General features: G+C 43.1%; 1 protein-coding gene across 2 annotated transcripts; it reads right to left on the bottom strand.

Moving 5' to 3' along the window:
• Positions 1-30,957: 30,957 nt before the first annotated feature.
• AP3S1 (adaptor related protein complex 3 subunit sigma 1) lies at positions 30,958-127,549 on the bottom strand. Of its 2 annotated transcripts, XM_077290660.1 has the most exons (7): positions 127,267-127,511; positions 111,487-111,578; positions 109,220-109,331; positions 73,695-73,766; positions 61,678-61,785; positions 44,513-44,554; positions 30,958-31,657 (listed from the first exon to the last, which is right to left on the bottom strand). In XM_077290660.1, exons 1-6 carry the CDS (start codon positions 127,333-127,335, stop codon positions 44,519-44,521), a joined length of 489 nt encoding a protein of 162 aa, XP_077146775.1. In that variant the 5' UTR covers positions 127,336-127,511; the 3' UTR covers positions 30,958-31,657; positions 44,513-44,518. The 2 variants fall into 2 exon arrangements, with proteins under 2 accessions (XP_077146775.1, XP_077146765.1); XM_077290650.1 differs by lacking the exon at positions 44,513-44,554 and having other exon boundaries at positions 127,267-127,549.
• Positions 127,550-144,179: the final 16,630 nt, after the last annotated feature.

Below are 144,179 nucleotides of genomic sequence, written 5' to 3'. Positions count from 1 at the left end.
GTGTAGTTTGTAAAATGAGGTCATATATGGGGGGGGGGGTTCTGCTGTTCTGGCACTTCAGGGGCTCTGCCAATGTGATATGGAACCTTCAAACCATTCCAGCAAGATCTAAACTCCAATATGGCGCTTTTTCCCTTCTTAGCTTTGCGCTGTGCCTCAAAAGTAGTTTTCGACCACATATGGGGTAACAGCATACTCATGAGAAATTGCAAAACAAGTTTTGAGGTCAATTTTCTCCTGCAATCCTTGTGAAAATGAAAAATGCGGCTAAAACAACAGTTTCACAGATCAATGTTTTAAAATCTGTGAAGCACCTGGGGGTTCAAAGGGCTCACCACACACATCTAGATACATACCTTAAGGGGTCTAGTTTACAAAATGGAGTCACTTGTGGGGGTTTCCACTTTTTACGCATATCAGGTGCTCTCTAAATAGGACATGGCTAATGTTTTCTGCAAATTTTGCATTCAAAGTCAAATGGTGCTCCATCCCTTTCGATGTCTGCTGTGCGCAACCACACAAGTTTTCCCCCACAAATTATGTGTCTACGTACTGAGAAGACATTGCACAACAATTTGTATGGTGCAATTCCTCCTGTTACCCTTGTCGAAATAAAAAATTGGGGCTAAAATAACATTATTTGTGTGGGAAAATTTTGATTTTTTTTTTTATTTTCACAGCTGTGCAGCACCTGGGGGTTCAAGGTGCTCACCACACACATCTAGATACATACCTTAGGGGTCTAGTTTCCAAAATGGTGTCATTTCTGGGGGGTTTCCACTGTTTAGGCACATCAGGGGCTCTCTCCCAAACAGTAAGTTTATCCCACATATGGGGTATTAGCATGCATATGAGAAATTGCACAACAAATTTTGTGTCCCATTCTTTCCTGCTACCCTTGTGAAAATAAAAAATTTGGGTCCATAATAAAAAATTGTGTGAAAAAAAGTTAAATGTTGATTTTTTCATTACACATTCCATTAATTCCTGTGAAGCACCTGAAGGGTTATATACACTTCTTGAAAGTGCTTTTGAAGACTTTGAGGGGTGCAGTTTTTAGAATTGTGTAACTTTTTGGTATTTTTTTTGTCATAATTGCCCCCCCTAACTAACTTTAAATGTTATGTGGTCCCTTAAAAAATGGTTTCGTAAATTTTTGTTGGAAAAATTAGAAATCGTAGAACTTCCTAACAAAAAAATATGTTTAAAAAATTGTGCTGTAAAGTAGACATGTGGGAAATTGTATTTATTAACTATTTTGTGTGACATAATTCTCTGATTTAAGGGCATAAAAATTAAAAGTTTGAAAATTACTACATTTTTTACATGTTTGCCAAATTTCCATTTTGTTCACAAATAAACGCAAGTCATATTTAAAACATTTTACCACTATCATGAAGTACAGTATGTCACAGAAAAACAATCTTAGAATCAGCGGGATCTGTTGAAGTGTTCCAGAGTTATTACCACATAAACTAACACTGGTCAGATTTGTAAAATTTGGCCTGGTCAAGAAGGTGAAAACAGGCTGGAGGGTGAAGGAGATAAGTGTCCAGCACTGCCCTCTGCCCGCTTTGAGAATTCACAAGTCTGCAGTTACATAGAGTGACTTCAAATTTGAGCCCCAAGCCTGGAAACCCCTTTAAGATTTATGCTTAGGCTACATGATGTTTTGGTCGTAACATACAGGTGCTTCTAACAAAATTAGAATATCATCAAAAAGTTAATTTATTTCAGTTCTTCAATACAAAAAGTGAAACAAAGTATAAAAGTTAAAATCACCCCCCTTTTGCCCCATTGAAAATAAAACAATATAAAAAAAATCAAACCTACACATATTTGGTATCGCCAAGTTCAAAATCGCCCGAGCTATCAATGAAAAAAAAAGGATTAACCTCATCGCTAAACGGCATAGCAATAAAAAATAGTCAAAATGCCAGAATTACATTTTTTTGGTCGCCGCGACATTGCATTAAAATGCAATAACAGGCTATCAAAAGATCGTATCTGCACCAAAATGGTATAATTAAAAACGTCAGCTCGTCACGCAAAAAATAAGCCCTCACTCAACCAGAGATCACGAAAAATGGAGGCGCTACAGGTATCTGAAAATTGTGCATTTTTTTTTAGCAAAGTTTGGAATTTTCTTTCATCACTTAGATAAAAAATAACCTAGACATGTTTGATGTCTATGAACTCGTAATGACCTGGAGAATCATAATGGCAGGTCAGTTTTAGCATTTAGTGAACCTAGCAAAAAAGCCAAACAAAAAACAAGTGTGGGATTGCATTTTTTTACAATTTCACCACAGTTGGAATTTTTTTTCCTGTTTTCTAGTACACGACATGGTAAAACCAATGGTGTCGTTCAAAAGTACAACTCGTCCCGCAAAAAATAAGCCTTCACATGGCCATATTGATGTAAAAATCTAAAAGTTATGGCTCTGGCAAGGAGGGGAGCGAAAAATGAAAACGCCACAAAAACAAAAAAGGGCTGCGTCTTGAAGGGGTTAAACGACACTTTTTATGGATATCTTTGAGAAATGGCTTTCTTCTTGCCACTCTTCCATAAAGGCCAGATTTGTGCAGAGTGTGACTGATTGTTGTCCAATGGACAGACTGTCCCACCTCAGCTGTAGATCTCTGCAGTTCATCCAGAGTGATCATGGACCTCTTGGCTGCATCTCTGATCAGTCTTCTCCTTGTTTGAGATAAAAGTTTAGAGGGATGGCAGGGTGTTGGTAGATTTGCAGTGGTATGATACTCTTTCCATTTCAATACGATCGCTTGCAAAGTGCTCCTTGGGATGTTTAAAGTTTTGGAAATCATTTTGTATCCAAATCCGACTTTAAACTTCTCCGCAGCAGTATCACGGACCTGCCTGTTGTGTTACTTGGTCTTCATAATGCTCTTTGTGCTTCAAACAGAACCCTGAGACTATCACAGAGCAGGTGCATTTATACGGAGACTTGATTACACACAGGTGGATTATATTTATCATCATTAGGCATTTAGGACAACATTGGATTATTCAGAGATCCACAATGAATTTCTGGAGTGAGTTTGCTGCACGGAAAGTAAAGGGGCCGAATAATATTGCACGCCCCACTTTTCAGTTTTTGAATTTCCACAAAAATTTAAAATAACCAATAAATTTTGTTCAACTTCACAATTGTGTTCCACTTGTTGATTCTTCACCCAAAATTTACATTTGGTATCTTTATGTTTGAAGCATGATATGTGGGAAAAGGTTGAAAAGTTCCAAGGGGCCGAATACTTTCACAAGGCACTGTATTTTTAGGCTGGGGAGGGCCAATATCCATGGTCCCTTCCCAGTCTAAGAATATCAGACCCCAGCTGTCTGATTTAGCTTGGCTGGTTGTCAAAAATGGGGGGACTCGACACCGTTTTTTAAAATTATTTAAATAATTAAAAAATATGGCGTGGGGGCCCCTCTATATAACCAGCTAATATAAAGCTGACAACTTGGGGTTGCAGCCTGCAGCTGTACCTGTTATCAAAAATAGAGGGGAACCCATGCCATTTTTTAAATTTTATTTATTGCACAGGCGCCAGCTGATGAATAGTCTCATCATTGTACGCCTGCTTTCACTGCTATCAGCGAGAGCAGGTGCAGGATGATGAGAGTAGTACTTTCATCAACAGACGCCTGTGATTTGTGATAATCTTTTTCCCTCCAGTCAGAGCTGCTGGCTCACAAGCTGTTATCTGACAGCGTGGGAACCGCAGCGCTCTGACCAGAGGTATGATTTTACCATCGGTAAGGCTAGGTTCCCATTGCGTTAATGGGATAGCGCTAACGGACAGCGTTGCATGGCGAAATTAACGCCGTGCACCGCGTCCGTTAGCGCTCCCATTGCCGGCAATGTTAGAGCGCATTGCTAGCGCGTGTCATTTTCGGCACGCGCTAGCGATGTGCCGGTCTTTTGTAGCGCGCCTCGGACGCTGCTTGCAGCGTCCGCGGCGCGCCAGAGGTCCGTTCCCCGCTCTCGCAGATCGGGGATCTGCGAGAGCGGGGACGTTAACGCGACCCCTGAACGCGGCCCCGAAAAAGACATTGCGTTAGCGCAATCCGCTAGTGCTCGCGCTAAACGGATTGCACTAACGCAATCTGAACCTAGCCTAAGAGCCGCCGGTGTTTCCCGTGCTGTCACATAAATGACAGTGGGAAACAACAGATATTCGGGCCCTCCATTCATCTGAATGGGATCCGGGTTCAGGTTCGAGTTCAGGTACCGTCCTGGTACCGAACCAAATTTTCTTTAAATGTTTGTCTGAATCCACCGGACCTACGGGTTTGCCCATCTCTACTGGTTGTACCACATAACTCTTAAAACATAATTACCCATGCATCCCTTGCTTTAATATCTAGTTCAGCAAAAAGCTGGAGAATCCCTAACACTTTTCCTAATGTTAAAAAAAAAAAAAAAAAAAGGTTCTAATTCCAAACAATGTGGAAATGTGCACATTTATTTCATAAATAGAAAAAAATGTGAATAAAACATGTGATATGTCTGTAACAACTAACGCACTTTCAGTCCTGGTCCAGGCTCTTCATCAGGTCTAAGACACAACCCATCTATTAATTAATAACAAACTGAAAGGATCACAAATAACTCAATAAATCCATTTTTCATTTTAAAAAGTAACCCAAAGAAAAATGCAGTCTTGTCACTCCTTGAGCTTCCCACCGGTCTTCGGATGCTAATCACTTGAGGAATGTAGGGGAATTTTTATATAATAACAACATACTTGAAAACAAAGCGCATCCATGTGGTCATAACTCAGTTATAACAACCATCTGTATTCCAAAAAAACAGACAAAGAAGATTTTATCATCACCACAGGAATTCTAGGTGGAGGCTAAGATATTGTTTCCTGTTTTCACTGCTCAGCATTGCAAATTGTTCCTATGTTATACAGCACATTAAGTACCAAAAAAGCCATAGAGACCATAAAAATGAAAATGCCATAGATGCAGAGCCATAAACATTTAATCATATCTGTTAAAGAATAATGTGTGCGACAAATTATTGGAGCACATTAATAGCGAGGAAGGCAAAATAAAACCCCTAGGAGGCAGTGGACAATTTGTAAGCTATGACATCTTGTATTAATATGCTGTATAAAGGCTAGAGGAACTAACAGTGGTGGTCACTCACTCTGAGCATTTCCAAGGTATGCAAGTCTAAAGGAATTTATAAATATTGATGAACGCAATATAATGCTTTGTTTTATATGCAGCAATGAAGTTGACAGGGATTTGAACAGAGTATGGCTATAACAGGTGAAGATCACCCACAACTAGACAGCAGAGAAATGGTGCAAAACACCATCTGGTGCCACCATGTATTACATTGGTCACTCATTCGTACACACCGGAAAGTCATATGGAGAGACCCCCAGCAACAACTGGATTCCAGCTCTGGTGAAATTAAAATTGCACAATTAGTGGTTGGTAGTGGATTAGATTTAATGATGTTGGAACAAAATTACTGATGGGGAGAATGTCTGGACTACAGCTATTACGGCGCTGTTACTGTCATTCTTTAATTTACAGGGCCATAGTCTGTTCAAGATTGACCCTACAAATAAGCAAGCAGGAGGGGTTTGCCGCTATTCATATTGTTCCGTTTGGGTTCGCTCACACGAGTATATAACATGGCCAGTGCTATGTGATGTCTTATTGTATAGCCCTCGGACCAGAGTTATTCTATGGGCCAGCTCAGATCTGCGATTATTTTCTCATGCCAATTCCACATGAGAGAACAATTGCAGAATGCTGCGACTGCATACGAGCATTGGATCACTTGCACCCATACAAGTCTATGGATTTGTGTGAAACATCAGAATACTCTTGGATTATAGCGAATGCTGGCAATGGAGAAATTACTTTCTCTGTCTCCTCCGCTCATGTGAAAGAATCAGGGTACAGTGCGCTGACAGAGTTTGAGCCGAGTGTCATTTGGATAATCGACCTTGAATCTCTAATGCGAGAGAACATATGCCGGTGTGACCCCGGCCTAAAACCAATCCTGTGTGATAATGTGTAATGCCAATTAATATGTAGAGGCCCTGTGTGTGGAGATAAGTGAACGGAGGACAAAATCTGCAAGGAGTTTATATGTTCTTCCCATGTTTGCGTGGTTTGAATCTAGGGTCTCCAGTCTCCTCTCACACTACAAATATATACTGATAGGGAATTCAGATTGTGATCTCCATTGGGGACAGTGATAATATCTGTAAATCATTTCAGAATTAATGGTGCTATATAGTGAGTAAAAAAAATAAATATTAACCCCTTAATGACAGCCAATATGTCTTTTAACGGACCTGAGGTATAAGAGAATAGCATCCCCATACAGGTGAGAATCCAACAGTTGTCAGCTGTACACGATTGCTGACAACTTGCTGCATCAGGCATGATCGGTGTTTGCACCGTCCAAATCTGTTTAACCCCTTAGATGCTGCTGTCAATAGTAACTACATCACTATAAACGATTAACAGAGTTTGGGGGCTTCCCCTTTATCCCAATTGGCACCCTGAGATCATGATTTTGTTGTCCTAATGTTTGCCATGGCAATTCATGACCAAATAGCGGCTTTAGAGTCTGACGGTTGTAGTAATCTGTTCAGAAGTTAGAGGCATTTAGGTGGTAAAATTACACATTTTCATTTCTGTCATGTCACTTTGCATTAATTCCTGAAAAGCACCTGAAGGGTTAATAAACTACCTGACAGCAGTTTTCAATATGTCAGGGGGTGCAGTTTTTAAAATGGTTTAACTTTTGGGGGTTTCCCAATATATGGAACCCTAAAGTTACTTTAAACCTGGATGAGTCCCTAAAAAAATAAATTTTGTAAATTTCTTTGAAAAAATGAAAAATGACTGCTACATTTTTAAACCTCCCAAAATGCTAACAAAATAAAATAACATTTTACAAATGGTGCTGATGTAAAGCAGACATGAGGGAAATATTATTTATTAATGTTTTGCTGTGGTATGACTATCTGTATTTAAGACATAATCATTCAAAGTTTAAAAATTGCTAATTTTTTAAAAATTTTCTCAAATTTGATATTTTTTATAAACACAAAACATATCGACCTAAATTTTTCATTGTCATAAAGTATAATGTGTCACGAAAAAACAATCTCAAAATCACTGGGATTTGTTCAAGCGCTCCAGAGTTATTACCACAAAGTGACACTGGTCAGATTTAAAAAATTTGGCTCTGTCACTAAGGGGTTAAAATACTGATAGGGGTTTGTTATAAGTCTCTATATACAGTGGCATGTAAAAGTTTGAGCACCCCTGGTAAAAATTACTGTTATTGTGAACAGGTAAGTTGAAATGACCTCTAAAACGCCCATAGTTAAAGATGACATTTCCTTTGTATTTTAGGTTATATATATATATATATATATAAGATACCAAAGAGTTTTCAAGTTGCCCTTTTCTCAGTTCGAAATGTATTTAACCCTTTTATCCCCAAGCCTGTTTTCACCTTCATGACTAAACCAAAGATTACAATTCTGACTAGTGTCATTTTAAGAGGTAATAACTCTGGAACACTTCAATGGATCCCACTGATTGAGAGTCTTTTCTTGACATATTGGACTTCATGATAGTAGTAAAATGTGTTCCTTGCGTTTATTTGTGAAAAAATAAAAAATGTTGAAAATGTTTTAATTTCCAAACTTATAATTTTTACGCCCTTAAACAGTAGCGTTATGTCACATAAGATAGTTAATAACATTCCAGATGACACACATCCCCTGGCCAATAGTTAATGTGATGCCATTATTCAAACACAAAAAGCCCCCATAAACCAGCATCAAGATAAGTTTATGAAGGATCGATACTGACAAATTAATTGGATCAGCTTCTATGAGGAGGTAAGATCCAGACTGGACCAGGGTAAAGCTTCCAGACTCACTGCAGGAATTCAACTGGTGTTTACCATGCAAGGAAAACCCCTTAGCTGAAAGACTGGAAAACCCAGGTCCATAATGTGATAGGGAAGACCAAAATGGGAAAATGGAAAACATCTGGAGAGGAGCAAACCAAGAAAGGAAGAACAAAGACAATTGAAACCATCAACATTTGGGCAGGGACGAAAAGGCAATAGCTCAGTAGATAGAGGAACTGACCATGCAGCAACAGCTCATCGGATCGAATCCCCAAACTGAGCCATGACATTTTCAAAGGCATTTGATCCAGTGCCACCAAGAGAACAGTGCTAACAATGGGATAGACATAATACACTGCGTGCAGAATTATTAAGCAAGTTGTATTTTAGAGGGTTATTTTTATTATTGATCAACAACTATGTTCTCAATCAACCCCAAAGACTCATAAATTTCAAACCTTAATATTTTTGGAAGTTGTAGTGTTTTTTTTTTAGATTTGGCTATCTTAGGAGGATATCTGTTTGTGCGGGTAACTATTACTGTGCAGAATTATTAGGCAACTTAATATATTCCCATCTCACTTGTTTATTTTCACCAGGTAAACCAATATATCTGCACAAAATTTAGAACTAAACATTTCTGACATGCAAAAACAAAACCCCCCAAAATTAGTGACTAATATAGCCACCTTTCTTTATGATGACACTCAACAGCCTTTCGTCCACAGATTCTGTTAGTTGCTTGATCTGTTTTGTTTACGATCAACATTGCGTGCAGCAGCCACCACAGCCTCCCAGACACTGCTCCGAGAGGTGTACTGTTTTCCCTCCCTGGAGATCTCACATTTTATGAGGGACCACAGGTTCTCTGTGGGGTTCAAATCAGGTGAACAAGGGGGCCATGTCATTATTTTTTCTTCTTTGAGACCTTTACTGGCCAGCCACGCTGTGGAGTAGTTGGAGGCATGTGATGGAGCACTGTCCTGCATGAAAATCATGTTTTTCTTGAACGATACCGACTTCTTCCTGTACCACTGCTTGAAGAAGTTGTCTTCCAGAAACTGGCAGTAGGTCTGGGAGATGAGCTTCACTCAATCCTCAACCCGAAAAAGTCCCAGAAGCTCATCTTTGATTTTACCAGCCCATACCAGTACCCCACCTCCACCTTGCTGGCGTCTAAGTCGGAGTGGAGCTTTCTGCCCTTTACTGATCCAGCCTCTGGCCCATCCAGAATCACTCTCATTTAGTCAGTCCATAAAACCTTTGAAGAGTCAGTCTTAAGATATTTCTTGGCCCAGTCTTGACGTTTTATCTTATGTTTCTTGTTGAAAGGTGGTCGTTTTTCAACCTTCCTTACCTTGGCCATGGCCCTGAGTATCGCACACCTTGTGCTTTTTGTTACTCCAGTAACGTTGCAGCTCTGAAATATGGCAAAACTGGTGGCAAATGGCATCTTCTCACCTGATTTTCCTCAATTCATGGGCAGTTATTTTGCGCCTTTTTTGCCCAACACGCTTCTTGCGACCCTGCTGGCTATTTGCCATGAAACGCTTGATTGTTCGGTGATCACGCTTCAAAAGTTTGGCAATTTCAAGACTGCTGCATCCCTCTGCAAAACATCTCACAATTTTGGACTTATCAGAGCCTGTCAAATCTCTCTTCTGACCCATTTTGCAAAAGGAAAGGAAGTTGCCTAATAATTACGCACACCTTATATAGGGTTTTGATGTCATTAAACAACACCCCTCCTCATTACAGAGATGCACATCACCTGATTTATTTAATTGGCAGTTAGCTCTCAAGCCTGAACAGCTTTAAGTAGGACAACATGTATAAAAAGTATCATGTGATCAAAATACAACTTGCCTAATAATTCTGCACACAGTGTATGTGTAATTGGGTGAACAACTGTCTCATTGATATGAAACACAGAGTGGTTATTAATGGAACATACTTGGATTAGATCACGGTTAACACTAAATTATCACAGGGGTCAATACTGGGATCTCTTCTTTTTTTAAAGGGAACCTGTCACCCCCCTCTGGCATTTTAAAACTAAAAGAGCCAACTTGTGCAGCACTAATGCTGCATTCTGTGAAGGTGGCTCTTCTTTTTGTGCTCCCTTCCAATGCAGCAATATAAATTTTTATAATTTTGGCACCATACGTTTAGTCTGTCCGGGGGGGGGGGGGGGGGGGGGCATCTCTTTGCCCCGGACACAACCGCCTCCCAGCCATCAGTCAGCCCCTCCGTGTGCTGCCCTTCGACTCACATCCCCTGATGGAATTCATCTCGCGCCTGCGTGTACCCGAGGCCCGAGATCCCTCCCCGCAGTGTGAATACATTAGAACACACTGATGTTATGAGTATTAGATTCAATCATTGAATATTGATTGGGGGAACAAGTCTGATTGCCATATGTGGATTCTGGACGTAATTTTTCCACTAATATTTGGCAATTTACCAGGCTCAAGGGGATTTTGCCACTCTGTAGATTAACATGTTAGGTTATAGGTTGAACTTGAATACACTTGTCTTTTCAACCTTAAAACTGAAAGAAAATCAACTGCGTATCTAATCCATGTAAAAATAACCCTCACATATTACATAGCATGCTGAATACTTCAGATTTGAATATTTTCCTTAAATCAACACACCACACACAAAAAAAGCTGACCACTGCTATTGAAGTTAAATTGCAATTAGTCCTGGTTTACAAAAGTCCTTACTCTTTCATGTTGTTGACATATAATACTGTGCAAAAGTTTTAGGTAGGTGTGAAAAAAGGCTGGAGGATAAAATTATTTTAAAAATAGATGTGTAAGGGTACCGTTTCACAGTGGCACTTTGGTCGCTACGACGGCACGATCCGTGACGTTCCAGCGATATACTTACGATCTTGCTGTGTCCGACATGCTACTGCGATCAAGGACCCCGCTGAGAATAGTACGTCGTAGCAGATCGTTTGAAACTTTCTTTCGTCGTCAAGTGTCCCGCTGTGGCGGCATGATCACATCGTGTAACAAAGGTGTGCACGATATGACATGCCCGTACGACTGTCCCGTACGACTTTTACATCGCAAATACGTCATGAAATTATCGCTCCAGCGCCGTGCATTGCGAAGTGTGACCGCAGTCTACGACGCTGGAGCGTCATGGATCGTGCCGTCGTAGCGACCAAAGTGCCACTGTGAGACGGTACCCTTACTTGTTTCTTTTTATCAATTAACAAAATGCAAACAAAAGATAAATCTAAATCAATATTTGGCATGACCGCCGCTTGCCTTCAAAACAGCATTAAGGCATCATTTCTTCTAGGTACACCTGCACACAGTTTTTTAATCTATTCTACAGGAAGGTTATTTTAAACATCGTGGAGAACTAACCACAGATCTTCTGTGGATGTACACTTGTGCAAATCCTTCTTTTCAGTAATCCCACACAGACTCAATGATGTTGAGATCAGGGCTCTGTGGGGGCCATATCATCACTTACATGAGTCCTTATTATTATTTACACTGAAGATAGTTCTTAATGACATACGTTGTAAGTCTGGGGATGCTGTTCTGTTGAATTGCCAACCAGACTTTCTCTGATGGTAATGCATGATGGATCAGGATACCATTAATTCTGACCAAACTCTTAACTGCATTTGCTGAACTGCAGCTCCAAGCTTCTAAGGAACCTCCACTATGCTTCACTGTTGCCTGCAGACACTCATTATTGTACCTTTATTCAGCCCTTTGACAAAGAAATATTTTAAATTTAAAGCCACCAGTCCAGAGCACCAGATGTAATTTTTCTGTATCTCAGATCTTGTGCTTTTGTGGATAGTTGTGTCACTTGGCCTTGTTTTCATGTTAAGGGTATGATGATTTTTGGCAGCAATTAATCCATGAATACTATCACTGAATACTACTGTGGCCAGACCTTAACAGTACATAGATACAGGATCCTACTGGTTGCTGCCAGTTCTGAGCTGATGACACTGCTGAACATCTTCCAATTTCGAAAGGAAGTAAACAAGATATGTCTTTCATCTGCTGCTCTAAGTTTCCTTGGCTGACCACTACATCTTTGTACGTTTAAGTTGGCAATTTCTTGATACAGACAGATACTAATCAATCCTGCAGTACCATTAGGGTACTGTCACACAGTACCATTTTGATCGCTACGACGGCACGATCCGTGACGTCGCAGCGATCGTATGATTATCGCTCCAGCGTCGTAGACTGCGGTCACACGTTGCAATCACGGCGCTGGAGCGATGCCGAAGTCCCCGGTAACCAGGGTAAACATCGGGTAACTAAGCGCAGGGCCGCGCTTAGTAACCCGATGTTTACCCTGGTTACCAGCGTAAACGTAAAAAAAACAAACAGTACATACTTACATTCCGGTGTCTGTCCCCGGCGTTCTGCTTCTCTCCACTGTGTAAGCGCCATAGCCGGCAAGCACAGCGGTGACGTCAGACGTCACCGCTGTGCTCGCTTTCCGGCCGGCAGACGCTCACACAGTGGAGAGAAGCAGAGACGCTGGAGGACAGACACCGGAATGTGAGTATGTACTGTTTGTTTTTTTTACGTTTACGCTGGTAACCACGGTAAACATCGGGTTACTAAGCGCGGCCCTGCGCTTAGTTACCCGATGTTTACCCTGGTTACAAGCGAACACATCGCTGGATCGCTGTCACACACAACGATCCAGCGATGTCAGCGGGTGATCAAGCGACGAAAGAAAGTTCCACACGATCTGCTACGACGTACGATTCTCAGCAGGATCCCTGATCGCTGCTGCGTGTCAGACACTGCGATATCGTAACGATATCGCTAGAACGTCACGAATCGTACCGTCGTAGCGATCAAAATGGTACTGTGTGACAGTACCCTTAGGGAGGTATCCGATTGGCTCCAAATTTATTTTGCAGCAGGGCAATTACCCCCAAACACAGGAGAGGTCATTAAGAACTATCTCCAGCGTAAATAAGAACAAGGAGTCCATGAAGTAATGCAACTATGTAACTATGCAATACAAAGAAAATCCTGTAGACATGATGTGTTGGGAGGCAATGAGGACATGAGTTTGGGAAACACAGTGTTGGGGAAAAGAAAAAATGGATTTCTGTAAAAACATTTTTGTCCTATCAGGACCACAAACAGAGCCAGATGGACTCCATTAATTATAATTGAGTCTGTTTGGTTTCTATTCAAGTGTTTTTTTTATTTAAAAAAATAGCACAGCATGTTATGTTTTTTTCCAGTGAAACTGATGGAACTTGAGAGGCTCGATGTACGTGTGAACCCAGCCTAAATGTGATTGATCAAAGCTCTTACTGAAGTTTCAGCTTAGATAGGATCAAATAAATATAAGAGGGTGCCAAAGTAAAACGTCCCGATAAAATGGCAATGTGTGACACTAATCCGCAACAGATATAACTGACAGAACAGAACAAACAAAAGTGTGCAGTTTGTTTGTAACACTCAAATGAAAATCTGATTTAAAAAAAAGATTGTTAGAAATGTAACCCTGCAGTGTAGGTTCACATGTATTTTTTGTAAAACAGGATTATCACAGTGTGCTCCTAGCTTGTAAACAGGGGCAGAAAAATACCTTACAGTATTTGCCAAAGCCATCAATGTCGGCAGGCTTTTGCTGTTGTTTTAGAAAAAAGGTTATCCAAGAGATTAGACTTGTGAAATGGCGACAGAAAATGAAAAAAAAAAAAAAAAAGCGCAACCACAGTGGGATAAAAGCAAAACATGTAGGGATCAAAACTTTACACTTCAAGGAATGTTATGTAGCAGCAGTACATCTCAGTTTTCCAGTTTGGCAGATCTAAAAAGTACACGTTTAAAAAGTTCAGGTTTTATACGTGCTTAAAAGAAGCCAATGTAAACATCTTTTTTATGTGTTCAATAGAACAAAATATCAAAAACGCAAACATACAATATTTATTTACATTTCGATCAATGTGTAAAAACTTGTAGAAAGATGCAAAACATGGCGAAAAAACATACTAAAAAGTAATTATATGAAAAATCACCATTAACTTAAAAAAAAAAAAAAAGACTGATATTAGTCTCAGGGAAAAAATATAATTAACATGGACAACTCCTCCCACATTAACCTATAGTGAGAATAAAGAAACAAGACCCATCATAGAGCAGAACAGCTTAATAAATGGAGATGGTGAGGGCAGACAGAAAGGGCATATAGTGCGCTCACCTTGGATGGATGTGCAAATACTAGGCATAACACTGTTACAAATCTGTAGATGGAAGTAATCGGCTGCAGTTCGCCCCAAGTGATGGTCCCGTTCAGAACCACCATGTATTAGAAAATGGGTATTATACCTACCGATAATTCGGTTTCCAGGAGTCCATCCTGACAGCACAATGGAGGACGTCCTCCTCCTCCTTGCAGGGACAGGAAACACAACACGAGAGGTTAAAAGGTCCCACTCCTCCCCCTTTCCCTCAGTGTTTTGACAAGTACCACACTATGGATAGATATACTTTGAAAACTTTATTAACCAAACATATTACAGCATATGAACTGGCATGCATAGGGGGGGAAATAACAGTGCTGTCAGGATGGACTCCTGGAAACCGAATTATCGGTAGGTATAATACCCATTTTCCAGGACGTCCCCCTGACAGCACAATGGAGAATACCAAAGAAAACTCCCTTAGGGTGGGACAACTGCCTGGAGAACCTTTCTCCCATATGATGTCTGCTGGGCTGCCATAACATCTAATTTATAATGCTTACAAAATGTGTTTACTCTGGCCCAAGTTGCGGCCTTGCAAATCTGATCTAGAGACGCTCCTGCTCGCTCAGCCCATGATGCTGAGACCGCTCTAGTAGAGTGCGCTTTTATCCCTGTTGGGCAAGCTATCCCCTCTGATGAGTAGGCTTTCGAAATTATAGTTGTGATCCATCTGGCTATTGAAGGCTTGGACGCTTTTTTACCCCTATTCTTACCCCCAAACAGAATAAAAAGATTAGGGTCCTTTCTCCAGGAGCTAGTGGCCTCTAGATAGCTTAATACCGCCTGCCTAACATCAAGGGAGTGTAAAGCTTGTTCTTTTTCATTAGCCGGGTTCTCACAAAAGGACGGTAAAATTATCTCCTGGTCCCGGTTTTTAACTGAGGCTATTTTAGGGATAAATGCTGGATCTAGTTTTAGAATAATATGGTCTTCTCGAACCTGAAGATATGGATCCTTAATAGATAGGGCTTGAATTTCCCCTATGCGTTTAGCAGTTGTAATTGCAACTAAAAAGGCAGTCTTCCAGGTACGTATTGAAATGGGCATGTCTTCCTCAAGAGTATAAGGATCTTTACACAGCGCCCTGAGGACCAGATTTAAGTCCCATGTAGGAGCTAGTTGTCTTAACGTAGGCCGTAATCTTTGGATAGCCCTCACAAATCTAATTATCCAGGGGTGGGAGGCCAATGGATAATCTAAAAAGGTACTAAGGGCCGAGATCTGGACTTTAATTGTACTCGGCCTGAGCCCCAAGTTAAACCCAGTCTGTAAAAAATTTAAGACTTTAGGAACATCCAAAGCCCCCGGTATCACGGCCGACCTGCCACTTTCCAAACAAAATTTCCTCCAGATTTTGTGGTAGATGGCTGTGGTCACAGGCTTCCTACTAGCCTGTATGGTTGTGATTACTTCGTCCGAAAGACCTCTGGATTTCAAGATGTCCCTTTCAGGATCCACGCTGACAGGTGTAGCCTCTCCGGATCCTGGTGCAATACTGGTCCTTGGTGAATGATATCCCTCCATAACGGGAGTTTGATAGGGTCTTCCACTGACATGGCCCCCAATAACGGGAACCAACTTCTCTTTGGCCAGAATGGTACAATCGTGAGCACCGTTGCCCGGTCCTCTTGAATCTTCCTCAGCACTATTGGAATAAGTGCTATTGGGGGAAATGCGTAAGAAAGAGGTTCGTTCCATGTTTGGCTTAAGGCATCGACTGCTTCTGGTATGTCTGAAGGGTTGAGAGAGTAAAACCTGGACACCTTTGAATTTTTCCTTGTGGCGAATAAATCTATCCTGGGCGTTCCCCAACGGTGGCATAGTATCTGGAACATCTCTCGATTTAGTTCCCATTCGGTCGGACAAACCTTCTTTCTGCTTAAATAGTCGGCTAGAATGTTTTGGGAACCTTCTAGATGAACCGCTGTTATCGACAGGACCACGTTTTCTGCCCATGTGAATATTGTTTGCGCTAGAATTTGAAGCGCCCTGTGTCTGGAACCTCCTTGATGTCTTAAAAAGGATACTGCTGTCACGTTGTCTGACAGGATTTTTACGTGCTTGCCTTTTAGGCATGAATAGTTTCTTCTGAGAGCTTCCCAAACTGCGTATAGTTCTCTGTAATTCGACGACATCTGACTGATTTCTTTGGGCCACTTGCCCTGAAAGAATCTTCCTCCTAGGTGTGCTCCCCATCCCCACTGACTTGCGTCTGTGGTGATTACCACACAAGGGGAAGATATCCAAGGAACTCCACTTCTTAGATTGTCGTCCCGGGTCCACCATCGCAGTGAACTTCTTACCTTCATTGATAGAAGCATCTTCTTGTCTAATGATGACCGGGAACGATCCCATACCGAGAGTACTTGTTCTTGTAAGGGTCTTGAGTGCGCTTGAGCCCATCTGACACAAGGGATGCACGCTGTCATCTTCCCCAAGATTTCCATGGCCATTCTTATCGTAACTGGCTTTCTTTGAAACTGTAGCACCATCTTTATTAATGGGCTTCGTTTGTCCCTTGGCAAGAAGGATTGTCTGGTTGTAGAATCCAAAAGTACTCCCAAAAAATTTTTTCGGGTCTCTGGTCTTAAATGGGACTTTCTTCGGTTTACGACCCATCCTAGTTGTTCCAATACTGCTATGACCCGATCTGTGTGTTGCCGCAGAATGATCTCGGACTGTGCTACGATGAGAAAATCGTCCAAGTACGGAATTATTGTTATTCCTTGGTTTCTTAGGAACGGCACTACTTCTGCTACTACTTTTGTGAAGATTCTTGGAGCAGATGCTAGACCGAATGGGAGGCATTGAAATTGGAAGTGGCAGGTTTGGTCCGGAAAACTCACCGAGAATCTCAGAAGCTCCTGAGAAGAGGGGTGAATCGGAACCTGATAATACGCACTCTTCAGGTCGAGAGTGCACATCATCGAATCCTTGTTTATCAGATGAATGGTTGACCTGATTGACTCCATTCTGAATTTTTTGTACCTGACGTATACGTTCAGAGGTTTCAAATTTATTATTGTACGGGATTCTCCCGACGCCTTTGGAATCGAGAATAGGGAGGAATAATGACCTGTGTTTAATTCTGGAAAGGGAACTTGAACTATGACCTGGGACTTGTACAGATCTTGCAGGTCTGAGAACATAGGGGAATTTGTAGCTACCACTGTTGGTGCTATAACCCTCTGCGGTACATGGGAGACCAGTTCTATTCTGTAACCGTCTGAGATTATTTTGAGGACATAACTGTTGACTGAGATCTGACTCCAGTGACTTAAAAAGAATCTTAGTCTCCCGCCTATTCCCATGGCGTCATTGCTTTCTTGGTCTATAACTTGAACCAAAAAGGGAGGATCTTCCCCTTTTGTTCTGGGTGTAAGAGTTCCTAAATGTTCCTCTGCCTGATCTCCACTGCTCTCTATACTCCGGTTGTCTGCGGGGGGGAGGGGGGGGGAAGTGGCCTCCTCCGAAAGGGCTGAACTCTCCTAGGTTTATCCTCAGGGAACCCTTTTTTACTATCAGCTGCCGATTCTAGTATGTCGTCTAGAGCCTGACCAAATATCCTAGAACCTGTGAATGGAATGGCACACAATTTGTTTTTGGATGCATTATCCCCCGACCAAGATCTAAGCCAAATGGCCCTACGGGTTGCGTTTGACAAAGAGCTATTTCTGGCCGCAAATCTAACAGATTCGGCTGAGGTGTCTGCCATGAAAGCCGTGGCTGACTTTATGAGAGGCAGGGAAGAAATTATATCAGCCCTTGGAGTCTTATTAATTAAATGTTCTTCCAATTGTTCCACCCACAGGAACATGGATCTTGCCACCGACGTGGCTGCGATATTAGTCTTTATCAGAGCTGCAGAAGTCTCCCAGGTTCGGCGTAACAGAATATCCGCCTTACGGTCCATGGCATCCTTGAGGCTAGATGAATCTTCGAAAGGTATGGAAGTCTTCTTTGCCACTTTGGCTATGGGAACATCTACCTTAGGAATTTCTTCCCATGTCTTGATCTCGTCTGGATTAAATGGAAGACGGTTCTTAAATTCTCTAGACATCACCAACCTTCGTTCCGCATCTCTCCATTCCTGAGATATCATACGGCGAATATGGTCGCTCACCGGGAACACTGTTTGTTCTTGATGTGTGAGACCTCCGAACATCTGATCCTGTCTAGATCTTGGACGTGGATCTTCTTTTATCTGCATGGTATTCCTGACCGCTTGAACCAACTCTTCTGTATCTTCTACCGGAAAGTAATACCTTCTGCCTTGTTCCTGTTCCAATGGCAATTCTCCTTCTTCCTGGTCAAACTCTCCGTATTCCGACTCTGCTTCTGAAGAAACCTCCTGGTCTTCCTGTTCTGGATCCCTTCTTGGTCTCTTACGAGCCGGACTTGGACTGCTCCTATTCCGTTGGGACATAGAGGCCAGTGAGTTTTGGATTTCTTCTCGGATTAGACTCCTCATCTCCGACAACATTGCTGGTTGTTCATCCCTGACAACCTTAGTGATACAAGAACTGCAGAGAGCTTTCTTGTATGCTTCTGAAAGTTTCATGTTGCACATGGAGCATCTCCTAGATTTTGCTCCCGCTTTGCCCGACTTTTTTGCCTGAGAAAGGGGAGTTTGAGTGGCCTCTTTATCCTATAATAAGAATAAGAATGGCTCAGACTGCATGCGGTCTTATGTAAGTAATATGCGCACTGCGCACTTACCCCAGTCTCCTCATTTCTGTCCTCCGCATTCTCTGTTGAGAAATGCCCCGTATATAAAAAAAGCTTTTTTAAATATAAGCAACCAAATGCGGGATATAGCAGCATCTGCCGCACTCACCCTTAGTCTCCGGCATTCTTTCCGACCGTCTGGCTAGCCCACAACTCGTGTCCTGTAGCTCAAACGCTCCTCCACACTTCAAATCTGGCGCCCCTTACTCCAGAAGGAACGCTGAATGAAACGCTGCGGCGCTCTGTGCTCGGCGCCCTTAAGGACGCTCACTTCCGCGTTCCACCAAGTGGAACGCACGCTGAGATGCCAGGAGGAGAGGGCGTCAGGCGCGCCCCGGATGTGACGTCACCTTACCTGTGCTGATACCGGAAGCACTGTCCGGTATATGATTCCTATTGCCGCGTTCCACGCTGTGGAACGCCCGTCACGCCTGCTGCTGGCGCCGGATAATTCTCATGCGGCGCCTCTTCTCCTGGCGCCTGAACCGAGAGCCTCCCTCCGGGAGGAAGCGGTTCAACCCAGGAGCTCGTCCGCTCGACTGGTCTCTGGGCAGAGGGACTCCCCACCGGGGAGTTTCTTGCCTGGGGCTTAATACGGCGGGGGAAGGATATTGGCCTAGCCGCACGATCCCCCGAGCCCTCCGGTCTGGTGAGTCTTCACGCTGTATAGCGCTGTTCCTCTCGTGTGTCCCTCCATGCAGGGACAGGAAAAACACTGAGGGAAAGGGGGAGGAGTGGGACCTTTTAACCTCTCGTGTTGTGTTTCCTGTCCCTGCAAGGAGGAGGAGGACGTCCTCCATTGTGCTGTCAGGGGGACGTCCTGGAAAAAAACTGTTTAATAAACTGAGATAAAAAAGGATTGATAAAAGTGCTGCTGAGTGAGATAGACAGACAGGTAATAATTACATAAAAATATATTAAAAGGATAAGGGCTACGTGTTTCAAAATCAGACGGATGTCTTCCTCAGGCCAGGCATGTAAAAAACACTCAGCTGTAATTAGTTTCAGGTAATGTGGAAACAAAAACCCTATAATTAAAGTGAACAACCCTTCCTGCACGACAGGTTCATCTACAATGTTATTGCCGGTGGATGTTATTGCTTAGGTATCCTTATCCCTCCATTGTCATCAAATAGCGAACTGCACAGCGCCCCCATCTGGTATCTTATACTTAGTTATGACCATCAATGTTTGGTTAATGGGAACCTGTCACCCCCAAAATCGAGGGTGAGGTAAGCCCACCAGCATCAGGGGCTTATGTACAGCATTCTGTAATGCTCTAGATAAGCCCCTGATGTATCCTAAAAGATGATAAAAAGAGGTTATATTATACTCACCCAGGGACGTTCCCGCTGCGGTCTGGTCCGATGGGTGTCGCGGTCCAGCGCCTCCTATCTTCATCAGATGACGTCCTCTTTTGGTCTTCACGCTGCGGCTCCGGCGCAGTCATACTTTGTCTGCCCTGTTGAGGATAGAGCAAAGTACTGCAGGGTGCAGGCGCCGGCCTCTCTGACCTTTCCCGTGACGTAAAGACCAGAAGAGGACGTCATCCTATGAAGATGGGAGGCCTCGGACCGGACCGCGACGCCCATCGGATCGGACCGCCCGCCCGCGTGAGTATAATCTAACCTCTTTTTCTCATCTTTTAGGATATATCGGGGGCTTATCTACAGCATTCCAGAATGCTGTAGATAAGTCCCTGATGCCGGTGGGCTTAGCTCACCGTCGATTTTGGGGGTGACAGGTTCCCTTTAATAGATATCAAACAATATTTACTTCAAATGATTAATCGGTAGTGGACATGACCCCTTGATCCTCTGATTTATGATGGCCGATCATAACTTTGCATTATTTTTCAGCAAAAAAATATTGAGGCTTATATGCACAGTACAAATAAGAAAAATGTTTTTTGTTTTTTTATCCTTGAGTGACCGAACCAATTTTAACCTAAAAGACCAGGACAAATTTTCAAAATCTGACCAGTGTCGCTTTATATGGTAGTAACTGTGCCACGCTTCAACATATCCCAGTGATTCCTAGATTGTGCTTTATGTTAGTTATTATAATTATTTATTTATATAGCACCATTGATTCCATGGTGCTTTACATGAGAAGCGGTTACATACAAATTAAGTGTATAGATTGAGAAGACTAGGGGTCCTAGAACAGAGCCTTGGGGGACTCCAAAAGAGAGAGGGTGGGATGAGGAGGTAGTGTGGGAGTGGGAGACGCTGAATGTGCGGTTGGAAAGGTATGAGGAGATCCAGGGTGGGGCAAGGTCTTTGATGCCAAAGGAGGAGAGGATCTGTAGTAGGAGGCAGTGGTCAACTGTGTCAAAAGCAGAGGACAGGTCTAGAAGGACGAGTACAGAGTATTGCCCGTTAGCTTTGGCTGTAAGTAGGTCGTTAGTAATTTTGGTCAGGGCTGTCTCAGTTGAGTGATGGGGGCAGAAACTAGATGGTCAAAGAGCAAGTTAGATGATAGGAGGAAAGTTCAGCGTGGACATGCTGCTCCAGGAGTTTGGAAGCAAATGGGAGCAGCGATATTGGGCAATAGCTGGACATAAGCAGTTGGATCGAGGGTTGGCTTTTTAAGGATAGTCGTGATTGTGGCATGTTTGAAAGCAGAAGGGAAGGTGCCAGAAGTTAGTGAAAGGTTTTAGAGGTGGGTTAGGGATGGGAGAAGAGTGGTGGTGAGGTTGGGGAGGAGGTGGGATGGGGTCGAGCGCACAGGTGGTGAGGTGCGATTTGGAGAGGAGACAGTTAAGCCCCCCCTTCAGTGATGTTGGATAGGGAGGTTATGGGGTTTGGGCATTGGTCTGGTATACAAAGGGGTTGTGGTGGTTGAACAATGAAGACTTGCCTTGTTTGGTCAATCTTATTTTTAAGGTGCGTGGCAAAGTCCTCAGCAGAGATGAGGGAGGTTGGAGGGGACAGTGGGGGGCAGAGGAGGGAGTTAAAGGTTTTTAATAACTGTTTGGGTTGTATGATAGGGAAGATACGAGGGTTGTAAAGTAGGCCTGTTTAGCAGAGGTGAGAGCAGATTTAAAAGCTAGTGTTGACTGTTTGAATGCAGTGAAGTTGTCTTGCGAATGTGTTTTCTTCCTATGCAGCTCTGCAACCCTGGACACTTGCCAGAGCTTTTTAGTGGTGTTATTGTGCCAGGGTTGTCTATTGATACGTCACACTCTGCCATGAACGAGAGGGGCAACCGTGTCAATAGCTGATGTGAGAGAGGCATTGTAGAAAGCAGTGACACTGTGTGCGTCATGGAGTGAAGATATGGATGCCAGTGGTAGGATAGAGAATGTGTGGGCGTCTAGGTGTGCAAGGTTTCTGCTGGGGTGCGCATGTTGCTGGCATGGGTGACCGGTGAGGAGAACAGGGATGAGAAAGTGAGCAGATGGTGGTCGGATAGAGGGAGAGGGGAGGTGGTGAAGTTAGAGCAGAGCCGGATGCAGACCAGGTCTAGTGTATGTCTGTCTGTGTGGGTGGCTGCGGAGGACCACTGAGTAAGTCCAAAAGATGAAGTAAGGGACAGAAGTTTGGAGGCTGTTGACTGAAAGGTATCAGTGGGGATGTTGAAGTCACCCATGATGATGGAGGGAATGTCAGCAGAGAGAAAGTGAACAAGCCAGGTGGAGATTTGGTCAATAAAGGCAGTGGCCGGGCCTGGAGGTATAGGACGGTCACTTGGAGGTTGGAGGGAGAGTAGATGCGGACAGAGTGGACTTCAAAAGAGGGGAGGATAAGGGAGGGTAGAGGTGGGATTGGGTTAGTGCAGTTTGAAGAAAGGAGAAGACCCACTCCTCCACCATGTCTGTTGCCGAGGCGAGGGGTGTGGGTGAAGTGGAGGCCGCTGTAACATAGTGCAGCAAGGGAGGCGGTGTCAGAGGGTGTTAGCCATGTTTGTGAGGCCGAGGAAGGCAAGCTTGTGAGAGAGAAAAAGGTCATGAATCACATGAAGCTTATTGCAGATTGAACGGGCATTCCAGAGTGCTCCAGAGAGGGAGCAGGGGGGTGGACGTCAGGGGCACGGGTTTTAAGTTGGAAAGATTGCAGTAGTTCATATTAGATAGGGAGAGGTAGGAGGGGGTAGTAATGGGAGGTATGAGCTGTGGGAGTCCAGGGTTTGGAGATATGTCGCCAGCAGTGAGGAGAAGCAGAGAAAGGGAGAGCAGATGGGAGGAGAGTGGCTGGCTTGTTTTGTTTTATTAGGACAGATTTGAGGTTGAGGAGCAGCTCAGCAGAGGACAGGTGGGTAGGTAAGAGGGAAGGGGAGATGATTATTTGGTCAGAGGGTGCTGGGGTTTGTGGATAGCAAAGGAGAGAAGAGAATTAGTGGAGCAAACACTGTAAGGGCATATGTAAACATGGTGATGGAGTAAGATGGGTTAATACAAAAGCTACATCCAAGTAATAAGAAGTGCTTATTCAGCAGACATACCCAAAAGAGACAGGTACATAGTGTGGAGTCCTGACTCCTGCCATGACTAACTGCCGTTGAAATACCTGCACTACACAATACTTAGCTGCCGTGATACTTTGCTGCCGGGAGACACGTGCTTGACCCCGGCATGGATGTCCAGCAGGAAGTATTGAATACAATGCAACAAATGAATTTAGCAAACATTCAGCAGGCACATTAATAGAATTGTTGCAGGATGATAGGCAGCAGATGACAGCAAATAGAGATTGTACCATTAAATGAATTGTTACAGGATGATAGGCAACAGATGGCAGAAAGCAGAGATTACCTGTGTTAAGAGAGCAGATGGATGTTAATTCCCGGCCGTTGAAATAACTGCACTTCACAATACTTAGCTGCCGTGATACATAGCTGCCGTGATACATAGCTGCCGTGATACATTGCTGCCGGAAGATGCGTGCCTGACCCATACGCGTGCCCCCTAGAATGCTACTAAATTTATAGGACTATGTAGAGGATCAGGTGAGAGGGATTGAAAGTTAACTTATTTCAGTTCTTCGATACAAAAAGTCAAACTCATATATTATATAGAGTCATTATAAACAGAGTGATCTATTTCAAGTGTTTATTTCTGTTCATGTTGATGATTATGGCTTACAGCCAATGAAAACCCAAAAGTCATCATCTCTGTAAATTAGAATACTTTATAACACCAGCTTGAAAAAATAATTTTAAAATCTGAAATGGTGGCCTACTGAAATGTACGTTCAGTAAATGTACGCAATACTTGGTCAGGGCTCCTTTTGCATTAATGCGGCATGGCATGGAGGTGATCAGCCTGTGGCACTGCTGAGGTGTTATGGAAGCCCAGGTTGCTTTGAAAGCAGCCATCAGCTCATCTGCATTGTTGGGTCTGGTGTCTCACCTTCCTCTTGACAATACCTCATAGATTCTCTATGGGGTTAAGGTCAGGCAAGTTTGCTGGACAATCAAGCAAAGTGATACTCTTCTTTTTAAACCAGGTATTGGTACACACACAGGCAGTGTGGACACTTGCCAAGTCCTGCTGGAGAGTGAAGCTTCCATTTCCAAAAAGCTTTCTGGCAGAGGGAAGCATGAAGTGTCCTAAAATTTCCTGGTAGATGGCTGCGCTGACTTTGGTCTTGATAACACACAGTGGACCTACACCAGGAGATGACATGGCTTCCTAAACCATCACTGATTGTGGAAACTTCACACTAGACCTCAAGCAGCTTGGATTGTGGGCCTCTCCACTCTTCCTCCAGATTCTGGGACCTTAATTTCCAAATGAATTGTGGTGATGATTGTGGAGCCTACTAAAACAGAGCAAGGGACCATTTTAAATGCCTAGGAAGCCTTTGAAGGTGCTTTTGTTACTCTAATTTACTGAGATTACTACTTTGGGGTTTTCATTGGCTGTAAGCCATAATCATCATCATTAACAGAAATAAACACTTGAAATAGTTCACTCTGTTTGGCATGACTCCACATGCCTACAATCTAACTGAAAACTGCCTTCTCCAGAGACCATTCCCCTTGTCTCAACTGATTGCGGCTTAAAAAGTCCGCCTTCAGGTTGTCTACGCCTCTGATATGCAGGGCCAATAATGAGAGAAAATGGCGTTCTGCCAGACATAGAATGCTCTCTGCATCAATGCTCGAGAGCAAGTGCCCCACTGATGATTTATGAAGGCCACTGTCGACTGGTTGTCCGACAGGACTTTCACATGTTGTCCCTGCAGATGTGGTAGTAACCCAATCAGTCTTTTCTACCACAAGTTCCCATTCGTTTGACAACAGATCTTTCTTCTTGAGTCCAGGGATTCTGGAGCCACAAAGTAGAGGTGCTCCCCACCCCCAGGGACTTGCATCCGTAGTTACTATTTTGGAGGCTTTGTATACTCAGGGAACTCCTCTTGGGGCCGACTCGAACCGCAACTACCATCTGAGAGACCTGAGTACTAAGTCTGGGAGGGTAAGTTTAGGGACGTGGTAGCATGCATCCTTGAGGTCTAGGACCACCATGTAACACTGTGGGAAGAGGAGTTTCACCGCCGATCTTCCTGTCTCCATCTTGAATGATGGAATTATCAGATAATTGTTGAGGCCCTTTAAATTTATAATGGTCCTCCAGGAGTTGTCCGGCTTTTTTATGATAAATAGGGTGGAATAAAATCCCTTCTTTCCTCCTCCGGAACTTCCTTCAACATGTGTTTTTCCAGCAGCGACACCACCTCTTCTTCCAGGCTCTGCTGTTTTTGCTGAGAAGGCTGTACCGGAGTCTGTTTATATCTCTGTGGCAGCCACTCACGGAATCTGTTTCAGACCCGATCCTATGATCTGCCAAATCCAGGTACTGGCCGATATCCTCTCCCAGGCGAGGAGGAAGTGAGAGAGCCTCCCTCCTACCTGGGAGGAGCAGTCACTGGGGGGGATTTTTAGTGTCTCTGGAGGGCTTACCGAAGTAAAAGCCTCTCCCTCCCCTGAATTGTCAGTTCTGTCTGTCTCGATCTCTAGAGATAAGGAGAATGAAGGAGTATATTGGGTATCAAAGATTTATTAAGTATACAGTGTATAAATACAAACATTAATTACATATTTTAACAGCCAAAAGTACAAACAACATGTAAAGTGCATATCGGATGAGGACAGGAAATCCCTCTGGTGCACAGGGCCCTAAAGGTAAGTCAATCTGCACTATGGCGCAGATAAATAGGAAAAATAGCCATGAAATGCCATGTGGCTACAGAAGTACAATGTAAAGACACCGGTAGTCAATAGTAGAAGCCACAAGGCATGCTTACCGCAACAATGAGAGGGCTACACCAGGGCACCAGGCTGGGACCAAAAGGGAGACCCCCGACGCGCGTTTCGCAAACGCGATAAACAGCTTTCTCAAGGGGATGTCTCGATCTCTGTATTGCTGTCTTCTGGATCCACGACCCCTCCGAAAGAAGCGTCGAAAGAATGGAAATGGCTGCTTTGGAAACCCTTTCTTCTTATCTCTGGCTTTTTCTAGCACTTCAACTAGGACTGGCCCAAATAAAAAGTTTCCTTCACATGGCAGGGAGCAGAGTTTTACCTTTGCCTGCATATCCCCAGGCTAGCATTTCAGCCATACTGCTCGACGTCCCGCATTGGCCAGTGCTGTTGATCTGGCCGCCAGTCTTGCGGAATCTGCTGAGGCATCTGATAAAAAATACAGCTGCTGCTTTGATGGCAGGCATCGTCTCCAAGATGGCTTCTCTGGGGACTCGTTCCAGCTGATCTTCTAGATTGCCAACCCAAACCTTCAGAGATCTAGCCACACAGGTGGCCGCAATGTCTGGTCTTAATGCCCCCGCCGAGGACTCCCAAGTCACCTTGAGAAAATTATCAGTCTTCCTATCCAATGGCTCCTTCAAGGACCCTGAGTCTTCAAACGGGAGGAAGGACTTCCTAGAGACTTTAGAGATTGCCACATCAAGTCTTGGTGCCTTATCCCAGGATGAAGAAGCTTCTTCATCAAATGGGTATTTCTTTTTCAAAGAACTGTCTTTGTTCTCTTCCCCAGCTCCTCTCATTCTCTTTTAATGAGGCCCTGCAACTGCTCATTAATGCAGAAGGCTCTACGTTTTTTTTCTTTGTAAGTCGTCAAACATGAGCTCCTGGGCCGACTTCTTAGCTTTTTCCTCTACCAGTTCCAAAGTAGACCAGACCGCTTTTATTAGTTTGTCCGTTGTCTCTACCGGGAACGTAATCTCTTCTCCTGAACTGCTGTCAGAATATTGTGATTGATCCGAGTCTTCCGGATCTCAACCTGTGAAGTCTTGTGATATCAATGAGGGACTGGACCCATCTCTTCTCTTACTGTCTGTATCCACCATTGTGGCCTGTAATGCCCTAACCAACTTACAGACTTTGGACTGTATCAGAGATTTTAAGCTTTCAGAAAAGGTGGAAGTCTCCTCTGCAAAAGTCCTATCAATACAGTCCTGACATAGCTTTTATCCCAGGGGGGCCTCTTACCGTTGTCTGCATAGAGGACATTCTCTATTTTTAAGCTTGACTTTACTCTTCTTAGGGACCCCTATACTTCACCCCACCCATGTACAGAAAAATCAGAGAGAGGGTAGGAGACAGGAGAGAGAAAGAAAAACATTAGTATACTGTACTTTCTCGGAGCTCACTCACCACTCAGACTTTTCAAACGGGTACCGGATCCGTAGTTCGCATGGTCTTCTCAATGTCTCCGTCAGAGACTATGGACCCCTCCTTACTGGAATCCTGGAGATCCACTGGCATGCTGTCCGAGCGACCCCCACTGCTGCTGCTGCTGCAGCATGGCTGTCTCTTTTCCTGTGAGCGTGACCGTGTTACTGGCTCCTGCTGCTAGTTAGGCTGCAAGTGCTCAGGCGAAAAGCTTCCATGGTTGCCACTGCCTGCTGCTCCTTTAAATACTTTTAGGCCTTATTAACTTAAAAAGGGTGCCACCCCTTCCTTGTACACACCTGCCTCATTATTCCCAGTGAGTCTTTTCCCCCAGTGCTTTGATTGCACCATCTGTTTCCTCCTTTTTTTTTTTTAGCGCTGCTCGTTGCCTAGGGGTATGCGCACGCACGCTCCCTCTGACATACGCCGGATTTACTTTTGCTGCACGTTGTGGCATCTACTTCCGATGCGCGCTGGGGTAACTTCCAGTATACGCTCCTGACCGGCGTCCTTTGCCATCCAAGTGCTGCCACCATGACATCCTACCTGGATCAGGACCGGAGCGCTGCAGGCAGGAGCAGACCTTACCCAGCACCTTTCAGGTACGTCAGGGAGGGCACAGCGGAACGTGATCCTTCTGCTACCATACAGCCTGCAGGTCATAACATCAGGGAGCTTATTGTCTTCATCTCACGGGCTGCATGCATCAGGGAGGGAACAGTAAATGTGCCCTCCAAGGCTTGCTATAACGCCCAGGCCGCATGGCCACCATCTGCAACAGGGAGGGCACAGTAATGTTTCCGAGGCTTCTCTTCCCTCCAGGACACCAATGTGCGGGTTGCATGTATCAGGGAGGGTACACCAAACGTGGCCTCCGAGGTACCTATCTTCACCCAGGCATTGCCTCACGGGGTGTGGCCATGCTTCGCTCGGGGAGGGCATGGCGAGACATGGCCTCCGAGGCGACTACCGATACCTGGTGACGGATGCAGCAGCATGGCTACCAAACACCATCCGACCCAGGTACGGGCATCCTCTTCTAAGGATCTTCATCTTGAGGATTTCCCATCAAGGACAGGAAACCAACTGATGCGGAGAGAGGAGCCGCCCTTTTTATCTTGAAGGTTTCCTGTCCTTGAAGGGTTGATCCCCTGTCTCGTGGTGCTGTCATGGGTGATGGAAAAAAGCATCTTTATATGACCTTACTACTTTGTCAGAATTCTTTTAATCTATACTTTATTTTATGTTGTTTTAGCACTTGGTATGTTAATTGTTGTGGTGCAACTATATTAAGATGATCTTCATTTCCCTTTATTTTCCTTCTCTCCTCTTCCTCCCTGACCCCTTTCCTCTTTTCCTTTGTTTGGTTACCTTCTTTTCCTGACCCATTATCCCCTATACTGTAAAAATCCTCTAATAAAAAGAATTTTGAGAAAGAAAATGGACTCAAAATCAACTCCAAGACCAACTTCCAGTTTTTAGAAGACACTTTCTTCAAGCAACAGTTCATGAAAGTCTGCATATTTCAAGAAAACCAAGATTTGTATGCAAGATCACATACAAAATACTCCACTCATTGGCACGCCAGCCAAAGTCCTAAAGATGAGAAAATGATGATACGGCCCCTTCCTCTCCTGATCTAAACCACATTGGTGCTGCCCAAAAGGTTGATCGCCAGATTAACCCCTTTACCACTTTGGGTTTTTCCATCTCTGAGTTTTCGCTTTTTGCTCCCTTTCTTCCCAGAGCTATAACATGTATTTTTCCATCAATATTGCCATGTGAGCGCATGTTTTTTTTGCAGAACGAGTTGTACTTTTGAAAGACACCATTGGTTTTACCATATAGTGTACTGGAAAACAGGAAAAAAAAATCAAACTGCAGCAAAATAGCAAAAAAAGTGCAATTCCAGTTTTGTTTTTTTACCATATTCAGTAAATACTAAACTGACCTCCCATTATGATTCTCCAGGACATTACAAGTTCATAGATACTAAACATGTCTAGGTTCTTTTTTTATATAAGTGGTGGAAAAAAAGGTGTCATTTTCCGAGACGTTAGCGTCTCCATTTTTTGTCATCTCGGGTTGGGTGAGGGCTTATTTATTTGCGGAGCTGACGTTTTTATTGATACCATATTTGGTTAGATAAGATGTTTTGCTCGCTTGTTATTGCATTTTGATACAATGTGGTGGGAACAAAAAAAAGTTATTAAAAATATTTTTTTTAAAAAATAGTCAAAAGTTCAAATCACCCCCCCCCCCCTTTTGCCTCATTCAAAATAAAGCAATTATAAAAAAAATACAAATTTTTGGTATCGCTGCATTCAGAATCGCCTGATCTATCAATATATAAAAATAATTAATCTAATCGGTAAATGGCGTAACGAGAAAAAAAAAAAAAAACAGAATTACAGTTTTTTATTACTAGCTTCAATAGTCTCCATGAGCGACTAGAGGCTGCAATCATCCGATGGCCTTTGCTACATAGAGCAGGGCTTCGGCCCTGCTAAGTGTAATGGAAATGCTCATGCTCATCCTGTGGCCGGCGCTCATAGATATCCGGCAATAACAACCACAGGGGTCTCCTGCAGACCAAGAATTGTCATGCCAACTCATTGGCGACAAGCGGACATGTGACACTGGTACCGATGGGCAGAGCCAATGACGCGCTTTCCAGCACGATGTTAAATTCCGCTGTCAGAGATTGACAGTGGCATTTAACATGTTAACACCCAGAGCCCCGATTACTGGTATGAGGACAGCGAAAGCGTCCCTACAGAAAGCACGTATTGCCACCTCCCCATATGTATAGTATACTTACATCCATGGGTTGCCACCTTGCCCCATTTAGTATTCTCTCAAGCAGCAATCGCACCAAACTATCGCATCCATCTTCAACACCCCTCTAATAGTATCATCCCATCTCCAACTTACCTTAGCACCCCATCCAGAAGTGCTCATCTGTGCAGGGCAATGCACAAAATTCACCATTTGGAGACCTTTTCTTCAGAGCGATTTGCTAGGACTTCGTACTAATGCACCAAGTTCATAGACAGCCATGAGGCAACACATCATGGGCCAATGGGCCGCAGGTTGGAGCACAGTTCTAGACAGTTGTGGACAGCAGGGAATAAATGACCATTTTGTTTTTTCATTAGCACTACAGATGTCTTTTAGTGTCATATTAGCTTATTTTCAACCTTTTAAAAACTAGAAAACATTATCTATGAAAAAAGATATGAATTACAGAATGCAAGCATCCAAAAAATAAAAATACTAAACAAACAGAATATTATATTGCACTTGCAGATTTACCCAGCTTAGTACAAGTACTCCATCATTCATAAAATATTTATTTTACAGAACATCTAACACGAGACCATAACATTAAACTTCAGCAATTTATTACAGTGTTAAAATAGTTCATTTTTATTCAGCCAAAAATCTAAACACAAAAAAAATATGCAGTGATAACATTAGAATTAGATCCCCCCCAGCGACACAATGAACAAGAACCAGTAACACTACTCTGAAACGCCTGTGATTGGTAATGAGTCCATTCATTCTAAACATGATCATAAATAATCTATCCAACACAGAGGAACATAAGGGAATGATTTGTATGGGATGCATTATAGAATAATAGAAATTATGCACTGTAAGAGAATACAAAACATCGCAACACTGGAAATTTAACAAAGTCATTTTTTTTTTGTTTATTTTTTGTTAACACTTTCTCTGAACACGGCAGCAGCCAAGACACAGTAACATGCCTTATTGTGCCATTGTGACACGTTGCAGCCAGCTAGGAGCTTGTTCTTTTAGCAATGTTAAGTAAAGAGCAACATTCACATCTGAAATCCGCACAAAATCCCAGCATTTCCTTCACTTAGATGGATTTCTGTTTGGTAAACATTTCTCAGCTTGGGAAAAAAAAAGAAAAGACGACAAAGGAATGCTATTTAAAAGAAGGCAAGTTTGGTACTTTTATACTGATGTCACCAATATTAATGTTTCTTGGGATCTCTGGAAGGTTCATATTCTTTACGGCAGACACCGCCCGTGCTGGAGCGCCTGCTAATCCGGCCTATGTGCAGAGTGGAAGAAACAGAAAAACTGGATTAATATATATATTTTTTTACTTCGCTTCAGTCTGAATTGTTGTGTGGAGTCACCTGGATTGCATGAAATGGATTCATATGAATTTAGGATTAGACATGGCACAAAGACAAAACCGCATGAAATGTCAATCTGAACATTAATGTGATTATGAGAAGGATTATGAGGTGCTCGGATGTTTTCTTTTATCTTCCTACAAGGGGATGCTAACTTGTGCCCCAAACTGATCTGATTATCTTTTCTCGAGAGAAATTTTTATAGTACCAGTAAAGAAGGCAAACAAGTCTGTAACTTCTATTCTCCTTTATGTTATTACATACTTTTCCTGGAGCTTAAGGAGAAAAAAAACAGAACAGTGGTAACATATGTGAACATATCAACAATACAGTCTACTCAGACTGATACATGTAACAATTCTTGGCTTTTTTTTTTAGTAGTAAATCCACCTGAGATGCATAGATATCGGGCACCATCATGAGTACACTGCAGGAAGCAAACCCATACAATGAGCTAAAGCCAGAATCATTTCATAAGGTTATCATTTAAGTATGTTAACACTTTAGTGTACAGTTTACCTGTAATGTTTCTGCAAGGAAAGCGCCTATAATATAAATAAAATACAATAATCCAAATAAATATAAGAGTCGATATAAATCCTTCCCATGAAGGTATAAAGTTGGCAAGTAGACAAAGCCTACAAGGTTTATCTATGCTGACATGATCACAGATACTCAGTCAGTACAATAATAATAAATATATATATACATATACATATATATATATATATATATATATATATATATATATATATATATATATATATATATACACATACATACATACATATATATACATATATATATATATATATATATATATATATATATATATATATATAGTCATTAAGTGTATATGGTGCTGTATTTCTAAAATTTGGATGGCAGAACACTCAAACAGCTAGAAATGTCTGATATTTAATGGGAACCCTACATGTCAGAGTTGAACAAAATGATACCTTGATACCTGCAATCCGATGTCTTATTCCGGAGAAATCCAGGTTTTTCTTATATCTAAATGATCTGTTCAGGTCTATGACTGACAGTCTGCTCTCCTGATCTACATGTCTCACACTGGTAACTCTCACTTTCATTTAAAATAATCTCTGGAGACAAATTCTCAGGAAGATCTTTGTCCGGTCTGTAGATCTTAACTGTTAATGTACATATTAAGAAAAAGTGTAGATTACTCTGGAATAAGACATCGCATATAGCAGATACCAAGGTATCATTTTATTCAACTGATCCTACTGACAGATTCAATTTAAAAGGTATAGTTTATTGTAATATTTAAAAGGGTTGTCCACTAGGACAACCCCTTCTTGATAAAATTTTTGGGTCCCCATAAAGTATTAGAGCATATACTCACCTCCTGTGCTGGCACCGTTTCCGCCGTATCGGCACTCGCTCTCCCCGGGGCTTTCATGAGGTGTTACACCGCTATCGCCAGTGTCCCCACCTCCTGTTGAATTGAGCATGAAGAGGAAGTCAGAAAACAGATGCAGCCCAGACTTCCTTTTCATGTTTGATTTGTCCGAAGACAGAGCCCCGGCACAGGAGGGGAGTATATGCTTTATTATTTTATTGGGTCAAGCGAAGGATATGACAAGAAGTTGTCCAAGTAGTGGACAACTTCTTTAAGTCCCCCATACGTTTTAGACTAAAGTAGGTTGAACCTGTCAATATCAGCGGGATTGACAACATTCTAATGTATATGGAGGCCTACTGATACTCCCCCAAACAAATTATGTTGTAAAAGAGAAGGACTGCTAGGTTGGCCTTCCACCAGCCGATCATTTTGTTCAGGACAGAGATAAGCCACTGACTAACGAGTCTGGTAGCAGCTCTCTCATAGCGTACACAAGAGCGCCTGGCAGTGCTGAACGTACCTGTGTTGTGGTGAGTCAGGGGAGATAGCCATTACGGACAGGTACTTAATGTGTATGTCTAAAACCCGCCATGCATAGGAGATCAGTCGCCTGGCACTCCCATACACAGGAGTGGTCATTCCTCAGAAAGCTCCTCAGTTCTTTATTAGAAGCGCTGCAAGACATGTCTGAGTGGCTTATCACAGAGAGAACAAAGGGATCAGAAGTCCAAAATCAGACATGCTGGATCCTCATATCCTCAAATAATCATTTGGTTGGAACTCCCATACATACTAGACAGTTGGCCGAACCCATTAATAATGGTGGGTTTAGATGACATTAGTCTAATCTGTATGGGGAGTCCATTGAAGGCAAGAAATTGTAATTGTGTAGCAGTGCACATGAATAAAATCTGGAATTGGGTAAATCCTTGGGGGAGGGGACATCATTCTGAAAACTTTACATTTCTGTCCATTCATGTCCCATTAATGGTGAGTATCCAATAATTTAAAAAGTTGGTATGCTTATAGGATATATTTATATGATTATTCATTACACACAAAACCACAGTGAATTTAACAGAAGATATTTTTTTGTTCTGGTGAAACAACAGTGAAAATATTCCTTCAATTAGCTAAAAATAAAAAATATAATTTTCTCAATTGCCCTTCTACAAGTCAGACTAAGGAACAGGTCAATGAGGGTTTGAAAGGAGATAGACAATCAGTACAAACGATCTAGTTCTAATGGGCTGATGCCTAGATGAAATGGGGATGGGAATGGGTTCAGATAAATAAGCACGATAAGCTAGCTAAATGACTCAAAAAATTAAAATTTGAGAAAGAAAACAAAATGAAGTCGGCAAGTATATAAAAATGAGGCCAAACTGATAGGAGGCTGGTACAGACATTTTTTTTTGTATTTTATGCTATGAAATAAGAATAGTAATGTACGGAAATGATAATATACAGCATTAAATTCTTATGCCAGATCCACAAAAATGTAAAAAAATAAAAAAAATAAAAATAAATAAAACAGACAACAAAAGTAAAATCTCAATAAAGAAGATCATGTTTAGCTTATGGTATTTTAAGCATGCTGAATGCATACAATAAGTATACGGTTCTTATACGTTTAGTACGCTATAGTTTTTGTAATCGCCTCAACTGAAAATCAGGTTGTGATTTGGCTATGAATGAAGCTCACTAACCCCACTGATCCTCATAACAAATGCCTGATGTGACTGCTGTACCGTTTTTGGCTAAAGCGAAAATCTAAGGCCTCATTAAATTTGGCATTTTGCAACCATACTTAAACGGACACCCTTCATGTTCAAAATGCAATATAATTTATTGTCAGGAGTAAGAGCTAATTAGGCTGATAAACAGTTCTGTTGTAAGGGTGTGACAGGGGCCGTTATATGCCTCTCCTTCTCAGCAATGTGTGTACCAAGTGTATGGTTTTATTATATTTTTGTGACTGTATTAATGTAAGAATCTGCATAGTTTCATAGGCAATAATGTACGAAGTTAATGTAATGTATTGTGATTAATGTATAATGTTATTCATTTATAGAGTTAAGTTTAGAGAATACAAAGCATAGCATAGGACTTGAGGATTAAGTTGGAAAGGGAGAAGATTTAGTTGGGGGCACATTATATAGAAAGTTCAGTGCAAACTGTTAGAAAGTAGTGACGGACGTTAAATAGGTGAAAGGTCAAGTTTGCCCAGGTACCGACTGTGGAGGCAGACAGGAAAAGGAGACAGCTGGAGATTGGTCCAGCCCAAAGTGGGAGGGGTTAGAGCCAGTAGAAGGAAACCACTTCCTGGTTTAGTCAGTTAGTGAGGAGAGTTTGTTGGTGAGAGCTGCTAGGGCGACGTCAAAATGCAGTGAGCTCGCACAAAACTCCCTATGGATATTCCTGCAACGTCTGGAGCCTAATGCTCGAGTCGGGGGCTATGGAGAGCCCCCGACAGATGGCTGTGGAACCGTGCAAGGGAAGCATTGCAGATCTTGGGCATACTGCGGAGCCAGATTGGGAAACCCTGGGGCTGGCAGGAGGATCAAGAGTAGGGGTAATCCGTCTTGAACGCGAGAACAGGACTGAGATGTTGTGTGTGGAGGAAGCAAGAGACAGAGGGCGCTGTGCCCGATACTGCGTGTTAAAGATGGCTGTACTTGAACTGTTCAGTAAAGACAAACTTGTTAAAACGAAGTGGGGGTCCCCTATTGAATGTGCAGCTGTTCCTGGATTGTGGAGACAGTGAAGGCCTGCGGCCAAAACAGGAATGAAGTGCTCTGCACTTACAGCACACAAATTGGGACACCATTTATTTGTGGGGTGCCAAGTTGTGGGAGAACAGCTCCTCGCCCATGACTACCGCCCTGCGCACCTTACACTGTAGGAAAAACAAAGTTGTACAACTTTACAGTAATTGATGTAAAGCTCATTTTGGGGTGCCTCACTCAATATTTGACCATAATGCTTGCATGAGTGTACATACAAAGATATCATAATTTAGTAGACCCAGCGAATAGACCTACAGCAGCATAGGGACTAGTAAAACAGTAAATGCTACGGGTGTAACATCCACAGAAATTGTTAAAAGATGGGTAAAGTACATCCCACTGAATGAGGCCTTATTTTGGTTTATAACTTTTTTTAAAACAAAAGTTAATGAAAGGACACAGCACATAAGTGCCATCATCCTAATTTCTAAAGTATGTATATTTTATGGTATAATCTACACAACTGCTCTACTTTGACAATTTTTTTCGTGGGAGATAGAAACATGCATTTAAAGCCATGGACAAATAAGTCTAAATCAATTATGCTAGAAGGGTGAAAACCCTAGCATCTTCCAGGTAAGAATTTGCATAATGTTTTTGATTAAACAATGTAAGATGGCCGCCGGACAGGCCCTTGAGGGGAGATATGTATCATCGAGGTTGGTAGCTTCGATGATGTGAGCTTGGAAAGCATGCTCCAGCACATATAGTGCTGAGAGAGTTATTAGGACATTCCAAGGCTGGGTTTTACGAGCAGTCAAAAGAGATGAGTGGGAATGACTGCTCACATATCCCCACCCCAGGGGGGTACTTTGGCAGATAAAATGGAGATCAAGTGTCTCATTCAGTGTCTGGGCCTGGAGATGTGTGGATCTCCTGTGTGTTGGTCTGTGCTAAGGCCTAAAGAAGCGGACACTATCCTGAGCAGTAGAAACCCACAATATTGTATGGACTTTTTACTTTGTGCTTTCTCTTGGTGCCAGAAAAGGCTATCTTTTGTTTGCTGATGCTTAAGCAGGTTTATGACGTTTTAATAAAATCTGCCTGGACATTTTAACAAAATAGTTTCCTGTGCCTACCTCAACCGCAGCTGAGCGAGTACAACCTCTACAACAAAAATAACTAACTTAAATCATACCTGTTGTTTCTGTTGACCTTTCAGAATAAGTTGTGGTGAACGTACATGAAGAACTTTATTTCTGGCTACTGTATGACTTATGGTGAATGTTTTACCCTCTGCAGGATCTAATTTTCAGTTGTCTCTAGCCTAGTAAGTGGAAACTAGTTACTAGTATCTCTAGTAAACACTGCACACAGACTAATTCTCTGGAACTAGTTTCTGTTCTATGGTCTCGTGTTCAGCAAAAGCATCAGGAATAAGACCATCATACAGCAGTATTAAGCAGTGTAGTTCTGAATCCAGCTTTTGGGTGAGATAAGCACTTACTAAACAGCTACAGCGCCGTGTCTCTCTCTTAACACTGCTCTTCAATAGGCAGCTGTAATCTTGTCCCTCAATGAGCTAGCGGTCCATCTGGTTTTTAAGAAGGATTTTAGCTTTTTATCAGAGTGATGAGAGACAAAAATGGGGAGTATAAGGATTGGCTCCAAAGTAGATAGAGAAGCCTATTTCGCCAATAAGATACAATACAAAGTTTCTTGTATTCAATTATTCTATTAATTTATGCAGTTTGTTGAAATGATAGTGACTATTTAGGGTACTCCTGTCACCCAGAACATAGCATATAGAAAGAAAATCATATCAATTGATCTACTCATATTACCATAATGGCATTGTATGGGTAATCTGATTTGAATTATGTGAAACCATTTCTGATATTGAACATATAAACATTCAGTGTAATATTGATTGATAGCAATGAGAATGAAACCTATATTTAGTGGTCATAGTTTAGATAACGAAATTAGTTTTTTTTTTACCATAGTGTAAGCACTGCTGTGCAAAAACTATTTGTAGGACATGTTATATATCCTGTAAGTGTCTGAAAGTGTTCGCACCCTTGAAATTGTTCCAGAAAATGAAGTATTTCTCCCAGAAAAGTAATGTAATTACCATATATACTCGAGTATAAGCCGACCCGAGTATAAGCCGACCCCCCTAATTTTGCCACAAAAAACTGGGAAAACTTATTGACTCGAGTATAAGCCTAGGGTGGAAAATACAGCAGCTACCGGTGAATTTCAAAAATAAAAATAGATGCTCCATACTGTTCATTATGGCCCCATAGCTGTGCCATATAGTGCTCTGCACTGTTTATTATTGCCCCATAGCTGTACCATAGAAAGCTGTGCCATATAGTGCTCTGCACCGTTCATTATTGCCCCATAGCTGTGCCATATAGTGCTCTGCACCGTTCATTATTGCCCCATAGCTGTGCCATATAGTGCTCTGCACCGTTCATTATTGCCCCATAGATGTACCATAGAAAGCTGTGCCATTGCTGCTGCTGCAATAAAAAAAAATGACATACTCACCTCTCTTGCTTGCAGCTCCTCAGCGTCCCGTCCCGGCGTCTCTCTGCACTGACTGATCAGGCAGAGGGCGCCGCGCACACTATATGAGTCATCGCGCCCTCTGACCTGCACAGTCAGTGCGGAGACGCCGGGAAGATGGAGCGGCGCCCGGCGTGTGGAACGCGGACAGGTGAATATGTAATACTTACCTGCTCCCGGCGTCCCGCTCCTTCCCCCGGACAGCTGGTCTTTGGTGCTGCAGCCTCTTCCTCTATCAGCGTTCACCGTTACCGCTCATTAGAGAAATGAATATGCGGCTCCACCCCTATGGGAGTGGAGTCCATATTCATTTCTCTAATGAGCGGTCCCATGTGACCGCTGAACAGGGGAAGAGCTGCGGCACCCGGAGACCGTGGGACTGCAGGGACAGCGCCAGGAGCCCCGGAAGCAGGTAAGTATGCCTCAGCGCCCTCTCCCCCTCACCCGCCGACCCTGCCGCCGACCGTGACTCGAGTATAAGCCGAGAGGGGCACTTTCATCCCAAAAATTTGGGCTGAAAATCTCGGCTTATACTCGAGTATATACGGTACACATGTTTTGTTACAAAACATGTTTATTTCCTTTGTCTGTACTGGAACAACAGAAAAACAGAAAAAAAGGCAAATTGGACATAATTTCACACAAACCCCCCAAAATGGGCTGGACAAAATTGTTGGCACCCTCAACTTATTTATTCAAAAGGGTGTGCAACTAAACATTAACTGCAATCAATTATTTCCTATAACCATAGACAAACATATTGCACTTAACTGGAATTTTGGTTCACTCTTCTTTTGAAGACTGCTCCGGGTGTCTTATATTTGAAGGGCGCCTTCTCCAAACAGCAACTTTAACCCCTTACTGCCATCGGATGCACTATTACGCCGATAGCAGTATCCCCCGCTTTGATGTGGGCTCCGACGGTTAGCCCACCTCAAAAACCGGACATGTCAGCTGTTTTAAACAGCTGACGTGTGCTAGCAATAGCCGTGGGTGGAATCGCGATCCACCCGCAGCTATTAACTAGTTAAATGCCGCTGTCAAACTCTGACAGCAGCATTTAACATGCGTTTCCGGCCATCAGGCCGGAAATGCAAACACTGGTGCCCTGCATCATGTGATCGCGTGACACCGATGTGTTGGCATGACAACCAGAGGTCTCCTTGAGACCTCGATGGTTGTTGATGCCGGATTGCTGTGAGCGTCACCCTGTGGTCGGCGCTCATAGCAAGTCTGCAATTCAGCCACATAGAGGCGATCTGAGCATCGCCTGTATGTAGCAGAGCCGATCAAGTTGTGGCAGCTTTTAGCCTCCCATGTAGGCTATTGAAGCATGTCAAAAAGTAAAAAAAAAATGTTTTTAAAAATATGAACACCCCCCCCCCCCCCCCAAAAAAAAAAAAAAAAAAAAAAAGTTCAAATCACCCCCCTTTCGGCCCATTCAAAATAAAACAGACATATTTGGTATCGTCACGTTCAGAATCGCCCGACCAATAAAAAAAAGGATTAACCTGATCGCTAAATGGCGCAGCGAGAAAAAAAAATCAAAGCGCCAGAATTACGTTTTTTTGATCGCCGCAAAATTGCATTAAAATGCAATAATGGGGGCTCGAAAGATCATATCTGCACAAAAATGGTATCATTAAAAACGTCAGCTCGGCACGCAAAAAATAAGCCCTTGCCCAACCCGAGATCACGAAAAATGGAAACGCTACAGGTCTCGGGAAATGGCGCAATTTTTATTTATTTATTTTTTTTTTTAGCAAACTTTGGAAATTTTTTTTTTAACACTTGGATAAAAAATAACCTAGACATGTTTGGTGCCCATGAACTTGTAATGACCTGCAGAATGATAGTGGCAGGTCAGTTTTAGCATTTAGTGAACCTAGTAAAAAAGCCAAAACAAAAAACAAGTGTGGGATTGCACTTTTTTTTTGCAATTTCACTGCACGTTTCTGTTACACGACATGGTAAAACAAATGGTATCGTTGAAAAGTACAACTCGCCCCGCAAAAAATAAGCCCTCAAATGGCCATATTGACAGAAAAATAAAAAAGTTATGGCTCTTTGAAGGAGGGGAGCGAAAAATGAAAACACAAAACCGAAAAAAGCTCAGGCTATGAAGGGGTTAAGATCTCTCCACAGGTGTTCAATGGGATTTAGATAAAGACTCATTGCTGGTCACTTCAGAACTCTCCAGCGCTTTGTTTCCATCCATTTCTGTGGTGTTTCTTGAAGTATGTTTGGGGTCATTGTTCTGCTGGAAGACCCATTACCTAGGGCGGATGCCCAGCTTTCTGACACTGGGCCGTACATTGCAACCCAAAATCTTTTGGTATTCTTCAGATTTTATGATGCTTTGCACAAAGTCAAGGCACCCAGTGTCAGAGGCAGTAAAACAACCTCAAAACATATTTGAACCTCCACCATATTTGACTTTAGGTATGGTGTTCTTTTCTTTGTAGGCCTCATTCCATTTTCAGTAAATAGTAGAATGATTTGCTTTAACAAAAAGCTCCATCATGGTCTCGTCTGTCCACAAGACACTTTCATTGAATGATTTTGGCTTACTCACATATATTTTGGCACATTTGAAGGGTGCCTTCTCCCAAAAGCAATTTTAAGATCTTTCCACAGGTTTTCAATGGGATTTAGCTCCAACTCATTGCTGGCCACTTAAGAACTCTCCGGCGCTTATTTCCATCCATTTCTGGGTGGATCTTTAACTATGTTTGGGGTCACTGTTTAGTTTTTTATGTCTCTGTGTCAGCAGTGGGGTCCTCCTGGGTAGCCTGCCATAGCGTTTCATTTCATTCAAATGTCGACGGATAGTTTGCGGTGACACTGAAGCAACCTGAGCCTGCAGAACAACTTAAAATTCCTTTGCAACTTGATTGGGACTGCTTATCCACCATCCGGACTATACTGCGTTTCAACTTCATCAATTCTTAACTGCCATCCACATCATGGGAGATTAGCTACAAAGCCATGGGTTTTTAACTTCTTGATTATGTTGCACACCGTGGACAAAGGAACATCAAGATCTCTGGAGATGGACTTGTAACCTAGAGATTGTTCATATTTTTCAACAATTTTGGTTCTCAGTCATAAGTTCTCTTATTTCTTTTCTCCATGCTTACACTGCGTGCAGAATTATTAGGCAAGTTGTATTTTAGAGGATTATTTTTATTATTGATCAACAACTATGTTCTCAAACAACCCAAAAGACATGTAAATATCAAAGCTTAATATTTTTGGAAGTTGGAGTGGGTTATTTTTAGATTTGGCTATCTTAGGAGGATATCTGTTTGTGCAGGTAACTATTACTGTGCAGAATTATTAGGCAACGTAATAAAAACCAAATATATTCCCATCTCACTTGTTTATTTTCACCAGGTAAACCAATATAACTGCACAAAATTTAGAAATAAACATTTCTAACATGCAAAAACAAAACCCAAAAAAATTAGTGACCAATATAGCCGCCTTTCTTTATGATGACACTAACAGCCTTCCATCCATAGATTCTGTCAGTTGCTTGATCTGTTTACGATCAACATTGCATGCAGCAGCCACCACAGCCTCCCAGACACTGTTCCAAGAGGTGTACTGTTTTCCCTCCCTGTAGATCTCACATTTTATGAGGGACCACAGGTTCTCTATGGGGTTCAGATCAGGTGAACAAGGGGGCCATGTCATTATTTTTTCTTCTTTGAGACCTTTACTGGCCAGCTACGCTGTGGAGTAGTTGGAGGCATCTGATGGACCATTGTCCTGCATGAAAATTATGTTTTTAGTGAACGATACCGACTTCTTCCTGTACCACTGCTTGAAGAAGTCTTCCAGAAACTGGCAGTACGTCTGGGAGCTTCACTCCATCCTCAACCCGAAAAGGTCTCACAAGTTCATCTTTGATGATACCAGCCCATACCAGTACCCCACCTCCACCTTGCTGGCATCTGAGTTGGAGTGGAGCTCTCTGCCCTCTGAAATATGGCACAACTGGTGGCAAATGGCATCTTGGCAGCTTCACGCTTGATTTTCCTCAATTCATGGGCAGTTATTTTGCGCCTTTTTTGCCCAACACGCTTCTTGCGACCCTGTTGGCTATTTGCCATGAAACGCTTGATTGTTTGGTGATCACGCTGCAAAAGTTTGGCAATTTCAAGACTGCTGCATCCCTCTGCAAGACATCTCACAATTTTGGACTTTTAAGAGCCCATCAAATCTCTCTTCTGACCCATTTTGCCAAAGGAAAGGAAGTTGCCTAATAATTAAGCGCACCTTATATAGGGTTTTGATGTCATTAGGCAACACCCCTCCTCATTACAGAGATGCACATCACCTGATTTACTTAATTTGCAGTTGGCTCTCAAGCCTGAACAGCTTGAAGTAGGACAACATGTAAAAAAAAGTATCATGTGATCCAAAAAACAACTTGCCTAATAATTCTGCACGCAGTGTAGTGTGGCACAAAATGCAAAGATTGAGTAAACTTTGCCCCTTTTTATCGGATTTCAGGTGTGATTTTCATAGAGCCCACACCTGTTTCTTGTTACAGGCGAGTTTGAAAGAGCATAACATGCTCGAAACAAAGTTATTTACCCACAAATTTGGAAAGATGCCAACCACTTTGTCTGGCCAATTTTTGAGGTTGTATGAAATTAGGTCCAATTAGCCTCTTTTTCTCATTTTGTTGTGTTGTTCAAATACACACAAAGGAAACAAACATTCGTATAACAAAACTTGCATAATTGAAATTATTTTCTGGGAGAAATACTTCATTTTCTGGAACCACTTCAAGAGTGTGAAGGCTTTTGGCCATGACTGTAAATGCGATCATGGATTTGTATACTATAATATATATGTGACCATTGATTTGCTGAGTCACTTTGCATGAAATGCTTAATGGGGTTTTCCAACCAAAGATATGCTAACAGTGTCTTATCGGTAGGAATCCAACTTAAAAACACACAAGGTATTGTGGTCTCTTCACCTTTCTATTTTGTCTTTTAGACACAATGTCTGGATGATAGAGGTATTGTGTCAAACTTTGGCTCTGGTCCTATAAGGTGCAAGTCTCATCTCAAGACAAAACATCTAACCCTTTTGCCAGTGCCTGAGGACCAGGGCAGCAAAAGGGCTGGAAACAATGGAGTATCATACCATGCAGCTGCCCTCCCACTTGGCATCTTGATTACAATGTCATCTGCATCCTCAGGATGCACATTCAGTTTAATACAATTGTGAAGCGGGGAGCCATCAGATCCCTTTTCTAGCAAAGAGCATGGGCATCCGAGTCAGTGCAGCAGGCACAATGGCGTCATTAGATGCGCAGGGCCTCAGTCCACACACTGCACAGAACAATTAAGTGCACCAGGCGACTAATATGAGGCTATATATCAGTCGGTACTTGTGGGGGGAAACTGTGGAGCAACATACTATGTATGAGGGGGCTGCGTGTTGGGGTGGAACTCTTGGTCCAACATACTGTGTGGGTAGGGGGCCATGAGAACATCACAGTTTGTGTGTGGTGTGTGGGAAAGATGTGGAGGCATGATACTGTCTGTGGCAGAGCTGTTTTTGGGAACTCTTTGGGGGCATCATTCTGTGTACAGTATTGCAAGTCTGCTAGATGTCTCATTAGTAGACAGTGTGATCAAAAGCTTACTGAAGTGGAGTGAAAACTAGCTCAGAAATGAGAATTCTATCATTGGACTTTTTTTTAAGCTATCCACACATAATATGTTAGGGACATTTTTGTAGTGAAGAATTCATTTTTATTGATGGAAAAGACCACATGGTAAATAATTTTAATATTGACATCTTAGAACTAAAATCTACTGAAAACTGACAATGTTAATTACACACAAAATAAGTAGTGAACAAAAGAAAAGGCATTATACTTTGCAATATGTAATTAAACATAAGTTCTTACAACTAAAAAAAAAAAAAAATCAGCAGGAATATTGGCTGTGTGGCTGGCAGTTTTAGAAGTTTAGGGTCACACTAGCATGTCTGGCCTAAGTATAAGGTCATTGACATCATTTTGTTTTGCCTTTCTCAGCGTGTCAGGTATATTTTGGCAGAAGTACCTTTGTCTACCTGTCCTGTCTGGGAGATTGAAAGATAAAACTCTGCAAGAGAGAAGAATGGAAGAAACTAAAAAAGTTTAAAATGAACAACTCCTTCCCTGGGGTCATCTAAGAACAAATCCATAATAGAAGTAGGAAAAATTACAATCATCTAAACACAGTAGAGGCAGACATTTTTTTTTTCTAAACGTACACCTATACCTATGGCAACCTATTGTTTCACTTCAAATCAATATATCCATCCCCAAGGAGCTAATACTGATTGAGTCATCAAAATGGCTGCCATCGTGAGTATAGATGAAGGGCAATATGACATATAACTAAAATACTATCACCAAAAGGATACAGAAGGGAAAGTATTGAAAACATATACAAAATGAAACAACAGTATAAGCCACGAACATAAATCTTTAGATCTTGCTTGCATACAATTGACTTTGAGAATGGTAAAAAGATGCCAACACAAGGATCTACTAATTCATTCATAAAATGATTAAAGCGCTCCAACTGAATTATCTTGGTCTAAAAAAAAAAAAAATGTGAAATAAGCCTCTAACATTATCAAAAGAATGACAACTCAAGTGTTAATTTGATTGGTTCTGTCAAAATGTTTTTCGCCCATCTCATCACACTGCCAACTTGGATTTCACACTGGCTCCCATTTTCAGGAAGAAAGGTTTACAGAGTACTCAAATCTGTTTCTTACACAGATTTCTGATGGTGAGAATACCATATTGGAAGCATATTATCATTGATCTTTATTTAGGTTTGTGTGTCAGATGCGCTTTTCCCAACAGAACTCTATAGGCAGTGACAGAGGTACCCAATATGAACATGCAATAAATTAAGTGCTCAGAAACATCAGATTACTTGTAGAGTACAGTTTTGCCAATTACTAAATGTTTAATATGCCCCCCCAAAGAAAAGTTTGGCTTCACCAGTATCAATATCAGACAGATAATATAAAAAGAAAAAGCAGCCAGAAGAAGAGGACCACCATATAATACTGGAAAACTGATTCTCACATTTCCAATTACAACTAATAGGACCTGTGTTGGACAGAATTCCAGATTCATCAGGTACCTCAGTAACAAAACCTCCTGATATGTGGCGAATCTCTCCTTTGTCACATTAAACATTTTGGTTGGAGAACCAGACCATGACATCTTTAGAGATAAACTATCACATAGTGATATGATGCACAATTCAAAATTATTATATTGTGGTACCACAATAGAAAAAAAAAATCTATGCAAAAACCTTTATGCCCAAAATAGATAAAAGTATTGTAAGAGCTATACCTTCATTAGCTAACCAAAAAATAAATATTTGCAAGCTTTCAGAGCCCTACAAACAAGGATGAATCTACAGGTGCATACTATAAGGAATGAGCTGGACAGCCTGTGGGAATACATTTCTCTGGACTGCTATACAGTATGACAGATTTAAAAGTCTTAATACTGAAAGGTCAAATTAAGCACAGAGAGAAAAATCTCAGAATTCAAGTGGATAAGAATGTTCAAGTCTTTGTTTCATCACTCACTTCACACCTCCACCAGACTGACTCCAGATCACCAAACTCCTACGCCTTCACTCTCAGCACCTCTCTATTTGTAACACAACCTTTAATTTTATAACCTTGACTTATTTATAGGAGGCATCACCCCATGCACAAATCTCCTGCTGTAACATCTCTTAAAGGGAACCTGTCACCCCCAAAATCGATGGTGAGGTAAGCTCACCAGCATCAGGGGCTTATCTACAGCATTCTGTAATGCTGTAGATAAGCTTCCGATGTTAGGGTACCGTCACACAGTGCCATTTTCATCGCTACGACGGCACGATTCGTGACGTTGCAGCGTCGTATAAGTATCGCTCCAGCGTCGTATACTGCGGTCTCACGTTGCAATACACTGCGCTGGAGCGATAATTTCATGACGTATTTGCGATGTAGAAGCCGTTGGTTACTGTGCGCACATCGTATACAACCTGTGTCACACAATGCAATCATGCCGCCACAGCGGGACACTAGACGACGAAAGAAAGTTTCAAACGATCTGCTACGACGTACGATTCTCAGCGGGGATCCGGATCGCAGTAGCGTGTCAGACACAGCGATATCGTAAATGCATCGCTGGAACGTCACGAATCGTGCCGTTGTAGCGATCAAAATTGCACTGTGTGACGGTACCCTTACCTGAAAGAGGAGAAAAAGACCTTAGATTATACTCACCCAGGGGCGGTCCAGTCCGATGGGCGTCTCAGGTCCGGTCCGGCGCCTCCTATCTTCATTCCATGAACGTCCTCTTCTGGTCTTCAAGCCACGGCTCTGGCGTACTTTGTCTGCCCTGTTGAGGGCAGAGCAAAGTACTGTAGTGCGCAGGCGCCGGGCCTCTCTGACCTTTCCGGCGCCTGCGCACTGCAGTACTTTGCTCTGCCCTCAACAGGGCAGACAAAGTACGCCGGAGCCGCAGCAGCGGCGTGAAGACCAGAAGAGGACGTCATGGAATGAAGATGGGAGGCGTTGTACCGGACCTGAGCCGCCCATCGGAGCGGGACTGCCCCAGGTGAGTATAATCTAATGTCTTTTTCTCCTCTTTCAGGTAACATCGGCGGCTTATTCACAGCATTACAGAATGCTGTAGATAAGCCCCTGATGTCGGTGAGCTTACCTCACCATCGATTTTGGGGGTGACAGGTTCCCTTTAAATGTTGTGATTAAACATTGTGCTTAACTAGTCAATCATTTGTAAACTGGCCTCAAGAAGGAGCTTCTGTGCTCAAAGCTTGCACATATTTTTCTGGCTAGCCCCAAAAATATCACTTTTCAAAAACTTGTCTTTTTGGGAAAAAAGTATTTCCATAGATAACAATTATCAACTGATGAATAACGTATATCTGTAGATTTCACTATTTCAAGTTAGACATGAGACTCTCAAAGATGATTCTATCACCACTAAACATTTGTAGGCAACAATCTAAATATGAGGTCACAGACATCACAGAAAACATTACTTAATGTGATTATCTCAGCAAGTACACTCGTGGCCGAAATTTTTGAGATGGACACAAATTTTGTTTTTTACAAAGTTTACTACTTCAGTGTTTTTTTTTAGATTTCTTATTAGTCAGATGGTTCTATGGCCACTGCTCTGGAATGCACTACCCAGGACAATTTGATTAATTCCCAGTATGCGCAGTTTCAAGCATGTCCTAAAATTGCACTTCTAAAGACAGGGTTATTGCCTCACTTATATAAATATTTCAATTTTGCCCTTCCAAAATCTTCTTACAAATATGGTCCTTTGCAGCATCTGTTCACACACCCTGCAGCATCTGTTCACACACCCTCCATGCACTTAATAGCCCTCTGTGTCTGTCCTTGTACACATTATGACTGGTGACGGCTTCACGTAGCGATGCATGCACACCCTATTTGTTATATTGGTGGACTGTACAAAATAAGCACTTTTTACCCTTTACCTTTCGTATCTGCCCTATTTTCTCATAGATTGTAGCTTGTACACAGGACCCTCGTTGTCTTTATTGTCTGTACAAGTCCCCTCTATAATGTAAAGTGCTGCGGAATATGTTGGCGCTACAGATATAAAAAATTATGTTACTGAAGTACAATTATAAGCATTTACCGTATTTTTCGGACTATAAGACGCACCAGACCATAAGTCGCACCCCAAATTTTCAGAAGGAAAATGGGGAAAAAAAATGTATGAGTCAAACGGGGGTCCATCTTACAATCCTGAATTCAGCATACCCGGGGAAGCGGTGGATCGGCAGCAGAGTCACAGGGGGTGTTTGGTGGTTTGGTGATGATCTGACCCAGACTGGTGCACAGATTTGGTGGTGCTCAGCGGTGCGAGGGGCTACGGCAACATTTTGTGAAAGCTCGGAGCCCCTGAACATCCAATGCTGTGATGCGGTGGTCTCCGGGAAATCTCATCCCAGTCTGGTGCTGCTGCGCGAGGATCTCGCTCCCATATCAGCCTGGTGCGGCAGGTTCGGCGGTGCTCAGTGGTGCGGGGGCTACTGCAACATTTTGTGAAAGCCCAAAGCCCCTGCACTTCTACTGCCTCAATGCTGTGGTCTCCGGGAAAATGTCCGCCTGAGGTGGCGCATGCGCAGACTGAGATCTCGAGAGATGAATTCTCTGAGCCGAGATCTCAATCTGCGCACGTGCCGCCTCCGGTAGCCATTTTCCCGGAGGCCACAGCATTGAGGCAATAGAAGTGCAGGGGCTTTCACAAAATGTCGGAGCTCCCTGCACCGCCAAGCACAGACCTGCAGCACCAGGCTGGGATGGGAGCGAGATCATCGCCCTGCAGCGTCGGACCACCGGAAGAATCGCTTGACTCCTGCTGCCACCAAGCTAACTGTAAGTACATTCCGACTATAAGGCTACTTTCACATTAGCGTTGCTTGCTGTCAGTCGCATTGCGTCGTTTTGGAGAAAAACGCATCCTGCAAAGTTGCCCGCAGGATGCGTTTTTTCTCAATTGACTTGCATTAGCGACGCATTGCGACAGATTGCCACACGTCGCATCCGTCGTGCGACGGATGCGTCGTGTTTTGGCGGACCTACAGCACAAAAAAGGTTCCATGTAACGTTTTTTTTTGTGCGTCGCGTCCGCCATTTTCGAAACTCCGCCCCCTGCTCCACGGAACTCACAATGGGCAGCGGATGCGCTGTAAAACTGCATCCGCTGCCCACGTTGTGCTACATTAACACACTGTCCGTCGGTACGCCGGGCCGACGGTTTGCGACGGCCCGTACCGACAGACTAGTGTGAAAGTAGCCTTAGACGCACCCCCATCTTCCCCCCCAAATTATGAAGGAGAAAAAGTGTGTATTATAGTCTGAAAAATATGGTAAGTTTGTAACTTTCTTGACAAATACATCAAGTTAATGCTAAGACTTACAGAGATAGACACCTATTTTTCAAGATTTCTGCAATTTACCTTAGCATGCTGGTTATCAGCTTCTCGAACAAATCCAACTCAGTCACAATTTGAAGCTGAAATCCAGCGTGGCAAAGTGACTTGTACAAGTCTTGAGAAAATTAGGCTCAAAGCTGTAAAGATTGAATCTTAGCATACACTTGATTTGTCAAGAAAAAGCTACAAACTTATGAAATGCTTAAAACTGTACTTTGGTAACCATAGAAACATTTGCACTAAAACACTAAAATCTCTGATGCAGCAAACTTTGGGAAAACCAAATCAGTCTTAAAACGTTTGACCACGACTGTATTTTCACAATTTGCCGCGATTATTTGACTGTATGTACATGCATATTTAGAGTCCAATCCGTTCACCTTTTGTTCGTCGCACAAAGACACGGTGGTTGGAACCAAAGATCTCAAATTTGGACTCAGACCAAAGCACAGATTTCCACTGGTCTAATGTCCATTCCTTGTGTTCTTTAGCCCAAACAAGTCTCTTCTGCTTGTTGCCTGTCCTTAGCAGTGGTTTCCTAGCAGCTATTTTACCATGAAGGCCTGCTGCACAAAGTCTCCTCTTAACAGTTGTGGTAGAGATGTGTCTGCTGCTAGAACTCTGTGTGGCATTGACCTGGTCTCTAATCTGAGCTGCTGTTAACCTGCTATTTCTGAGGCTGGTGACTCGGATAAACTTATCCTCAGAAGCAGAGGTGACTCTTGGTCTTCCTTTCCTGAGGCGGTTCTCATGTGAGCCAGTTTCTTTGTAGCGCTTGATGGTTTTAGCCACTGCACTTGGGGACACTTTCAAAGTGTTCCCAATTTTTCAGATTGACTGACCTTCATTTCTTAAAGTAATGATGGCCACTCGTGTTTCTTTACTTAGCTGCTTTTTTCTTGCCATAATACAAATTCTAAAAGTCTATTCAGTAGGACTATCAGCTGTGTATGCACCACACTTCTGCACAACACAACTGATGGTCCCAACCCCATTTATATGACAAGAAATCCCACTTATTAAACGTGACAGGGCACACCTGTGAAGTGAAAACCATTCCCGGTGACTACCTCTTGAAGCTCATCAAGAGAAAGCCAAGAGTGTGCAAAGCAGTCATCAAAGCAAAAGGTGGCTACTTTGAAGAACCTAGAATCTAAGACATAATTTCAGTTGTTTCACACTTTTTTGTGAAGTATATAATTCCACATGTCTTAATTCATAGTTTTGATGCCTTCAGTGTGAATGTACAATTTTCATAGTCATGAAAATACAGAAAAATCTTTAAATGACAAGGTGTGTCCAAACTTTTGGTCTGTACTGTACATGTATACTTAACAGGTCCTGGTGCTTCACTTGTGCTGCAGACATCATCCTGCCCTGGCTCTGACTTCTGCTGTACCGCGAGATGCACCCCCCACTCTCAACTTAAACTGACACTTGCAGGGAGAGAGAGGGGGAATATAGGGGGGTTTGGGAAAGAGGATCAAGGACTGCAGAGGATGCACAGAGTTATTCACTGAAAGGAATGCTGTACACTGTCTGTGCACTTCATAAAGGGGCTGCAGATGCAGGGGCCCCCTTTGTGGGTGGCAGGAGCTGGGGCTAGTGGTGGGCCCACCAGAGGATTCTCCTGTGTCCCGATGCCCCAGTCCGACCCTGGTGTTGCTTATTACAACACCAGACTAAAGCAAATCTCAGAAGTAATGGCACTAGGGACAGAAGACATACACCGAGGACTAAATGTTGAGGTTTTGTTTTTTTTAGTAGAGAAGGACCATTTTTATGCCTAAAAATATGAAGTACGGTAAAAGAAGGGAATCCTTAAGTCTTTCACAGAGTGGCTACAAAGAGTTTCTTCCACTGTAGGACCTCTCTCATCTCGCATTACAAGGTCGACACAGTAATTTTAATGAGTTTTGTGTTGTTTCTCTTTGGACATGGTAAGGGGGAAAGTGAGCACATCAAACCAGAAGTCTCCATGTATCAATATAATATCAGACTGTGGAGAAGCTGAGAGTACAGTTCCCAAGAGTGAGACATTCCCCCACTATCTATAGCGCTTTATTTCAACTATCTAAATGTTTGAAAATATTCTGAAACACTCATGTACAGATGAAAAATATCTTATTACATTGCACTTTTATAAGTTTTGTTTAGATAGAACTCTTTAATAGTCCTTTGATTTTTATAACACTATATGCCTAAAATATATACAGTATGAAAGTGATTTAGAGAGCTAACCTAAGCCTCATTAATAAAGGGAATCTGTCAGCAGGATTTTGCTATGTAATCTAAGAGCAGCATAATATAGGGACTCAGACCATGATTACAGCAATGTGTCACTTACTAAGGCTGGTTTCACACTTGCGTTTTTGTCTGCATGCGTTTTTTAAAAAAAACGCATGTGTGAAAAACGCATGTAAACGCGGTAAAACGCATGCGTTTTTTAGACGCATGCGTTTTTATAGAAAAACACAAGAAAACACAAGAAAACACAAGAAAACACAAGAAAAAACAAGAAAACCCTAACCCTACCCCTACCCTAACCCTAAACGTGACTGAAATACGTGGCACTGAAATACGTGCAACTGAAATACGTGGTACTTAAATACGTGGCACTCAAATACGTGGCACTCAAATACGTGGCACGTGGCACTTAAATACGTGGCACGTGGCACTTAAATACGTGCCACGTGGCACTTAAATACGTGCCACGTGGCACTTAAATACGTGCCACGTGGCACTTAAATACGTGGCACGTGGCACTTAAATACGTGGCATGTGGCACTTAAATACGTGGCACGTGGCACTTAAATACGTGGCAATATGACTGTCAGAAAATGTTCATTAAACGGTTAGGGGTGAGGTTAGGGGTAGAGTTAGGGTTAGGGTTTGGATCCCTTTATCACCTTGATGGTGGTGGGTGGCTTTTCAGTGTGTTTTCTGGTTTTTTTCTATAAAAACGCATGCGTTTTTAGCGCAAACAAACGCATGTGCTTAAAAACGCATGCGTTTACATAGACAGCAATGCATTTTTTTGCCGCGAAAAAACGCATGCGTTTTTTCGCGGCAAAAAAAACGCGCAAGAAAATACTGCAGGTAGCATTTTTGAAAATGAACGCATGCAGACAAAAAACGCATGCGTTTGAAAACGCGACCAAACGCATGTGCAAAAAAACGCATGCGTTTTCAATGTTAAATATAGGAAAAAACAACGCATGCGTTTTTTGTGCAAAAAACGCTGCAGACAAAAACGCAAGTGTGAAACCAGCCTTAGCTGTGTTGCTGTTTCAATAAAATCAGTGTTTTATCAGCAGAACATTATCACTGCCGGAATAGTCACCTGCGTTACCTCGCCCTCACCACGGATTGGCAGATTTCTAATTGCAGTTTGCATAAGTAGGAAGCCAATCAGTGGTGTGTGTGTGTGTGTGTGTGTGTGTGTGTGTGTGTGTGTGTGTGTGTGTGTGTGTGTGTGTGTGTGTGTGGGGGGGGGGGGGGGGGGGAGGTTATACAGGACTCAGCATTGCGAGCCCTGCTAGATGTGCAGCAGAAGAGACGGATTGTGTAAAAATGACAGCAAGCAAACCAGCAAGTGACAAAGAGCTAGAATTAGGGGCACTGTCTTTACATTATGCTGCTCTCAGATATTTCAATATCCGTCCTAAAGGTATTGACCCCCCGATTCATTTTCTAGAAAACTATATTTTAAAATATATATGGATTTAAAAGCTAGCTAAAGACTTGTTTTTTTTTATGATACTTTCTCAAATAACGCCTTCCATAAGGAGCACACAGATCAGCACAGATGATAATGAATGAGCTGTTTTTTTTTCATGCAATGAAGAATTAGCGTTATAAAAGCTAAACTAAAATACCAAGCTAACACCATATGATAAAGTTAACACATACGTATTCAATACTTTTGTATTACAACAGTACAGTACTTATTACTTAGCATGTTCACAGCAATGATTCTGTTTGTTCTGCCATCTCTATTCTTAGAGGTGTTAATGTGAACTTCAAAATGTGGTGAGTGAAGCTGTAGAATACATGTAATATCAGCACAGAATACTATACATAATCACACCTGTGTAATTAAACATTTTAGATACCTATATACAAATCACAAGAAGTTTTTTGACAAATAAAATAAAGTTTCAACAAGCAAGAAGAGGGACAGTGATCGCAAGAAGAGAGAAGGCGCCGGAAAAGTGATGTGCAAAAGTGTTTGCCCCCTTCCTGATTTCCTACTCTTATGCATGTTTGTCACACTTAAAGGTTTCTGTTCACCAAACAAATTTAAATATTAGACAAACATACCACAACATTCAGTTTTTAAATTAATGTTTTTATTATTAAAGGAAAAAGAAATCCAAACCTACAGGACCCTGTGTGAAAAAGTGATTGTTCCCCTCCCACACTCTTTAAAACATAAATTAACTGTGGTTTATCACATTTTTGGGAAGCTGAGATCAAATTCCCTAGGGACAACCAGGCATGATTAGTGCCACACCTGTTCTTAAGCAAGAAATTACTTAAATAGGACCTCGATCATGCCTCGATTCAAAGAAATTCTAGGACAAATGAAAAACAAATTGAGATCTATTAGTTTGGAAAAGGTTATTAAGTCATTTCTAAAGCTGTGGGACTCCAGTGAACCACAGTGAGAGCCATTATCCACAAATGGCAAAAACATGGAACATAGGTGAACATTCCCAGAAGTGGCCAGCCGACCAAAATTATCCCAAGAGCATAGCAACGACTCATCCAAGAGATCAAACAAGACCCCACAAGAACATCTAAAGAATTGCAGGCCTCACTTTCCTCAGTTAAGGTCAGTGTTCATGGCTCCACCATAAGCAAGACACTTGGCAAAAATGGCCTGCACGGCTAAGTTCCTAGATGAAAACCACTGCTGAGCAATAAAAATTATGAAAGGCTCGTCTCAGTTTTGCCAGAAAACATCTTCATGATCCCCAAGACTTTTGAGAGACTACTCTGTGGACTGACGAGACAAAATCTGAACTTTTTGGAAGGTGTATATCTCATTACATTTGGCATAGAATTAACAGCATTTCATTAAAAAAAATCATACCAGTAAAATATGGTGGTGGTAGTGTGATGATTTGGGGTTATTTTGCTGGCTCAGGATCTAGAAGAGTTGCAGTGGTAAATGGAAAAATGAAGTCTGCTGTCTACCAAAACAATCCTGAAGGAGAATGTTTGGCCATCTGTTCGTGACCTCAAGCTGAAGCACACTTGGGTTATGCAGCAGGACAATGATACAAAACACACCTGCAAGTCCACCTCTGAATGGCTTAAGAAAAACAAAATTAAGACTTTGGAGTGGCCTAGTCAAAGTACTGACCATAATCCGATTGAGATGCCGAGACATGACCTTAAAAAAGCGGTTCATGCTCTGAAACCCTTCAATGTGGCTGAATTACAAGAATTCTGCAGAGATGACTGGGCCAAAATTCCTCCAGAGATTTGTAAAAGACTCATTGTCAGTTATCGCAAACACTCGATTGCAAGTGTTGGTGCTAAGGATAGGCCATCAGGAAGGGGGCAACCATTTTCACACCACTTAAGACAACATTCCAGGATGCTTCATATGAGGGCTTACCGGTGCTTGCCCTACTTTATATGCAAAACACCTGGTGACAGTTTCCCCCCTTGGAACTAAGGCGTCCAAGTCAAAACCAGAAAAACAACTCCATAGCATTATCACTCCTCCATCAAACTTTACTGTTGGCATTGTGCAGTTGAAAACCCATGCCATGAAGCGCCTGTTGCGCCGTTTTTTGAGCTGATGGAAAAGGGTGTCTGTCAGCCCAAACTTACAGTATAAACTAGCTCACAGCCTTGTCTTGGGGAATATACCGTAACTTCTTAAATAGAATAAAACACTGAAGCGGTAATCACCGCTTCTGTTCTGCAGAAACTGAAGTTTAATAAAATATGCTAATTTGGATGCTGAGTGCACCCCATGTCCTATGATGCTCCTGATTCAATATGCCTGACATGTGGCATGCGCCTCAGTGCAACTTGTCAAAAATCTCTCTCATGTCACTGGATTAACATTTCTGGGGTAAAGTATGCCACAGCTTGTCATGAATTAGAAGAACTGTGGCCTCATACCCCCATCGCAACCCCGCTCCTTTTTCATAGTGATTTACACCAAAATAATCACTGTAATGAATTGGGGTTTTTGCATGGCTCAGTGCACAGTTCCACCCACTGGCTTTGCAGGATTCCTCTCCCTCGCAGGTGACTAACAGTGTTGGCTTGCCTCAGCCTTTACTGCAAACATTAGTTGCACCAGAAAATCCAGTGCGGTCAGCGCCCAGCGAGGAGGCGGGAACATGCAAAACCAGTGGGAGGAGGCGGTGAGGGATCAGTGCACTGCGCCTTGTGGCCTTGCCCAGTAATTAGTTTTCATTAAACTTCTGCAGAACAGAATGACAATCAGAGATTAGTACATTAAAGGTGCGATTTTTATAGGGGCTATGTACTTAATATATATTTTCATGTTGGGCTGATGAACTCCCTTTAAAGCCAAAGGACATTTAGAACCCTGCAGTTATTGAGTCAGAGCCTTCGGGACTGACTGACAGCCGGCCCTAATGCTGAGCCAGCTGTCAGTCAGTGCCAGGTGTGCGGTTACAGTCGCCGCTCTCTATATGCAGAGCAGTGACTGAACCAACGACATCCACACGACTAAATGTCGAACACTGACGGGGAGAATAAAGTTAATTTCCTCCCGACAGTAGTGCTCGAAGTGCTGGCACCAAGCAGGTTCAGAACGCTGCAGATTAACCCCATATCTGTAGATTAGTAGCTTTTTTGTCTCCTGACAGGTTACCAGTTACCTTTAAGGCATGTGCCCTAATACTTATTTCCAGTTTTAGAATTGGCATCCCAGAAAGGAACAGACAAGTTTTAAGCCAGTGGAAATCGTTAAACCATTTAGTCTACGGCCATGTATTTTCAATCACAGGGATTAATTTTGACATTTAGGATTTCTAATGTCACACTGATTCTTATTTACTACCACCATAGAAAATACATTTACTGGTCTTTCTAACACTTTTATCTATCCATTAAGACTTCACACTACGCATTCTTGCCCTAAAATGTTAAGTACAATTTTCTCTTGGCAGCCAGACAAGGTGACATGATTAATTCATAAGAAAGGTGAAAATGAAGAAGCGCCAGTCTCTAAAACTTCAGGACTTTGAGATCAAGGCTCAGAGCTTTCACTATTACTGCAATGGAAAAAAAATCAAAACCTACTTTTTGCATCAACAGAGACTAGAACCAAAACTAATATACAATGTTGTGCCTTGTGCAGTAGGTATACAAGAAAAAACAGCTGCACTCAAGTCTTGATTTCAATGTAGAAAGTTTTTTTGTTTTTATTCAAGTGCACAGGCACCACCAAATAATTTTTAAAGGAAAGGCAAGTGATTGCAGACAACAAGGTAACGTTTCGGCCAGGCACGGTCTTTCTCAAAACCTCACTTAAGTAAGTGGAGTGGTTAGGAAAAGAGGATATAGGAAGAGAGTCCCCAAAGACAGCTCCATGTAGAAATCAGGAGTAAGATGTCAGTCCCATTGGTGGTGCACCACCAATGGGACGGACATCTTACTCCTGAATTCTACATGGAGCTGTCCTTGGGGACTCTCTTCCTATATCCTTTTTTCCTAACCACTCCGCTTAAGTGAGGTTTTGAGAAAGACTGTGCCTGGTTGAAAAGTTACCTTGTTATCCGCAATCACTTGCCTTTCCTTTAAAAATTATTTGGTGGTGCCTGTGCACACCTCCCGGCGTCCTGCTTCCTGTCTGAGACAGCCCAGCTGGATAATGTCATCATCCAGCGTGCTGCTGTCTCAGTCAGAAAGCTTCCGGGAATCCAGCGAGGAAGAGTCTGCTGGAATGAGCTGCTGCTGCAGGGAGGTGAGCTGTGCTGTGTGCCTGCGTGTGTGTGCCTGAGTGAGTGTGTGTGTGTGCGAGAGAGTGTGTGAGAGAATATATATATGTGTGTGTGTGTGAGTGTGAGAGAGAGTATGTGTGTGTGTGAGAGAGAGTGTGTGTGAGAGTGTGTGTGAGAGTGTGTGTGAGAGTGTGTGTGAGAGTGTGTGTGAGAGTGTGTGTGAGAGTGTGTGTGAGAGTGTGTGTGAGAGTGTGTGAGTGTGTGTGAGAGTGTGTGTGTGAGTGTGTGTGAGAGTGTGTGTGAGAGTGTGTGTGAGAGTGTGTGTGAGAGTGTGTGTGAGAGTGTGTGTGAGAGTGTGTGTGAGAGTGTGTGTGAGATAAGCTGCTGCTGCGGTGAGCTGTGTGTGGTGAAGGACAATGATATTGGTGGAAGGAGACAATGATGGAGGTGATGGGCAATGATGGTGGTGGGGGGAGACAATGATGGAGGTGATGGGCGATGATGGTGGGAGGGAAGACAATGATGGAGGTGATGGGCGATGATGGTGGGAGGGAAGACAATGATGGAGGTGATGGGCGATGATGGTGGTGGTGGGGAAGCAATGATGGAGGTGAGGGGAGGCAATGATGGAGGCGATGGGCAATCATGATGAGGGAGGGAATGATGGAGGTGATGAGCAATGAGGGTGAGGGGAGGCAATGATGGTGGGGGAGGCAATGATGGAGGTGATAGGTAATGATGGTATGGGAGGCAATGATGGAGGTGATAGGCAATGATGGAGGTGATGGGCAATGATGGAGGTGGGGGAGGCAATGATGGAGGTGATGAAATGGGCAATGGTTGTGGGAGGCAATGATGGAGGTGATGGGCAATGATGGTGGGGGGAGAGGCAATGATGGAAGTGATGGGCAATGATGGTGGTGGGGGAGGCAATGATGGTGGTGGGGGAGGCAATGATGGAGGTGATGAATTGGACAATGATGGTGGGGGAGGAGGCAATGATGCAGGTGGTGGAATGGGCAGTGATGGAGGTGGTGGGGGAAAATGATAGGGGTGGTGGGGGAGAAGGCAATGATGGAGGTGGTGATGAGGACAATAATGGGGGTGGAGAGGGGCTGCATTATACTTTATGAGGGGGCTACATTATATTCTGTGGGGGACTGCATTATTCTCGGGACTGCATTATATTATGGGGGGCTACATCATACTATGTGAGGGGGCTACAGTATACTCTATGGGGGGGCTGCATTACATTCTGTGGTGGGGCTGCATTCTCACAGTTGACTATATTCTGTGGTGGCTGCATTATACTATATGAGGGGGCTCCCCCTGAGGAAGGAGCGGCCTGCTCCGAAACGCGTGTCGGGGTTAGGGTCCGGTCACCCACGCATCCTGCCTGCTACATGAACATCAGGTATGTGCTCGTACTGAGCTATTATGCATTACTCTTTATGCTATGGCACTGTTCTATTATTCAATAGCATAAGAAATTATGGGCCTTCCTTTACTAAGGGCATATTGCCATATCTAGGCATGACATGTGTGGTTGTCCTGACCCTTTTAGCATGACCGACAGGAATACACGTTTGTTCCCTTATCCTGCATCGTTTTACTCACCTGATGGCTTTTTACATTTTTCTAATAAAGATTTATAGTGTTATGGGACCATTTGGTTGCTTGTGTCTTGTGTTCGGTGGTTTACTGTTTGGCAGCTGGTTCCTATCTGTCCTGTATGCATATTTATGATCCAGTATCCCCACTGTGGCTGATGTATACATTACGTATATTTAATATGCTTGCTTCAAGATTAATATTATATGAGGGGGCTGCATTGTACCCTATGAGGGTGCTACATTATATTCTATGGTGGGGACTGCGTTATACCTGAGGGGGTTGCATTATATTTTGTGGGGTGCTGCATTATATTCTATGAGAGGGGACTGCGTTATATTTTATGAGGGGGCTAAATTATAATTCTGTGAGGGGGTTACCCCAACCCTTGCTACATAATTAAGACGTGAACTACCTTATATTATACCCTGATATTAGCACTTTTTACCGCACAATTGGTGGTCTTGTATCTATTTCTATGTAGCTACATAGTGGGCCCCAAGAATGATTTTCTCTGGTGGGCCCAAGGTGCTAAAGTCCGACGCTGCCCATCGGACCCAAACAGAACCGCCTCTGGGTGAGCATAATCTAACTTGTTTTTCTTATCTTTCAGGTTACATCGGGGGCTTATCTACAGCATTACAGAATGCTGTAGATAAACTGCAGCCACCGCCATTAGGGGCTTATAACGGCAAAATGAGGTGACAGATTCCCTTTAAATACAGTTTGTATGACCCTTCATGTAATGCTCAAACAGCAAATGCATGTAATAATGGGCAAAGTGAGTCTTTGTAAAAGTGATAACATTAGCAAACTGTCACGATGGTGTCACATCCCCCTTGGAAGATCTGGAGTTAGACGGTCAAGTTGGGTAATGAATCGCAGGTCTTCTTTAGAGATGGTGTAATTTGTGTCTCATAATAAATGTATTTAGTTTCTTCAGGTTCTGAGGAGGTTAACGACCCTTTCTATTCTGGTCAGAAACAAGCAGCTTCATCTCAGCAGCTTCTGATCTGGTCATTACCTCTTCCTATATAAACTGGTCAGATTTTGTCCTTGTCAGTGAAAGATTTGTCTTCCTGTGCTGTGTACTAAAGCTAAGTGGTTGGAGTAGAGTTGTAGAAGTGTTCTGTGGTTTGCTGTAGTACGTGTGCGTTTATCGTCTGGTCCCTGTTCCCATTTAGTGTATTCCTCCCTGTTCCTATACTCCTCCCTATTGTTGGTTAGTGCTTTTTTGTGATGGAGGTTATCGGTTATCCCTGTTCTTTCTTTGTGTCTTGTTTACATTACATTTCTGTCCCATGCCTCATGAGGTGTGGGAGGGAACAGATCAGGGTTTAGCAGGAGCATACTACGGTCACAGACTCGGGCCTTTCTACCTTCAAGAGAGTACCCCCAGCATGGGGATAATTAGGGTCCAAGTTCCAGGGACTACTTGAGGCCCCCCTTCCTTACCGAAGACCGTCACAGCCTGACACAAACAATGTACAGTGTTTACAGTGTTTGTGGACCCAGTAGCAGAAGTTGTACCTGCCGATGTCTAGAACAATTAGAAGCCACGTGTCATTACATTATTAAGTCACGTAACTTTTATACAGTGCAAGTCTGAAAGCTGACCAGATCTTGGTCTCTAGGCTCTGGTTTGGGAACTGGTTGATTCTCTTCCGATATTTGTCAACAAGGGGAAAATATTCCAGTGGCAATATGTAACTGAAGCAGTTTGAGAAGGGGGCTGACTGACTGCTCATCTCCATAATTAAGCCAGACCCCTTCTCTGGCCATACAACTGCTGTGACAAAATAAAATGGCTGGCCTAGTTAATGTAATAAACCAATCAGTACTTGGCAGAAAAAAAAAAGACCCAACAATTCTCCATTAACAGAAAAGTACAAACTTTGATGGCTCACAAAATGACTATGATGGCTATTTAAAACAAAAATTAAAAAAGTTATTGGCCTCAAGGCACAACACAGCAATCTTTAGCGGGTTTCCCAAGTTTTTATTTTTAAATCACTGGGCTGTATCTTAAAAAGAAGAATGATAATGACGACTAAGCAAAGGAAGTTCCTATTTCTGCTCCATTCTTTTTCTTAACTTCATGCAATAAGTTCTGGGACTGAAATAATTTGGTGTTTAATAATAATAATAAATATTTATATAGCGCCAACATATCCCGCAGCGCTTTACAGTTTTCCACAGATTATCATCACTATGCCCATTGGGGCTCAATCTAAATTCCCTATCAGTATGTCTTTGGAATGTGGGAGGAAACCTGAGAACCCGGAGGAAACCCACGCACACACGAGAACATACAAACATTTATATACCTTAAAGTTTTCATATGACTGTATCAGGGGGTCCAAACTGAGTATGGATTTATTAAAGCAGTGAACCATAACAAAATGTGGCTTCTGCTGTGGGATACTTGGCGGTCATGTAGCAACCTGGCTATAAAGGATTCCATACTGGAATACCGGAGGCACCTGAACCTTTCCCCAAAGATAACAGCTTACTGCAGGGGGCAGGGGTGAGGGTGGTCCAAACCAATAGCCTGAGGGAAGGAGGTTGTTCTAGATGATAATGATGTTGATGTAATATTTTGTGGGATCTGATGAAACAACATGGCTTTAGAAGTACAGCAACAATTTATATGTAAGTTCTTACCTCAGATTTTTCCAATTTTGTCTGAGCGTCAATCTGAGTTACGATTTCATTCATATTTGTTTCTAGAACCATACCGCCCATCACCATTTCTGCAAGGATGTTGTGTACCTAACAGAAAAAAAGCCATTAAACATCCACCTATTGTACAGAAAACTTTTGGTAGGAACATAATACGTCTTCTCCATCTTTACTATACTATTAATAGTATTTCGCAGTACTGTGCAAAAGTTTAATGCAGGTGTGGAAAAAATGAATTCAAAATCTGAAGTATTAGTTTATTTTTATCAAGTAACAAAATGAAAAGTGGAAGAACATAAGAAGAAATCTAAATTAAATCAATATGTAGTGTGGCCACACTTTGCCTTCAAAACAGCATCAGTTCTTCTAGGTACACTGGCACACAGTTTTTGAAGGATTGAAGATTATTCCAAACATCTTGGGGAACTAAACACAGATCTTCTATGGATGTAGACTTGTGAAAATCCTTCTGACTCTTCATGAGAAAATGGAATTATTGATTTGGTCAGGATTAATAGTGGCCTTATTGCTAAGAAATACAAGCAAATACTTATACATCACACAACACCACTACGGAGGTGTCCCAAACATGTACCCAATGTCATTAGGATGTACCTTCAGCATAATGAGAACAAAGATCAACAAGGAGTCCTGGAAGTCATCATATGGCCTCAGAGTCTGTGAGGAATTACCTGAGAACCAGAGGGATTTGCAAACGCCTATATCCATAGAAGATCTGTGGTTACTTCTCCAAGATGCATGGAACAGAAAAAAAAAAAAAAAAAAAAAAGGTTGAAAGAACATAACCACAAATATGAGAACTGTGATCATAAGAACAGTCATAGAACATAGAACAACAGAAACTGAATAATATGGGAGGGTGCAGTGTCCCCCAATGAAGGCTCCGAGAAACAGATTTTACGGTAAGCAACCAAAAATCCTGTTTTCTCTATCGCCTCATTGGGGGACACCGGAACCATGGGACGTCCCAAAGCAGTCCCTGGGGAGGGAAAAAACAGACTTCCATCAGGTCAGAGGACTCACCACTGCCGCCTGCAAGATCCTTCTGCCTAGGCTGGCGTCCGCCGAAGCGTAGGTATGAACCTTGTAAAATTTGTCGAACGTGTGGATGGAAGACCAGGTTACCGCTTTGCAAAGCTGTAGGGCGGAAGCCCAATGGTGCACCGCCCAGGAGGCGCTGACTGCCCGGGTAGAGTGAGCCTTAACCCCAGGAGGGGGCACTCTGTTCTTGACCCGGTAAGCCTCCAAAATTGCCGTTCTGATCCAGGGAGCAATTGTCGCTTTGGAAGCCGGCAGGCCTCTACGCATGCCATCAGGAATGACGAAAAGAGAATCAGTCTTCCAGAAAGAGGCCGTTCTAGCCAGGTAGATCCTCACCGCCCTGACGAGGTCCAGCTTGCTCAAAGATCGCTCCAGAGGATGAGTCGGAGCTGGACAAAAGGAAGGTAGGAACATGTCTTCGTTGAGGTGGAAGGTGGAAACCACCTTAGGAAGGAAGGAAGGCGGAGGCCTCAGGACCACCTTGTCCTGGTGGAAAACCAAGAAAAGAGGTCGACAAGAAAGGGCCGCCAACTCCGAAATGCGCCGGAAAGAGGTGATGGCCACAAGAAAAGCTACTTTACAAAATAGAACTGACAGGGAAACCTCCCTGAGAGGGTCAAAGGGGGAACCCCTCAGAACCTCCAGAACAAGATTAAGATCCCATGGATCCACAGGAGCCCTGTACGGAGGGACAGCATGGGCTGCTCCCTGAAGAAAGGTCTTGACCTGCGGTCGAGAAAATAACGTCTTCTGGAAGAGGAGAGAGAGCGCAGAAACCTGGCCCTTTTAGGGAACTGAGGGCAAGGCCCGCATCCAGTCCTGCCTGAAGGAAGGCCAAGATGGAAGGAAGGGAAAAGGACATAGGTGAAACACGGTTGGACTCGCACCAACGGAAATAAGCCTTCCAGGTATGATAGTAGATCCTGGAAGACGAAGGCTTCCTAGCCTGAATCAAAGTGTGAATCACCCGATCTGAAAGGCCGGACGCTCTTAGAACTGCGGTCTCAACCGTTCTTTTTCTGAGACGGGAACGATTACCCCGGATTTGAGGAGAGAAGCGATGGCTGCAAAGAAACCCGGAACTAGAGCGGGGTCTCTTGGAGGTCGGGATTCGAAAAAAACGATCCCGGGGCCGTGAAATGAACTCTATTTTGTATCCCGAGGATACAACTTCCCTGACCCATGCGTCCTCTACTGAGGAGATCCAGACGTCGCTGAAGAAGAGGAGACGGGCGCCCAGCCTGGGAAGTGGGTTGGGGTCTTGTTGCGAGTCATGCTGAGGTGGACCTCCTGGTCCTAGACCTGGAGGATCTACCTTGGGAGTAGCGGGAACGCCAGGAAGGAGTGGGTCTAAAGGATACCTTCTTCTCTTGACGTGCCTGTGGCCTCTGCTGTTAGGAAAAGGAATCTGACGCCGCGAAACGATGAAAGCAAAAGGGGAGAGCTAGGGAGCACTCGCCAATGGGCAAAGAGCAAATCACGACCTATAGGGCGAGTATAGTGAGGGGTGCAACTCAATGCATAGCAGCAGCATATACCAGACAAACAAGAAAAGAGACTATGCATATAGGGCGCACTCCCAAAATACAATTACATTCCAAAAATACAAAATTTTTATTATTAGGAAAGACAGAAAACACAAATGAAAACATGTTAAAATACAACCAACACACTACTGGTCCTATACAAAATCAATATGTGGAGACGGCTTAAGGTACAATAATATATCGTAAATAGCGCAAATAGCAAGTTGCGCTATTTATGATACATCATTGTACCCTGGGTCGTCCTTCTATATATTGACTCACGATAGTACCAGCAGTGTGTTGGTGGAGTGATTTACGATATATTATTGTATCTTAAGCTGTCTCCACATATTGATTTTGTATAGGACCAGTACTGTGTTGGTTGTATTTTAACATGTTTTTATTTGTGTTTTCTGTCTTTCCTAATAATAAAAATTTTGTATTTTTGGAATTTAATTGAATTTTGGGAGTGCGCCCTATATGCATAGTCTCTTTTCTTGTTTGTCTGGCGAAAGGACCGAAATTGCCATCTAGGAGGAGGATGGCGAGGTTTAGACTGGGGAAGAAGGGAACCTGTGCCCCCCCCCCCCCCCAGTGGCGTCCTTAATGATTTGGTCCAGCTTAGAACCAAACAGACGTGAACCCTGAAAAGGCAGGCTGGTAAGGGACTTCTTAGAAGACAAATCTGCCTGCCAGGCCTTGAGCCAAACGGTCCGACGTATGGCAACAGCATTACTGGACGCCTGAGCCGCACAAGACGTGGCATCCAGGGAAGCGGAGACCAAGTATTCACCCGCATGAGAAATCTGGTTGGCAAGCTCCGCCAGCTGTCCAGGTGGGGCCCCGTACAGGATGTCCAGGCGGAGTTGTCTGGCCCATTTGGATATGGATTTTGAAACCCAAGTGGAAGCAAAGGCCGGGCAAAGAGTAGACGCAGCCGCTTCGAAGGCTGACTTCGCAAAGGATTCTATGACTCTATAGTTAGAAACTTTCAGAGATGCTCCGCCGGATTGCGGAAGGACTGTGTTGGTGGACAGCCTGGAAACTGGAGGATCCACCGAGGGAGAAACAGTCCAATTAGCAGTGAGCTCCGGAGAAAAGGGATATAAAACGCCAAGGAGCTTTCCTCTCTGAAAGCGTCTGGTCGGATTCTCTCTTTCTCTGGTGAGGATCTCCTCGAATTCAGGGTAAGGAGCGAAAAACTTGTTAGGTGGTTTAGACCGTCTAAACGAAACCGCCTGATCTGCGGGTTAAGTAGAGGAATCTTTGATGCCACAGGTCTGATTTATCGCTCCAATGAGGTTCTGAACCATATCCCTCAAGCTAGAGATTTGGTTCGGGTCCAGCTCCGAAATATGCTCCGAAGGCGCATCTGAGAATGCCTCGCTTGACTCAGGGGAGGAGGACCGGGGGGAAGCCGACCGCAGAGAAGGTCCGTGGGGCGATGTGGAATGGAAAGAGGACTCAGACCGGCGTTCCTGTCTGGATCTTTTGCAACCTAAATTGGAAGTCTTGGACGGAGCTTCCTGCGACCCGCTGGCTACTGTGGAAGTCTGCAGGGGCAGCCGATCGAGCACGGACACAAGGGTCTGGGACACCCGTGTGAGATCCGCTACAGATTGGGACAGAGAGGAGGCTCAGCCTGGGGTAGGGACTTCGCTCTCAGGCGGAACAGCAGGGGGGGTCCTGGGCGGTGGGCATAATGGGGTCAGTTACAAGACGAACACGCAAAGTGTTTGACTAAGGCAGATGAAGTAGAAAAAGAAGTAGGAGGGCAAGAGCGACCTCCCTTAGAATTAGACATGACGAACGGGTCCCTGACGAATGCCAGGTTAGGGGACAGGAGGGCAGAGGAGAGAGTCAGTCTGCAGTACAGAGCTACTCACGGCAGACGAAGCGGTTCTAGACGGAAGAAGCTGCCCAGCTCGTAGATGATTCCCCAGGGAAAATAACCCTTCAAGCAGGTAGGTAATGCGACTCCTGCAGCGATCCAGTGAAGGGGACCTGGGCCACGTTGTCGTCCAGGGAGCAGGTGAAGATGGCGGTTGTAGGTGAGAACGCCAGACTGTGCGCTGAAAAGGGGCGGAGAGGGGCGTGCGTAGCGCCGAAAAACACTCTGCAGCGACACAGGGAGAGGGGCGGAGCTAATCGCGCGGGTTGGGAGCACCAAGATGGCGCCGGTGGGTGGAACTCGCCAGGGGACTGATGGTCGGGCGGGAGAAAAGTCTGCACGAGGAAACAGGAAGTGGGTGGAGTCACGGCGCCGGAAGTTGGCCCCAGGAGAACCCGGGGACTAAATTAGAGGCTGGCGACCGCCAGAGAGGGCCGCAGCATCGGAGAACGTGCGGTCACCGGAAAAAAACGGCACGGCAGCCACAAGGCCGCCGTGCCAAGGACAGAGAAGAGCGCGGCCGCAGGAAAAGCGGCGCGACTGCCTGTAGGGTGGCCGCGCTGGCTGAGAGAAAAGGTGCGGCCGCAGGGAAAACAGCACGGCTGCCCATAAGGCAACCGCGCAGGGCGCAGAAAACAGTGCAGACCACCAGGAGGAGTAGCCCGGCCGCCTGCAAAGGTCGTCGCGTGAACGGACCTACAGTATGACCCCCGCCCTCTCCCGCGGACAAGAAAAGAGGGGAACACACCGACCAGGCCAAAGGCAGCCTGGAACTCTGCGCACCTCAGCGAACGAAGAGGAAATCCCAAGGGAGCCCCCATTACTACCCCGGAATTGAGGAGGGATACAGAGGTATCTCAGGGTAGGGGTGGGAATACTCACCTAAAACATCCCACGCTGCCTGTTACTAACCTCAAAACCGGGGAAGGTATCAGACGTCCAGGGAGCTGGTGATCTACGTCGTCTCCTCCGACCGTCAGGCTCTGGTGGGCGAGTGCGTGGGGGACGGAGCTAGGACCGGACTTCTAAGCACGCTTGTGTGCTAAGATCTTGGTCCTGCTGTCGGATCTATGAGGATACAGGGTGGCAGTACGCGCCGTACTCATAGTCTGTAATGTGGGATTACAGTTGTGACTTCACACTGTATCCCTCCAGAAAAACCTGCAAGAAAACGACGCACATTGAGGTAGATATGGGTCTAATAAAAGACCCGTGTCCACCTCCTACTGACACTAAGCTAAACTGAAGCGCATATTGCCAGTCGGTGGGGTGTACACTGCAGAGGAGGAGCTAACTTTTGTGTGTGCATAGAGTCAGCCTCCTAGTGGCAGCAGCATACACCCATGGTTCCTTTGTCCCCCAATGAGGCGATAGAGAAAAGATAACAGCAATACCAAATATGTGGAGTCGACAAAATTTCAATAAACACAAAAAAAATAATTTATCCTATATGGTGAAGGTCATAAACCATTTGGTTTCTGCACCTCTTAAAAAAAAAATGTAATAAAAAGCAATCAAAACATTGGTTGCACCTCAAAATGATATTAATGAATTGCTCGAGATGTCATCCAGGTCACCGCAGTTCAGGTGTCCGGCTGGGAACGCACCCTCAGTGACTGGCGGTAACCTCGATGATGTCACTGCTAGTCACTGATGCTGTGCTTGCAGCAGATCATTCAACGGTGGTTCTCAGCCTGGACGATCGCATCTCGGCACCGTCCAGGGTAAAAACTGTTTATCGCTAGACATGGATTACGGCGTGGGACAGAACCACAGACAGGTGAGAGATACGGTTGTTTTTTATTTTTGTTTTATTACAGGAGACTATAGCTTCAATGGAATGGGCAGTGAGGTGAGTATGGTTTAATTTGGAATCATTAAATGAAAATGTCATTCTTTCAAATAAAAGACTCGACTGTGTTTATTTACAATATAACTATAGAATTAGTAATGTATAGGTGCCTTGTAGACGCCTCTCCAATACTAAGCCGTGGGCTTGATATCACCGGACAATACAAAGGTAACATTAACCCCACAAATATGAACCCCACTTGCCACCACTACAGGGCAAGTGGGAATAGCCGGGCAAAAGGGCCAGAATTGGCACATCTAATAGATGAGCCTTTTCTGGGCGGTTGTGGGCTGCTATTTGTAGGCTGGGGAAGGGCCAATATCAATGGCACCTTACCAGCCTGAGAATACAAGCCCTCAGCTGTCTGCTTTAGCAAGGCTGGTTGTCAAAAATGGGGGGTATAAATAATTGAAAAAAAAAAAGCGCGGGGACCCCATGATTCTTGATAACCAACCTTGCTAACACTGACAGCTGAGGGTTGCGGCCTCCAGCTGTCAGTTTTGCCTGGCTGGTTATCAAAAATACAAAAGAACCGACACCTTTTTATATTTTTTATTTAGATCGCAATTCCCGGCTGATGAATAGTCCAATCAGCCACTCCTGCTCTCACTTATTGGCGGCAGCAGGCATAGGCTGATGGGAGCAGTAGTCCCATCAGCCCACGCCAGTGACCAAAGGTAAACTTTATACCTCCGATCACAGCTGCAGGCTCACACTGTCATTTGACAGCGTGGGAACCATGGATGTCTGACCTGCCGTAATGATTTTACCGGTGATCAGAAGCAGTGTATGCTGTGCTGTGATGCACATGACAGAGCGACAAACACCCGGAGTTCAGGAGGCCGAACCCGAACAGTAACACGGTCTTCCTGGTGAAGTCCGTGTTTGGTGTCCGTGCCTGAACAGTACGTAGGTGTTTGGTATGGACGCTGAACTTTACTGTTGAGGGTTGCCAATCTCTAGCCCTGACAGTTTTCTTCTTTTTTTTTTCTTCAACGATATAAAGTACATATGTTTGGCATCACCTTAATTGTACTAACCTAAAGAACCATATTTTCAGGTAGCGATGCACAACAAATGCTGAAAAACGAAATACAAAATCCATGACTGAACTACATTTACAATTTGTTTCCCTTTTTCAGTACCATTGTATTGTAAAATTAAAGGTGTAATTCAAAACCAAAGCTTGTCCCCTCAAGGAAAAAAAAAAAAAAAGGTGTCATATTGCTGTTGACAGAAAAATAAATGTTATCACACTTGGAAGAAATAAAAAATCAAGTGCAAAAAATAAGCTTGGAAACGGCTGGGAGGTGTGAGATATTAGGCTGGAACCAATTGATTATTATCACCCCTATACACAAAAAGGGTAAAATTTGTGGTGAAAATCTGCCACAGAAATGGACATGCTGCAGATTTCACAATCTACACAGCAGATGAACCTGATGTGAATGAGCCTAAAAGAGAGGAACGTGTGAGAAATGAGCCGAGTCTGCAGTTTATGTATGTGATCTGACACATGGTGGATGTGTTATTAATATAGAATACTTATCACATACATTATCTTGCCAGTTGGCTTCCTCTCATAGTGACAATGGAAAGCGTGATAACGAATATGTTGTAATATCACTTTAACGTGCAGTTGTTTACTCCAGAAAGGATATAAATATTTTGTTTTCCGAGGCCGGAATTGTCACCAGTGTCCTGCCCCATAAGCAGAATGCATGTAAAACGTTTGAGTTCATCATGGAAAAACAAATTAAAGATTCAAGAGCCGAACAAAGGAGGAGAACAATATTATACTTCATTCCAGCACATCCAAGTGAGATACAGCCATCTGGCATCTGTTCATTTACATTCAACTACTGGCTCCACCGAAGACTGGAGGAAAGTTTCACTAGAACGTGAGAATCTCACATCTGTGCCACAGGAGACGGCGCGAGCGAAAGGAAAGTTAAGCGGAAATGAGGGAAAGTTTTGATCACTGACATTTTTAAAGGAACAACTAAGTGCTTCTTTTCTGGAAGAAAAATGTGGAGTCCCATTTCCTAAAATATTCAGATGTAGAACAAAACCTTGATCAATGGATATCAGCTGCTGTACCCAAGAGGCCAGATGGAGCGCTGCTACTGAGAAATCACGATTATTTATTCAAGTTTTTGAAAACCCTGATTAAAGCGGTGTCATCAGAAAATGACCATTGTTTAAACAGGATTTTATCTTAAGTATATTTCTTCTTAATTTATTTTACATATCTGTATCTATACCAAAAAAATTGAAATATTGCAAGTTTCACACTAATCAACAGGCCAAATATTAGGGTCAATTGTCCTGATCTGTAAAAATGACTTTGCTCAGTTGCATTATCATTAAAGACAGTATTACACTGAAAGATGACACCTCTATGTACAACACGGGCTGTGGAGTCGGAGGATGTGTCCATTTTGGTGGAGTCAGAGTCAGTATAAAATGGACCTTCTCCGACTCCTAAAATATATAATACATTGGGTACAGTAGTACAGTGCAGGATGTGATGTAATGTTTCCATAAGAATTTGGGAATGTTCTGAAATGTCCTATAAATGTCCGTTCTGTTCCTGATCTAAGGATCACGGCTATTAGTGGAGATGAATCTGTGCAGCACTTTATGCACATGCTCAGTAGTGACCAGTGCTGGAGAGTCAGGAGTCAGGGACATTGAGGAGTCGGAAGTTTGGATTACCTACTCCACAGACCTGTATCCTACAGGATCCATGATTTACAATAGGGGATTGTCACAGCTTACTTCCTCCTCCTCCCTTCATAATGACCAGTTGAAACTCTTCACCAGAGGTCCCAACCTGTGGCTCAGGAGCCACATGTGGCCCGCAGGCCTATGATTTGTGGCTTGCAGCTGTCTGCCAGCTTGGTGAATTAGCTCAAAGTCTAGCAAACAACTACGAAAAGCAGGTCTCCAAATGATGACTGCCATGAGTAGCCCCAATCAGAAGAGCAGATCTGGATACACAAACTGGCCTGAGGGAGTTAGAGAAATTAAATATGGTAAGTTGGAGATAGGATGATATTACCTGACTGAGGAGGTGCTTGAAGCAGGATGTGACAGTGATGTGGGAGTGCTTCATATGAGGAGAGGCCTGGGTGTAAGGTGGGGACCCCTGGATCTAGGTATACTGCTCAGTGTGATTTGTGCGGGAAGGTTCTGGCTGTCATTATAACAGTTATAAGGGCTCTGGCAGCCGCTACTTTTAGGGGCGCTGGAGCAGGATGTCACTATTCTGAAGTACCGGAGGGTGGTCTGGATGTGGCTCTCTGTATTGAGCAGTGGCCCCCAACTTTTCTTACCAAACAACCAGGGTCTGCGTCAGAATTATTCTACTAAAGTCCACTTGAAGAACAGGAAGTAGGAGTTTAATATTAGTTGCCAGTATAAAACTTGCAAGTTTTTTGTTTTTTATTTTAAATGTAGATATTGATACAAATTTTTTTTTTTTTTTAGATTTTTGCTAAAAAAAAAACAACACATTTAAAGGGAACCTGTCACCCTGTTTTTTCGATATGAGATAAAAATATGGTTCAATAGGGCCTGAGCTCTGCTTTACATCAGTACCTTTCATATCCCGATTCCCCACCTTTGCTGAGAAAATACCTTAGTAATCTCTCCGTTTTCACATGTCAATCACCCCGATCCGGTCCGATGGGCGGGGCCTAATCGCCTATTCTCCCCACCTCCGGCTTTGCCCTACGAATCTTCTTTCCTGCGTTGGCGCATTCAAATGGTGTCTCGCACGTGCGCAGTATGTTTTGCCCAACAGTGGGCAAAGCATTCAACTCATTATTGCGCATGCGCCAGCATTTTCCTTGACGTTCAAGCATAGGGTCAAAAGCCGGTGCATGCGCAATAACGATTTCATGCTTTGCCCACAGATGGTCAAAGCATAATGCACAAGCGTGAGACGCTAATTCAATGTGCAAAACTGCAGAAACTGACCGCGATCTGTGCTATTCACAGATCTAGTTACGTCTGACACGCTAAGGAGCGGGGAGAGGGACAGCGATTAGGCCCCGCCCATCGGACCGGGGTGATTGACATACGAAAATGGAGAGATTACTAAGGTATTTTCGCAGCAAAGGTGGGGAATCGGGGGATATGGAAGGTACTGATGTAAAGCGGAGCTCAGGCCCTATTGAACCATATTTTTATCTCATATCGAAAAAAATGGGGCGACAGGTTCCCTTTAAGCATAGAAATCGGATATAAATAGGTCATTTACTGATGACATTTCTTTTAAAAGGGAACGTTTTGCAGGTTTTTGTACCAGTGCATGCACAGTGAATGCCCGATGACGCAGCGAGATCAGGACTATGCATCTGTGCGAGTGATGACACCTCTGAAAAAACGACTGGTGCGATGAGTTACTGCGCAAGTTTCCGACCAGGTGAGGCAGGTCACCCAGACAAGAGAGACGTGTCAGTCAAAAACAATTGGATAAGGAATTGCTTTGGAACAGAAGAATGACAAAAATAAGGTATGCATTTAATCTGAACTACATTGGCCTAACAGATGAGTATATAGAACAAAAACTTGGTGAAAGGTCCATTTCAGCAAACGCAGAGGAGCAACACGGAGCAGTGAGGACCCATCCGTTCAGCTAACTATAGTCTATGAGCTCTTGGAAAAGGTTGACATTTTTATGCACAGATTTTTTTTTTAATACACAAATTATCTCCACCATATGTAAGGAAAGCTTTATCCATAGATGGAATGAAGACTGGAAAATTTCAATTTCAATTAAAAGCCTTGTGTGTGAGGCATACTGGCAAGCATCACATTTATTAAAAGGTTTGTATGCCATATGTAACCCATTTGAACATTCACTCTTAAGGGGGACCGTCCTTTATCAGTCAGAGCCCATCGCAGAGGACCAATCTCTCCTATTAAATTCAGTGGTTGATGTGTAATGATTCATTTCTGTGAATATGTACCGTATTTTCTGGCGTATAAGACGACTTTTTAACCCCTGAAAATCGTCTCAAAAGTCGGGGGTCGTCTTATACGCTGGGTGACGTCGTGGTCATCGCAGGTCTTTCGCTCAATGCATCCTTAGGAACGGAGGCCGCCGCCTGCACCGCTGAGAGCCGGGGGCAGTCGGAGGGTAAGTATATCCATATTGTTTATTTTTATTCTTTTTTTTTACATGAATATGGATCCCAGGGCCTGAAGGAGAGTCTCCTCTCCTCCAGACCCTGGTAACCATCCGCACCGCACACGCCGTGTAAGACAACTGGGCGTATAAGATGGCCCCCGTCTTATACGGCGAGTATATCCCAAACTCCATATTTTATATGGAAAAGTTGGGAGTCGTTTTATCGCCCAGTCATCTTATACACCAGAAAATACGGTACATTCACTGGTGGTGAGCAAGTATATCTGATCGGGATCTGCTCAAACCAGACATCTCCTCTTAATGTGGCTCTCCCCAATGTAAGTTTTACCTTGAAAAGACAATTAGAAAAACTCAGAGAGTGAAGTTCGGGCAGAAATGTTGTCAGTACTGATCTACATGTAGTATTACAGTACCTCCATGATATATTTCCCATAGTGCAATAATTAAAAGTAACACTCATACCATGTTCAATCCAAAGAAGACTCAGATTTTGTAAAAAAGAAATACCTTATCAACGTGGAAAATTAAATCCAATTCACAGACGTTTTCAAAGCACTTGTCCAATGTTTCCACAAATACCTGCAAAATAAAGATGTGCGCTCTGGTGAGACAATGATGAAACCATGAACACAGGATTGGCCGATTTTGGATTTAATATTCTGATAATTCCATTTCATAGTGAATACTTTTAGTCTCCTCATTTCCAAAAATCTATAGATACACATACTCCTCCTGTATACACTGAATCATCTATGTAGCAGAATAATGTGCCGAACTCCAAGGACTTACTGGTAGGGAATCTAGATTGTGAGTCCCAATGGGGACAGTGCCGATATTGTCTGTAAAGCGTGTTGAATTAATGGCGCTTATATAAGTGTGTAAAATAAATAAATAAAAAATAAAATAAAATAAGATCTATGATTCCAATGTACCATGCTTGCAGAAAAAAAAAAAACTTCACAGAAATCTGATTTTAGAAATTTTAAATGACAAAGAACCCTGAAGAATTTTACTGTATGTTCTCACTGTGGTTTCATTGTCCATTTTTCAAGCAGAAGATTCTTCAGGAAGCGTTCCTCGTCTCTGGTGATTTTGGGGGCTTTGTAATCCTGATCTGATTTTTTACCTTTAACTATTTTTGGATATTTCCTAAAACGATTGGACTCTTTTTCTGCGCTGGCATTTTTTGGTTAACGTTCTTCTGGTGTTTTTTAGGCGTCTGTATTGCCACTTTTTGAAATCCATTAAACAATTAATAAAATGTTCATGTTTGTTTAGTATAGCGGAAAATGCCTAAAGAATGGTCTGCTCACTTCTTTTAATCACTTGGTGTCTTCAAAAGCATGAAACGTGTAAGAGAAGCCTGAACATATGCACAAAGTCATTTTTCCATTGAAACAACTAGGACGATTCTTTAAAGCATTTTTTATTGAGTTTTTACAAGCAAGACAACACTCCAAAAACAATGGGAAACGATGCATTGTGAACATAGCTTTAGAGTGCAGAAAAATGGGCCTGAATACAACACCATGAAAAGTGTGAAAAAATATGCAATGTCCTTGAAATATAGAGTTTTAAGAAATATTCCAGCAGTTGCTTCTATGGAACAGCAATGGTGTAAAATCTACAAAACGCATACTATTCCATAGACAAGAACTGTTGGGGTAATAGGAAAATTTGTCTCAGCCGCTAATATTTGGGAAAACAGCCACTTGTGCCAACATCCTAATAAATAAGGAGCATCAAGTTGTCAGCACTGTATGTCTGCTGAGCATCATTAAAAGAGGACCTTCCACCAGTTTTAGCATGTTACACTGACCACACCATACAAAACGCTCAGGAGAAAAAATGGCGCAAGAATAGGGTCTTATCCAGTAATCAGAGATGGTATCGGTATATGCTGACCTGATCCAAGGCTGTACAGATCCACGGGCGATTTCACCAAAGTAACAAAAAAATGGAACGTTTGCAGTCTATGTCCGCGCTGCCAGCTGATGACGAAACGTCACACGCCAGAAATAATATAAAATAACAGTTCTTTCATTTTTATTTTCTACGCGTTTCAAAGTTTAAGACACTCCTTCAGGAAACAAAAACCATATCAAATGTATACGTTTTTTGTTTCCTGAAGAAGTGGGTTACACTGAAATCTAGAAGAACCTTTATTTTATATTATCTCTGGCGCTTGACGTTTCATCATCAACTGACATCACGGATATAGACCACAAACTTTTCATTCAGAGCTGAATAAAATGACTTTTTTAAATTCCCATCTCTGTTGCGGACATATTAGTTCATTAAGTTTAGGTTATAACTTCTAAAAAGCCCAACATGGCTTCACCAAGTCTCTGGGAGTGTGTACTTCTTTCCCTGTATGATGTTGGCCAATCAAAAGCAAGCTGTGTCATGAAGGGGAAAAAAAGTATGTATCCCAGAAAGTCAGAGAACAGGTTTCTCCTGTGAGGTGTACTGATCGACAGCCCCGCTCTCAGCCCTAATCTCTGCACCCACTGTGCAGAGTAGATCATTCCAGTACTCACAGATTATTTCATTTCAACTTCCAAAATTCTAGACATACACAAATCTGCAGTTAGGTCCATACATTTTGGACAAGTTTACCAAGTGGGAAGTAGACATTTTACATACATGCACACACATATACTATTGATTACTTGAATTAAATTCCTTCCTTACAACGGATCCAAGAGACCTGGGAAAAAAGTGCCAGAAATGCATTAGCCATTACAAAGTTAATGGTTTTATTTTAGGAATAAATATACAGTACTTATTAAAGAGATTTACTAAGGAAGGGATTGATATACTGCCATCTAGATCACACTAAGCAAACAAAGACCATTGACTGTTGCAGCGTCTTCACATGTTCAAAATGACCAAATATCTCTAAATGAAGCTAGCCACATGCTAACAAGGAAATGGCTACTGTCTGATTTACCAAATATTTGTCAAATGAAAAATATAATTAAACAATTTCTTAAAGGGAATATGGCAGCAGGTTTTTGCTATGTAAACTGAGAGCAGCATGATGTAGAGGCTGAGTCTCTGATTCCAGTGATGTATTATTTACTAGGCTGTGTGTTGCAGTTTCAATAAAATTAGTGTTTTTTTCAGCAGGAGATTAAGTCTACAAGACTAGGTGTCTTGTGCCTCTTAGTCAACAGCTTTGTGTAACACGCCCCCACCACGAATTGGTAGCTTACTGTGTATACTGTACATCGACAGCTGCTAATCAGTGGTGTGGGGGGAGTCAGCACTCTGAGCACTGCTACATCTGCAACAGGGAAAACCGTGATTGCATAAAAATGACAGCATGCAGAACAGGAAGTAACACCGCTGGAATCAGGGTCTCTGCCCCCACAATGCTGCTCTCAGATTACGTAACAAAAACCTGGTGACAGATTCCCTTTAACTCGTAGTCAAGTACAACTTTGTATGACCCTACACGTGTTATTAACAGGGCTTAGAAGTATAATCCAATCCCAGTATTACACAAGCATCAGGACAAATTATAAATGAAGTAGTGGGATAATTTAATAAGAAATAACTTTTAGCTGTTTTTACCTCTCTGGAGAACGTAGACATAACTCTCCTGTCACTTCACTTAACCCCTTCCCGACCTGTGACGCCACATATGCGTCATGAAAGTCGATGCCAATCCGACCTGTGACGCATATGCTGTGTCACAGAATGATCGCGTCCCTGCAGATCGGGTGAAAGGGTTAACTCCAATTTCACCCGATCTGCAGGGACAGGGGGAGTGGTACTTTAGCCCGGGGGGGGGGGGGGGGGGGTTGGCATTTGCCCCCACGTGGCTACGATCGCTCTGATTGGCTGTTGAAAGTGCAACAGCCAATCAGAGCAACTTGTAATATTTCACATATGAAAAGTGGTGAAACATTACAATCCAGCCATGGCCGATGCTGCAATATCATCGGCCATGGCTGGAAACCCTGATCTGCCGCCCCCCCCCACCACCACCGATCTCCACCCCAGTCCTCCGTTCTGTGGTCTGCTCCCCCGTCCTCCTGTCCGCTCCCCCCGTGCTCCGATCCACCCCCCTGTGCTCCGATCCACCCCCTCATACTTACCGAGCCTCCCGGTGTCCGTCCGTCTCCTCCATGGGCGCCGCCATCTTCCAAAATGGCGGGCGCAGTGATCAAAATAAAAATTTTTTTAAATGAACCCCCCCTTATCACCCCCATAGGTACGGACAACAATAAAATAAAGAAAATATATATATTTTTTTTTTTTCCACTAGGGTTAGGGTTAGAACTAGGGTTAGGGCTAAGGTTAGGGCTAGGGTTAGAACTAGGGTTAGAACTAGGGTTAGAATTAGGATTAGGGTAAGGCTATGCACACGTATTCTGGTCCTCTGCGGATTTTTCCGCAGCGGATTTGATAAATCCGCAGCGGATTTGATAAATCCGCAGTGCAAAACCGCTGCGGATTTATCGCGGATTCACCGTGGTTTTTCTGCGGATTTCACTGCGGTTTTACAACTGCGGTTTTCTATTGGAGCAGTTGTAAAACCGCTGCGGAATCCGCAGAAAGAAGTGACATGCTGTGGAATGTAAACTGCTGCGTTTCCAAGCAGTTTTTTCCGCAGCATGTGCACAGCGTTTTTTGTTTCCCATAGGTTTACATTGAACTATAAACTCATGGGAAACTGCTGCGGACCCGCAGATTTTTCCGCAGCATGTGCACATAGCCTTAGAATTAGGCTATGTGCACACGGTGCGGATTTGGCTGCGGATCCGCAGCGGATTGGTCGCTGCGGTTTCGTAGCAGTTTTCCAACAGGTTTACAGTTCCATGTAAACCTATGGAAAACCAAATCCGTTGTGCCCATGGTGCGGAAAATACTGCGCGGAAATGCTGCGTTGTATTTTCCGCAGCATGTCAATTCTTTGTGCGGATTCCGCAGCGGATTACACCTGTTCCTCAAAAGGAATCCGCAGGTGAAATCCGCACAAAAAACACTGGAAATCCGTGGTAAATCGGCAGGTAAAACGCAGGGCCTTTTACCTGCGGATTTTTCAAAAATGGTGCGGAAATATCTCACACGAATCCGCAACGTGGGCACATAGCCTTAGGGTTAGGGTTGGAATTAGAGTTAGGGTTGGAATTAGGGCTAGGGTTGGAAATAGGGTTAAGATTAGGCTTGTGGTTAGGGTTACGGATAGGGGTGCGTTGGGGTTACAGTTGTGGTTAGGGTTGGGATTAGGGTTAGGGTTGGGATTAGGGTTACGGGTGTGTTGCGGTTAGGGTTGTGGTTAGGGGTGTGTTGGGGTTAGGGTTGTGATTAGGGTTATGGCTACAGTTGGGATTAGGATTAGGGGTGTGTTGGGGTTAGTGTTGAAGTTAGAATTGAGGGGTTTCCACTGTTTAGGCACATCAGGGGTCTCCAAACGCAACATGGCGCCACCATTGATTCCAGCCAATCTTGCGTTCAAAAAGTCAAATGGTGCTCCCTCCCTTCCGAGCCCCGACGTGCGCCCAAACAGTGGTTTACCCCCACATATGGGGTACCAGCATACTCGGGACAAACTGGGCAACAACTTTTGGGGTCCAATTTCATCTGTTACCCTTGTGAAAATAAAAAATTGCTTGCTAAAACATCATTTTTGAGCAAAGAAAAATGATTTTTTATTTTCACGGCTCTGCGTTGTAAACTTCTGTGAAGCACTTGGGGGTTCAAAGTGCTCACCACATATCTAGATAAGTTCCTTTGGGGGTGTAGTTTCCAAAATAGGGTCACTTGTGGGGGGTTTCTACTGTTTAGGCACATCAGGGGCTCTGCAAATGCAACGTGACGCCCGCAGACCATTCCATCAAAGTCTGCATTTCAAAACGTCACTACTTCCCTTCCGAGCCCCAACGTGTGCCCAAACAGTGGTTTACCCCCACATATGGGGTACCAGCATACTCGGGACAAACTGGGCAACAACTTTTGGGGTCCAATTTCTCCTGTTACTCTTGTGAAAATAAAAAATTGCGGGCTAAAAAATAATTTTTGAGGAAAGAAAAATGATTTTTTATTTTCACGGCTCTGCATTATAAACTTCTGTGAAGCACTTGGGGGTTTAAAGTGGTCACCGCACATCTAGATTAGTTCCATGGGAAGTCTAGTTTCCAAAATGGGGTCACATGTGGAGGAGCTCCAATGTTTAGGCACACAGGGTCTCTCCAAACGCGACATGGTGTCCGCTAACGATTGGAGCTAATTTTTCATTCAAAAAGTCAAATGGCGCTCCTTCCCTTCCGAGCCCTGCCGTGTGCCCAAACAGTGGTTTATCCCCATACGTGAGGTATCAGTGTACTCAGGAGAAATTGCCCAATAAATTTTAGGATCCATTTTATCCTGTTGCCCATGTGGAAATGAACAAATTGAGGCTAAAAGAAATTTTTTGTGAAAAAAAAAGTACTTTTTCATTCTTACGGATCAATTTGTGAAGCACTTGGGGGTTCAAAGTGCTCACTATGCATCAAGATAAGTTCCTTGGGGGGTCTAGTTTCCAAAATGGGGTCACTTGTGGGGGAGCACCAATGTTTAGGCACACAGGGGCTCTCCAAACGCGACATGGTGTCCGCTAGAGATTGGAGCCAATTTTTCATTGAAAAAAATCAAATGGCGCTCTTTCCCTTCTGAGCCCTGTCGTGCGCCCAAACAGTGGTTCCCCCCCCCACATATGGGGTATCGGCATACTCAGGACAAATTGTACAATAACTTTTGGGGTCCAGTTTCTCTTTTTACCCTTGGAAAATTAAAAATTTTTTGCTAAAAGATCATTTTTGTGACTAAAAAGTTAAATGTTCATTTTTTCCTTCCATGTTGCTTCTGTTGCTGTGAAGCACCTGAAGGGTTAATAAACTTCTTGAATGTGGTTTTCAGCACCTTGAGGGATGCAGTTTTTAGAATGGTGTCACTTTTGGGTATTTTCAGCCATATAGACCCCTCAAACTGACTTCAAATGTGAGGTGGTCCCTAAAAAAATGGTTTTGTAAATTTTGCTGTAAAAATGAGAAATCGCTGGTCAAATTTTAAACCTTATCACTTCCTAGCAAAAAAAAAAATGTGGTTTCCAAAATTGTGCTGATGTAAAGTAGATATGTGGGTAATGTTATTTTTTAACTATTTTGTGTCACATAACTCTCTCGTTTAACAGAATAAAAATTCAAAATTTGAAAATTGCGAAATATTCAAAATTTTAGCCAAATTTCCATTTTTTTTCACAAATAAACGCCAAAATTATTGACCTAAAATTTACCACTAACGTGAAGCCCAATATGTCACGAAAAAACAATTTCAGAACCGCTAGGATCCATTGAAGCTTTCCTGAGTTATTACCTCATAAAGGGACACTGGTCAGAATTGCAAAAAACGGCCAGGTCATTAAGGTCAAAATAGGCTGGGTCTTGAAGGGGTTAATAGAGCTGCCCTTTATATTATTCTCATTTTACGACTTCAGTTAATGCTATGGGTACATAATGGTGTCTTTTTGCGACTGGGCTTTGTTCCCAGATTTAATCATGAACATCAGAATGAAAACATCCATTGTTCAGACCATCAGAGGCTTTGTGCACAATAAAAATAATGGTTGTATTACAAATTAACATTTTTTGTTTATTTCCCTAACTAAACCATTATTTAGGGAGGAAAAATAACGAGTCCACTTGGAGCTTTCATCTGCCCCGCACGTCTCTGGGATGAATACAATCTAAAAAGGAGTTGTATCAAGGAGACACATTGTATTTTTTGGTGGAGAAATGTCAATTGCAAAACAGCAAATGCTACTATATACTACTTCTAGCCAGTCACAGGCTGGAGTTCATAATTTTCAATATTTTGAAAAGGACAAAGGTCAGTTTCCAGTGGGTGCCACGAATGTTGACGCATGAGCAAAAAACATGTCACCAGCAATTTAGTAAAAAAAAATAGAAGTACTTAGAGAAAATCCAGTAGACTTTTATTCTCAAATTATTAAGGGTGATGAAACATGAGTCCACCACCATAATCCTGAGACCAAACAAGAGTCCATGCAATGAACGCCCAAGAGAACACAAACTCCCTAGAAATGTCATGTCCAGCAGTCAGCTGGAAAGATCAAAGCAACAGTTTTTGCTACACAAGACAATTACTGGAAACACCTATGCTTCAACAATGAAGGCACTACGTGAGGCAATCAGAGATAAATTCCATGGGAAGTTGTAGTCATCAGGTGTGTTACTGCTTCATGACAATGCGCCAGCTCACAAGTCTCGCAAATCATAAGCTGCTATCAGGAAATACGGCTAATGGAGCCTAACTGTCCACCCTAGTCCAGTCCTCGCTCCCACTTTCTATTTCGGAACCTGAAGAAATATCTGCATGGGCAACGATTGCCGGATGATAATGCAGTTAAGAGGCAGAAATAGGGTTCTTGCAGCAGCAAGAAGTCTCCTTCTGTTCTGTGTGCAACCGATCAATGGAGGCAAAAATGTGGACGTAAGAAGGGATTACATCGAAAAGTATCAAGTTAACTTCTCAGGAAATTTTGTTTTCATATTTAGGTAGATAAATTACACTGGGGAACAATTTTAAAAAAAATTCTGTTGAGTTAGGTTTTTGAGCTGATTTATACTAAAATTGGCATGCTGATTCCAAAAATGTAGTCAGTTTTTTTCTAGCACGTCAAGTTTTTCCTCCACAACTTACCTGCCAGAGAAGCACAATTGCACTGATATCTGTAATAAGACTTGTTATCTGATTACAATTCGACTCATATAGAGCTACGTGGCAACTTGTAAGAGTAGTCACAACTGAGACAGTGTGGTGAGAGGTGTGTGCAGCTCCCAATATGTCATAATTATCAATATCTTTACACAAAAAATGTATCATAGTAGGAATAAATAGGGTTTGTGATAGCTTTTCTCTTTACATTGGGCGCTTAGTTGTAATTTATATATCTTTTATGATTTTTTTCTTTGTTAGTTTTCAAAGCTTGTAACTTTCCATCTCAGTGTTTTATTTACATATGTACATATTTCCTACATATTTGTCATGCCTATTTATTATATATTTCATTTTTTGTTCATATTTGTACTATTTAAAAAAAAACAAAAAACACTTTTTAGGTACAGTAGTTTACATATTTTTGAGAAGACAAAAATCCTATAGTTCAAAAACTTAACGTGATAGAGAAAAACTGAGATCATTTCTGGATTCAGCATCCAAAAATTAATTAAGAACAGTTGTCTGACCTAACTCTTAAAAAATTGTGTTCCCCAGTGTTATTGAACACACACCCCTTGTACTATTTAATTCCACATAATCACCCATCAACTCTACATTTAAAGGGTATCTGTCACCCCACTTTTCGACTATAAGCTAAGGCCACCGGCATCAGGGGATTATCTACAGCATTACAGAATGCTGTAGATAAGCCCCAGATGTATCCTGAAAGACAAGAAAAACAAGTTAGATTATACTCACCCAGGGGCGGTCCCTGTGCGGTATGGTCCGATGGGCGTCGCGGTCCACGTCCGGTGCCTATCTTCATACGATGTCGTCCTCTTCTTTGCTCCGACGCGGCGCAGGCGCCGGGAAAGGTCAGAGAAGCCCAGCGCCTGCGCACTGCAGTACTTTGCTCTGCCCTCAACAGGACAGATAAAGTACACCTGTGCAGGAGCCGCGACAGGTAGCAAAGGTTACATTGGGGGCTTATCTACAGCATTACAGAATGCGGCCTCTTATGATCCAAAAAATAATGTAGTTAGGTTCTGAAAACCATGACTTCACGGAATCAGTTACCATCTCGCTTGTTGTACATTTTTGACCTCTCATTGCTTTTTGAGTTTCAGAAAAAGATAATAATCAGATGAGGACAAATCAGGAGTATGTGGCGGATGATTGACAACTTCAAAGCCAATTTCACTGAGTTTCTGCAAAACAATACGAGACTTGTGGGAGGCGCATTATCCTGTGAAAACAAGAAACTTGAAAAGTTTCTGTGGAAGTACTAATCTTTACCTGACATGGTTAATTTCTCTTAACCACAATTTCTAAATGACATAACCTTTTCTGCTAAAACTTAGCACGCATGCTTGTCAAAGTTAATACTCGTTTCTATAATAATGAGATTTATTTTTCTTTGCTAGAAATATTTGAGGTCAACAATTTATCAATATCTCACCGTATAGAGTAAATGCTCAGACTGAAATGTAAAGAGGATGGAGGAGTCAGTGGGAAAACTTTTCTCAGCAATAAACAGACTGATAAGTGGGAATCCATCAAATGCTCTGTACCTGGTAAAAGGATTATTGAACCACCATGACTCCAGAAACAGCAGATCTGGCCATACTACACTCTTTCTTTAACTCCCCATTATAACAACTTTGTGACTAAAAGAAACAGCAGATTGCAACCCCTTAGATGTTTCCTGAGTCCCACACTTGTGGCTGGCGCATAGATATTCCCTTCTCAGTCAAGGAAAAAAGCTCAACAGAATTGTTATAGCATGTGGTCCTTAGAGAGGTTGTCCATTACTCAGACAACCCTTTTCAATTACTATATTCTCCCATACAAAATATAAACAGCACAAACCGCCGATTCCAGCGCAATTCCAGCTACGTGGGCGTTGGATGTCATGTGAATCCTGCAGCCAATTAGTGGCCTCTTCATTCTTACTTCCTTCAGATGAAACAAACATCCGGAGGAGGTCGGAGAGAAGAAGCGGTTCTGACTTCCTTTGGATGTCCGTTTGTCTGAATGAAGTGACTGAACTGGCCCATTAGTGGCCGCTGTTGTCTGCAGGTATCATGTGACAGGATAATGTCACCCAACTACTGGGTTTCCTGGGGTTGATATCACTGGAACAACATCAGAGTTAAGTATGGGCTGTTTTTATTTTACATGTGAAAATCTAATTGAGCAGGGGTTGCCGAGTAGTGGACAACCTCTTTAAAAAAGTACAGCATATTATACTAACAAATCCACTTTAATATTAGCACAAAACAGGCAGCAACCGATTTCAACTTTTGAAAGTTAACTAAAAGATACGGCCAATAAAAAAAATATATTAAAACATTATGCCTGATTGTAGTTAGAGGAAAAGGGCACAACCTTTTTTTAGTCTGCGTGCCAAATTTTTATCACTCCCAAAGGCCACATAAAATTTGAAGGGGCATTCTGATGCGATGAATATTGACAGTACTATATAGTTCAATTTAGATCTCCAGAGAGAACGGAGCCAAGATGTCCATGCAATGAGCGTAGCTTCCCCAAAGAATATAAACACAGAAGAGTCAGAAACAGCTAGAGGGCGCACAGAATGGTATCGCGGGCTGTATGTAGCCCTCAGGCCGCAGGTTGTACAACTCTTATAGCTACAGGATGTGCTTAAAGCTACTTTACCAAATCAGCATGGATCAGTTTATTCTCTCTTTTAGAATATGATTACTTTAGTAAGATGGAAAAAATTACAGTGTTTACTTGGAAACTCTTTTAAAAAAAAAATGTAACCAGAGGAAAATTAGTGATCAATCAATTCCACACAGAGCAATACTAGAATATCAATTACCTACGAGAATGTAAAATATTTCAGTTTGTTGAAATCGCAAAACTCGATCTAAATTTAATTCACTACAGATGTAAGAAAGGACAATGCAATGCACAACATACAAGTCAGGCATAGAAAATTAAGGCTTATCAGTAGTGATGAGCGCAAGTGCTCGGTACTCAAGTTTGCCTAGGGTGCTCAGGAATGCAGAGTATCGCGGGTGCTCGAGGGACATGCTTGAGTCCCCATGGCCACATTTCGCGGTTGTTAGTCACAAAACATTAAGGGACTGCCTGACAAATCTGGGAAGTTCCCGCATGTTTTATGGCTAAACAGGACCAAAACTTGCGGCCGCCGGCTCCTGCCTCCTGTGACCAGCTGCTTCGCCACTCTCCCTCCCCCGCCGTAAACTGGGACAATGACTCGTGTATAAGCCGAGGGAGACATTTTCAGCACAAAATAATGTGCTGAAAAACTCGGCTTATACACAGGTATATATGGTAATTAATGGTGTCCTCAATGCTGAGAAGTACAAGAGGATACTTATCCATTATGAAATACCATCAGGTACGCATCCAGTTGGGACTAAATTTGTGAAGAGATAGAAGGATTTGCACAAATCTGCATTCACAGAATATCTATGATTAGTTCTCCCTACCAGAGTTCCAATCAAAAACTGAGTGCAAGTACACCTAGAAGAATTGTTACTTTGATACTATTTTAAAGTCAAAAGGTTAGTCACCCCAAATATTGATTTTATTTAGATCTCTTTTGTACTTTGCAATTTGTAAACTGATAAAAAAAATTTAAACATTTGTTTTTTTTAAAAGCATTCTTACTTTACAAAAGGTATAGTGAATGCTGAAAGGTAGTGTAGGTGACAAAGGCATAAATAAAAACATTATTAGAAGCTTGATAAAAGGCCCTTATGACATTACGGGCTAAATATGATTGAAAGAATTTCTTTACTGATCAGCCTTTGCAAAGCTATGACTCTTTGTAATATACCGTACTTATTTACATTATATTGCTGGCTTCGCTATCAAGAACCATGCTGAAAGTGCTGTAATAACTGACTAGTAAGTACTCCTTTCAAAGCTGTTTTGAAGTGCTGATCTAGCAAGAATCCATACTCAAACACTATTAGCATTAGCTTTTTACTTATCTAGTTACAGCAGGGTTTTTGCTCATTTTGTGTCTTGTAGGCTTTGTATGCTTTATGGCCTATGTGAACATGCGTTTATGTGCTGCATGTATACCAACTTAAACCAAGCTCAATTTTTGTGTTTTTTCTTTTAATTTTTTCATTCTGTGCAAGTCGGCGTGTGTCCTCTCTCTCCTGAACTGGAAATTACACTTAAAGGCTTCCCCAGACTCCTGTCCACAGGTCGCGACCCAGTCTTTTTGTCTGCCCTTATTCACACACTGAGATCAACTCTGACACATGATAAGGTTTTTAATATTAGACAGTGTAGGACCGTCCCGTGCAGGGTCACCTTGTTGATGGTGGGATGGCTTTTATGCTATTTTTGATCAAAAACAGTATTACTAAGAACCCTGTGTTATTTAAATGCACTTTTACTTTTTATTATCATTATACATTTTTAGAGCGCCATTTATTCCATGGCGCTTTACATGCGAACGGGGCAAATATAGACAAGTACAATAAACATGAGTAAAACAAGGCACACACAAGTACAGGAAGAGAGAGGACCCTGCCCACGAGGGCTCACAGTCTACAGGGGATGGGTGAGGATACACTAGGTGAGGGCAGAGCTGGTCATGCGGCTGTTCAGCAGACAGAGGATCACTGCAGGTTGTAGGCTTTCCAGAAGAGGTGGGTCTTCAGGTTTCTTTTGAAGGTTTCCATGGTAGACGAGAGTGTGATGCGTTGGGGTAGAGTTCCAGAGTATGGGGGAAACACGGGAGAAGTCTTGTAAGCGGTTGTGGGATTTTAGTGTTCCCTATAGTTTTTTGAGCAGTGTATATACAACAGTGCTTCTCCTGTTCCTCCTTGACAAAGGCTGAGGGAGAGCTCCTGCTGCTGGGTTATTTCCCTTCTACGGCCCCCTCCACGTCTCTTGGTGTACTGGCCTGTCTGCTGGTAGCGCCTCAAGCCTCTGGACACTACGCTGACAAACACAGCAAACCTTGCCACAGCTCGCATTGATGTGCCATCCAGGATGAGCTGCACTACCTGAGCCACTTGTGTGGGTTGTAGAGTCCGTCTCCTGCTACCACGAGTGTGAAAGCACAACCAACATTCAAAAGTGACCAAAACATCAGGCAGAAAGCATTGGTACCGAGATGTGGTCTGTGGTCCCCACCTGCAGAACCACTCCTTTATTGAGTGTATCTTGAAAATTGCCAATAATTTCCATCTGGTTTCTATTCCATTTGCACAAGAGCATGTGAAATTGGCTGTCAGTGTTGCTTCCTAAGTGGACGGTTTGATTTCACAGAGGTTTGATTTACATGGAGTTATATTCTGCTGTTTATGTGTCACCTTTATTTTTTGGAGATAGATATAGATATAGATACACACACACACACACACACACACACACACACACACACACACACATATATATACATGTATACATACACACACACATATATTTTAGTTACTCTATAAGGTCCTTGCAGAAAGCATTTTAACTATCTAATAAAGAGTCCATTGTCTGGTAAAGGTCCATATTGACCTGCAGATGTGTAAATATAGTGGGTGCATTCAGGCTCTGAGAATAGGGGCACCCAAAAGGTCTTGTAGACATATAAGAGGAGACAAATACTACTAAAGACTCTTCATAGTTGGAAGTCCTGTTAGAGATTTTGCATTTTGACCCCTAAGGGTATGTGTCCACGTTCAGGATTGCTTCAGGATTTGGTCAGGATTTTATGCAGGTAAAATCCTGACCAAATCTGCACCTGAGGTCACTGGCAGGTCACCTTCGTTGTCCTTGAGTTTTTTCTGCAATGTAAGGACATGCTGCGTTCTTAATAGACGCGCCGCATGCGAGTTTTCTCGGGTGTGCCGCATGCGTCTTTTCCTGCATAGTGGAGACAGGATTTCATGAAATCCCCTCCACTATGCTGTAACATCTGGACGCTGCGTTTTTTTATGCATGCTGCTCAACGCTGCGTCAAAAACGCAGCGTTTCCTGAACGTGGACACATACCCTAAGGGTATGTTTCCACGGTCAGGAAACGCTGCTTTTTTGACGCTGCGCAGAGCTGCAGCGTCAAAAAAGCAGCATCCAGATATTCCAGCATAGTGGAGGGGATTTTATGAAATCCCGTCTCCACTCTGCGTGGAAACCCGCACGCGGCGGCCCTGCGACTCCGGACATGCTGCGCGTCTTTTCAGATCGCAGCATGTCCGTACACCTTGCGGGGACGCAGCGTCCCCGCAAGGCATATCACAGGGCCCTATGGGAGCGAGCGATCATCCCGGATGATCGCGTCCCAGGAAGGGGGCGGGGCTTAGCGCCGAGCGGCTTCGCCGCTGCGGCGATACTGCCACCCCTCCGTACCGTGGAGCCATACCCTAAGGGTATGTGTCCACGTTCAGGCTTGCTTCAGGCTTTGGTCAGGATTTTATGCAAGTAAAATCCTGACCAAAACTGCACCTGAGGTCACTGGCAGGTCACCTGCGGTGTTCCTGCGTGTTTTGCTCATTGTAGCAACATGCTGCGTTTTGAAAAAACGCACCGCGCATGCGTTTTCGCGGCAAAAACGCATGCGTTTAACGCATAGTGGAGTTCATGAAAATCCCCTCCACTATGCTGTTACATCTGGACGCTGCGTTTTTGACTCTGCGGAAAAACGCAGCGTCAAAAACGCAGCGTTTCCTGAACGTGGAAACATACCCTTAAGGTACCGTCACATTAAGCGCCGCTGCAGCGATATAGACAACGATGCCGATCGCTGCAGCGTCGCTTTTTCGTCGTTGTGTGGTCGCTGGAGAGCTGTCACACAGACAGCTCTCCAGCGACCAACGATGCCGAAGTCCCCGGGTAACCAGGGTAAACATCGGGTTACTAAGCGCAGGGCTGCGCTTAGTAACCCGATGTTTACCCTGGTTACCAGTGTAAATGTAAAAAAACCAAACACTACATACTTACATTCCGGTGTCTCTCGGGTCCCCTGGCGTCCGCTTCCCTGCACTGTGTAAGCGCCGGCCCTAAAGCAGAGCGGTGACATCACCGCTGTGCTTTGCTTTACGGCTGGCACTGACACATTCAGTGCAGGAAGCTCTGAGCAGCAGCGCGGACGCCGGGGGACGTGACAGACATCAGAGGGTGAGTATGTAGTGTTTTTTTTTCTACTTTTACAATGGTAACCAGGGTAAATATCGGGTTACTAAGAGCGGCCCTGCGATTAGTAACCCGATATTTACCCTGGTTACCATTGTAAAACATTGCTGGCATCGTTGCTTTTGCTGTCAAACACAACGATACACGCCGATCTGACGACCAAATAAAGTTCTGGCCTTCTAGCTCCGACCAACGATATCACAGCAGGATCCTGATCGCTGCTGCGTGTCAAACACGATATCGCTATCCAGGACGCTTCAACGTCACGGATCGCTATCGTTATCGTTGTTAAGTTGTTCAGTGTGAAGGTACCTTAAGACACAAATTCTGTGACTGCTCTTAGCGACAGTAGATCTGGAAACCTGTGTGCACAATTTATTTTCCTACAAGCGGTGAATACTTCCTATGTTGTGACGCACAGAAGGACAAGTTTCTGATTACTACCAATGACTCAAGCAGCAGCATTTACCAGACAGGTTTACTTAAATTTTAGATGGATATCTAAGAGAAGGATTGAAAATTACTATTCAGTATTACACTGGTTACAAGAAAAATGCGAGGAATTTCATCATATTGTGACAGTCTCCATTAATGGAAAGTGTTATTTCAAGATGAAAACCACTTTGGGAAATCTGTATACATTTATCAAGACTCACATTAGTGATGGCAGCGACTATATTTTGGAAATGGAGTTGAATGTCAGACTTAATGACGCCCAGCTGCTGCTAAGCAAAATGGAAGTCCTTAATAATCTTTATTTTTATATAGCGCTAACATATTCCGCAGTGCTTTATAGTTTGCACACATTATCATCACTGTCCCTGATGGGGCTCACAATCTACATCCGCGCAGTGAAGAAGAATGTCCAGGCGTATTGACGATATAGATGATGGTTTATTCTCATCGCGTTTCAAAGTCACTAGGACTTCTTCCTCAGGAAAGGTTTTAAAAACAAAACTCCTAGATTGAATATGGAGCCTCAGTCTCAAAATGGTGATTTCGGCACTCCTGTGGATGGTGCCCAAGTAGGATCCGATCTCATTCTAAGGCTACTTTCACACTAGCGTCGTTTGCAATACGTCGCAATGCGTCGTTCAGGAGAAAGAAAGCATCCTGCAAAGTTGTCTGCAGGATGCGTTTTTTCCCCATAGACTTACATTACCGACGCATTGCGACGTATCGCCACACGCATGAACGTCGTGACGGATGCGTCGTGTTTTGGCAGACCGTCGGCACAAAAAACCGTTACATGTAACTTTTTTTGCGCGTCGTGTCCGCCCCCGGCCGAAACTCCACCCCCTCCTCCCCGGACCTTACAATGGGGCAGCGGAAGTGTCGTAAGACTGCTTCCGCTGCCCACGTCGGGCATTTATTTCACAGCATGCGTCGGTACGTCGGCCCGACGCACTGCGACGGGCCCGTACCGACGCTAGTGTGAAAGCAGCCTTAGTCGTCTGGAAAAGCAGCACCTCTCCAGACAGTGTGAAGCGGCAAGGATGAAGGGCAGCTATGTGGGCCAGAAGAGGACAGGAAATTTGGGAAGCTGGCGACAGGAAGTATTTTATTACACTTACGAGAAGCATCACATACAAAATTAGGAAGGACTGTGGAGGAAAAAGTAACCCAAAACATTTTTTAATTGCAATAGTTTGGACATCTTAGCACTGCCATTGTCCTGTTGCACCTAATTTTTGGAAAAGCAGCTTAACTACTTGTCTAGTCTGAGGTAGTCAGAAATTCATCACATCTATGGCTCAAATTCCTGCTCTGTCTCTCTACTATATCTTACACTGCAGTTTATTTTTATTCACAATTTGCTTACAAGTGGGCAAAAAAGCTCTGACAGGAATCCCAATAGTGGCCAGTTTTTAATTTAATTCCTTCTGCTCCCAAGTATTGTTTTTGTTTTTTTGTTTTGTTTTTTTTAAATCCGCCATATGGTTCCTGAAATATGGGCTTTCATTTCATGCCCATTTGCCACGTTTACCAGGGGCGGCATGACTCACAGGAATTTCTGGAGATGTGTCTTTAGGCTGTGCTACATTATTAAAAGGCCCCTGTCTCTGACACTGTATGGTGGATTTGACCCTTCACCCCAAAGTCTGTTTCACGTTCCTGACCAGGGCAAATTTTACAATTCCGACCAGAGTCACTTTATGAGGTAATAACTCTGGAACATGTCAACGGATCCAGCTGTGTTTTCATGGCACATTGTATTTTATGTTAGTGGTAAACTTATATTGATTTTTATTGCTTTTATTTGTGAAAACATGGTGATTTTGTAAAAAATTTAAAAACCTTTAATTTTTGTACCCTTACACCATAACGTTATATCACACAAAATAGTTAATAAATAACATTTCCCACATGTCTACAGCATTATTTTTTAAACATAATTTTTTCTTGCTAGGACGTTAGAAGGGTTAAAAGTTGATCAGCAATTTCTCATTTTTTCCAACAAAATTTACCAAACCAATTTTTTAAGGGGCCACATCAAATTTGAAGTGATTTTGAGGGGCCCATATGATAGAAAATACCCAAAAATGACACCATTCTAAAAAAAAAAAAAACTGCACCCCTCAAGGTCCTGAGAAGATTAACAACTCTTCAGGTGCTTCACAGAATTGAAGCAATAAATTAAAATTTTACTTTTTCTCTGCAAAAATGTTGCTTTAGCTCAAAAGTTTGCATTTTCACAACGGTGACAGGAAAAAAATGAACGCCAAAATATGTTGAGCAATTTCTCCTGAGTACACCAATACCATCCACCATGTTCTTCTGTTATCGGCACCATCACAGTCTGTCTCCAGCAGTTTGTGACCTCCTGAATTGCTCCAGTGTTTGCTGGGCGGATCGGAAGTCACAACTCAATATATATGTGTATGAGAGCCAGAACGAGGCCAGATCGGGGCTCTCATAGACTTACACTGAGAGCTTGTGATGGGTACCTTTAACTTCCAATCAGTCAGAAGCTGCGGTCACAAGATGGCGGCATGGGACCGGAGTAGCGCCAAGAAGAGCAGAAGACGGCGGGATTGCGAGTATAATATTAGGTGCACCACTCCAGTGCAGAAATAATAAAATACACTGGAGTAGTGCTTTAAGGTAAGGAGAAAATGGCAATAACGTAAAAATAATAAATCCCTAGAAAGAAAATAATTGTCATAGATTTGCCACACGTACTGAGGCATAATAGTCAAAACAAAGTTTCAACCCAAAAGGGGGCTTCCAACAATTAACACTGATAGAATATTAACTTACAACACCAAAAATGCCCGAATTGTAAGGTGCGGTTGTAACCCCTGGGGAGGGCCCTGTACCTAAAGATGGAGCTGGCTGAACCTTCTTCTTGGTAGAGACTTGGTCAAACATTCAGTGTCAATTAAGCAAGGGAAAGAGAGCTCACCAGCTAAGTTGGTCCACTACCACATATGTAAAGTCTGCTTGGCCATGCAGGCAAATCAGTTGAGAAAAGGGAAAAAAAGCTGCATAATTCCCTTTAAAATTTTATTTATAATGTCCATTAATACTGTACATGGACATAGCAGGAACCAAGTAATGCATTGACATGTTTCGATCTTAGTCATAACATGACTGACCGTGTAAGTAGCAACTTGTCAGCGCATTACTTGCTCCCTGCTACATCCATGTTTTTATGGAATTATCAATAAAATTAAAGGGGGAATCAGGGACTTTCCAAAAAACAAGAGAAAAAATTTTTATCTAAGCACTAGTATTTTTATATAGCGCTAACATATTCCGCAGCGCTTTACAGTTTGCACACATTATCGTCACTGTCCCTGATGGGGCTCACAATCTAGATTCCCTATCCGTATGTCTTTGGAATGTGGGAGGAAACCGGAGAACCCAGAGGAAACCCACGCAAACACGGAGAGAACATACAAAGTCCTTGCAGATGTTGTCCTGGGTGGGATTTGAACCCAGGACCCCAGCGCTGCAAGGCTGTGGTGCTAACCACTGAGCCACTGTGCTGCCTATAAGGCTACTGTCACACTAGCGTTAACTGCATTACGTCTCAAAACGTCTTTTTTCAGAAAAAACGCATCCAGCAAAAGTTTTTGCTGGATGCGTTTTTTTCCCATAGACTTGTATTGGCGACGTATGGCGACGGATTGGCATACGTCGTGTACGTTTTACGACGTATGCGTCGAAATTTGGCGACACGTCGTCTCAAAAAAACGTTGATTGTAACGTTTTTTGTCTCCGCCTAAAAAACGTGTCGCGACGCATCCTGCGGCATACGTCGTTGGCTGCAATGGAAGCCTATGAGCGACGGATGCGTCGGGACACGTCGTACGACGCAATACAGCGCTGCAATACGTTTTTTTTACACTGAGCATGCTCAGAAGCAGAATTTTGTTGCCAATTGGCCAGACACCCCCAAATCTATATAAACCTGGCCTGGGCCTTCAACCCCACATATGCCAGCAAGACCCAGAGAGGAGAAGAGACTGCCAGCAAGACCCCAGCCAGCCACAAGACCCCAGCCAGCCACAAGACCCCAGCCAGCCTGCCACAAGAGTCCAGCCAGCCTGCCACAAGAAGCCAGCCTGTCACAAGACTGCAGCCAGCCTGCCGGCTCAAGACTCCAGCCATCCTGCCACAAGACTCCAGGCAGCCTGCCACAAGACTCCAGCCACCATAGAGCCAGTGTGAGTATTGAAATTTTTGTGTGCATCTGTGTGCCTGTGCATTTCTGTGTGTATGAGGTACTACTGACTACAGCAAGAGCTTAAAACCTGAAGAGAACCTGAGGCCTGCCATCGTCCTGCACCAGCCAGTGCCATGCTAGAGTCCAGATCCACCATGATGCCAGCCACTGTGAAGACCTGCTGCTTCAGCCAAAGGATTGTCAGCCTTTTGTATGTGTGTGTGTGTGTGTGTATGCGTCTTCTGATTGGGTTCACCTTTCTGCCTTTGTTGTACATATGTGTATTTGCATAAAGCTATGTGCGTGCATGTGTATGTGTGTATTTTTGGACGGTTGTGTGCTTTTGTATCATGTGCCTGCACCTTATTATGCCTTTGCCAATCTTATGCCTGTTCATGTGGGAGGGTATGTGTCCATGTTCAGGATTGCATCAGGATTTGGTCAGGATTTTCCATCAGTATTTGTACGCCAAAACCAGGAGTGGGTGATAAAAGCTAAAGTGTGCCTGTTTTCCTATTATACTTTCCCTCTAATTGTTACACTCCTGGTTTTGGCGTACAAATACTGATGGAAAATCCTGACCAAATCCTGATGCGATCCGGAATGTGGACACATACCATGCATGTTTGTGTGCGTCTTGTTGATTGCATGTGCATTTGTCCATGCTTTAATTAGTTAATTGCCTTTTTCTGATGTATTGACTGTATAGTGGTCTGTGCAGCATGTGGTTTAAATGTGTTTTTTTTTTTTTTTTTTTAAATCTGATGTATTTTTTTTTAAAAAGTCTAGCGGTCTGCAGCTTGTGGTGTGAATGTGTGAGTGTGGTTTTTTTTTTCTATTTAAAAGTGTTGGTTTTATTTTACTGTTAAAACCATTTGCAGTTGATGTACTTGTATTTAAAATAAAGAGCATGTCAGCTCCTAATTGTGATTTTAAAAAAAAGAGTGAAAAAAAAAAAAAAAAAAAATTTTTGTTAAAAAAATGTCCGTAGTATCATTTCATAAAGGTAAATTTAAAACTGGTGTATGTACCAATGGTTATACTTGCAATACACAGTTGGTTGAGGGCACTTTTTTTTTAATAAAGGTTACACTTAAAGGTTTTTTTGGGGAGGTGATTTTTGAAAATAAAATGTGGTAAATATATGTTTACATGGTGGGTTCACATTTAAATATATTTTTTTGGGAACATGGAAATGAATGGTATACCGTGCACCTGTTTTGGGGTTTTGGTGTTCACATTTAATGAACTTTTCTCACATCATTTTAGCAGGGTGTTTATTAAAACATTACCTAGTTTAGGGGGTGGTCTAACTAGAAATCCATTATACTTATTATAGATACACCAGGGACCAGGACCACAGCCGCCGCCTGTCAGCCCAGGACCACAGCCGCCGCCTGTCAGCCCAGGACCAGCCCACCAGGACCACAGCCACCAACTGTTAAAAGTAAGTTTTGAAGACCCCAAATCTGCTGCTTCAATGTGTAGAGCAGATTGCAAGTGTCTTTAAACTTACAGAAAAACCAGGACCGCAGCCGCCGCCTGTCAGCCCAGGACCACAGCCGCCGCCTGTCAGCCCAGGACCACAGCCGCCGCCTGTCAGCACAGGACCAGCCCACCAGGACCACAGCCACCAACTGTTAAAAGTAAGTTTTGAAGACCCCAAATCTGCTGCTTCAATGTGTAGAGCAGATTGCAAGTGTCTTTAAACTTACAGAAAAACCAGGACCACAGCCGCCGCCTGTCAGCCCAGGACCACAGCCGCCGCCTGTCAGCCCAGGACCAGCCCACCAGGACCACAGCCACCAACTGTTAAAAGTAAGTTTTGAAGACCCCAAATCTGCTGCTTCAATGTGTAGAGCAGATTGCAAGTGTCTTTAAACTTACAGAAAAACCAGGACCGCAGCCGCCGCCTGTCAGCCCAGGACCACAGCCGCTGCCTGTCAGCCCAGGACCACAGCCACCGGCCTTACTTCAACAACAATGTCCTCTTCTGACAGCCCTCCTCCACAGCAACAGCGTGTATCGGTAAGTTAACACAAATTTTTTTATTTTTTTTTTTTATTTACTTTTTTTTTTATCACTACATGCATAAATTATGTTTCAACAGGAAGCTGAATCAGATGAGGAGCTGTCAGAAGGGGGCGAGATGGGTGGAGAGATGCAAGTGGAGGAGGAACCAAGTGTAAGTAGTGGTGAAACAGTTGCTTCGCACATCACACTGCACCATACACAAAACAGATTACTAAACACAGAAAATATATGCCTACCTAACTGAGAATTTGTTTCCTTTATTTCAGGCTGCTGCTGCTGCTCCTGCCGCTGAAGGTTCTCCCAGACACTCCCAGAGTCGGCGGACTCGTCGCCGCGGTCGGCCATCAGTGAGTTTTTTTTTTTTGTTGGGAGGGGGATTCTATTGGTACTTTAGTGTTTCAGTGTACTAATTTGTTTGTTTTTCTTCTTCCTTTTTTTGGCACAGGCTTCACAGCGTGCTCCCGCAGTAGATGACGATGAAGATGATGACATCGACATAGATGATCTCATTGAGGAGGTTCGCGAGCGGGAGCCGCTGTGGAACATGGCTGACCGCAGGCATGCCGATACCGGTGTCACCCGTCGGCTCTGGGACGAAGTGTGTCGCAACCTGTTTCCAAGGCGGGAGAGCCTTCATCCTCAGCAGCTGAGCAAACTAGGTAAGTATTCACTTTCCAGTGATGTTTTGAGCTGACTGTAATGTATTGCATTTACCAATTTTTTTTTTTTTCTTTTGATTCTTGTCTTCACAGTTGGAAAGGTTAGGAAGCGGTGGCAGTCACTGAGGGATCGCTTTAAGAGGGAATTCAACGATGAGATGAAGGCCCCGAGTGGCTCTGCAGGAAGGAAGAGGAGCAGATATAAATATGGCCAGGCCCTCTCCTTCCTGAGGCGAACCATGCTGAGCAGAGTGTAAGTATTCTACAGCCCACTAATAACCATGTTAACCTGTCTACTTAGTTTGCTTTCAGTCAGGGCTTTTTCATTCCAATGTATTAATTTCTTTTGTTTTTTCTTTCACAGCACCTTCTCCAGCCACCGGGCGCCTGCATCTTCCTCTGCGCCCTCTGGAGCGATCCCTCCTGAGTCCGCCACTGAGGGCCACGTCGGTAGGCCCCACACCACTGTCCCCTCCTCTGACCCCTCTGTCCCCTCCTCTGACCCCTCTGTCCCCTCCACTTCATCCGCCCCAAGCAGTGGAGCATTATTGCAGGCTTCATTGCTCGCATCTGATGCTGAACAGTTAGCGTTCCCTTTACCCCACCCCTCTGATCCTGCCACCTCGACACCACCATTAGGTTCGTGGCGGCAGCGACAGAAGGGTCAGGAAAGGAGCTATGCTCCTGAGTTCTTACACCTGAATGCATCCTTCCAAGGCTCTTTCAAAATTTTGGGAGAGCAAGTGACTGCTGGTTTCAACATGATGCAGTCACGCATCAGTGAAACAAGCCAGGAAACCAGCAGTCGCTTGGATAGGCTGCATTCAGCTGTAAGTCCAGATCCGGCCAATATTTTTTTCCAATCCATGCTCAGGAGCATGGAGAAGCTTTCTTTTGAGCAACAGATGCGGGCAATGAATACCTGCCATAATGCTCTACTGCAGGCCGTTAATGAATCTACCCACACACCTCCCCACACCTCCACTCCAATTCCACCCCAGGCCCCATTTCCACACCATACCCCCCCATTACCAAACCCAGCCCCAATACCCACACCAGCACCATTACCAAACCCAGCCCCAATCCCCACACCAGCACCATTACCAAACCCAGCCACAAACCCCACGCCAGCCCCATTACCCAACCCAGTCCCACTACCCTACCCAGTCACAATACCCAACCCAGTCCCCACAACCATCCCGGCCCCCAGACCAAATTACTTCCCCAATGTTTTCTTTACCCAGCTTTTCTCTTCCCCCTACCCCAACACCACCCCCCTCTGGTCAGCCTCTTGGTTTTACCCCCCCTTCCACTGCACCCCAAACAATTAGGGTTTCGCCACCTATCGACGTGGTCCAACCTTCCTGCCCCTCCTCCTCTCATATCTCCACCCAACACTTTCAAGACTTGTAAATATGTTTTTTAAATGTTTATGTCAATAATTTAAAAAATTTTGCAAAGTTTTCCAAAAAAAAAAAAAAAAGGAAAATAAAAAATATCTATTTTTTTGGCAAAAAAAAAAAAAAAAAAAAAAAAGAGTTAAAATAAAATTCTGATTATAATTCTACTCTTTGTGTGTGTGTGGATTTCTTAAGGTAATATAATAAAAAAAGGTTTAATAAAAACAAACACCAGACATGTTAAAGGTATAACATAATGGTTTTACTAGCAAGAAAACCACGCTTTTTGGCTTTTTTTTTTTTTTTTTTTGGGCAGAAACACATTTTTTACATAAACAAAACACATGGGAAACAGGTAACACATGGGAAACAGGTTACACAATCATGTCTTGCCACGGGATCCGCCCGACAGGTGAGACAAAATAATCGGCAAACTGGTCCCTCATCCTTGTAACTGAACTTGTAGAGCGAACCGAGCTGCTGCGGTAGTCCCACAAGGTTGTCTCCAACTCTTCATCATCCAAGGAAACGGGCTCCTTTGAAAGGACAAAGTTGTGGAGCACCACACAGGCTTTAACTACCTCGTCTATAGTTGTTGTTTTCAGCTTGATAGCCGTCAGCAGAACCCGCCACTTCGCCGTCAATATACCGAAAGAACACTCCACTACTCTTCGTGCTCTAGTAAGCCGGTAATTAAAGACCCGCTTGGTATGGTTTAAGTTCCGGCTACTGTACGGTTTCAGTAGGTGCGGCGACAGTTGAAAGGCTTCATCACCTACAAAAACATATTCCAGGGCTGGGTCATTTGTTCCTGGCAGTGGTCTGGCTGGCGGGAAATCGTAGCTCTCTCCATAAAGGCAACGACCCATCGGAGAGTTTTTAAGAACTTGCGAATCGTTGGACCGTCCATACGCTCCTATGTCCACGGCAAGGAACCTGCAGTTGGCATCTGCAATAGCCATAAGGACGATGGAGAAATACTTCTTATAATTATAATACTCCGATCCTGTTCCTGCCGGTTTCGCAATCCTTATATGTTTCCCGTCAACTGCACCCACACAATTAGGGAAATTGCAAATTTGCTGAAACTCTTCAGCACTTCGCAACCAGATTTCCATGGATGGTTGGGGGATATACTCTGGTTGCAAAGTGGTCCAAACAGCCCGACATGTGTCCTTCACTATTCCAGAGATAGTTGAAATGCCCAGCCTGAACTGATAATTGAGCGAAGTCATAGATTCATACCCGTAGCTAGGAAACTTAAAAAAAATAAATAAAAAAAAAAATAAAAAATGTTAGAAAAAATTGCACAGACCAACAAGTTTTAATATGGCACTGTTAATTTTTTTTTAAGGACGGGACACCCAATAAAACCAGCATGAAACCAGTGTAAAAAAACCCGCCAAGAAAACCCAAATTACATGCTGCAGAAAATAGTGCGCAGTATGCCAGTGCAGTATTGTCTGCAGCATGTAATATAACATTCAAAATGACCAATGAAAGAAAAAAAAGCAGTTGCATGTCATCAAACCCAAAAAACTAAAAAAAAAAAAACTGCAGAAAATGCAACGCAATATTTCAGCGCAGTATTTTCTGCAGTCTGTTATCTAACATTCAATATCAGCAATGACATTTAAATAAAGCAGTGGAATGTCCGCCAAGAAAACCAAAATTACATGCTGCAGAAAATAGTGCGCAGTATTTCAGCGCATTATTGTCTGCAGCATGTAATATAACATTCAAAATGACCAATGACAGAAAAAAAAAGAGGCTTACCGCAGGGTCACCATCAGCCGCTCCGCCGGTGTGATGGCAAGCCTCATCCTTGTGTCCTGTCTTCGGATGACATCCTCCATTTTTGCAAGCAAAAAATCAAAATGTTCAATCCTCATCCGCACGTAGTTGTGGAATTTGTGTGGATTGTGCCGCAACTCCAGGTACAGAGTGGACTGGACACCCCGGGTCATCCGTAGTTCATTAATCGGATGAATCCACAGTCGTCTCCGTCTCCGTTGCTGCAGAAGCATCCTACGCCTTTCCGCTGCCGCCTCCTTCTCCCGCACTATGATATCCAGGCGATTTGTCTCAAAGATAACGTCGGTAACCAAACTAGCAATCCTCCCAAGAACACCTTCCATCGCTGCCACAAAACTAAAACCCACAAAGATGGGCTGTAAAAACAGTAACTATATAGTTTTCCATATTTTCCAGTAGCCAATCAAATTTGGGAGCCTCCCATTTTAAAAACGTATCCGTCGGAAAAACGGATACAACGGATGGTAAAACGTATGCAACGTATGCAACGCATCCAGTATTTTCGACGGAAACGTTTAGCGGATTTGCGACGGATCCGTTGAAATGCTGGATGCGTGGCATACGTTTGTCACCGTTTTTCACTTTTTTGACGCATCCGTTTTTTTGGCAAAAAAACGGATTTGCGACGTAATGCAGTTAACGCTAGTGTGAAAGTAGCCTAACTGCCTTATAGTGCTTAGATACATTTTTTTTTGTAAAGTCCCGGATATACACTTTACGAAGTTTCAAAGGTAATTATTCAGCTTTTCCTCAATTCATTGTCAATCTCTTTTGCCGTCACTGGCAGATGCTGAGACAGCCAAGTAAGCGCTCTCGGCTGTTTCCACACCTCCCAGAATGGGTAACTTTTGGGGAACAAATGAAACATTTATTTCGTATGCTAGGAATCTAAAGCGGTCACACATTACAAAGTATTAAGAAAAAAAACTATCATCTTTAAGATCCCACTTAAATAGTAGATGTATCATACAAACAATTACATAAACTGATGCTAAAAAATACTGAAACTCACACAAAGCAACAAACCAATACTTATGTCGCAGTCTTATTGTGGTTTCTTCATGGACTTTTGCAAAAATCTCTGCAAAAAAGCCATCTGAAAGCATCTTACATAAAGGGTAGATGTGAGATTCGTTTCACATTTAGTTTTCTTTTAAGAAAACCGTTACGGTATCTTCTCTATTAGACATGTTCCCTTTCTTCATTGTGTTATGGACACGGCCTCTTTTCCTGTAAAGTTATTACACGAGTGGATACATTGCTTCATTTCAGGATCTAAACTAAAACAAATTATAGGTTGAATCTACAAGGGATCAAAAATCTAAAATAAAAATCCTGAGGCAGCTATATGTTCTGTGCGCATTTACTAGGCTTCTCCGAACTGGTCCCAGCGGCAAGGTAAGATGTAGGATCCAGCATAACAGGTTTCTGCCGCCATCTACTGTTCACATCATGGAAGCCGACCGATATTTCCATCTATTCACCCGGATAGGTAGCGAAGCTGTTCTCGGTCTCAAATTATTGCAAATCACAAATCACTGTTTCCGCTGTGCAAACATGCTGCAAAAGACGATGTTCCCGATGCTGCATTCGCGGAGGTAAGAGGGCAGATAACTGATACTTCGCGACAGCTGCAGACCCTAATGATAGAATCATTTTCTACGACTTACTGACCGGTGATGGCTTGGCACTCTGACCCCAAAGAATATTAGAAAGAAAGGGCAACAGTACAAGGGACTACTTGGTCCTACGTTCCTACACTACACCAATACCAATGTCTCTGGGTCAAGAAGGTCTCTATAAAGAGAAACCCTGGCCTCTTACCACAGCTCATTCGTCTTGGGGTTCAGTAGGGGTTCCAGATTTTGGACCTAGGTAAACGTTAAAAAAAACATTTAAAAGAAATCTGTAAGCAGGGTTTTGATATGTAACCTGACAGCAGCAAGAGGTAGGGGCAGAGATCCTGATTCCAGCAATGTGTCACTTACATTTACTGGGTGCAGCAGTTATGATAGAATCCCAGTTTTCTCTGCAGATCTAGCAGAGCTGAGCTGTGTATAACCCCGTCCACACCACTGCTTTCTGTGTACAATATACAGTGACAGAGAGCTGCTAATCAGTGGTAGGCGTGTGGGTGGACTAGGAGGCATGAGGCCAGTTGTCCTGTAGTGATAATATCCTACTGATAAAACACTGATTGTATTGAAATAACAAAACATGGCCCAGTAAGTGACACATCCATGCACTCAGGGACTATGCTGCTATATTATGGTGCTCTCAGATTAAATAGCAAAAACCTTCTGACAGATTCCCTTTAATATAAACTGAATACTTCCTCAAATTGCAGCTGCTAATCTGATTCTAATTATGATCATTTTCCTTTCAGCTAACTGGGCGTAGAGCATTTGCTTTTTCTACTTTGACGCTGCCAATCAAACCACAGCCATGCCACCCTTCCATAGCAGGAATGAAGTTCCAATTAGAAGACCACAAATTAGCATTATTTGCTGACGACATACTCATGTATGTCACTTCCCCCATCACTAGCCTACCTAATATTTTATCAGAATTAAACAACTATGGAGCCCTGAGTAATTTTAAAATTAATACGCATAAATCTGAAATGCTAAATATTTCGTTACCGCCCCCCTTAGTTTCACAGTTATGCTCCTCGTTCCCATTTAGATGGCGATCAGACTCCCTTGCCTATTTAGGTATACACTTAACCGCTAAGTCCTCACTTTTATACGATGCTAACCATAAAATTGCACTACACGCGGAGCTTGACCTGGAGAAGTGGAACAAACTGCACTTATCTTGGCTTGGAAGAATTAATGCAATCAAAATGGATCTTTTACCACGCCTCCTTTATTTCTTCCAGACCATCCCTCTGTATCTTCCAGCCTCCTTCTCCAGGCTCAAATCAGCGATAATAAGATTTGTGTGGTCCGGTAAACGTCCGCGGCTGGCATATCACCTCCTGTGCAGGAATAAACAGTCCGGAGGACTGGGCCTCCCGGATTTCTTGCTCTATAGCTATGCCTCTCTTGGAACTTGCGTTCTCGATCTGTTCCATCATAAGTCAAGTAAGAGATGGGTAGGCCTTGAGATGACGCTCTCAGGACATAGCTCGGCGACGCACTTCTGGAGAGAGGGCATTGGGGGAATCCGAGGAGATGACCAGCCCTTCATTACTAGACACCTAACTCAGTTCGTTAAGCATGGCATAAAAAAATTACATTTTTCCTCTATACCAGGCCCCCTGACACCAATTTTTTAAAATCCAGACTTTCCAGCAGGTCAAGACAGGATCATGTTCCTTCACAAACATAGAGACAGTTGTCCGGTGGTCCATGACTACGTAGACCAAACCTCAATTAAGACCTTGGGGGCTGTCTTTGCTGATGGAGAGCCGCCACAGGGCTCATGGTTCTTCTATGAGCAAATCAAAAGCTATCTCACTGTGTTATCTAGGCGGGCTGACATCTTCAGACAGTTAACTTCTTTTGAGTCCATGTGCCTGGGTGGGGGCCCCTTGTCCCACACAATATCATTGCTGTATAGAATGCTCCAGGCCTGTCAACCAACTTCACTTGACCCTCCCACATTCTTCTTGAAATGGGACAATGAATTAAGCACGCAACTGACTCCGGAGGAACGCCTCAAGAGTCTGCTATTTACCTTCAGATCTTCACTTTGCTCAGATTACCAAGAAAGAAGCTATAAGCTCCTGGCCAGATGGTACAGATGTCCGTCTAGTATTCACCTTATGTTTCCCACCACCCCCGACACTTGCTGGAGGTGCTAGAACGACAGAGGTACCTACCCTCACATCTGGTGGTCCTGCCCGCCTATTCACGACTTCTGGGTGGGCATCTTTGCACTTTATAACAAATTATCTCTCCATAGAGTCCAACCCACCATGGAACTGGCCCTGTTGTCTGTATGTGACCTTTCAATCGCCAAATTCAAGAAAGGTTTATTACGACATTTCCTAACAGCCGCACGTAACGTGATCCCTCGTTTCTGGAAACAGTCAATATCCCCCTCACGTGCTGATTTTGTGGTTGAACTAAACCGCATTTACAGGATGGAGCAATTGGTTGGCCAGGATACTAGAACTGCAGACAAAGTGTTTAATACCTGGTCTCTCTGGATTGCTTTTAGAGAATCTGAGGAACTGAACACTTGGCTACACTGATTGATCCTATTGGTCCCCTTGCGACCCATAATCATAACTCCCCTAGACAGTAAATAATACATTAACAACCATACCTTAACATAAAAGTATAATAGTCTCGATTTAGTTGGGAATGAAGACCAGATTCTTCCTACCCTACCTCACCCACCCCCCCTCCCTTTTTTTTTTTTTTCTCTTCTCTTTCTTCTCTCTCTCTTCTTCTTCTTATCTCTCTTCTCTTATTCTCTTCCTTTTCTCTCCACCTATATTTTCTACTTTCTCTTCGCTTGGCCTGGCCTCATCCAGATTCCATAACGGACATTGAGTGCTCGGACGAGCCTAGGCACTCTTGCTTTCATCCAGCGGCTTGGCCCCACCTGGAGCTAGTCGTTGGCTGAATAGTGAGAGCCTGTGATGTATACATCATAAGCAATCTTTTCAAACTATTAGACCTCTGACAGAGGTAATTTGCTCACGAAGTTACAACCTTAATGATTTGTTGATCAATGTTTGAGTATTGAAATCTTTAGTATACAGCTATCCATTTTTGTATCAATCTCACAATCCTGTATGAGCCTATAACTGCATTTAAACATCTGATTACAACTGTGTTATTTACGTGCAATTCAATAAACTTGATTTACACAAAAAAAACCACAGCCATGCCCACACAGAGTTTCTGTGGTACAAGGAAAAATCAGCATTATTAGCGGGGGGCAATAACTTCACAATGGATGGGTGCAGAGGAAAAAGAGAACCTGTTTCAGAATTACTGGAGCAGCAGCAATTAAAGGAAGTGCACAGGTTACATAAAAACATCCAGTGAAAGCTTCTCTTTAACAGGTACTGGATATTTTCAGGTTTGCAATAGGCCAAAACTTGGGGAGGAAAAATGGAGACTTAGGCCCGAATCATTAAGAATTGCATTTTGTTCACTAGTCTTCATGAACAGTGCACCGGAGATGGAATTCATTAGGAGCTATGCGCCCAGATGTCACTACGGCCCCATTCATTATTGCCTTTGCACCTGTGTTGGGTCTTCCTTTGGGGCTTATTTGTTTGCTTGTTTGTTTTTTTAAAGTCGCAAAATTTTTCAGAACTCTACTCAAGTCACAATTTTTGCAACTTTTGGTGCCAAATGTCACAAAAAAAAGTTCAAGTTAGGAAGAAAACCCATTTTTTGACCAAATTCATGAACAGCGAGTGCCATTTTGATTAATTTGGCATCAAAAACAGCAACTAATACCACAAGACAAAAAAGATAGAAAAAAAAAATACAGATGATGAATTAGGGCCTATATATTTTACAGTAGGGTAAAGATACTCCTCCAGACATTTTAGAGCATTTTTAACCAATGAGGAGTACGTTGGCGTGGTTTGGGATGTGGCTCTGCATGCGTTGTTCCGACGCTCAGTACACAGGCTTGCCGCGTTCTGGGATGTGCTGATCCTTCAAGAAGAAAAGAAAGATCGGCCATTGCAAAGAAAAAAGGGAGCACACCACACCGGTAATAGATATCTCTCAGTGTACACACATGGGGGAGACCTTTCAGCCACCCGGAGTGGCGCTGCACTAATCTCGTCTCTTCCTATAGTCTACGGACGGATCTTTATAAACGGCTTTCTCTAAGTATATCAGAATTTAAAAAAAGCACCTGGCTGCAATTCATACAGGCATTTTCCTGTGATAATCGAGCTCTCAGTACATGCTTGATACCTGCAGCTTCACGTAGAAAATCCCCACAATTCTAGGGCTTTTTGACAAGTATCGTTTTGGATGCATTTTTTATGCATTTTTTGTTAAAAAAAAAAAAAAAATGCAGCATTTCAGAAATCTCATTTATTTTGCTGTTACTGTAAAACAAATTAGATATATTCTCATTCATATTGTACTTTTAACTTTTAGTACGTTTTTAAAAAAAGCATCGGGTCAATTCTTTCAGCAGTTTTTCCCCATTAATCTAAATATTGCTGAAATGAATAGTACATGATACAGAATAGCTTTACAAGAATTAGCTTGTATGCTTCATGTTTCTTTGCCGTGCAGATGGGGAGATAAAGATTATCTGTACAATGTATATTTAACGAACTTTGTGGCAGCATTTGTCTGCTTAGTTATAAAAGTTACAAGTGATGCTGACAATTGTGACAACTGTGCCTTTTATTACTGCTCCGGCTTAGAGCAGACGCAGGACTAGAATCCCGGCCATCATGACTAATAGAAATGTGGAAGCGGCACTGCCAATTCAATGAAAAGAAAGCAGAACAGTGTTGAATATTTGAAGTCTTTTTCTGGAGGTGGGTCTAATTATCCCTCAATTTAAAATAAGTTGTCCGGGACTAACACTGATGAGCTATCCACGGAACAGGATGTGAATGTGAGACTTGTGGGGGCCGACATCCGGCACCCCCAATGATCAGCAGACATCTACCCTGGCAGCGGGCGGATGCAAACAGTGTATGGAGCTGATCAATGTGGATCCATATAGCGCATAGTGGCCGCTGCCAGGCCCTGCATTTAGTCTCCCACGCCAGCGTCGGTGGTCAGTCCCTAGCCTATCCTGAGAAAGCGACATCAATATCAAAGTCCTGGACAATCTTTTTAGCTGCTAGATTATTCCTACACAAATGCTGTTGCGTAAAGTCGCACTTTTACTACTCCCACCGGGGAGGATACCGGACTTTCCAGGGCATCATGGTGGCATATCACATTCTGCAGCATTGTGTAGCAACTAATGGAGTCCAAATACAATACAATCCTTGTAAAAAAATAAATAAATAAATCACTGGACTGGAAACGACTACCTGTACAACAGCTTTATCATTATATGCTTATTTTGCTGGCACCCATTATAATGCAAATTCTATTACAGGGACTGTAACACACAAAAAGTACTCATAATTACAGATAGATTTATACTCCCCTACCAACAGCCTCGTGGATCCAGTGTAGGCTGCTCCGGAGGTCTGCGCCGGCTCCGGTAGTGATGGCTGCTCCAAGAGACATCTGACAACGTGCTCCTCCGGAGCGGCCAGCGCTGGATTCACAGGGCTGTTGGGAGGCAAGTACGGTTCTGTATTTTATTTTACATAGCATTCATACCTTCAAAATAAAATTCTGTATCGGACAACCCCTTTAACTATTCTATTAGAAAAGCAATAAACCCAATATATCACAGACACCATCATGCCGACTGCCAGCAGAGGTAAGCTAATCATCCTTCACATGGCTAACGCTGCTTGAAGGCCCCGGCGCACACCGTACAATGAGTGAGAATACATAACCATCTAGGTCAGTCCTACATGAATATTTCATGTCCGTCTTCTATTATTCCATGAATATTTCAGCCCTGCCGTCTCAAGTAAAATGATATGACAACCGGGGATCAATATCCGGCTTCTGAATGGCATTTACACAACATAATTACCTTCAAAAGTAACTGACACATTCTCAGACAGAGCTGAATTAACTTACTTTAGAGTAAAACTCCCCTCTGCAGTCCGTTAGGACACATGCACATATGATTTGTAATGTAGGAATATTAGATTAGGTCTTAAAGAGAGATTATGGCTTCTGGAAATAGAGGTTATTTGTATATTGAATAATATAGCATTTTCCTATATTCTGCATGGATTACTTTGTATCCAAGAGCTCTGCATGCTGTCATCCAATCAGACAATTGGCATCTTCACTTCCATGCGATAAACATTAGTCCTGTATAAGTATACACTACTAGTAATGACCTGCAGAATAGACCGGTCATCCAAACTAAAGTGAATACTTAAAAGAAAAAAAAGTTCAACAAGAATTGCGATTTTCTCCAGCCTCCACACAAGAAGTGTGAAAAAGCAAATCCTAGCATGAATAAATAAAGCAAGAAAAAAAAAAAAAAGTAGTGGTTTGAAAAATGAGGTGCAGAGAAAAAAAAACCTTCTGAATGTCAAAACTGGTTGATGTTCCAATTATACCAATATTTACCATTCAAACTTGCTCAGGTTGACCTACGTTTGGGTGGATTGGTGACACGTCTAAATAGGATATGGCTAAAAAGGGGACTGGCTTAAAAATGGAAAAATTGTTAAAAAAAAAAATAAAAAAATCAGCGTTCTGTTTGACAATGACTAATCAATCATCTCCTAAATAATTCAGCTTTTTGGCTGCAATGACCACAAGGCTGATGAACAATGGCTTCCATAGTTTCCAATGTGAATTCTCACTAATAACTATATGTTTTTATGCGGTTTCTTGTTTTTAAAGACAGACAATATTAGGCAGCACGGTGGAATTTAGATTGCGAGTCCCATTGGGGACAGTGCCGAAAAAGTCTGGAAAGCTCTGTGAAATTAATAGCGCTACATAAAAGACTAAAAAATAAAATTAAAGAGGACCTATCATGATATACAGATTAAAATTAAAAAAAAAAAATCAGTAAAAAGGGTCAGAGGGGCAGGTTAAAACAGTTTTGTTTTGTTTTTTCATTTCTCAACAACATTGCGGCATTTTTTTTCCCCTGTAGAATATTGACCAATCATAAGAAAGCAGTCTTATACATGGGAAAATAAAGCAAACACAGCCCAAAAAGGCAAGAACAGTACTTTTCAGTGTGATCTGTAATACTGACGTATCTAACCTTATCACACAGATCTCCTCACTCCTGGTGCTTACTGTCATTAAAGTGCAGGAGAGGGGGAGAGCGGTACTGTAATGCCATGACAGCACCAGGAGAAGAGAGCAGTGATGAAGATGAGCCCCAAGCTAAGTTTGTCACATGCAAGACCCTATATGGATAAGCTCTGGATACATCATTTGACTGGGGGCATCATTCTCCTATACCTGGAATATCTCCAGAGCGTTGCACGTAATAACATTATGGCACAGTTCTCCTCCTCCTCCCTGGCACTGTAATGTCTAGCTATAGCCTTTAACAATTGTGATCTGACCACACTGCCCTATGTGACGTCTAGGCAAGTAAACACAATCAGGATGATGGACAGAAGTTTGATCATGAAGGGGTTATGCTAAGAACACTCTCCTGTAGGTTTGTCTTTTCTGAGTGTTGCATGGTCAATGATTATATACAATGGCTACCCATGAAGCCACCCAAAAAAAGCCAATTGGTTTCGACGAGACACTATCTTAGGACAAATGTCTTTTCACACTAATTATCAGCATTGGTTACAATGTAGTGACATTTGTGTCATGTTATTAATGAGCTACCAATGTCTGATGACACCATCTTTACATTTGGGGTAGATTTTGAGTCTGGTGATTTCATGTAGTAACTACAGTTCTCATCCCTGGCTGTAGACATCTCCTCCATAACTCCTTTACGCTGGTTGGTAAACCTGATAGTTTCCAGCTTCTCATTACCTTGTGATGATAAATGTAACGCACTACACACCTGTATAAGATCTAGAATTCCAAGCTCGCTCTCCGAGGAGTCCACACAGAAGACGAAGTACAACGTTGCATAGTGTCGATATATGAGCTTATTGTCAGATCCGCCTATTAACCTGCAAACACATTTCACATTAGTCAATAACGGAACGTCGGCTTAACATGACATAATAATAACTATGAAGATGATAGATCACCACGACTTCTATTGTTGTTCCAGGATTCTTATTACTAATTATTATTGTTATTCAAGGCCAAAAAACTGTCACATGTAATAGTAACCATTCAATTTTGGAAGTTGGACACAATGAGAAAATATTTCTAGCTTCCAGATCAGCATTTTCCAATGTGGGGGCTGCATAAACCTGCAGTACGGATGGGCCATAACAATAATGTCATAGGGATGAGGCCGCAGCGGGCACATCAACTCTGCGGCCAACACTATCTGCACATATGTGGAGCAAGAGGAGCTCTGTCTTGTGTATTATCTCCATACTGATAAAGATCACCAGTATCAAAAGTTGGGATGCAAGAGGTCACCGTAGAGAAAGCCTCCTCTTCCTCCGATAAGAGGCAGCGCTGTCTAGAGCTACTTAGATTACCATGCGAGTCTCCGGATGTGACCTGACTGATCTGACGTGACCTGCAGTTCTCTGCACTCACCTTCTGTCAACCCCAAGAGGAGGTGTGCTACCTAACTATCAGCTAGCAGAACGGGGTGATGGCAGGATGGAGTGATGGCAGGATGGAGTGAAAGGACAGTCCCATCACTGGTAAGGACAGGGAGTATCTGATTTGAATTTGATGGGGTTTCTAAAATCTTAAATTAAAAATAAAAATAGTAGTAGTTAGGGCTTAAATTCTTTGTCTCTCCATTGTTTTCAACCTGGTGATCTCCACCAGGACTGGAAGTGATGACGTCAAATCCATTAGTCACCTGTAGTCAATTACTGTCCTCTGTGGTCAGATGGTTGATGGGCAGCACAAAATAACTTCTGGTCCTGTGGATGCTCAACAGCTCAGCAGAGAATCAGGGTCTTCTCCTACCTGTGTACGATTTCTGGCCCCTCTGCCTGCTTCTAGACTGTGAATAAGGTCAAGTTCACACGTTCAGTATTTGGTCAGTATTTTACATCAGTATTTATAAGCCAAAACCAGGAGTGGGTGATAAATGCAGAAGTAACGACAGGTTTCTATTATTCTTTTCCCCCGATTGATCCTCTCCTGGTTTTGGTTTACAAATACTGATACAAAATACTGACCAAATACTGAACGTATGAATGTGGCCTTACCTGCCTCCTCCATATGAAATCTCAGCAGTGACTTGACATTCACAGACCAGAGGCAGGTGGAGGGAGCATCACAGACAGGGAGGAGAAGGCCCAGTGTACAATCCGGTCCCTGTGCACCGAAATCTAATTAACAGGAAACTTCAAATGGTGATTTAAGAAGAACAAAATTGTGCTGACAATTGGTTAAAATCTGTTTAAACCAAGGACAGATTTCCCATTATAGAGATAGGGGAAGATAGTTGCTGCTTTTAAAATTCTATGGAGAAAGGAGTGTGGGAAGGACACAGACATTCTGCTGTAAGTTCTCCTGAAAGGACAGTTAAGGTTCTCCATAGAACTTTAGAAGCACCAACTGTCTGCCAACTCACTAATGGGAAATTCTGTACTCAAATACAAATTTGACCCATGAACTGAGAATTTTGAGAATGACTGATCAGAAGGAAAAGAAGCAGATTTCTCGGTTAAGATATACTACAAAGTTTCTCATTTTCATGTGTGGTATTAATTTATGGGGAAAAAAAATCAAATAAACAATGGTTACTTTTCAGGCTTCAGTGACAGCTCTGGGAGGGAAAAGGTTAACTGCAGATGAGAAAAAAAAGTCCGAGAGAGTTACAGGCCAAGACACAGCAGATTTTCTGGAGATGTGAGTTGTGTGCGCCACGCGATAAAGTGTTCAATACCGCCACTGTGGAGGAAATGCCTGGTGGTCCGCTCACTGGAAGACGGACCCACATTGCTAATGAAGCAAAACCTTGAAAAAAATTAGGCTGTCAAATACTAGTAATCCATAGAAAATAAGACTGGATCAGCTGTCTATTGGAAAGATACAATGAACAGGCCTAAAAAAAAAAAATATAATAATGAAGACTACATCTTGTCTAACAACTCAAGAACTGGAATTTATGGGGGATTCCTTGTGTATTTTATAAGGCATAGTTATGTAGATCTTACCCCTGACAATTATTTATATACTTACAATCCTCCTTCTAAGAAGTTGCAGACATTCTCGTCTCTTTTGGACACTAAGTGGAATGTTTCTCGGATTATCTGCTGTTGTATATCTTCACTCTGGAAATAAAAAAGAAAAATGAATATAAATGAACTGTGCTGCCTGAAAACTGGGTCAGAGGAAGAAAGCAGCAGAGCGAACATGGTAGCCAGTCACGCAATCATGGCGGTGACAAATGGAGAGTTCTGTTACCAGCAAAAACAATAAGACTATGTTCACATGCAGGGTGTTTTTTGTGCAAATTAAAAGCTGCTTTTTAGGCCGGGTGCCCACGGTCCGGAAGTAGCAGGACATGTTCGCCGAGTCCAAAGCGCTGTCGTCTATTGAACCATGAGAATTTACCGTATCCAATACATTGTATGGGTGAAATTTCTCTTGCGGAAATTATTGTCTTGGCAAGACACATTGACCTGCTGCGGTCTGGAGAAACGCGCCACATGTCCGTCTCCACAAGTGATCCGCAGGCTTCTGTGCATGCACAGTGAACATAGGATTTCTTGAAATCCCATCCACTATGTTCTCATAAATACACAGCCTCAAACTCCCAGAAATTCTGGATCGTGTGCACATGCCCCCCTTACAGTACCAGTAAGCACCCTTATTTACATGTACTATTAATATTTATCAATTCACTTATTGCAGGGTATATGCTCATTTTGGCTTTTTTCTAGCGTTTTGTCTGTGAAATGGCCACAGTGTGAACATGCTCTTACACATTGCCCATATACCAACATATGTTCTGCCTCATTTCTTTGGTTTTGCGGTAATTTCTTCTACTTTGTACAAACTGGGGCCCCTGCCCTGCTCTGGCCTTACACATACTGATGTCAGCTGACACACGCTATGGTGTTAATACTAGAGATAGGACCTTCCCGGCTAGGTACACCTTGTCGCGGTTGGGATGGCTTTTAGATCAAAGTAGTGTACACCATGTTATTTACAAGCACTATTACTAAATGCTCATTTTGTTTTTTGCTTGGGTTTTGTCTGTGAAATGGCCACAGTGTGAACGTGCTCTTAAAGGGAACCTGTCACCCCGGTTTTTTTCAATATGAGCTAAAAATAGCGTTCAATAGGGCCTGAGCTGTGCTTTACAATAGTGCCTTTATTATCCCGATTCCCCACCTTTGCTGCCAAAATACCTTAATAAACTCGCCGTTTTCGGCTGTCAGTCACCCCGATCCGGTCCGATGGGCGTTGCTAAATCGCTGTTTCTCCCCACCTCCGGCTTTTCACTAAGAAACTTCCCAGCGTTGGCGTTGTATTTCGCACCTGCGCATTAAAGTGTTATGTCGCGCCTGCGCATTATGGGGGCATTATGCTGTGGGCATAGCATACAGCACATCATTGCGCATGCACGGGTTTTCACTGTAACCTGCGTGCCCCGAAAAAGTTTACCGGCGTCCAGGACACAATTTGCATATCCAGACTTCCGGGGCACAGAGGCTACAATGAAAGGCTAGAGCCTAATGCACTGCGCAACCCCAAAAAATGTGCGCGATCTGTGCTATTCACAGATCGAGTTACGTCTGACACACCGAGGTGTGGGGGGAGACAGCAATTTGGCAACACCCATCGGACCGGACCGGGGTGATTGACAGCCGAAAACGGCGAGTTTACTAAGGTATTTTGGCAGCAAAGGCGGGGAATCAGGGGATAATAAAGGCACTATTGTACAGCACAGCTCTATTAAAGGCCCTATTGGACGCTATTTTTAGCTCATATTGAAAAAACGGGGTGACAGGTTCCCTTTAAGAATTGCATGTATACCAATGTATGCTCCGGCTCATTTCTTTGGTTTTGCCTGATCTGTGAACTGCAGCAATTTCTTTCAGCATTTTTTCACCCATAGAAAGTAATGAAAAAGTTGCAAATCAATGCAAAAAATGCTTTTGAAGCGTTTTTGATTAATAATACTTACCTTACTTATTAACCCCTTCGCGACATGCATTTGTGCCAGCCGCAGTACTAGTACGGCGCACCGATCACTGCGGTCTCACGCTGAGCGCCACGGTGATCGGGTGCGGATGTCAGCGGTATATGACAGCTGACACCCCGCAGCAATGCCCACGATCGGCGCTAGCGCCGATCGCGGGCATTTAACCCCTCTGATGCCGCTGTCAGTAGTGACAGCGGCATAGCGGGGGAACCCGCAGGGACGGGGGCTCCCTGCGCTCTCCCACCGGAGGAACGCGATGAGATCGCGTTGCTCCGGTGATCCGGAAGGAGTCCCCGGATCCAAGATGGCCGCGGGACTCCTTCCGGGTCATGAAATGACCTGGCTAGCCGGCACCTGCTGAGAGCTGCTGAGAGCAGGTGCCGGAAAGCCACCTAAACTTCTCTGTCAGATCGTTGATCTTACAGAGTGCTATGCACACTGTCAGATCAACGATCTGATCTAATACAGTGATGTCCCACCCTGGGACAATAGTAAAAAGTAAAAAAAAAAAAATATATATATAGAATGTATAAAAAAAATAATTAAAAAAAAATCCCCAAATAAAGGAAAAAAAAACATTTCCCAGTAAATCCATTTATTTATGTAAATCAAAAAAAAAACAATAAAAGTACACATATTTGGTATCGCCGCGTCCGTACCGACCCGCTCTATAAAACTATCCCACTAGTTAACCCCTTCAGTGAACACCGCAAAAAAAAAAAAAAACAAGGCAAAAAACAACGCTTTATTATCATACAGGCGAACAAAAAGTGGAATAACACGCGATCAAAAAGACGGATATAAATAACCATGGTACCGCTGAAAACGTCATCTTGTCCCGCAAAAAAAAAGCTGCCATACAGCATCATCAGCAGAAAAATTAAAAAGTTATAGCTCTCAGAATAAAGCGATGCAAAAACAATTATTTTTTTATATAAAATAGTTTTTATTGTGTAAAAGCACCAAAACATAAAAAAATTATATATATGAGGTATCGCTGTAATCGTACTGACCTGAAGAATAAAGCTGGTTTATCAATTTTACCACACGTGGAACGCTATGAACGCCCCCTCTAAAAGAATTTCAGGAATTGCTGGTTTTTGTTCATTCCACCTCCCAAAAATCGGAATAAAAAGCAATCAAAAAATGTCATGTGCCCAAAAATGGTACCAATAAAAACGTCAACTCGTCCCGCAAAAAACAAGATCTCACATGACTCTGTGGGCAAAAATATGGATAAATTATAGCTCTCAAAATGTGGTGATGCAAAAACTATTTTTTCCAATAAAAAGCATCTTTTAGTGTGTGATGGCTGCCAATCATAAAAATCCGCAAAAAAAAAACGCTATAAATGTAAATCAAACCCCCCTTCATCACCCCCTTAGTTAGGGAAAAATAATAAAATTAAAAAAATTTATTTATTTCCATTTTCCCATTAGGGTTAGGGTTTCAGTTAGAATTGGGGGGTTTCCACTGTTTAGGCACATCAGGGGCTCTCCAAACGCGACATGGCGTCCGATCTCAATTCCAGCCAATTCTGCTTTCAACAAGTAAAACAGTGCTCCTTCCCTTCCGAGCTCTGCCGTGCGCCCAAACAGTGGTTCCCCCCCATATACGGGGTATCAGCGTACTCAGCACAAATTGGACTACAACTTTTGTGGTCCAATTTCTCCTGTTACCCTTGGGAAAAAAAAATGTGGGGGCTAAAATATCATTTTCGTGGAAAAAAAAATAATTTTTTATTTTCACGGCTCTGCGTTATAAACTGTAGTGAAACACTTGTTGGTTCAAAGTTCTCAACACATCTAGATAAGTTTCTTGGGGGGTCTAGTTTCCAATATGGGGTCACTTGTTGGGGGTTTCTACTGTTTAGGTACATCAGGGACTCTGCAAATGCAACATGACGCCTGCAGACCAATCCATCTAAGTCTGCATTTCAAACGGCACTCCTTCCCTTCCGAGCTCTGCCGTGCGCCCAAACAGTGGTTTCCCCCCATGTATGGGGTATCAGCGTACTCAGGACAAATTGGACAATAACTATTGTGGTCCAATTTCTCCTGTTACCCTTGGGAAAAAAAAAATTGCGGGCTAAAACATCATTTTGTGGAAAGAAAAAATTATTTTTTAATTTTCACGGCGCTACATTCTAAACTTTAGTGAAACAATTGGGGGTTAAAAGTGCTCACCACACATCTAGATAAGTTCCTTAGGGGGTCTTCTTTCCAAAATGGGGTCACTTGTGGGGGGTTTCTACTGTTTAGGCAGGTCAGGGGCTCTCCAAACGCGACATGGGTTCCGATCTCAATTCCAGCCAATTTTGCATTGAAAAGTCAAACGGCGCTCCTTCCCTTCCGAGCTCTGCCATGCGCTCAAACAGTGGTTTATCCCCATATATGAAGTATCAGCGTACTCAGGACAAATTGCACAACAACTTTTGGGGTCCAATTTATCCTGTTACCCTTGGGAAAAAAAAAAATTGGGGGCGAAAAGATCATTTTTTGTGAAAATTAATATGAAATTTTTTTTACGGCTCTACATTATAAACTTCTATGAAGCACTTGGAGTTTCAAAGTGCTCACCACACATCTAGATAAGTTCCTTAGGGGGTCTACTTTCCAAAATGGTGTCACTTGTGGGGGTTTCCACTGTTTAGGCACGTCAGGGGCTCTCCAATCGCGACATGGGTTCCGATCTCAATTCCAGCAAATCTTGCATTGAAAAGTCAAATGGCGCTCCTTCCCTTCCGAGCTCTGCCATGTGCCCAAACATTGGTTTACCCCAACATGTGGGGTATCGGCGTACTCAGGACAAATTGTACAACGACTTTTGTGGTCCAATTTCTCCTGTTACCCTTGGTAAGATAAAACAAAATGGATCTGAAGTTAAAATTTTGTGAAAAAAAAGTTAAATGTTCAATTTTGTTTAAACATTCCAAAAATTCCTGTGAAGCACCTGAAGGGTTAATAAAATTTTTGAATGTGGTTTTGAGTACCTTGAGGGGTGCAGTTTTTAGAATGGTGTCACTTTGGGGTATTTTCTGTCATATAGACCCCTCAAAGTCACTTCAAGTGTGAGGTGGTTCGTAAAAAAAATGGTTTTGCAAATTTTGTTGCAAAAATGAGAAATCGCTGGTCAACTTTTAACCCTTATAACTCCCTAACAAAAAAAAATTATGTTTCCAAAATTGTGCTGATGTAAAGCTGACATGTGGGAAATGTTGTTTATTAACTATATTATGTGATATAACTCTCTAATTTAAGGGCATAAAAAGGAAAAATTTGAAAATTGCAAAATTTTCATAATTTTCGACAAATTTCTGTTTTTTTCACAAATAAATGCAAGTCATATCGAAGAAGTTTTACCACTATCATAAAGTACAATATGTCACGAGAAAACAATGTCAGAATCACCAGGATCCGTTGAAGCGTTTCAGAGTTATGACCTCATAAAGTGACAGTGGTCAGAATTGTAAAAATTGGCCCTGTCACTTAGGTGAAAACAGGCTTCGGGGTGAAGGGGTTAAACATTTATTGTGGACAGAGCACATATGTAACCCCCACACAAAAACGCAATGTAAACAAACATGACAAAAACCGCAGTGTTTTTACTGGCAAGAGAGCAGGCTTCGGCTGCTAAAAAAAAATAATAATTGCAGCAAAAATTGCTGTATATGAACATAGGCTAAATGAGTTTTTATTATTTCAGATAAGACTGAGAAAAAAAAATATGGTATACTCTAAGATAAAAAATGATGTGCAGGTACAGGCAATTAAAGGGGCTGTCTAGTAGTAGCCTAACAACCATTGACGGCTGCCCCCGGGGAGTAGGTCCCGCCAGCCCCATGTGCATTCACGCAGCAGCTACTGTACCCATTGTGAAGCAGTATGTAAGAACAGATCCAGGCATCTTATCAGGCTGATGATATAGATTCCACTCCTCCACAACATCATATTGCCAGACTGTACCAGTCAGGTACAGGGCATCTATCTTTTATCATGTATATCACATTGGTTAGTACAATCTTTTATGGCAGGCTCAGATGCTGAAAGCGCAACACGCACTTACACCATGACAAAAAAGAAGAAAAAAAAAAAAAAAGACTTGGCACTAGCCTGGATCCCATTGACGTCTATTATCCAATGATGATTTCATTCTCTGATCAGGTTGCGCTACCTTATTCCATGAGAAGGTGCTGAACCGTTGAGAAAGTATCGAGGGTGAAGAATTTCCAGCGGCATTCCCCAAATATGGCGAAAACGCTTCATTACCTCATATTAAAATCCAGGTCACAAACATTTTTTCTCCTTTCCTGTAACCTGGCTTTTAATAAGAAATAACACAGAAGAGCTTTCACCATATTTGGGGAGTGCCGTTGGCAATTCTTCATCCTCGATATGAATGCACTTACACTCTAAGGCCATGTTCACACGTAGCGCAAATGTTGCATTTTTTGTGCAGGAAATCTTTTGGGTTTAACAGCTCAAGCAAAGGAGAGTTCAAGAAAAATCATGCCCACTGTGGATTTACGGACGCTGGTGAACACTGCATTTTTTTTTTTTTTTTTTAACCTGCAGGATTTAATGAAAAGCAAAAAAAAAAATAAAAAATGCCCTTACATTTTAAAGTGCAGAATTAAAGCATTTCCATACAAAAAAAAGCCACTTCAACCAAAAAACACACATCAAATAAAGGTGAAAATGCAATCAGAGAAGTTTCTTATTTTGTTGAGGACATTTAGAAAAAACATGCGGATAACAAGAAGATCCCATAAAAAACAATATATGTAAAAAAGACCTTGAGTTAAAGCCATGGTCATAAAATGTGTTTGCATTGCATTTTTTTTGTAATGTAACTATAAGGCCCTGTACACACACTCAGTATTTGATGAGTTTTTTACCTCAGTATTTGCAATTGGTCTCCTCAGAGAGGAAGAGGACCAGAACTCTAGTGCCACCTATTGGAAGTAGCAATCCTAAAATTAAACGATACTTCTTGATTACCTCAGTATTTGTAAGCCAAAACCAGGAGTTGAACAATGAGAGAAAACGTATAATAGAAACACGTCACCACTTCTGTATTTATCACCCACTCCTGGTTTTGGGTTACAAATTCTGAGGTAAAAAAAAAAACCTCACCAAATACTCAATGTGTGCACGTGACGCAACAGCTTCCACTTTTCAGAAAGTTCTTTCTCCAAGACTTTGGATTTTCTGAGGTGAGAGTAGTCACAATAGAGCAGAGCAAAAAAAGAAGTTGCTGCTGTGTCAACGTTACATCAGTGGAAGCTGCTGAATGATCGGCAGGAGCGGTCTGTGAGCACTCTGTCAGCAGAGCCACAACAGGCGGAGCGTTAACTGCAGACCTGTAGCTTTTAGTGATGTGTCGATCGCGAACGACCCGACACAAAGAGCCGGCTCCCTGCTGTGAATGATGGGAGCTGGAACGCCAGCAACAGCCACTGAATTCTCTGAATGGCTCTCACTAGGCGTAAAATCCCGAACTTCGGCAGGCGGAACTCTACCCACTTGAGCAAAACTCCACCCACTCAATTTAATTGGTTACTAGCAAGTGGGTGGAGTTTCTGCAGTAGGTGTGCGGGGTTTGGGACACCTGAACACGTACTCAATAGGGATCCATGTAGGATCCAAAAAGAGCCGGACCGGACCACACATTGAACACTTAGGCTATGTGCACACTTCCGGAAATTTCCGCGGCAATTCTGTAACTCCCTGCCGCAGGTATAACGCATGCAGAATTGGCATGTGTAATCCCGCTAAAACACTAGCGTTTAGCAAGCGTAATTAGCTTTCAGAATGCTAACGTTTTCCAAGCGATCTGTAGCATCGCTTGGAAAACTGATTGACAGGTTGGTCACACTTGTCAAACAGTGTTTGACAAGTGTGACCAACTTTTTAATATTGATGCTGCCTATGCAGCATCAATAGTAAAAAGATATGTTAAAAATAATTAAAAACACTAAATAAATCGTGATATTCTCACCTTCCGGTGGCCCAAGCAGCCTTCCCGCTCCTCGCGATGCTCCCGGCAGCTCCCGTTCCCAGTAATGCCTCGTGGCAATGACCCCAGATGACGTAGCAGTCTCGCGAGACCGCTGCGTCATCTGGGGTCATTGCCGCGAGACATTACTGGGAACGGGAGCATCGCGAAGAGCGGGAAGGCTGCGGGGGCCGTCGGAAGGTGAGAATATCACGATTTTTTATTTTAATTCTTTTTGTTTTTTTAACAGGTATATGGTTCCCAGGGCCTGGAGGAGAGTCTCCTCTCCTCCAACCTGGGTACCAACCGCACATGATCCGCTTACTTCCCGCATGGTGTGCATAGCCACATGCGGAACGTAAGCGGATCAATGCACTCCTATGTGTGCGGAATCCCCGCGATTCCACACAAAGAATGAACATGCTGCGTTTTTTTTGCGGAAAAAAACGCAACATGTGCATAAAAAATGCGGAATGCATTAAAAATGATGGGAAGCTTATGTAAGCGTTTTTTTAGCGGAAAACGGCTGAAAAAACGCTAAAAATCCTGAACGTGTGCACATAGCCTTACACTTTTCAATAATGACCACAAGGAGGTGCTGGTGGAAAACACAGGAGGGAAGAATCGCATGGACGGACGTGTTACACCAGTGACGTCCTACTACAGGGCCACACTGGGATCAGTGAGCAGGTTGGAAAGACCATTGTGTCACAATGTTAGTAAAGGTGACGGCATGGCGAGGGGCCGGATCTTATACACCTGCGGTAATGGGGCGGAATGAGAAACTTCATTCAATGATTAAGAAGTGCCCCAAATACTATTGTCCATTTGTAGTGCCATACAGCGAATATCTAATATTATACACCAAGTATTGAGTGCATTTACTGAACATACATTTCATTACGCCAACATTTCGGATTTTATTTCATTGGCTGTAAGCCATAATGACCAACATTAACAAATAAACACTTGAAATAGAGTCATTACAGAGTGATCTAATATATGAGTTTCACTAATTGTATTGAAGAACTGAAATAAATTAACTTTTTGATGATATTCTAATTTTGTGAGAAGCACTTTTATGTGTCCATTAGAATTGGTGCAGATTTCAGGGAAGAATCTGCACCAATAGACAATGAAAAATCGGACACGAGAAAGAAACATTCATTGTGAAGAGAGAAAGTGGGGCATGGTCATGATGTCCACCACCACTCCAAACGACCAGGTCCACCCTGCAGTTCTGGGGAATGTGCACCTATTATCCTGTTACCAGATATGCCGGCCCACATCTTGTAAATTGGACACTCTTTGAGGCAATGTGCACATGACATCTTTTAATCTCAGGCGAACCCGACAAGTTTTTCCAGCAGAAGACACTTCAGAATACTTTGGCCTTTTTTCTGAAGTGTCTCCTATGCTGCTTTTTCTTCAGTCATTTCCTGGAGGTTTTTATAACGGTTTTTACCGCTGTCTGTTATTTGAAGGACTTTCCCATGGTTATTGCAAAATCTATTTTACTGTCATTTTCCGGCTTTTTTTTTTTTTTCATTCCATTGAATAATGAAGAAACCACTAGCTATTTCTTTAAACAAAAATGATAGCAAAAGGCTTCAACAGACGTCCAGTTACCTCCTGGGTGTGTAAAACGACAGGAGAATTAACAGCTCACTGTTTTAACAGTGTTTTCAGAAACCTGAGGTGATTAAAAAACATTTGAAAGCCTGAACAATAGTACACCAAATTACTGCTCCGAAAACTCAGCAAAAAACTCTGTGTGCACATAGGCTAAAGGAGCAAAAAGAAAAAAGTGTGTTCATTATGGAATTAAAGCAAATTCAGCTCCTAATGAACAAGTATGTGTGAGCCTTGCCTTTAATACCTTACTAATAAGACCCCTTACATTTTAGTGAAGCTTCTCTATAATTATACAAGGCAACCTTTCATCCGTATACCATGGATAGGAGAGTAAATGAGGCACAATCGCTGCTCTTCACTGATCAAGAGACTACAGATTCATCATGTGCTTTAGTGAGTCGCCATTGTTAGGGGCATTCACGGCCCCCTCCTTATGTAACGCAGCCTTTGTTGCTGGCCAGCCGTCACTAAATCACATTACATGGGGTCATGTGAGAGACAGCAGGCAGGCCGAGGCCCCTCGTTGTCATCCAGATACACAAATGAGTCAATGTCACTTTACTGGTGAAAATGTTCTGTGAATACATAGAAATGCATTGATGTGTCACTGCAGAAAACCAGAGCAGGCAGCGCTTCCCTGGAGGAGACAACATGAAGCAAGAAGTATTAATAATTTGGGAGAAAATCCCCTATTATAGGGGTTTTCTAGTTCCTTTTCCTTAGGCTCTAGCTTATTTAACAATAAAAAAAAATGAAACTCTACTTTACTCACCCTCCCCGGGTCCAGTCTCTGCCGCTTCTCCCAGTGTCTATTATCAGCAGAGCTGCCGTCAAGTCGACAGCACTGCAGCCGATCAGTAAACTCATCGATTCTGCAAAAGTAGACGCCACAAGCCACTTAACTTACCGATTGTCTGCAGCACTGTAGACATGACGTCAGCACTGCAGACAATAACAGACACAGGGAGCAGTAGCGGAGACTCGGTGCTGGACCAGGGGAGGGTGACTGAAGAACAGTTTGTGACATGGGAGCATAAAAAAAAACAGAAGAGCTTTTGGATATGTCTAGAGTTTTGTTATGTGGATTTTGAAGTGGATCTGCTTCGTAATTTGCAAGAAAGAGTTTTTGAAGAGTACTTGAAGCAGTTTGTTTAGTATATTTCAGAATGAAAACCCCACAATAACCCCTTAACGACCGCCGATACGCAATAAAACGGTGGTCATTAAAGGGCCTTATTGCCTCTGCGGCGGCCATTAATTCCCCTACGTGCCAGCTATACACAACAACCGAGACCCTGTGTCATCGGCCCTGATAGGTTTTGAAGCGGATACAGGCAAATTGACCCCTTAAATACCGCTGTCAATCGCGACAGAGGTATTTAATTAGTCGCAAGGGGGAAACAAGACCCCCTTTGTAACCATAGGACCCCCGTGATGATAATCGTGAATGACGATGGTTACCATAGTACCATGAGATCACGTGATGACCCCAGGTTACGGTGACCTGTGAGCTCCAGCTATACGCCAGGAGTCCCAGGCTGTGTCAGTGAGACACTGACAGGCTGATGCATTGCAGTGTACGAGACCAGAAATCAAAATAAAAGACATGTCCCATGGTGGGACTAAGTAGAAGTGTGAAAAAAGTGAAATAAAATATGTAAATAAAAATTTTTTAAAAAAATAAAAAAGTCACGAAAAGCTGTTTTGCAACTCACAACACAGTGTAAAACGCTGTCAAACTGCTACGGTACGCTATTTATTCCGTATGGCAAACGCCAGGAAAAATAAACACGCCAAAAATTTCATTTTTTCATCATACAGACACGAAAAAGTTAATAAAAAAAGATCAAAAAGTCAAATGTGGAAAAAAAAAAAAAAGTATAAATGAAAATGCAAAACCGTCCAGCAAAAAACAAGTCTTAGGGTATGTGCACACGTTGCGGATTCTGCTGCGGATTTTTCCGCAGCGGATTTGGAAAATCCGCAGTGCTAAACCGCAGCGGTTTTCACTGCGGATTTTCCTGCGGTTTCTAATGCGGATTCCTCTGCGGGTTTTCAACAGCACTTTCCTATTGGTGCATGTTGAAAACCGCTGCGGAATCCGCAGAAAGAAGTGACATGCTCCTTTTTTTCCGCAGCAATTCCGCACGGATTTTTCCGCATCGTGGGCACAGCGGTTTTTCTTTTCCATAGGGTAACATTGTACTGTACCCCGCATGGAAAACTGCTGCGGATCCGCAACGTCAAATCCGCTGCGGATCCGCAGCAAAAACCGCAACGTGTGCACGAAGCCTTAATATTGCTCATTCAGCAAAAAAAATTTAAAAAGTTACAGCTGTCAGAATAGGACGATGTAAAAACCAATTTATTTTTGTAAAATATGGTTTTAGTCTGTAAAAAAACAATATAAATCAGGTATCGCTGTAATCATATCGACCTGATGAAAAAATCAGCCTTATCACTTTTACTGCATGGTGAACGGCATTAAAAAAAAAAAAAAAAAAAAAAAAACAGAATTGCTGGGTTTTGTTCAGTATCTGAAAAATCTGAATTAAAAAAAAAATGTTATATACCCAATAATGGTATATAAAAAAAAAAAATCTCCAACTCGTCCAGCAAAAAAAAAAAAAAAAAGCCCTCATACAGCTTTGTTCACCAAAAAAATGAAAAAGGTTTCAGATCTCAGAATATGGCAACAAAAAAAATACTTTTTATAAAAAAAAAATTTTTACTATGTGATATTAGCAAAGCATTAAAAAAAACCTAAACAAATCTGGTATCGCTGTAATAGCACCGACCCGAAGAATAAATCCACCCGATCACTTATACCGCATAAAAATAACAAGAACTATTCTTATACTGCTGTCCATTTGTTCATTCTACCTCCCAAAAATCTGAATAAGGCTCGGCTCACATAAATCCGGCGCTCTCCACTGAGCGCTTACGTCGTGGCTTAAGTGTAAATTCCTCAAAAGACAAAACCCCGGATGGATTCACTCACTTATGAGATAGGTTGAGTCACTTTGGACTGGTCTCTGTTCCTGCGGCATCCCATCATTTTAGGCATCTTTTTAGCGCACAAGTGTAGGCGAACACAGATCTGTGCACACCTAAAAAGATGGATACCATCTATGCCAAACGAAGTACGAAGTGTCTCCATCTGCCTCACGGTGGGTGGTTCCGTTGGGCGTTTCGTCTGACTCGCGTTTTTGTGGGATTAACACGGAAATTCAGACACAAGTGCTCAGCATAGAAAACAAGAATGTGATTCCAGCCTTATACTGAAAGCGATCGAAAGAAATTACTATGAACCCCAAAATGTTATCAATAAAAACTAATTTATCCTGCACAAAATGGGCCCCCACTCAGGTCCGTTATCTGTCACTGGAACTATAGGGGGTTCTTCTGTTACTGGTAGAACAAAGACTCTGGAAAAGCGACATGGCTACTGCCCCTTCAAATAAAATCCAGTGAATTCTGCACTCCAAATCCAAATGCTCTTCTCCTTCTGAGCCCCACTGTGCATAAACCGCAGCGAGCAGCCACATGTTTGGCATTAATGTAATGGAGAGAAGGCACTTAATTTACAGCTGCGTATCGCCAGAGGCACAAGCTGGGCACAATGTATGTGGGCTTTACACTGTATGGGGACACAATGTATGGACACTAGACTGACAGATTTGCAATTTTCCAAAAAAAAAGCCTGGTGTGGATGTTACAAAATAATCACTGCAGCCGTAGATGAATTCATTGATAGGTGGAGTTTCTACAATCGGGTCACTGTTGGAGTTCTTCTGCTGTCCTGGCACCTTCGGGGCTCCGCAAATGTCTCCCGTAAACTATTCTAGCAAAATCTGTGCTCCAATCGCCTAACAGTAATTTCTGATGACATATGGGGCATCACCGCATTCAGGAGAAGTAGTGTAAAAAATTATGGGGCGTAGTTTCACCTATTAACTCTTGTGTACCTGACAAACATGCAGCAAATATGAAAATTACATTCTTACCCTTAACTTGTCATTTCCACGTCTCAATTATATAAAATTCTGTGATAAAATTCTGTGAGGAACCTATGGGTTCCAAATACTCACTACATCCCTAGATGAAATCCTTAGGCAGTGAAGTTTCCAATATGGGGCCACCTGGGTGGTTCTGGCACCTCAAGGGTTCGGCTAATGGAGCCCACAATCTATTCAAATGATATCTGCATTCTAAAAGCCAAGTAGCGCCCCCTCCCATCCGATCCCTGCCGTGTGCTCAAACAGAAGTGTACAACCACATGTGTGGTACTGCTGCATTCAGGAGAAGTTGCACAACACATTGGGTTCCAATTTCTCCCATTAACACTGGTGTAAATTATAAATTCGGTGCCAAAACAGTATTTTAGTGTAAAAAAAAATTTTTTTGTTCTCGCATCTAAAACGTTATAAAAATTTTGTGAATCACATGTAGGTTAAAAAATGATCAGTACACCCCTATAAGAATTACTTGAGGGGTCATTTCCAAAATAGGGTCACTTGTGGGGGGGTTTCCACTGTTTAAGCACGGCAGGGACTCTCCAAACACAACATGGCGTCCGCCCTCGATTCCAACAGTTTTTGTGTTCAAAAAGTCAAACAGTGCTCCTTACCTTCCGAGCCCTGCCGTGCGCCAAAGAGTAGTTTTCCCCCCCACATATGGGTTATTGACGTACTCATGAGAAATTGCACAACAAATTTTGAGGTCCATTTTCTCCTGTTACCATTGTGACAATAAAAAAAATTGGGAGCCAAAAGTACATTTTTATGGGGAAAAAAGTGATATTTTTTTTTAATTTTCATGGCTGAAAATAAATTTACGAGAGTGAATGGAGCAGGCTCAGGGATGGAGCTTATACAATAGCCAGACAATGCCAGCTGTGTAATACATCTGGCATCTGCCTCCTATAGCGCTCATCGCTGTCGTTAAAAGGGAACTTATCTCATATGGGACAAACCTGGTAACAAGACCAAAAGCTGATATACAGCATTCTAGTAAATGGTCTTTTTCTTGTCTTTCAGGTCGGGTTGGGCGCACATATAGAGCATTATAGAATGCTGTGTATCAGCCCTGAAAGGTGGAGGCTGTATCTCATACCGGCCAAACCTGGTGACAGGCTCCCTTTAACCATTTAGATGCCAGTGTCCATCATTGACGGTGGCAATTAAATGGAATGGTTGCCGAAGCTACATGGCACCCTTCATCCCCTCTGCACCTGCAACAAGTGAATAGCCCCCATGGATTTTCATGGCATAGCAGCCTACTGGAGGCCCCCAATACAACCATCTTGGTCCTCTTATGAAGACCGGCCTAGGGCTCGTTTTCATGGAATGTAATTTTCACTACACAGAACAAGAGATTAACAATCACAAGTTCAATACACTAAAAAAAAAAAAAAATTAGTATAAAATTATTAAAATATATAAAGCATATTTGGCATCGCCGTGTCTGTAAAGGTCTGATAAATGTATAACATTATTCAAATCATACGCTAAATGCCAAAATGAAGAAACAATTGAAACATCACAAAAAAATAAAAGGAGTGGGGAAGGCGTGATAAGTACTACAAATGGTGTCAATAAAACCATCAGCTCGACACAAAATACAGCTCCTCGCTCCGCACCATCCACAAAAAATGGCGAGAAACCGATTATTATTTTTTTTTTATAAATATTGAGAATGTTTTTAACCACTAGAATGTAAATATCCCTGATCGGGACACCAAGCCTGAGACTCCTACTCCAGGTCCGCTTCACCGCACACCGGCCGCCAGACAGAACCCAACATTCACTAGTGGAATTATTCTTCACGACACCTGGAATCTTCCCCCATTATATGGGAATGTGAATGGAGGCACTGATGACTGCAGCTCGCCCCACAGAAACACAAGAACTGGGTCTGGGGGGGGAATGAAAGCCCAAAAATAGAAGATCGCCCGGACCCGAATAACACAAGCTGCTGGGACCTGTGGTCCCCACCCCAGTACAGAGCCCTGACCCCAGTACAGAGCCCTGACCCCAGTACAGAGCCCTGACCCCAGTACAGAGCCCTGACCCCAGTACAGAGCCCTGACCCCAGTACAGAGCCCTGACCCCAGTACAGAGCCCTGACCCCAGTACAGAGCCCTGACCCCAGCAGGTGCCGGTGACGTCACTCACGTAGTGCTGGTAGAACTTGCACAGCCGGGGCTTGCCGTGGTTATTGAAGATGAGAATGGCTTTAATCATGATGGCGCCGGAATGTGACGTGCCCGCAGCAGACGCGCAGGCGGCCGGGATGTCGCCGCAGGACGGGTCCTAGATCTCCGATCGCCACCCGCTTCTCCAGCGCTCCACGTTACAATTCACGAGCCCGTTCCAGACATCTACACCAGCCACTTCCCGGGACACGTCACTCTAGTCATGTGACTGCGAGGCTAGCCAATCAGCGTGTTACTGGCACTGCGGGCAGAGCAGCATGGCCGCATCAGCTTCATGACGTCATCGAGAGAGCGACAGCCTTGGAAGTCTAACCGGCGATGTGATAACGATGAGGGGCCGGCTTGTGGGGTTACTGTGAGGGGGTCCTGCTCCAGCCCACACAGTACTGAGGGGATTGGATAGGGCTGCTGAAGCTTTGTACCGATAGCCGCCATGGAGACGGAATATGAGTAAGGCTGTGTGCACACGGGGGGTTTTAACCCCTTCACCCCAAAGCCTGTTTTCACCTAAGTGACACGGCCAATTTTTACAATTCTGACCACTGTCACTTTATGAGGTCATAACTCTGAAACGCTTCAACGGATCCTGGTGATTCTGAGATTGTTTTCTCGTGACATATTGTACTTTATGATAGTGGTAAAACTTCTTCGATATGACTTGCATTTATTTGTGAAAAAAACAGAAATTTGTCGAAAATTATGAAAATTTAGCAATTTTCAAATTTTTCGTTTTTATGCCCTTAAATTAGAGAGTTATATCACATAATATAGTTAATAAACAACATTTCCCACATGTCTGCTTCACATCAGCACAATTTTGGAAACATAATTTTTTTTTGTTAGGGAGTTATAAGGGTTAAAAGTTGACCAGCGATTTCTCATTTTTGCAACAAAATTTGCAAAACCATTTTTTTTACGGACCACCTCACACTTGAAGTGACTTTGAGGGGTCTATATGACAGAAAATGTCCAAAAGTGACACCATTCTAAAAACTGCACCCCTCAAGGTACTCTAAACCACATTCAAAAAGTTTATTAACCCTTCAGGTGCTTCACAGGAATTTTTGGAATGTTTAAAAAAAATTGAACATTTAACTTTTTTTTCACAAAATTTTTACTTCAGATCCAATTTGTTTTATTTTACCAAGGGTAACAGGAGAAATTGGACCAAAAAAGTCGTTGTACAATTTGTCCTGAGTACGCCGATACCCCACATGTTGGGGTAAACCATTGATTGGGCACATGGCAGAGCTCGGAAGGGAAGGAGCGCCATTTGACTTTTCAATGCAAGATTTGCTGGAATTGAGATCGGAGCCCATGTCGCGATTGGAGAGCCCCTGACGTGCCTAAACAGTGGAAACCCCCACAAGTGACACCATTTTGGAAAGTAGACCCTCTAAGGAACTAATCTAGATGTGTGGTGAGCACTTTGAACCTCCAAGTGCTTCACAGAAGTTTATAATGTAGAGCCGTAAAAAAAATTAATATTAATTTTCACAAAAAATGATCTTTTTGCCCCAAATTTTTTATTTTCCCAAGGGTAGCAGGATAAATTGGACCCCAAAAGTTGTTGTGCAATTTGTCCTGAGTACGCTGATACCCCATATGTGGGGGTAAACCACTGTTTGGGCGCATGGCAGAGCTCGGAAGGGAAGGAGCGCCATTTGACTTTTCAATGCAAAATTGGCTGGAATTGAGATCGGAACCCATGTCGTGTTTGGAGAGCCCCTGACGTGCCTAAACAGTGGAAACACCCACAAGTGACACCATTTTGGAAAGAAGACCCCCTAAGGAACTTATCTAGATGTGTGGTGAGCACTTTGAACCTCCAAGTGCTTCACAGAAGTTTATAATGTAGAGCCGTAAAAAAAAAATTAATATTAATTTTCACAAAAAATGATCTTTTTGCCCCAAATTTTTTATTTTCCCAAGGGTAGCAGGATAAATTGGATGCCAAAAGTTGTTGTGCAATTTGTCCTGAGTACGCTGATACTTCATATATGGGGATAAACCACTGTTTGGGCGCATGGCAGAGCTCGGAAGGGAAGGAGCGCCGTTTGAAATGCAGACTTAGATGGATTGGTCTGCAGGTGTCATGTTGCATTTGCAGAGCCCCTGATGTACCTAAACAGTAGAAACCCCCCACAAGTGACCCCATATTGGAAACTAGACCCCCCACGGAACTTATCTAGATGTGTTGTGAGAACTTTGAACCCCCAAGTGCTTCACTACAGTTTATAACGCAGAGCCGCGAAAATAAAAAATATATTTTTTTCCACGAAAATTATATTTTAGCCCCCATGTTTTTATTTTTCCAAGGATAAGGCTGGTTTCACACTTGCGTTTTTTTTAAAAACGCATGTGTGAAAAAACGCATGTAATCGCGGTAAAACGCATGCGTTTTTTTAGACGCATGCGTTTTTATAGAAAAACACAAGAAAACAAGAAAAAACCAAAAAACCCTAACCCTACCCCTAACCCTACCCCTACCCCTAACCTGAAATACGTGGCACTGAAATACGTGGCACTGAAATACGTTTATATACGTATATACGTATATAAGTGCCACGATATTTCAGTGGCCACGTATATAAGTGCCACGTATATAAGTGCCACGTATTTAAGTGCCACGTATTTAAGTGCCACGTATTTAAGTGCCACGTATTTAAGTGCCACGTATTTAAGTGCCACGTATTTAAGTGCCACGTATTTAAGTGCCACGTATTTCACGTAAATGCCACGATATTTCAGTGCCACGTATTTCACTGAAATACCGTGGCACTTAAATACGTGGCACTGAAATATCGTGGCACTGAAATATCGTGGCACTGAAATAACGTGGCACTGAAATACGTGGCACTGAAATACGTGGCACTGAAATACGTGGCACTGAAATACGTGGCACTATGACTGTCAGAAAATGTTCATTAAACGGTTAGGGATGAGTTTAGGGGTAGGGTTAGGGTTTGGATCCCTTTATCACCTTGATGGTGGTGGGTGACTTTTCAGTGTGTTCTGTTTTTTTTCTATAAAAACGCATGCGTTTTTAACGCAAACAAACGCGTTGAGATCGGACGCCATGTCGCGTTTGGAGAGCCCCTGATGTGCCTAAACAGTGAAAACTCCCCAATTCTAACTGAAACCCTAACCCCAACCCTAACCCTAGTCCTAACCCTAGCGCTACTTTCACACTAGCGTTTTTTTGCATACGTCGCAATGCGTCGTTTTGGCGAAAAAACGCATCCTGCAAAGTCATCTGCAGGATGCGTTTTTTCCCCATAGACTAACATTAGCGACGTATTGACACACGTCGCAAGCGTCGTGCGACGGTTGCGTCGTGTTGTGGCGGACAGCCGGCAGCAACAAACGTTACATGTAACTTTTTTTGTGCTGACGGTCCACCATTTCCGACCGCGCATACGCGGCTGGAACTCCGCCCCCACCTCCCCGCACCTCACAATGGGGCAGCGGATGCGTGGAAAAACAGCATCCGCTGCCCCCGTTGTGCGGCGCTTGCACAGTATGCGTCGGTATGTCGGGCCGACGCAGCGCGACGGCCCCGTACCGACGCTAGTGTGAAAGTAGCCTAACGGGAAAATGGAAATAAATATATTTTTTAAAATGTTATTATTTTTCCTAACTAAGGGGGTGATGAAGGGGGATTTGATTTACTTATATAGCGTTTTTTGGGCGGATTTTTATGATTGGCAGCCGTCACACACTAAAAGACGCTTTTTATTGCAAACAATAGTTTTTGCATCACCACATTTTGAGAGCTATAATTTTTCCATATTTTGGTCCACAGAGTCATGTGAGATCTTGTTTTTTGCGGGACGAGTTGACGTTTTTGCTGGTACCATTTTCGGGTACATGACATTTTTTGATCGCTTTTTATTCCGATTTTTGGGAGGCGGAATGAACAAAAACCAGCAATTCCTGAAATTCTTTTAGGGGGGGCGTTTATACCGTTCTGCGCTTGGTAAAAAGGATAAAGCAGTTTTATTCTTCGGGTCAGTACGATTACAGCGATACCTCATTTATATAATTTTTTTATGTTTTGGCGCTTTTACACAATAAAAACTATTTTATATAAAAAAATAATTGTTTTTGCATCGCTTTATTCTGAGAGCTATAACTTTTTTATTTTTCTGCTGATGATGCTGTATGGCGGCTTTTTTTTTGCGGGACAAGATGACGTTTTCAGCGGTACCATGGTTATTTATATCCGTCTTTTTGATCGCGTGTTATTCCACTTTTTGTTTGGCGGTATGAGAATAAAGCGTTGTTTTTTGCCTCGGTTTTTTTTTTTTTTTTTTACGGTGTTCACTGAAGGGGTTAACTAGTGATATAGTTTTATAGGTGGGGTTGTTACGGACGCGGCGATACTAAATATGTGTACTTTTATTGTGTGGTGTTTTTTTTATTTAGATAAAGAAATGTATTTATGGGAATATATTTATTTTTTTTTTCTTTATTTAGGAATTTATTTTTTTTTTTTTTTTTTACACATTTGGAAAAATTTTTTTTTTACTTTTTTACTTTGTCCCAGGAGGGGACATCACAGATCGGTGATCAGACAGTGTGCACAGCACTCGGTCTGATCACCGATGTGACAGGCACGTAACAGAGGCTTGCCGGCGCCTGCTATGAGGATTCTCAGCAGACGCCGGCAAGCAGGGTCATCTTATGACCCGGAAGGAGTCCCGCGGCCATCTTGGATCCGGGGACTCCTTCCAGGTCACCGGAGCAGTGCGATCTCATCGCGCTGCTCCGGTGGGAGAGCGCAGGGAGCCCCCGTCCCTGCGCGATCCCCCTCTATGCCGCTGTCACTATTGACAGCGGCATCAGAGGGGTTAAATGCCCGCGATCGGCGACAGCGCCGATCGTGGGCATTGCTGCGGGGTGTCAGCTGTCATATACAGCTGACACCCGCACCCGATCACCGCGGCGCTCAGCGTGAGACCGCGGTGATCGGGGCGCCGTACTAGTACTGCGGCTGGCACTAATGCAGTGCCGGCAGCGCCGTACTAGTACGGCGCATGTCACGAAGGGGTTAAGCATAAACCTCCTCAGGGACTGCTCCGTTATTGGAAGGTGTTTTTCTTTTCCTGAAGCGTTCTTTGCTGTGTTTTGGGTGGTCATTACTTTGCACCAGGTTCCTTCAGAATCCGCTTATATGCGCTTTTTCTTTCTCAGGCCATGTGCACACGTTCAGGATTTTTCACGTTTTTTTTCGCTATAAAAACGCGAAAAAAACGCTTACATATGCCTCCTATTATTTACAGTGTATTCCACATTTTTTGTGCAAATGTTGCATTTTTTTCCGCGAAAAAATCGCATCGCGGAAAAAAAAGCAACATGTTCATTATATTTGCGGAATTGCGGGGATTCCGCACACCTAGGAGTCCATTGATCTGCTTACTTCCCGCACGGGGCTGTGCACACCATGCGGGAAGTAAGCAGATTATGTGCGGTTGGTACCCAGGGTGGAGGAGAGGAGACTCTCCTCCACGCACTGGGCGCCATATAATTGGTAAAAAATAAACAATTAAAATAAAAAATAGTCCTATACTCACCCTCTGATGGCCCCCGGAGTGTTCCCGCCTCTCCGGTGCATGCTGCCGCTTCCGTTCCTTTAGATGGTCTGTGTGAAGGACCTGCGATGACGTCGCGGTCTTGTGATTGGTCGCGTGACCGCTCACGCGACCAATCACAAGCCGCGACGTCATCGAAGGTCCTTCACACAGACCATCTATAGGAACGGACGCCGCCGTGGAGATCGGCTGTCTGCAGGTGAGTATAACTTTTTTTTTTTATTATTTTTAAACATTCTATCTTTTACTATTGATGCTGCATAAGCAGCATCTATAATAAAAAGTTGGTCACACTTGTCAAACACTATGTTTGACAAGTGTGACCAACCTGTCAGTCAGTTTTCCAAGCGATGCTACAGATCGCTTGGAAAACTTTAGCATTCTGCAAGCTAATTACGCTTGCAGAATGCTAAAAAAACGCGAAAAAAACGGAAAAAAAACGCAAAAAAAAAAATGCGGATTTCTTGCAGAAAATTTCCGGTTTTCTTCAGGAACATACCCTCAAGGTGTTTTACAAAACCAAAGAAAAAAACTATACTGTGAGCTTTTAAGCTGCTTTTGATGAGGATTGGAGCCAATCTGTTGCTGCAAAAAAGCCTAAACTCAATCACATAGTAACATAGTTATTAATAATAATTTTATTTATATAGCGCCAACATATTCCGCAGCGCTTTACAAATTATAGAGGGGACTTGTACAGACAATAGACATTACAGCATAACAGAAATCACAGTTCAAAACAGATACCAGGAGGAATGAGGGCCCTGCTCGCAAGCTTACAAACTATGAGGAAAAGGGGAGACACGAGAGGTGGATGGTAACAATTGCTTTAGTTATTTGGACCAGCCATAGTGTAAGGATCGGGTGTTCATGTAAAGCTGCATGAACCAGTTAACTGCCTAAGTATGTAGCAGTACAGACACAGAGGGCTATTAACTGCATAAAGTGTATGAGAACATGATGCGAGGAACCTGATTATGTTTTTTTTTTTTTTATGATAGGCCACACGAGGATCATTAGGTTAATGCATTGAGGCAGTAGGCCAATCTGAACAAATGAGTTTTTAGGGCACGCTTAAAACTGTGGGGATTGGGGATTAATCGTATTAACCTGGGTAGTGCATTCCAAAGAATCGGCGCAGCACGTGTAAAGTGTTGGAGACGGGAGTGGGAGGTACTGATTATTGAGGATGCTAATCTGAGGTCATTAGCGGAGCGGAGGGCATGGGTAGGGTGGTAGACTGAGACCAGAGAGGAGATGTAGGGTGGTGCTGAGCCATGGAGTGCTTTGTGGATGAGGGTAGTAGTTTTGTACTGGATTCTGGAGTGGATGGGTAGCCAGTGTAATGACTGGCACAAGGTAGAGGCATCGGTGTAACGGTTTGTGAGGAATATGATCCTGGCTGCAGCATTCAGGACAGATTGGAGCGGGGAGAGTTTGGTAAGAGGGAGGCTGATTAGTAGAGAGTTACAATAGTCCAGACGGGAATGAATAAGTGAAACAGTAAGAGTTTTTGCAGAGTCGAAAGTAAGAAAAGGGCGAATTCTAGAAATGTTTTTGAGATGCAGATAAGAGCAAGCCAGTGATCGGATGTGGGGGGTGAATGGAAGCTCGGAATCAAGGATGACCCCAAGGCAGCGGGCATGTTGCTTTGGAATAATGGTGGAACCGCACACGGAGATGGCAATGTCAGGCAAAGGTAGATTAGTAGAGGGAGAGAACACGAGGAGTTCAGTTTTTGACAGGTTCAGTTTCAGATAGAGGGAGGACATGATGTTAGAGACAGTGGTAAGACAATCACTGGTTTTTTCTAAAAAGGTCGGCGTGACTACAGGAGAAGAGGTGTATAATTGGGTGTCATCAGCATAGAGATGGTACTGGAAACCAAATCTACTGATTGTCCAATAGGGGCAGTATACAAAGAGAAGAGGAGGGGGCCTAGGACTGATCCTTGAGGAACCCCAACAGTAAGGGGAAGGGGAGAGGAGGAGGAACCAGCAAAACATACCATGAAGGAGCGGTCAGAGAGATAGGAGGAGAACCAGGAGAGAACGGTGTCCTTGAGGCCGATGGAGCGGAGCATAGTGAGGAGGAGCTGATGATCCACAGTATTGAATGCTGCGGAGAGATCCAAGAGAATTAGCATGGAGTAGTGACCATTAGATTTAGCTGTTAGTAGGTCATTAGAGACTTTAGTGAGGGCAGTTTCAGTAGAGTGTAAAGAGCGGAAGCCAGATTGAAGAGGGTCGAGAAGAGAGTTATCTGAGAGATAGCGGGTAAGACTGGAGTGGACCAGGCGTTCGAGGAGTTTAGAGATGAAGGGAAGATTAGAGACAGGTCTATAATTAGCGGCACAGTTTTGTGTTATGATCCTAGTGGCTGAGGATCACAAAACGGACTAGCTAAGTTTATGAACATAGACACGAGCTCTAGGGAGGTGGTAACTGGACTGACCGCAAACCTGATCCTAACCAAGACACTAAAGGAAGCCGGTGAACGTGCCTAATATCCTGGACGTCTCGACGCAGCCTGAGAAACTATCTACTCCTGGAGGGAAAGTAAGACCTCACTTGCCTCAAGAGAAATCACCCCAAAGATATAGGAAGCCCCCAACAAATAATAACGGTGAGGTAAGGGGAAAACACAAACGTAGAAATGAAAACAGATTAAGCAAATGAGGCCCACTAATACTAGATAGCAGAAGACAGATAGGGAACTGTGCGGTCAGTAAAAAACCCTATGCAAAATATCCACGCTGAGAATACAAGAACCCCCACACCAACTAATGGTGTGAGGGGAGAAACTCAGCCCCCTAGAGCTACCAGCAAGCAAGGAAATCACATATTAGCAAGCTGGAAAAGAAAACAAAAATAAACCAAGAAACATATGACCACTGATGGTCAAAAAATGAACCAAGCAAAACTTCTCTTGAAGAGACTGATAACGAAGGACTGCAGGAGAGCTCCAAAATAGCACTGAAGACATTGACAGCAGGCAACAACTGAGAGTCCAGGTGAACTAAATAGGAAACCAGCTAAGAGATAACGAGACAGCTGATCCTGCCTCAGACCTGCAGAATGACACAAAGAACCACCAGAGGGAGCCCAAAGACAGCACTCACACAGTACCAGTTGTGACCACAAGAGGGAACCCAAAATCAGAGTTCACAACAGTTTTGGTCGAGGGATGGTTTTTTAAATAATGGATGTATGATGGCATGCTTAAAGGAGGAGGGAAAAATACCGGAAGTGAGAGAAAGGTTGAATATTTTTGTTAGGTGAGAGTTGACAGCCGGGGAAAGGGACTGGAGGAGATGTGACGGAATGGGGTCACTGAGGTCGAGCGAGAAGATGCAAGGAGCCCGACTACTTCTTCTGTAACTGGCTCAAAGTCAGAGAGTGAACTAGATGCAGTGAGGGAGGGAGGACAGTGCATGGTATGAAGAGATTGGGAGATGATTTCCTGTTGAATGTGGTCAATTTTTTCTTTGAAGTAATTGGCCAGATCCTCAACGCAGAGATCCGTGGTTGGGGCCTGCTCTCTTGGGTTGAGTAGGGACTGGAAAGTGTCAAAGAGACGTTTAGGGTTATTTGACAGTGAGGTGATCAGGGTGTTGAAATAGGTTTGTTTGGAGAGGTGAAGGGCAGAGTTGTATGTTTTTAGCATGAACTTATAATGGATGAAATCTTCGGGTAGATTAGATTTTCTCCACAGACGTTCTGCGCACCTGGAGCACCGCTGCAGGAAACGTGTTTGCAGTGTGTGCCACGGTTGTCGCCGTCTGTGCTGAGTTGTTCTATGTATAGGAGGTGCAGCTTCATCCAGGGCACTTTGCAGGGTTTCATTATAATGCTTCAGAGCAGAATCAGGACATGAGATGGAGGAGATTGGGGCCAATGAGGACTGCAAGTTCTTCATAAGTTTCTGGGTGTTAATGGCCTGTATGTTTCTATAAATGTGGAAAGTGGGTGTGACCTGAGCGGGATGGCAATTCTTGATAGAGAATGAAAGAAGGTTGTGGTCAGAGAGCGGGAGAGGGAAGTTTGTGAAATCGTCCACTGAGCAAAGCCGGGAGAAGACCAAGTCAAGGGAGTTTCCATCTTCATGTGTTGGGTTAGTATGGTGCGAGAGGCCAAAAGAGGAGGTTACAGATAAAAGGTGAGAAGCAGATGGGGAGAGGGGAGAAGCAATGGGGATGTTGAAATCACCCATGATATGGGTGGGGGTGTCACAGGAGAATAAGTGTGGAAGCCAGGTGGCAAAGTGATCCAGGAACTGATGAGAGGGGCCGGGAGGACGATACACCACCGCTACTCGCATGAAGAAGGGGACGTAGAGTCTGACAGCATGGACCTCAAAGGAAGGGAATACCAGTGAGGGTACTTGGGGGATAATTTGGAAGGTACATTTGGGTGAAAGGAGCAGACCAACGCCTCCACCTGCTGTTGTCTGATCTTGGGGTATGAGAAAAATGTAGTCCACCATATGAAAGAGCAGCAGCAGCGGTGGTGTCTGACTGCTGGATCCAGGTTTCAGTAAGAGCCAGGAGATTAAGAGAGTTAGAAAGCAAGAAGTCATGAATGAAGGAGAGTTTATTACACACACAGCGAGAATTCCAAAGGGCACAATTGAAAGAGACAGAAAGCAGGCATGGAATATTAATAAGGTTAGAGGGGTTTCTGAGTGTAGCAGTTGGGAGGTTTGACTGGCTATAACATGGGGGGCCGGGGTTGGGAGAGATGTCTCCAGCAACTAGGAGAAGGAGGATAGAAAGAGTGAGCAGATGGTTAAGTGATTTGTGAGAGCGTCTCTTGTGTTGGATGGTGGGACTGAATGAATCAGCGCTGTTAGGCAATGTGAACAGAGTATGAGTGCTATATATAGGAGAGGAGAGGACAGAGGGGCCGATATGGATGGAGTGTAAAGAGTTTATGCAAGGGCGGTGAATGTGAGTGAATGCAGCAGCCAGGATATAGATTATACAAATACATATGGTGAGTATTTGTTCTGTTTCAAATGAATAGTGAATATATTTAGTTTTTCTTACCTGTCTCCTGCCCTGCCTAACTGCCATGTTATAACTGCCGAGTACTTAGAAAAAAGTACTTTGAATAAATGTACACGAATAATAGTGCACGAATGCATCCCTGCACGAATGCATCCCCAAGGTTGAAGGAAGACTTTAAGTCCATCTAGTTCAACCCATAGCCTAACCTAACATGCCCTAACATGTTGATCCAGAGGAAGGCAAAAAAAACCATGTGGCAAAGACTAAGCTCCACACTGGCGAAAAAAATTCCGTCCCATACCAGGAAGACGTCATCAATGTAGCGCCGCCAGCCCCTAACATGGCCCCAAAACCGAGAACTGTACACGTACTCGTCCTCCAGGACAGCCATGTAGATGTTAGCATAAGTGGGGGCCACATTGGACCCCATGGCTGTCCCGCGGCGCTGCAGGAAAAATTCATCCCCAAAGAGAAAAAAATTCCTCTCAAGGACGAACTCCAGCAGCGCCAGGACGAAACGTGCACAGTCAGGAGCCATGTCGGAGCCGGCCAGCGCCACACCGACAGCCGACAACCCCCTGGTATGCTCAATGGACGTGTACAGTGAGGTCACATCAAAGGAAACTAACCATGTGGAATCCTCAACCCGCACACCCCTCAGGGATCCAATAAAATCACTAGTATCCCTAACATAGGATGGCGCAGAAACTGCAAACCTCCTTAGTAGGTGATCTAGGAAAATCGCCACTTTGTTGCACAAGGAACCCCTACCCGACACAATCGGGCGACCAGGAGGATGCCGAATAATGTGCAGTTTTGTGCCAAGTTTGAGGCGATAGGCAACAAGTATGCATTTGATATTATGCTGCTAAATATAGAATTTCTGAAAAAAGAAATTGAGATCTTAAAGATCAAACAGGATGAGACGAGAACTGCCCTGTTATCTGCCACTTCAGTCGATGATTTTGGAAATATTAATGTTAAAATGGAGGAAAACCTTCTGAAGTTTAAAACTGGATTGGAGGATACCAAAAGATCTAAATGGTTTAGAGATCTGGATGATTATAATAATGGCAGAGTTTATGGGTGGCAATTCAGAAATTCATTGCCAAGAAAATCATCGCCAGGTTCTGGACGTTCTAGGGGTGTTCCCAAGAGAACAAGGAGACCCCGTAGGAATATGAATGCACAAACAACTTTCGGTTTCACAGGGGGTGAATCTGATTCCACTGATGATGGTAGAGTGGTGAATCTGGACACATCTCGTTTTTTAGCCAAAGGGGCGGGGACATCCCAAGGAGACGGAGTGGCCACAGGGGTGGCAGGAAACACCGGAAGAGAGAACCAAGTATCGGTGACCAGATCCAAGGGGAAGAGGAAGTGAATGGAGTGTCTTCTCTGGTGGTAAATATTTCTTCACTAACCCTTTCTGATTTGCAGGTTAAAGTGCTGTCCAAGGGACTTTCTTTTTGTCCTACGGGTAACACTAATTGGTTTAATGTCGACAATGATTTGTTCTTTTTCTTTAGACGGCTGAAATTGGCGCTATTTTTTTCAGATAAAGAGAAGGCTGTGCCCGTAGAATCTCATACACATCTCTCCCTGGATAAATGTGGTCTCTATAACAGGAGTGATTTTATACCTCCGGTGCAGGATCCGGTTGTAGAGACTTTTTGTAAATTTGTGAAGGCAGACATAGCCAGATTGAAACAAAAAGGGAGGAGAAGGGGTCGTTCAAATTTGAGCTATATGGAACGTAGGGAAATTGAGACCCTTAGAAGTAATAAATCCATCACCATCAAGGCTGCCGATAAGGGTGGGGCCTTGGTGGTGATGGATACGGCCCAATATGTGGATGAGATCAGGTCACAGCTTTCGGACACTAATGTATACGAGAGACTCCAGGTGAACCCAACCCAGAGGTTCAAGGTGGAATTAGATACATTGATAGAGGAGGCACACACCAATGGTTTGATTGATGCCAAGTTGGTGGAATATTTGAAAACTGAACACCCGGTGGTTCCCGTCCTGTACGCCCTTCCGAAGATCCACAAGGATCTTCGGAGACCTCCTGGTCGCCCGATTGTGTCGGGTAGGGGTTCCTTGTGCAACAAAGTGGCGATTTTCCTAGATCACCTACTAAGGAGGTTTGCAGTTTCTGCGCCATCCTATGTTAGGGATACTAGTGATTTTATTGGATCCCTGAGGGGTGTGCGGGTTGAGGATTCCACATGGTTAGTTTCCTTTGATGTGACCTCACTGTACACGTCCATTGAGCATACCAGGGGGTTGTCGGCTGTCGGTGTGGCGCTGGCCGGCTCCGACATGGCTCCTGACTGTGCACGTTTCGTCCTGGCGCTGCTGGAGTTCGTCCTTGAGAGGAATTTTTTTCTCTTTGGGGATGAATTTTTCCTGCAGCGCCGCGGGACAGCCATGGGGTCCAATGTGGCCCCCACTTATGCTAACATCTACATGGCTGTCCTGGAGGACGAGTACGTGTACAGTTCTCGGTTTTGGGGCCATGTTAGGGGCTGGCGGCGCTACATTGATGACGTCTTCCTGGTATGGGACGGTGACCGGGATGAACTTGAGCTTTTTCATCTGTTCTTGAATAATATATACCCTGGGTTGGGTTTCACAATGGAGTGTTCTCAGACTAGGATGCAGTTCCTTGACACAAGTGTGTATAAAAATAATGGGTTGTTGTATACTGACCTGTTTGTTAAGCAGACGGACAGGAACAATTTGTTACTTTTTTCAAGTGAGCACCCGCGACGAATGGTGGAGTCCCTTCCATGGAGCCAGCTTTTGAGGGTTAGAAGAATTGTCTCTAATGATGCTTTGATTGACACGAGGCTGGATGAAATGTGCCAAAAATTTCTCGCGAGAGGGTACCCGAAGTCTGATTTGGTTAAGTTTAAGTCTAAAGTGTTATCCAAGAATAGGGATGAGCTCCTTACCCCTAAGGTTGCTGTAGAGTCGGAAAAAAGGATACCTTTTGTTACAGCCTATAATGGTCAAAGTAATCAGATCTCGGATATAATACGTAAACATTGGCCTTTGCTTAATAAGGGACACGCTAATGTCAAGGAATTTCAGAAACCTCCGCTTTTTTCCTATAGGAGGAACAAGAATCTTAAGGATGCATTGGTGGTATCGGATGTGGGGAGTTCAAAGAGGGATCTGCAAACTACTCTTAGTCGTCCGAGCTTGGGTAATTTCCCATGTCTCGGATGCGCATGTTGCAATAATATGGTGAAAGGGGCATGTTTCTATCATCCCCATACCGGTAAAAAGTATATGATTCAGAAACGGTATACATGCAAGAGCAGTTTTGTGATCTACGTTTTTAGTTGCCCTTGTGGCTTCTATTATGTGGGCGAGACCACAAAGGAGATCAGGACAAGGATCTCCAAACATAAAAGTACAATTAGGACAAAGCTCATTGACCTTCCGGTACCAAAGCATTTCCATGAGTTGAAACATTCGGTGAACCAGCTCAGATATAGGGTTATAGATGATGTCCCTATACTAAGACGGGGGGGAGATCGTGTTGCTATCCTTAAGAGAAAAGAACTCAAATGGATATATGAGCTCGATACACTTTCCCCGAAGGGATTAAATATTGAATATCAGCAAAGTTGCCTTTTTTAAATGTGATCCTTGTGATGTATAAATCGGTATATTGTTTTTAACCTCTTATATATTGTTCTTATGTGAGATTTGTGTTTTGACGTCCCTGACAGTCCTGATAAACCAGTTCCCTGAATTGATAAATATCCCATATGATACTGTCAGTATTTGTGTGAATTATTTTTTCCTATTTTTTCCCTTGGTATGTTTTTCTTTATTTATGTGTTGGCTGTTGTATTTAGGTCATTATGTAACATTATATTACAGGTGTGTCTATATCCTGAAAGGGATGATATCGGTTTATTTATATACTTGCATACCATGAAGGCACCCTGTAATATGGAGTCGAATGGAATAATGGAATATTTAATGAGATTTAACTATTATCAGATAAGATCTAAATAGGTACCCCTTCATGTGACACATTTTTGGTCCAGGAACATCTGACGGATCCCCGAGATATCCTATATATGGAGTGCTAATTGGGGACCAGCGGGGCTAGATGCATGAACATTGGCGCAATATGGATCGGGATATGTGCAATATGTTTTTATGGACAATTACTGTTATACACATTGGCACTGGAGATAATTGAGCCGTGGACGTGCACAATATGATGTTTAAATGTGCTGACAACGTGGATATGCGCAATGGAGCTTTTGAGCAGAATAACATTATGGACATGTACGGAATAAACCTCTGACATGCGCAATGGGATTCCTCCAGCGAGACGTCACTATGACAATGTGGACATGCGCAGTGCAGCCTTTGAGCAGTATAACCCCATGGACATGTACGGCGTGTTTGTAACTGAACCTCTGACATGCGCAATAGGTTCCTCTCGATGAGACGTCGTCACTTCCGGTGTTAAGGACTGACGGACCGGGTAAACATCCTATGAGCTGACGCGGTGCTGCGCAGTGCATGCCGGCTATGGGCCGGTCATAGGATGTGGATGTTTATCTTTGTGATTGGATGATTTCTGTTCTATACACGCCTATATCACTATGGCAATCATCGATGCATTTTCCTTATTGGTGTGATGTGTCTTGTTTACCTTTCAGGAGTTGGGTACGTTTTATGGGGTTTATGGATATTTGTAGACCTTTGGGAACGATCAGGGATAGCTGGACTCTGTTAGTTCCCTGGATCAACGCCCTATCAAGGAATCTAGTATATATAACCTGTAACATTATACTTTTCAAGAAAGGCATCCAGTCCCCTCTTAAATTTAAGTATTGAATCACTCATTACAACATCATACGGCAGAGAGTTCCATAGTCTCACTGCTCTTACAGTAAAGAATCTGCGTGTCAGGACTCTGAACATTTTTTACCTTTTGTGCATTACTGCCCTTTTCCAAGATGGCGTCTTTGGTCTCATGTGCACTGTGTCTTCCTGCTATAAAACTCCACCCCAGCCTTCAGTCTGTGCTAGAGTATTCTGCCTTGCATCCAGCTCCTGACCTCTGATTACTCCCTGGCTATATACCTGCTCCTGTGAACCTGTGTGGTGATCCTGCTACTCTGCTCTGAGTTCCTGCTGTATACACTAGTTCCAGTAATTCTCCTTCATCTGCTGCTCGTATTTACTTCCATCTGCATTTGCTGGACATGTAAGCGTTTGCTGCTCTGCAAAAACCTGAGACTATTAACCAGGCCTTCCTGGTTGAGCTAAGATATTATTTGAACTGCTTTATAAGCTTATCTATCTGTGTTTGGACTAAGACAAGGATTTATTCGTGTCAAGTATCCTCAAGAATAACTGTGCTTCATAGACTTTCTGCGTGATTGCATTTTCCTCTGAAGTTTCCTATAAACTGCTGAGCTGCATTTGATATTTGCACCAAGTGTTGTGGACTTGAGTTTCTCTCTGCACCTGTTTGAATCACCGTGTGATAATATAGACTTTACCACTTATAAAACTGTGTCCTGTAGTTGTCTTGTTCCACGCAAAGAGTCTCCTGAGTTATCCCCTATAATTATTACACCGCGTTTGTTACTATGCTTAAACCTTTCCTCCAGACGTAGAGGATGCCCCCTTGTCCCTGTCTCAGGTCTGAGTAAAAAGATCACCAGAAAGGTCTTTGTATTGTCCCCTCATATTTATACATTAACATAAGATCACCCCTTAGCCTTCGTTTTTCCAAACTAAATAGCCCCTAGTGTAATAACCTGTCTTGGTATTGCAGACCCCCCAGTCCTCTAATAAACTTGGTCGTTCTTCTCTGCACCCGCTCTAGTTCAGCTATGTCTTTCTTATACACCGGAGACCAGAACTGTGCACAATATTCTAAGTGTCGTCGAACTAGTGACTTGTATAGAGGTAAAATTATGTTCTCCTCATAAGCATCTATGCCTCTTTTAATGCATCCCATTATTTTATTTGCCTTTGTAGCAGCTGCCTGACACTGGCCACTAAATGTGAGTTTGTCATCCACCCATACTCCCAGGTCTTTTTCATTGACGGTTTGCCCAGAGTTTTAGAATTAAGCACATAGTTATACATCTTATTACTTCTACCCAAGTGCATGACCTTACATTTATCCTCATTAAAGCTCATTTGCCATTTATCAGCCCAAGCTTCTAGTTTACATAAATCATCCTGTAATATAAAATTGTCCTCCTCTGTATTAAT

The sequence above is a fragment of the Ranitomeya variabilis genome, chromosome 1 (genome assembly GCF_051348905.1).
Source record: "Ranitomeya variabilis isolate aRanVar5 chromosome 1, aRanVar5.hap1, whole genome shotgun sequence".
NCBI lineage: Eukaryota > Metazoa > Chordata > Amphibia > Anura > Dendrobatidae > Ranitomeya > Ranitomeya variabilis.
Note: the sequence above shows the minus strand (reverse complement) of the source record. Positions and strands in the feature narration are given on the sequence as shown.

Excerpts from the sequence above, each read along its gene's own strand:
- AP3S1 (XM_077290650.1), bottom strand. The coding sequence starts at position 127,335 with ATGATTAAAGCCATTCTCATCTTCAATAACCACGGCAAGCCCCGGCTG. Across the intron at positions 109,332-111,486 it reads AACTTCTTAGAAGGAGGATT|GTTAATAGGCGGATCTGACA; the intron begins GTAAGTATATAA and ends ATGTGTTTGCAG. Across the intron at positions 73,767-109,219 it reads GAATTCTAGATCTTATACAG|GTATTTGTGGAAACATTGGA; the intron begins GTGTGTAGTGCG and ends TTTATTTTGCAG.